A 126,257-nucleotide genomic window follows, 5' to 3' on the forward strand; every position below is an offset into this window, starting at 1 on the left:
GCCCAGGCTAGCCTCAAACTCATGGCAGTGTGTTGTGGGATATTTGCATACTGTGTGAAGATGTATTGCTGTGATTGATGTAATAAAAAGCTGAACGGCCAATAGCTAGGCAGGAGAGTATAGTCAGGACTTCCAGGCATAGAAAGAACTTGGGGAAGAAGAAAGGCAGAGTCACCAGCCAGACATGGAGGAAGAAGAATGAGCAGTACAGAGATGAGGTGACAAGCCTTGTGAGAGAACACAGATAAAAAATTATTGGTTAATGTAAGTTGTAAGAACTAGTGAGAATCAAGCATGAGCTAAGGCCAAGCTTTGATAATTAATAATAAGTCTCCATGTTGTTATTTGTGAGCTGGCGGTCCCGACAAGAATGTACTACTGCAGCAGTCCTCCTGCCTCAGCCCTCAGAGTACTGGAATTATAGGCCTGCACCACCACACCTGGCCTTGACCCTCTTCCTATTAAGGCAACTGCCATCCACACAGAACTCTCCTCAGCACCTGGAACCCTTCTCTCCATGTCTACCACTAACTAGTTACCACATCCCTTTCACTTCACCCGGGAGATCACTTGCAGTTTCACATCTCCCTTTGTCTTAGTTAGGTGTGTATTGGTGTGAAGAGACACCATGACCATGGCAACCCTTATAAAGAGAAACGTTTAATTGAGGTGGCCGCTTACAGTTTCAGAGGTTCAGTCCATTATCATCATGATGGGGAGCGTGGTGGCAGGCAGGCAGATGTGGTGCTGGAGGAGTAGCTGAGAGTCCTACATCTTACAGGCAACAAGAAGTTGACTGAGACACTGGGCAATCATTCTGAGCCTAGGAACATCAAAGCCCACCCCCACAGTGGCACACTTCCTCTAACAAAGCCACACCTGCTAATAGTGCCACATTCCCTATGAGATTATGGGGGCCAATTACATTCAAACTATCATGTTCTCTATGTCCACAGTCATGGTTTTAGTTCTCAGGCAGTTTCTCTTGCCTTAAAAAATAGCTTTCCTGTCTTCTGGACTCTGTTGTCACCTCCATCTGCCTCCTCTGTGTGTCATCACTAAGGGGGTCTTTCAAAAGAGCATGTTCTGCATCACTTCCCCACTCCAAGTCCCTCCAAGAGCTCTTGGGACCAAGTTTAAGTTTTCTAGATTGGCATTTCTTGTTCTTCATGATCACCCTCATCTCTCGCCACTGGAAGAGCTTGGGTTTCAAACCTGACTTGTGGGTCCAGGATGGTCAGTCATCTCAGACCTGCATGTGTTCCACATGTTTAGCTTTCTTCTTTCAACCTGAGACTACCCAGTCAGGGTTGAGGATCCCACTCAGGTGGCAGGATTTCTGTAATGTCTTCCCCAAGCCTCTCTACAGGTCAGGGCTACCTCCCACATCTGTGCAGGGGTCGTGACCATCTCTGTGCAGGGGTCGTGAACAGTTCCTCATCTAATTCCCTATACACAAGTGTCTTTGTGATCTTTACCTGTTTTTCTTTGCATCCTCAGCATCTCTGGAACTTGCTATGTAGACCAGGCTGGCCTCAAACTCTGCCTCTGCTTCCTGAATGCTGGGATTAAAGGCATGCACCATTATGCCTAGCTTCCCACTCCCCCTTTTTTAAAAAGCAGAGCAAACATAGATTTGTGAAGAAGTGAGAAAGAACTCCTGAGAGTGGAAAGGAAGAAATGCCCATTTAGTGTTTCCTAAGCCACGTGCCAAGGGAGGTGTATTTATTTTGAGATACCCTGTAGCTATCCTCCTGTAGGAAATCTTATCATGTATAACTTAAGTCAGGGTTTCTGCAGAGTCCTGCTTTTGGACAGCCTGGACTTGTTTCATCCCTTCAGTGTGAAGACTCCAGACTTAGCTGTCTTTGTAATAGTTACCTTCCCCAAGAACACTGGATTTTCCTAGCGGTTCCTTGGGTTATTAGGAAGGGTTCTTCTTATGCTTGGATCACTTCACAGCTCTCATGCTCACCTTACTGAAAGGAGACACCACTATGGCTTCAGCTTTCTTAACTGGTCACAAGTTATGTTTCATGTTTTTATATGATTTAAAAAATATTCTGATTTTTATCATCCTCCCCCCCCCTTTTTTTTCTTTAAAATGAATTAGTTGAATTGCTGAGCATGTTAATCTCAAATGACCCAGTGCTGTCTGGGTGGGTCTTCTCTTCCCTTTGCACCTTACCTGTCCAGAATCCTCCAAGCTCTTAAGCTTGTCATATACCCAGCCATGTTATGTGACCCCCCCTCCCCCAAAATAGTAGTTGTATGAACCTGTAGGAGAGGTTCTGGTGGACCACCTTGTCCAACTGTTCCAAGGCTCCAGCAGACACCACCTTTTCTGTTTCTGAGTTCAGAGAGGCCCTGCCTTATTTTAGAATTCTTCAGCAAAGACAGATGTGGTGACAGCTTGCCTCAGTCAGCGTGTCTTTCAGAGCAAGTTACGCACTCCACACATACTTACTCTTGCACCTAACTGACTGACTTTGTGAGAGGAAGTGGTTTCCACCAACAGAGTGTGGTGATCAACAGCTTTTGTTGGGGATTTGGCAAAGGGATGGAATGGGGTAAAGGCAAACCTGGAGGAAACCAAGCAGGATATAATGTCAACAGGTCACATGTTTGGTGTGCAAGTGCAGGGACCTGATTCACATTCCTAGCCCACATTTTAAAAAAGCCAGGCACAGTGCTGCATGCTTGTAGTCTCAGCACTGTGGAGATGGAGACAGGAGGATTCCTGGGGCTTGCTGGCCAACCAGCCTACCCTATTTGGTAAGTTCTAGACCAACAAGAGACACTGTGTCCTAAAACAACATGCATGACTCCTGGGGAGGGACACCCAAGCTTGTCCTCCACCTTAGATACTCAAGTGTGTGCGGGGGCACATGCACATGCACACACACATGCACACAATACAAATAAATTAACTTCAGGAATGAGTATTTAATCATGTATTACAGTCAGTTCACATGGAAATAGAACATTCTTTACAGTGTCCATCAAGATGACCTATTAAGGTCATGGACTTTGGATGATTTTCTAATCTTGGTCTGTAAGAAAGAAAGAATATAATGTAAAAATGGGGAGAGAAGATTAAAATAGTGAATATGGTAAAAAAAAAATACCATTATTTTGGCATATTTGCCTATCACTTTCAAGAAGTTGTCCTTTAGGACCAAATTATGAGACCCTAAAAAGACAAAACTTTCAACACATAATGTGTGGACCATCTTCAGTGTGGACCATCTTCAGTGTGGCCCATCCTCAGTGTGGCCCATCCTCAGTGTGGACCATCCTCAGTGTGGACTATCCTTGATGCATGTGACTAAAATACTGGGCCACAGTCTCATTATACTTAATAGGGTCCTAATTTACTTACGTCAAGATTTAGCTTTGAAATGAAAACCTAAAAAATCTCCTTGCAAGTGAAGAACTAGGAGCAAAAAATAGACATTGTGGGTGAGGGGTGGGGGCTGGGGATGGAGACAGCTCAGTGGCTGAGGGCACTTGCAGGGGACAGAGTTTGGTTCCCAGCATTCCTGTCAGGTGGCTCACAACAGCTCCTAACTCCAGCTCCAGGGGGTGCAAAGCCTCCGTGGTCACCTGCACTCATGTGTACATATCCACTCACGCACATAGACACACATAAAATAAAAATGTATTTTAAAAAGTTAGACATCTGGGACTGTTTTTTTAATCCCAAAGTTCCACTCTTTCCACTGCCAGAGACAACTGACCGAACTCAGCACCGTGATCTTGAGAAGATGCAGAGGAAGTCTCAAGCTGCACTGAAGGGTGCACTGAGGTCAGAGGTCAATCAAGACTTCAGAGTTCATCCTGGCTGAAGCCTGCAGGGCTCTGGAGTTTTCACACAGGACTTAGCAACTAGAGAGTGCCTTGTGACCTCTTTCCCTGATTTCAAAGTCAATAAATCCATATAAATATGCCTCACATTCAATGTGAAAATTAGCTATGTGTTAAGTAAACAAATGTCTCAATGGGTAAATGTATAAAATTATATGGAAAATATTTTTAAATAATTCTAGAAAAAATACCATAGTATGTTTCTACAATTCAGAGAAAACCCATGCTGTTTTGGAAATCAAAATTCCTGAGCAGAATTAAACTAGTGTTTGCAAAGTGATCATATAAAATAACTTTTTTTTTTCTAAATTTCCAGTTTTGGTATATGTACTGCTGAAGCTAGGATCCAACTGTGTACTTACAGTTGAACTAAAAGAGCATGTACATATTCTGCTGCACTGGGCTACATGACTGAGATGCTTCTAAAATTACAGATTAAGATTTCCTGTTAGTGAAGGGAGTCAGTTTATAAACACGTAGATGATAAACACCTCAGCTCATAACCCCAGCAGTCTCTTGCTTAGAGCTTCTGTGAGGGCAGGCAGCCTGGCCTTCTAATTCAGGCTCTACAAAAACTGTATTGTAACTTGGTAAGTGGAATATGCCTGAAATCTCAAAACTTGGGAGCACTTGGTGGAAGGATTTTGTATTGTAATCTGTGCTGCATAGCAAAAAATAGCCCAAAAAACAATCAACCCAGATATAAGACCATCTCAAAATAATATAAAAAACAAAACCCTTGTTTAACATAGTATCTTGCTAAACTTTGCAGGCTAGCTTCCAGATAGCTGGGGGTTTATATATGTGCCATTGGGCATGGCCTACAAGAAAAGTTTGATCAAGCAACTATTTTATACTAGAAAAATATGAAATACTTCATATTTATTTTTTAATCTTAAATAAAATATAATGGGAGAAATTTTTTTTCTCTCTTTTTTTTTTGAGCTGAGGATCAAACCCAGGGTCTTGTACTTGCTAGGTGAGTGCTCTACCACTGAGATAATCCCCAACCCGAGAAATTTTTTAAATGTATAATTTACTATATGTATTTTAAAGACATTTTTTTAAAAAGGAAGGGAAACTTACCTTGACCTTCTGGCTTTCTCTTTGGGCATTCTAATTAAATCTTCCAAATGTCTATTTCTCTCTTCCAAACTGAGGGAAGAAACAATTGTATTTTTACACAAAAATGGACTTTTCAAGGTGAATATTTTGTAAATTCTCTGGAGGCTTCTTAGTCCCTGCTCTAGTGCTGTGAAGAGACGCCATGACCATGGCAACTCTTAGAAAGTAAGCGTTTAACTGGGGCTGGCTTCAGTTCCAGAGGGTTGGCCCATTATCCTCATGGCAGGAAGCAGGCAGGCATGGCACTGGGGCAGTAGCTGAGAGCTCCACATCCTGATCCACTGGCAGCAGGCAGAGGGAGACAGACACTGGACCTGGTGTGGGCTTTTGAAACCTCCAAGCCCATCCCCAGTGACACACTTCCTCCAACAAGGCCACACCTCCCAGTCCTTCCTAAACAGTTCCACTAACTGAGGACCAAGCCTTCAAACATAGGAGAGTACAGAACTATTCTCACTTAAACCACCAGAGACTGTGAGTCGATACTGTAAGGATTATGAGTTAAGATTGTTATCTATAATAAAGCTACCCTATTAAACATTTTATGGTGGGGGCGAGAGGAGGGAGGAGAGAGGGATCTGTGGCAGGTATGTAAAATGAATAGAAATGTTCTTAATAATAACAATGTCTTAATAATAATAATAAATAAATATTTTATGATCAGATTTTCTCATAACTAACATTAAATCCAAAGCTCATCATACACCATCTGTCCATCTCGTAATACAGGAATCTGGGTCTTTTCTTGGCAATTCAGAACACTTGGTCAATTTTTCCCTTTATAGGTTCCAGGGCTAAAGATAAGAATAGATAACAACAAATCTATAGCATGCCATTTAGATTTGTTTGTTTGCACTGTGGGTCAGTGTAATGTAGCCCTGGAGTGTGTTAACAGAGGTCCTTATCTGGAGCTGCTTTACCACAGGAAAATGTGTGGTAGTGTCACTGCATAGTCACAGCATTCTGTTGGCCTGTTAGAGATTTTCCTGTTTTTATACATTTAGAGAGAGAGAGAGAGAAAGAGAGAGAGAGAAAGAGAGAGAGAGAGAGAGAGAGAGAGAGAGAGAGTGATCCAAGCAAAAGAGACATTTAGAATCTCATATTCTTTAGGACATACAGTCAAGACACTAAAAAAGTTCAAAACAAACAGTACTAAAAGCTGCAAGGGAAAAAAAAGCCATCTCATCCCCAAAGGCAAACTCAGCACATTAAACCTCTCAAACCAGGAAAGAATGGAATTAGACAAAGGCTCACACAGCACATCAAACCTCTCAAAGGAAACCCTAAAATCCAATAAAGAATGGAATGGTATATTTCAAAGTCCTAAAAGCAAATAACTTCCAAATAAGATTGTTGTATACCACAAAATTGTCTTTCAGAACGATAGTGAAATGTGAGCATTTCAAGACAAACAAACTAAAAACATCAGGGCTACCAAGCCAACACTGCAAAGGATACTTATGGGAACCCTGGATGTAGAGGAGGAAGAGTGTGGACCAAGGAGCACAGGGAAGAATGAACAAAGGAGAACTAAGGAAGAATACAAAGTGCACGACACAATAAACCCACAAACCCCTAATATGAATAGAAGAGAGAGAACAGAACAAGTAATAATTCAATTAACCAGAAAAACAACCAATCAAATTACAGGAATCAGCACAGCGCTCTCAATATTAACCCTAAGTGTAAGTGGTTTTAACTGTCCAATTAACCAATTAAAAACACACTGACTAACCTGGGCAGTGGTAGTGCACTTTAATCTTAGCACTCAGAAGGCAGAGGCAGGTGGATCTCTGTGAGTTCGAGGCCAGCCCGGACTACAGAGCGAGTTCCAGGACTGCAGAGAGAGACTCTGTCTTAAAAACAAAAACAAAAACTACATAAAGCAAAAAACTAAAACCAAACCAAAAACAACAACAACAACAAGACACTAACTAGCTGATTGGATTAAAAAGCAAGATCCACATTTCTCTTGTCTCTAGGAAAGGCATCTCAGTGGCAAACAGTCACAGACCGGAAGTGAAAGATGGAAGTCAGTGTGCCAAGTAAATGAAAGTTGCTGCAAGCTGCAGGAAAATGCAATGGAATTAATTCAGCTACTATCACAAAAGCTACTACTTCGAAAAGTCTCCAAAGGACATGCCATGACTTAAGAAGTCCTGGTGATAATTTAGCTTATCAAACCCCTAATATGAATAGAACCCACAAACTGGTTTAGCTGGTTCCTAAAATGATTTTCTTGTGTGCTTCCAAGAACTCCTAACAGTGGATTTATCTAAAATGTCTATCAAGCATCCAAGGCCATACAAAACAACACCTGTCTCCTAGGTCAGGGGATAGCTTTATTTCTTGTGCAATTTAGGGTGAGACCCTCCTTTTTTATACGACCTTACTAGTAGACCCCTAACTTCTTACCTAACCACTTCTCGGAAAGTAGTCGGAGCACATAGATTCCCTTTTTTGATATACTAACTGGTCATTAGCACTCAGTTTGACCTTCTCTTTTACCACTCCCATTTTGGATTATAAAAGAAAGCCTGGTGGTCACTGCCTGAGGAAAACTCTTACCTGCCTTTATGACCCCGTAGAATTCAAGCCCGGTGACCTTGCTCGACCAGGGGATTGCTATTGCTTGGGTTTATAATTGGATTGCTGGGAGACTTAGGAGGAATGTGGAGAACTTAGAGACACCGAACAGAGAAGGATAAGAATGATTTTGACCAGAAAGAACATGTGAACGAGATGGAAGATGAGGAAGAGTCAGATGGGGAAGTACTAGCTGGGTAAGATCGAGATGAAAAGGACCTGGATGAGGCAGAATTAAGACGAGGGAATTAAGATAGAACTTAGAGAGAGCAATAGATAAGTATAGAGAGAAATCAGGCAGGAAAGGAGGTGGGCACAAGAACAGAACTGAAGCTGTGTAAATAGGATGTTATCCCAGAGGAATTAAAGCAAGTGGACTACAGAGCTCGGTGTGCTGAGGTTCTATTTCCCGAAAATAGTTCTCTCTCCTGATGTATAATGAGATGTATAATGTTAAGGCTGGTCCTTCTAATATTATTCGAGAGAAAGTCAAAACTAAGCTGGCAGAGCTCAGGAAGCATCAAAGAAGAGATGGTGGGAAGAATGTCAGTAAGATGGCTCAGTGGACACAAGTTCTTACCACACAAGCCTCAACCTGAGCTTGATCCCCAGAACCCACCATGGAAGGAGATAATTGACTTCCACACACACAGGCACAGGCAAGCCTGTGCACACACATGAACACAAACTAAACAACCTCGAGAAAACGAAAACCCAAACAGATTTTAAGGACGTAAAGCAGATGTGTTTGCCTGGGTTAGGCCATCCTCATTTTGTACCCTTAGAACGATGACTGCCATTTAATAACATCACTTAGCTGTTAGAACATTTCCTTTTTCTTTTTCAATGATTTATTTATTTTTATTTTACGTACATTGTACACTGCTGTTCTGCCTGAATCTATGTCTGTGTGAGGGTGTCAAATCCCCTGGAACTGGAGTTACAAACAGTTGTGAGCTGCCATGTGGGTGCTGGAAATTGAACCCAGGTCCTTTGAAAGAGCAGCCAGTGTTCTTAGCCTTTGAGTCATCTCTCTGGCCCTAGAACATTTTCTGTACCGGAATTTCTTCCTCTCCTAACTTTAATAATCATTTTTGGAAAGTAATGAGAACACAGAATGAGCTCTGTATTTACACTGTATCATAGAAACAATTTAAGGGGTCCCTCTCCCTTACTCAGACCTGATATAAACCCCAACACCCCAAACTTCCAGCCACCCTGCCATTTTATAACTCCAGATGTTCAAGTTGGATTTGGAATGAGAGGATTGGCTCTAGGCCCCTATCTGTTGATCTTTGTCCTCTGGATTCTTGTCTTCAGCTTCTCCATTCACAATCAACCATGCAGGGCTCATGGGCTAGGCCCCTCCCTTCTTGGGAAGGGTGTGAAAGGCCTGACTGAGTACAGGGCACACTTTGGGTTGTTTCTGGGAAGTTTTGTTTAGGATTGCAAAAATAACTTGTTTGCTTCCTTGCTTTTGTTTTTGTTTGTTTGTTTTGTTTTGTTTTGATTTTTGAGACAGGGTTTCTCTGTGTAGCTTTGCGCCTTTCCCGGAACTCTCTTTGGAGACCAGCAGGCTGGCCTCGAACTCACAGAGATCTGCCTGGCTCTGCCTCCTAAGTGCTGGGATTAAAGGTGTGCGCCACCACCGCCCGGCCGCTTTTGCTTTTTTGGGACAGGATTTCTCGGTGTTACCCTGGATGTACTGGAACTCCATCTGCAGACCAGGTTGGCCTTGAACTCAAAGATCCACCTGCCTCCCAAGTGCTGGGATTAAAAGTGCACCACCGCTCTGGGCTGCAAATGATTCTTGAAGTGTAAGGTGAGGCAGCCCCACCTGGAGAAGGCTGGGTCACTCTTCTGCCACTGGAAGGTCCATGCCCCATGTATTGCAGTAGTGCCAAGGGCAGTTCGTTGGAGCTGGCATGTTTACCCACGGCTGTCCCCATCACAGCGGTAAGGTGTCTCACCTGTGTGGGTTTGCAAGCATGTCTTGAGATGCCTAGGGTGCATCTTTCCCTCTCCCCATCCTGGTTAGGGGGCCTCTGGCAGTGTCATGAGCAGGAGTTCATGGCTCTGGCAGGGGTAGCTGTAGGATGGCACCCTGGGGTAAGCCGCAGGGCAGGCGGCAGTCGCCGCAGGCATCAGCAGTTCCTCTCCACCCTGTGGAATTATTCCCGCTATGGAGCCATAACTGCAAGGGGAAGTCTTGCGCGCCGCTTCCTGCTTCCCGTTGCTGAGCTGTGGTCCAGCTTCAAATGCGGCCCATCGGGGCCTGCCAACCACGCAAGAGGACACTGTAATGCTTAATTCTGGGGCACAGAGTGGCCTTTGGCAAAGCTGATGACTCACTGACTGCCATGCTCGCTATCAGGGCTCTCAGCTACTCAGTACCAAGTTGCCCATCAACCGCCCAGGAGCTGCTGAGTGGCGGCTGTCTGGCCACCAGGAGGAGGGGCGGTGGGGGTGGTGCCGACAAGCCCCTGTCTGCAGGAGGAACAGCTTCCGGCCCTGCAGGCATGGGGCACTGGCAGGGTGGTACTCCACCTGGAAGAGGAGGATGGAGCTGAGGCTGGTGGGGAAACAGTGACCATTGATTGCGGACGGGATAGCCAGTTGTAAAGAATAAAGTCTTTGAACTCCTGGGTCCCCTTCAGGATGGGCGGCCTGGTCATCACTAGCTCTCTCTCCAGGGCTGGGACAACAGTGGCTTCTTGTGAGAGAGCTCTTCCTGTGACTGGCAGAGGTAAGGTGGGGTGGGGTAGGGTGTGTGTATGTAAGGGGGGTGTCAGTGAGAACACGGGGCGACAGCGCCTCACTCGTGGCCTAACAGCGAGGTTACTCATAGCCCAAGGTCAATGAAGATTTCAAAAAATAAGAAACAAAACCCAAGACCAGAAGTCCCAAGTTGCTCGAGATTCTTTTTCTTCGGATTAAATATAAACTGGTGGTGCCTTTTTAGGAAGTTCGTTTGTATATCAAAATTCTCAGAAAAGTTGTAACTCTTGAAAACAGCAGCAAGGCAAGCAAGCAGTAGGTCACATGCCAGGCTGCGCTCTTGGACCATCAGCGTCCCCCATGAGTAATAAATAAAGCAGCTTATTCCGAATCCGGCCGGGGACATGGTTTTAGCCCATCCTAAATACACACCCTTGTTTTTCTATTTCTAAGAGTCAGAGAAAAAGATCTTAAAAGCCAGAGAATGAAATAAAACATCAGTAAATATTCACAAAATTTTAAAAAATTAGTTTTATTAACTTACTGTGCAATCTGAGAATGGGATATCTCAAGTCTTTGATCAGCACATTTGATAATTTCTTCATATGACGTTACCTTGAGAAAATAAATATTTTTAAAATAAATGTAAGATTTGTATTTAATTTTGATTACTTCCTCCTTTTTAAAAATCTTTACAAGTTGAAGTTTAATTATTTGATTACAATAAATGAAAATCTTACAACAGACAAAAACATCCTTTTCTATTTTTTTTTTTTTTAAGCTGAGGATCGAACCCAGGGCTCTACCACTGGGCTAAATCCCCAACCCCCTTTTCTATTTTGATCTCAGGAATATGAGTAACAATAGAGTTAGGCCCACTCATCAGGCTGAAATGTGGGTCCCAGAAACTAGACAGCTCCAGTGAGGGCCCTGTCATCTACCAGTCTTGCACACAATGGTACCAACGATACAGGGGAGCCTATTTGATTAAAGATAATGCAGCCTTTTTTTTTTTTTTTTTTTTTTTGAGTAAACTAGAAACCAAGCATGGTTGGCCCATGCCTGCAATTTTAGCACTTGGGAGGTTAATGTGGTATTGTGTTCCCCAAAAATATTGTGTGTTCCCCAAAATAAACTTATCTGGGGTTTGAGAACAGACAGCCACTAGAACAGAGCCAAAAATGGTGGCTAGAAAATGGGTCAGAGCAAGCCATAACAGAAGCTGGGTGGTGGTGGCGCACGCCTTTAATCTCAGTACCAACCATAGAAGACCTGGAGGTCTGTACAGACAGGCAGTGACGAGGAGGTCATGTGGCTGGGTTTACAACCAATGAGAAAGCAGAACAGAAAGTCTATAAAAAGAAAAAACACACAGAAGTAGGTCTCTTGCGGAGTGGAAAGACAGAATAGCAGTGAAGGGTAAGGTTTTCAGCTCTCAGCTATTGCTCTGACCTCTTGGCTTTTAACTCTGCAATTGGCTCTGTGTTTCTTATTTAACAAGACAGTTACAGCTACAGGTTGAGGCAGTAGAATGTAAGATTCCAAGGCAAGCCTGAGCTACATATGGAGACAGTCTCAAAAGACAAAAATGAAAACAAAAGGAAACTTAAACACTAAGTTGGCAAGATACTTAATTACCTTTAAGGTAAAGAGGCAAAATTAAGACTTTAAAGTGCCTGGCACAAGGTTCTTGGCCACTTTCCAGCTATCCTGCTAATGGGGGCATTTAATGTGCATTACGAGAAAAAAAGGGACCAGTATAAAGTGACTTGGCAAACCTCAGATCCTAATTTTAGCTCTGGAGTTCTATTAGTTCTAATGTGACGTTTGTGTTGAGTTTTATCATTGTTTGGTTTGCTTTTTATACTGAGGACCAAACCCAGGGCACATGCTAGCCAGGCCCTCTGCCAACTGAGCCACATCCCCATCATTTTTTGATGCCTGGCATCATTTTTTGAAGGTTTTGTTTGTTTTCCTGTAAGAGAACTTGTACCTTATTTATTAAGCTGCCTACATGTCTCCGGTATTTGTTATTCTCCTCGATCAGTCTGCTGCAGTGGTCTTCTTTGCTCTCTAGAAGGCCCCCCAGCTTTGTGATCTATGGAAAAACATCCGTGAAAATGTAACCTGGCAACCACCATGAAACGGGCGTAAAAATGAAAACAATCAGCTACATTTTAGTCCAATATTCTCTGAAGTGAGTCGTGACATAGATGAGCTGGATCTGGGGGTAGACTGCACAGAGAACAACCAAGTAGGAATTATGATGGACTTTTATTGACTCTGCTATTTTCTGCTATGAAATGGCTTTGTAAATAATCGAGCATCTGTTAATACCTACGGACATCAATCACATCCAACTTTCATTACTGTCCTTATCATAGATAACACATGCAGAGACAAGCTTGAGTCTTAGTTAGAGCAGTGATGTGGGTGATGATGCACGGGTCTGGGACACACCCTCCCTTGCAAATGATGCTCATTTCTAAGTTTCAGCTTAATGTACTTCATGGTCCAGCCTATTGTCCAGTTTTTGCAAGAATATTATTGAAAATTAAAACTTATACAGGTTGGCAAGATGGCTTAGTGGGTAAAGGCACCTGCAGCCACAGCTGATGACCTGAGTACTATCCCTATATGGAAAGGGAGAAACAACTTCTGAAAATTGTCTCTGACCTCCATGTGTGCCATTGCACTTTCCATATCAATATGGTTTTACACACACACACACACACACACACACACACACCACTCACACAAACAAAAATCAATCAAATGTAATAAAAGTTTTAAATAAAAAATTACTTTTTTTCCTGAGAGTGGCATTTAGGCTCATCAGGAAAGCTTATTAATATTTTTCTCTGAAAGTTACTTTAATTTTCAAAGAAATTATAGAAGAAAAACTACAGAAAACTTTCCACTAGCTAACAGTGCTAAGAGTGATTTTCAGCCTTCTCACATTTTATTTATTTACTTTTTTTTTTTTTTTTGAGACAGGGTTTCTCTGTGTAGTTTTGGTGCCTGTTCCGGATCTCACTCTGTAGACCAGGCTGGCCTCGAACTCACAGAGATCTGCCTGGCTCTGCCTCCCAAGTGCTGGGATTAAAGGCATGTCCCCCTTATATTCCTTTCTCTGCCCAGCCATTATCACTTCCTGTCTCAACCTCCTTATTGCTGGGATTAAAGGTGTTTGCCACCACTGTCTGGCCCTGTTTCCTTCCAGACTGGATTAATCTCATGTAGCCCATTGTGGCCTTGAATTCACAGAAATCCAGATGGATCTCTGCCTCTGCCTCCTGAGTGCTAGCATTAAAGGTGTGTGCCATCACTGCCTGACTTCTATGGCTAACTCTGTGGCTGGCTCTGTCCTTTGATCTTCAGGCAAGCTTTATTAGAATACAACAAAATCTCACATTTACATTTCCCCCTTTTTGTCTAAAATAATAAAAGAAGGTTATAACAAATAAAAGAAAAACTATATACAATAAGTATAATAACTATATACAATATATACAGGGAATAAATACATTAACAATGTTCAGTCCATTAACATTTGACAGACTCAGAGAAAATACTCCATTATTTATCCTATTTTGGTGAGTTCAAAGTGTTGTATCTAATTCACTTTCTATCCTAACTTGTATCACCAACCCCAAACCATCTTTTGATGTCTTTCAAACTTACACACTTTACATCTCTTTGGTGAGTTTCTTTCCTAAATTTGTTAACAAGGAAAACTATAATCTTCAAACACTTCAAAAACCTACGGAATATGGCATTTATTTTTTTAATATTTATTTATTTATTATGTATATGGTGTTCTGCCTGCAGGCCAGAAGAGGGCACCAGATCTCATTACAGATGGTTGTAAACCACCACGTGGTTGCTGGGAATTGAACTCAGGACCTCTGGAAGAGTAGTTGGTGCTCTTAAACCTCTGAGCCATCTCTCCAGCCCAAGAACATGGCATTTAAAATGTTTTAAGAACTTGATTTTTCTGGAGAGTGAGATATGTCTGCTCCTGGCAGCACCAATTACTTCAAAGAGGATGATGGGCATCGAAGGAACTCATTATGGAGTTTGCTTACAATGTGGAAAAGGCTAGCCATTTGGGCAATAAACTGCTCTAGTCTGGATTGCTTGACAATATGTTGTATAAACTGGATATGCAGGACCCATAGGAAGGTGACCACTGAACTTTGCTTAAAAAAAAAAAAAAAGGCAGGATGGTCCTCTAAGTTTCTGCTTCACAGAAGAAACTGTCAGACATTCTGCAGGACACAGGAAAGCAACTGATGCCCCAATATTGTAGAGGAACTTTGGGTTATTGTCCAGGCAGCCAGATGTCTCTGTCATTTCTAGAATTTTAGAAGTTGCTTACAATAGACTTCCTGTTTACTTAGGTAATATTATATCCTTCTGGGGTCTTTGATGGAGTTGATGACTAAATAGTTATGATAAAAGGTAAATTAGATATAAAACTTTAGACTCACGAAATAGGAGTCTAAATTAGGATAGATAGAATATTTTCTTTAATTTTGCCAAATACAAATAGACTAGATATTGTAACTGTAATTCTTGCTTGATAACTGTTTTGTTTTATGTAATTTTACTATGTTAAATTAAAAACCTTTCTTTTTGGTTAGACAGAAAAGAGGAATTGTTGTGGGATGGTTTTTCTGTATATTGTGAGTATGTGTTGCTTCCAGTGGTTAATAAATAAAGGTGCTCTGGCCTTTGGTAAGTCAGGATAAGAACTAGGTGGGAAATCCAAGCAGAGCTACAGAGAGAAGAAGGGCAGAGTCAGGGCAGACGCCAACCTGCTGCCCAAGGAGCAACATGCCAATAGACTGGTAACGCCATGGTCATGTGGCAATATATATTAATAGAAATGGGTTAATTTAAGACATTAGAGCTAGCTAGCAATAAGCCTGAGCCATAGACCAATCATTTTGTAATTAATATTAAGCCTCTGAATGATTATTTTATAAAAAACAGCTGCTACCCAGGAGGGTCCAGGTAGGACCGAGAAACTTCAGTCTACAGTGGCACAATGTAATAATCTAACACACATAATCTATAGCGATAAAATTAAGATCGTTCAGATTTCTAACTTCATAGACCTTTTTAAAAAAAACCTTTGATTTTCAGGGCATGATGGTGCCTGCCTTTAATCCCTGCACTCAGGGAGGCTGAGGCAGGCATCTCTGAATTCCAGGCCAGCCTGATCTACAGATCGAGTTCCAAGACAACCAGGGCTACACAGAGAAACCCTGTCCTGAAAAACCAAAAAAAAAAAAAAAAAAAAACAAAACAAAAACAGAAAGAAACAAAAAAACAAAAACAAAAGAAACCCACAAAACTTTGATTATCATGTGGCAGTGATACATATTATGCAGCTGAATGAATGGAAAAGGAGGATATTATAGAAAATGAAATAAATCAGACCCAGGAAATTAAAAACACTGCATGTTCTGCTTGATAGATAAATGCTTTTAAACAGTTAAAGTGAGTGTGTAGTAGTGATATCTAGAGGATGGGAAGAACAGAGGAGAAGACAGGATGGCAGGGGCTTGGATAACAGATCCAGTGGTCACAGGAACATGCTCCATATTCTACAAATAATCAGGAGGGAAGTGGCCAAAACTCCAAACACAAAGTCATGGTAAGAAGAAAGAGACTTATTTGATTAATGCACATTGTATATGTATATTAAAATGTAGTACGGGAAAAAAAAGAAAACTATTATACTGTACCAACTCAGTTTTTTAATTGTTCTGTAACTGTCTAAACACCAACATCATGTTTTCATTTCCTCCTGTTTTCTTGCATTCTCCTTATGTGCCACCTGAGGTAAACTAATAAGAGTTATTTCCAACCATAGTCATTGGATGCAGCCATTATAGCAGAATACACAAAAGCAAAGTGTGCTTTACCACAGTGGAAAGTAGCACATATTTTGGAGAGCTGTGTGTGGTGTGTATCTGTAAGCTCAGAACGTCAGAAGCTGAGCTGGGATATCGTGAGAAGAAGGCTAGCTTGAATTAGACAGATCCCATCTCAAAAAATAAATGACGGGCTGGAGAGGTGGCTCAGCAGTTAAGAGTACTTTTGCTGCTCTTCCAGAGGACCCAGATTTGGTACCCTACACCCACATCAGGCAGCTCGTAACCAACTAGAACTCCATCTCTAGGTGACCTGACACCCTCTTCTCACCTCTGGATGTACATACACACAAATAACATTTTTAAATAAATAAATAAAAATAATAAAAGGAGGGTTAAAAAAAAGCTAGTGGTAGAATGCTTATCTAGCATGAGGTGAGCCTTGGGTTTGATGCCTAGAATTAGGGAAAACAAAAGCATGTTTATCTTTTGGCTTCTGCATTTTGAAAGAGATAGATCTTATTAGTCTAAATACAGATCAAGTTGAACAATATTTAAATTTTTATAATTATTTTTAAAATTCCTTTTTATTTTTATTTTATGTGTATGGGTGTTTTGTTTACATATGTCTGTATATTGCTTGCATGCCTGGTACCTGGAGAAGTAAGAAGAGGGTACTGGATCTCTTGGAACTGGATTTATAGACAGCTGTGAGCTACCTTGTGAGTGCTGGGAATTGAACCTGGGTCCTCTGGAATTACAGCTTAACCACTGAGCCACTTTTCCAGACTGATATGTACAATTTTAAAACATGAAAATACTTCCATACTTTTGTTGGTAATATTGCCATAATGCCAGTGTGACTATTTTAATGAGCAATACTTTGGAAGTTGATAACTTTTTTTTTTTTTGAGCTGAGGATCGAACCCAGGGCCTTGTGCTTGCCAGGCAAGCACTCTATCATTGAGCTAATCCACAACCCAATAACTTCTTAAAATGTAGTGGATAGCAATTGGCGTAAAAAGGACCATAAGGCATTGGTCTATCTTACCAAGAAATCAAGCTCCTCATTTAGATTGTGGTATTTATCCAGTTTGACTGCCAGTAACACAGGTGCATCTTGGGCATTCTTGGCTTCTTCCGAATCAAACTCTGTGACCTGAGATTAAATATGTTTGCACACATTATAGTAATTACACACTCCTATCATTTTACAGTATCATTTTAACCTGCAAATCAAAGAAAGGGGGTGGAGAAATAGCTTAGCAGGTAAGAGAATTTGCTGATCTTTCAGAGGTCCTAGGTTCAGTTCCCAACACCACCTCATGGCCTCACAAACATCTGTAATTCCAGTTACACAGGAGCTGATGCCCTCTTCTGGCTTCCTCAGACACTGCATACACTTGGTGGATATACATGCAGGCAAAACACTCACACATACTTTTCTTTTTTTAAGGCTCAAAGATTGAGGATTGAGTGACACGAGACTGGATTCATAAAAGTATGGAATTTGCTGGGTGGTGGTGGCACACACCTTTAATCCCAGCACTTGGGAAGCAGAGGCAGGCAGATCTCTGGGAGTCTGAGACCAATCTAGCCTGGACAGCCAAGGCTACTTAAGAGCTAGACGTCAGCAAATTTGCCAAGGTAACATAAATATCTGCAGTGTGTCAGCATGCTGAAGCCAAAGCACAGTGTATTAAACTCACCTCAGCAGTGTGATCTGGAAGTGCTTTTTCATGAGCAATTAACTCTTTAAGAGTTGCAATTCTGTTTTTATGTTTCAACAACTAGAAAAAAAGTATTTTATATTTTAGAGGAAAAGAAATCAAGTTACCTACTAGAACATTTATGATGAAGTCATGCAACCATACAAAGTCCAGTACTTAATGCCTAAATGATGGAGATGATTTTACCACTTCCCTGACCAAGAGTTCCTACAGCAGGCTCAAGAATGCTCTGCTTAGGAAGATCAGCTAGCAAGTCACCTACAGCCCTGAATTGTATGAGGTTTCTATGGTCCTTGCTACAGATGATTCACGGGGCCAAACTCTGTTGTTCACAGCATGTTGTTTAGATGGAACACTTGCTTGCTTTCTGGTGGATGGAACTTTGGTACATGATTTCCCCAATAAAAATTCTATGGGCAAGTGGTTTCACTGAACTCCCCTGGCACATGACCTTCATCCTGTGATCACTAGTTAGTGCTAGGGAAGTGCTGTGCATACTTTTGTGACTCCTGCAGGACATCTGGGAACCTGTTTCCTTCTGATTCAGCCCCACTGTGCTTTTCTCTGGCTGCTTCTACCTGGAAGCCTTTTGGTATAAGACATCATGGCTAGAAGTATAGCTGGATACTGAATCCTATGTGAGCCCTGGCGTTCACGGTGGAAGGCGAGAACCAACTCCTAAATATTGTCTTCTGACCACCACACATGCACCATGGCCCATGTGCACCCCCCCAACACACACACATTAGTAAGTACAATTACATTTAAATTTTTGGGAAAGACAATGGAGAAACTCTAGATACTTCTACTCTGACCCTTCTTCCCAATGAAGAAATAAAGGGTTTGTTTTAAATGTGTCTAAGTGACAAAGTTTGAAGCCACTATAAGGAATGTCAAAACAAACTCCTCTTTAGGAATCAGTAATGACATGGGAAAATGAAAAAAGTCTTTCTTTCATTTTTATTACACTTACTTATTGTGTGTGTGTGTGTGTGTGTGTGTGTGTGTGTGTGTGTGAAGCAGTCAGAGGAAAACTTCTAAGAGTTTGTTCTTTTCTTTTATCATGTGGGTTCCAGTGGTTGAATTCAAATCACTGGGCATGGTGGCACGTGTCCCTAGCAACTGAGCCATCCCATCAGCCCCTGTGAATAAAACTTCCCAATGCAGATTTAATTTGTAAATAAGTCAAATTTTGGCTAGTATATCTACTTGTAAGAGGGATAATAAGCTAGTCTGGTCCCCAAGTACTTCTTAAACAAATCTGAAACTTTAGGAGCAACTGTTCTGTGATGTCTTAGCTATCTTTTCCCACTAAACTGAATCAGGTTTTAGAATAAAGAATACAGTACCTCTTTCTCTAAATCTTTCTTTCTAAGGTGAAAGCTCTTCAGTTTTTGCAGCATTACGTCATTAGCTTTCTTGCTTTCTTGGCAATGTCCAGCATCAGGAATGACGGTATCCTAAGGATAATGGTTTGAGAAACTAGACTGAAATTTTTTCTCTGAAGCGAAAATAGAGAAGGAAAATCTCCTTTTGGATATAAGGGGCCAAAGGAGATAAATGATATCCATACTTCAAATGCTCTTCATTATTTCAGAGTTAATATGAAATCCTGCATGTGGATTCACACATGCACATATATTGTTATTAAGAGTGGGTAGTTGTGCCCAGTGGTGGTGGTGCTCACCTTTAATCCCAGCATGGGAGGCAGAGGCAGGAGGATCTCTGTGAGTTCAAGCCCAGCCTGGGTCTACAAAGCTAGTTCCAGAAAAGTCAGGGCTACAGAGAAACCCTGTCACAAACAAACAAACATACAAAAACAACAACAACAACAACAACAACAACAAGAAGTAGGTAGCATACTTGCTTATCCTTATCTATAATAAATACATACTTATACATTCATAGTATATTGCTCCTTAGCCTGGCCAGTGTACATACCCAAACTTAAATAAATTGCTACCTCTGACACTAGAGCAGCCAGACAGTCTCAACAATATTGCAAGTAGGTAGTTCAAGAGTAGCCAAGATATATAGGTAACTATACCAAGATAACCTAGAGGTCTAATGTGCAAGGCTTTGTGTTGAGTTCTGCTACTTACACATGAAACTTTGTAAAAGAGTTCAACTCTTCTAAAGCTTGCTTTTTTTTTTTTTTTCTGAGTTAAAAACAAAAGCCTATAGCTCAGTGGTAGAGCATTCCATCCTCAGCTCAAAATAAACAAACAAACAAAACAAACAAAAACCCCCAAAAGCCTGATAAGACAAAGAATGATGTAAAGTTGATTCAAACATGTCAGGAACAGTAAATGTTTGAATGTAAGTGCCTACAGGGATAGCCAGGAGGTCAGCAAATACTTGCTGCAAGCTCATTATGGGCTTGACTCTGCATTGGGTACAGAAAAAACAGAAGGTTTGTGTATCTAGTGGAGTGGGAGATACAAAACAGGCAAACAGGAAGTATTTATTTGTAGTGGGGTGGAATCCACTGAGAGGGCTGATGATACATTGCTATTAAGACACCCAGTACAGCAGCAGCCAACAAATGGACTGAAGAACAGCAGCCAGGAACCAGGGTGAATCTAAGCAACGATTGCACATAAGCAGCTGTCAGGAGGGTGGGATAGAAAAGCTAGTAACCAAGAAGAGTCTACACCACATTTAAGTCAAACCTTTAAAAACACAGTTATGTGTTTGTGGGCCACTGCTTTTAGATCTGTGATCTACACACAAAAGGTTTAGCGTGCTATCCGGCGTTCAACCAATCCTGATGTTCAACAACATTTAGCTAGATGATACAAAGGTTTTTATCATATTGAAAACACAGCAATGAGAGGAGGGCATGGTGGTGCACACCTTCCTAGTGATTCATTTCATTGACTTTTCAAGAATCAAGAAATGGTAGCACACGCCTTTAATCCCAGGACTTGGGAGGCAAAGGCAGGAAGATCTCTGAGTCTGAGGTCAGCCTGGTCTACAGAGTGAGCTCCAGGACAGCCAGGACTACACAGAGAAACCCTGTCTCAGAAAACTAATAAATAGATCAATAATAAATAAAAAACAAAAACAAAAACAATGGCAAGCTATGCACTTGTATTTCAGTTCAGATGGATGTCCTTACAATGGAAGAAATGTACAACAGAAGAAAAAGCTAATTTGAAAATCTAGCAAGTACATACCCTTTCATATCATTTTTGTTGAATGCAGTTGTTGCCCAGGACAGAGCAAGTATGGTTCCTTATTTAATGAAACAGGCTGAGAAATCTCATGTTACTTGGACAAGTCACATAACCAAGACTTGTGAGGCCAGGATTTGAACTCACTGATACTTCATTTAAAAATTATCTCTATCTATCTATCTATCTATCTATCTATCTATCTATCTATCTATCTATCTATCTACCTACCTATCTATCTATGGATATATGGGTATTTTTTGATATTTTATGGATATATGGGTGTTTATACAAACTGCACTTATGTCTGGTGCCCACAGAGGCCATAAGAGCAGCTAGAGCCCCTGGAACTGAAATTACAGGCAGTTCTGAGCCTTCATTTGGGTGCTGGGAATCGACCCTGGGTCCTGTGGGAGGACAGTTCTTAACCCCTGAGCCACTTCTCCAGTACTGTTACTTCATTTTTCATTCTACTCATGTACACAGGTCTCCCTGCCTCAAATTATTTTAATAAGGCAAACAAATCATTAATGTGAACAATCAGTAAGAGCAGACTGGCCCAAAATATAAGACAACTGCTCTGGAAGGAAGACGTTCCAGATATCTAATTAGTCTCTTTATTCTTTATCACTTTCTCATTACCTCTGACTGTATACAGCTGAGGGAACTAGATGTCAAAGAGACACAGTATGAGGCATCAGGAGAGGGCTGGTGGTTGGAGGTCTGCCTCTGTCTTGTCTTCTCCTGTAACTTAATTCTGGACCTTTCATAGCCCTTTTCAGCTCACCCCAACCCTGATGGAAGAGCTGGTTTATTTATTTTTTCAATATTGTTCATTTTTTACCTGACATGTGAGAAGTCCTATTATCAGGGCCAAAAGACTGTGGATTCTAGAGGCCAGTGGGAAAGTCCTCGTCATAGGTGGGAGTTCCAGGGTTTCTTTACAAGGCGAGCAATCCACGAACAAATTAGAATGGAGCCACTTTGTACCCTATATGTACACAATTCAGATGTGTCACAATAAAGTCACAGGACCCATATTAGCCTTTAGGTAAAATACTGATAAAGCTCTACCCTTAAAAGCTATGAGCAGCGGTTCTGAAGCATCTTTCCTTGGGATACCTTTATATTCTTACATTTTATTGAGAAAAATAAAGCACAATTTTAAAAACAAAAAAATTGAGGACCATATTTTTTACATTAGAAATTGTAACAGTGTTTTAGAGTATTTGTTTACCAATTCACTGGGCTAACAATCCATTATGTCTCAACATAAATAGGCCTTTTATTAAAATTATGTTCTCAAAAATAAAAACGCTAGTGGAGGAGCAGTTTTCTAGTTTTTGCAGTTTTGGGGGTACTGGGGATCAGAAGCTGGGACTCACCTGTCTAAACAGGTGCTCCTCCTGTGCCCAGCTACAGACGGTGCTCGTTTGCAATCAGTTTTAATTCTACAGTTGAAAAGGCAGCTGGATTCTCATCTTTGAGCCACACAGCCTGTGGTGGTTTGAATCTGAATGTTCCCCATAGGCTCATATATTTGAATGTCCCCAGGGAGTGGCTCTTTTTGAAAGGATTAGGAGGATTAGGAGGTGAGGCCTTGTTGGAGGAGGTGTGACTTTGTTGGAGGAGGTGTGTCGCTGGGGGTTGGGCTTTGAGGTTTCAAAAGCCCATGTCAAGTCCAGAGTCTTTCCCTCTGCCTACAGATCTGATGAAGCAAGCTCTCGGCTACCACTTCAGTGCCCGTCTGCATGGATTAAACTTCTGAAACTATAAGCAAGCCCCAATTCAATGTTTTCTTTTATAAAAGTTGCTTTGGTCATGGCGTCTCTTCACAGCAATAGAACAGGGACTGATACACATCCCATCAGCCAAGAGGACAACTACATTACCATATTACACAGCTTCTAGAATACCACGCACTTGAGAAATAACAATGGGAAAGGCAATAATGTCTTTTTTTTTTTTTTTGGAGCTGAGGATCAAACCCAGGGCCTTGTGCTTGCTAGGCAAGCGCTCTACCACTGAGCTAAATCCCCAACCCGCAATAATGTCTTTTGAGAGAGGTCATCAAAACTAGTATTCTCACATGCAGAGCCAAATTCTTTCCCTATCTTTAAATTTTTAAGACCGTGTTGCCAAGCCTGGCTTCGAATTTGGGATCCTTTTGCTTCAGACCCCAAACGTCTAGGATTATAATAATGTCTTTGTTCCATGCTACTAGCTTAGTTACAAATATATATAGTACGCTATATGAGTTCTGAGTCTGATCCACTTTTCTTTTCTCTTTTTTTGGAGCTGAGGATAGAACCCCGGCCCTACCACTGAGCTAAATCCCCAACCCTGATCCACTTTCCAAACTGATTTTTCCTTTTAAGAACATTCTTCATATCTGCTAAATGAATAAAAAATATTTTTATTGTTTGTTACATTTAATTTTGTGTGTGCAACACATGTGGAGGTCACAGAACATGTAGGGGAGTCAGATCTTTCCTTCCACCACGTGAATTTCAGTAACTGAATTCAGGTTCTCAAGCTTGATGGCAAGCGCTTTTACCCATGGAGCCATCTTGCTAGCCCCCAAACAACGTTATTTCTTAAGCGGTTTGTGTCTTACTATAAAGGTATGACTGGGCAAGGAATGGTGGCTCACATCATGAGGCACCCGTGATCCAAGGATCACCCGTGATCCAAGCAACCAGGAGACTAAAACAGGAAGATCACCATGAGTCTGAAGCCAACCTAGGTTACATAATAAAACTCTGTCTCCAAAAAAAGGGGGGAGAGGGAGAGAGGAGAGGGGAGGAAGGAGTGGGAGGGAGAGAGGAGGAAGGAGTGGGAGGGAGAGAGGAGAGGGGAGGAAGGAGTGGCAGATGCAGATCCAAAGACTAGGGCCATCACAACCAATAACTGCCGCTTGTTTTCCTCTGAGACTAGCAAATGCTTCCTGGGCCCTCCCTCATCAGCACGGCTCGGTGCTCCGCCCCGGAAAGCATTGAAAAGACACTGAGACGGAAGGCAGAAGAAACATCTGCCACATCATGCTACATCACACCAATCACGTCTTAATATTACTATAAAAGTGCTTTTGACTTTACAGATGCTCTCAGAGTGTATTTTGAGAAAATGGACCTAGAATAAAGAAAAAGCAAAAAGAGTGGGAATTCGGAGATGTTAAAGCAATTCTTAAGTCAAGATAAGACCGGGAAAGTGACTTCTTAACATAAAAACTAATGGGGAAAAAAAAAAAATCTATGTCGCGTTAAACCCCTGTAGTTAAACCGCCTGGAAAGGTACTGTGGTTTGGGAGGAGCTAAACTTGAGGTCTCTGCTGAAGTCAGCCGCTCGGAGGTGTGGCCCCCAGAACAGCATCATCAGTTCCCCCGGGATCTGCTAGAAGAGCATGTTCTATATAGTCTGTATGTCAACAAACATTCCTTGACATGCTGCGCATGTCCAAGATTGAGAATCACTGATCTAGGCAATTCTTAGAGAGCTCTTTAGTTGTTTTTGTTTGTTTGTTTTTGTTTTTTAAACAAAGACAACATGGGGTTGGGGATTTAGCTCAGTGGTAGAGTGCTTGCCTAGCTCAGCTCCAAAAAAACCAACCAACCAAACAACGACAAAGACAACAATATTTTCCAAAAAATAAAAAAATAGATTTACTCTCAAATAACACATAATTATTATGAGAATGACTCCATGATATGTTCAAAGCAACATACCAACTCCATTCAAGTTATAACAAGATGAAAATAAACATAGCTGGGAATGGCGGCACATGCCTGTAACTACTTGGAAGGCAGAGGCAGGAGAATCACAGGAGGCCAGCTTGGTCTACATAACAACCAATCAATCAACAACAATTAAATAACAATTCTTAAAACTAGACTTGTCCAATTTCCTAGCTCCAACTGGCTTGCTTTCTTCAGCAAGTTGACCCTTGGCATACACCACCACAGCTGCTAGATAAGCTTTCTTCCTAACCAGCCAGCTGACTAGGATTAACTTTACCTAGGCAGTGCAGTGGCTCATACAAGAAAATCTAACACTCAGAGTCTCAGGCATTAGCATCTTGAGGTCAAGGCCAGCCTCAACTGCATAGTTTTCAGGCCAGCCTGGGTTTCACACCAAGACCCTGTCACATACCAACCAAAATAGATTTGGGATTTTATTCTACTTTAAGATTCATAGGGCTGGAGAGATGGCCCAGTGGTTAAGAGCACTGGCTGTTCTTCCAGAGGTTCTGAGTTCAATTCCCAGCAACCACATGGTGGCTCACAACCACCTGTAATGAGATCTGGTGCCCTCTTCTGGCCTGCAAGGACACATGCAGACAGAACACTGTATGTATAATAAATAAATCTTTTAAAAAAATTCATATACTTTAAGGAAGAACTATAACAGGTGTGCCCTGACTTGTGAAAACTGTCCCTTCTTGGATGTGCTTTTAGGTATTTTGCTAAAACAAACAAACAAAACAAAGCTTTGGAATGACATTAAAAATTCAATTTCTGTAAATGTGTTGATAAAAGGTTTTAATGCTGTGTTTTCTATGTTTTACATAGAAATAATTTTGCAAGTATTATGTGCTATAGTTTTACTTTGTAAGAAAAAGGACAATTTTATTCAGTTTATTGCTAAATTAGATTTGAAACCATATGTCAAAAATCCTCTGGTAGTCCAAGTAAATCAGACATGTCCTACAATTCCCAATAACAACAACAACAACAACAACAACAACCCCTCTTTCAAAGAATCCCTGTAGAGATGATTCTCAGGAGTGGTCATGGGAACTCATAAAGCTCCCAGGTTAATTGTCACCTCTACCAAAACCAACACAAGAAACCAAGAATTATTGTTCTTTAAGGGGAGTGCCCAGAAACTAGTAGAAACTTCTCTACATTTGTGGTACATTTCCCTTTCTGTTTCTATTTTAAAAAGGAGTAATAATTCTTCCTACAAACAAGTACTACATCTGAGTATCAAGTCTAAACGTCCAACACTGACCACTTGAAACTTTGCATTAGACATTCAGCATCTGCATCAATACCTGGGTGCCGACTGCCTCCATCACTTCCTCCAGCTGCTCCCTGGACTGGATTATTTCAAACTTAGGGGTGCAAGCCTGTGCCTCCCCCTTTGCAGCCTGCTGCTGGAGCTCTTCGTTTTCCTGCTTCAGCTCGTCCACCTGCTGCTGGAGCTTCCAACTTTTAGCTCTCTCGCTCTCACAGGTGAAGAGCAAACTTTTCACTTCCGCAACCAGCTTCTCAACTCTCGATTTCAATTTCCGTTTTTCTTTCAGATTCTCCTTTTCCCGCCTCTGGAATTCCTCCTGAAAGGCCAAGAACTCTTGTTCCCGGATCTCCTTCTCCCTGTTCAACAAGCCCAGCGCGGAACTGGTGGCCATCTCCAGCTCGCCTCTCTGCTGTTGCAGTCTCTGTAGCTCTTCGTCTTTCTGGCTTAAGGTCCTCTCTATCTCCAGGCACTGGCTGACCGATCTGTTTCTCTGCTGTATCTCGGCCATGTACTTTTCCTGTAAACGGACGTAATGGACCTTGATCTTTTTAACCTGGAGCTGCAAGGTCTCCTTGTCTTTCTTGGACTCCTGAAGGTGCTTTTTGGTGGAAGCCGAAACCTCCTGCAGATCCTGAAATTTCTTGTTGATATCATTCTTCTCTAGGAGGACGTTGTATTTGTCATCGATTAAGGCCTCCATGTTCTCCTTTAGTTTGTTTATGATGTCAACCAACACCTGCTGTTTGGTGACCTTCATCTGTAGTTCTTTAAGCCTGTTTTCCAAGTGCAGGTTCCTACCGTGGAGGTCTTGGATCTGCTTCTCCTGTTTTTTGTTAGTCTGTTTCAATCTCTGCAAGGCTTCATTTAAAGCCATGTCCTCTTCCAGAGGCTCCAAGTTTTCAAAGCTTAGCTCCCTATCAGGTATCATGCACTTGTCCTGAGATCTGCTCTTGAAGATGCCGGCTGGAGACCAAGATGAGGTAATGGCTAGGCTGTCTACACAGTCTTCTGTGACTTCCTCCTGGTGACTAACTGACATCTCAGAAATTTCCCCAGAATTCTCCATTTCTTTTGAAGAAACTTCAGGCTGTAAATTATAGTAAATAAAATAAATGTGACAGAGTAGACTGCTGAGTATAACTCCCAACAGCATGGCAAAGCACAAGAATAGACATAAGCTAGACATGTGTCTCATATTTACTTAGATAAAAGAAAAATTATATATATATATATATATATATATATATATATATATATATATGTATTTTTTTTTAGCTGAGGATCGAACTTGCGCTTGCTAGGCAAGCGCTCTACCACTGAGCTAAATCCCCAGCCCTCCCATGATCTTTTATGATGTAAACCTTGGTCACATATAAGGTGCTTTCTTTGGTTTCAAAATCAATTAAGCAAATGTACTAATTACCCTATAGACTATAAAGATCTTTAATACTTCACCCATGCTGACTCATATGAACATTAGAATGGCAGACATACTTCATGATTGACTTTATGTCCACAATACAATTTCGCTCGGTGTGTGTATGTAACAAAAGACTGCACAGTTGTGGTATAGAACACTAAAATGAATATGAAATTAAAACTCCTGTATGAAGTGTCTGTAGTGGTAGTATTATGTCAACTTAGAGATGCTGAGCCCTTGAATGTTTAATGGCTTTTCATTGCCCTGGGATAAAGTCACTTATCTAACCAAGGTTCCCAAGACCTTGCTAATTGCTACTGATAGCATACCCTAGTACCCTGTCATCCTCCTCTTCCATACCCCTTGCTCCCTGCAGCCCCACGTTTCCTAGACTCTAGGCTTCCTTGAGATCCTAGTAGGTATCACAGTTGTTCAGTGGACCTTTATTTACCCATCAGAACTCAGCCCCAGGACTACTTCAAGGAAGCCTCCCCACCCTCTCTTGCCTGGTAAAATACCCTCAGCCGAGGCAACCATCACCCCAGACAGTTCTAAGAGTCAAGTGCACAGTGGTTTGTGTGCTTATTTGGTTAATAGCTGTCTCCTTTACTAGGATGGTATTTTCATGAAGACAAGAGCCATGTGTTTCTTATATGGTTGTTTTAACATTATATAACCATTACATAGCTGTCTGGTACACAATAGATTCTTGAGAGTACCTGTTAACTCCTGGCGGGTGGGAATTAGATGCAATGGGGAAAGGAATAAACAATTTTGAGAAACCTGAATTAAACAGATCTTGGAAATGCTGGTTTCTAGAAATCAGCATTCTAAGAAGTTCTCTTTCAAATACTGCTGTCTAATTTCCAAATCAATAAACAAAAAAACATGCTCATAGTCACAGACAGATGAGTAATACCTTTTCTTGTGAAACTCATACTGCAAAGTGATTATTTCCACTACTGTTGGATTAAACTCTTCTGCTGAGGTTGTTTATCGAACACACAGACTTTCTACTGTTGATGTCATCAATGCATTTAGGATATCACAGGTGACCACAACCAATGACACCTAAGACAAGTAAGTATTTGCTTGTCCAAAGAAGCCCAACAAAACAGACAAGTCTTTGGCTTCTTTTGTCACACAATTTAATAAATACCTCTGTACAACCTCCCTTTCTCAAGCTTTCCCACAAGACCAACTCTTGAGTCTCAGCAAGTTTGGTGTAATGGGTCACACTTAAGGCAACATATTGATACTATGCCGTGTAAATATTAAGAGTAGGACAGTGAGTCATAATCCTTAGAGAAATAGCCATTTGGTAGAGCTACTCTATAAGTATGGACTGGATTTATTAGGAAAAAATTGTATCTGATTGGTTAAGATCTCCACGGAAGCACAGTCCCTTGAATTGACCTGATGAATTAACAATATTTGGAAAGTCTCAGACTGTGTGTTTGTAAACAGTGAAAACACCCCTGCATCCATTAACACGCTACAGGCTTTAATGACACCAATGTTCGATCTTACCTCCTCTGTTTCATAGTTAGTTCTGAAGTCAAGCAGGTCTAAGCAATTCTCACTATCAAATGCATCTTCACCACTTCCGCAGACATTTTTCTTACACAGAAAGCTTTGAGGCTGACTGATGTTGAGGGCGACATCTACAACAGCGCTTCTAGCCAGTGGCTTTTCCACACATGGCTGCGTCTCTCCTCTGTAGTAATTCAGAGAAAGACTTCGAGGAGATTTCCTGACGTGCTCATCAACAAGTTGGTATTTATTTTCGGAAATGCTATCTTCCATTGGACTTTCTCCCTTATATGCATCTAGCTTCTCACTGGCACCTGCTGTATCATTATATTCCTGGCTTTGCAACTCTGGCTTCTCCGAGTAAGAAAAATCCTCCCCCAGGTCTTGAAATGTCATCTCATCATTAAATGCCTCTATCCAGTGAAATTTGCAAATGGGTTCAAATTGTCTCGAGGAAGAAACCCTAGTGTTAGCTGGTTGATTCTGTATGCTCTCTGAGTAATTCCCAAGGTTGACATCTTATTAGAAAAAGAAAGAAAATGATGAGTTACCGTAAACATATGTTGTAACTGTTATACTTAAAAATAAATATTGAAATCTTTTAAGAATTGTGTGTTATTTCAAACAAAACAACTTGTATTCTTTTTTGTTGTTTTGAGACAGGATTTCTCTGTGCAACAGTCCTGGCTGTCCTGGAACTTGCTTTGTAGACCAGGCTGGCCTCGAACTCACAGAGATCCACCTGCCTCTGCCTTCTGAGTGCTGGGATTAAAGGTGCGTGCCACCACTGCCCAGGCAAATTCTTCTAAACTTTCCTATTGGTTTTAGGAGTTTGTAGGTGCTTATTAATTTCTTACGTAGAAAAATCATGTTTACAAATGATCACTTAACTTTAACTTAAAAATTATTATTGTATATGTATATATGTGTGGGAAGACATGCCACAGCACATGTGTGGGTCAGTGGAAAACTCTATGGGATTCTCTCCTTTCTCTTTTATATGGACCCTAGGGATGGAACCCAGGTCACCAGGCCTGCACAGCAAGCACCTTTATCTACTGAACCATCTCATACGCCCTTGTCTGCCTTTTTATAATCCTCACACCACTTGCATTTCGTAGTCCTGTGTATAATGAATTCTCGAGTAAGGTTTGCCAAATCTTTTAAAATTACTATTCTTTATAATTATAAAACAAATTTCTATATATTATTTGGGCTTGCATTGATAAATATGGTTAGTGTGTTTTATGACTAACTCTTAACTAGCTTTTAACCCAGTATCAGTTTAAGACAAAATAAGACATTTTGGTTATATCAACACACATCTCCAAAATGCTTGTGTGGTATTCTAGTGTTTGAGGCGATTTGAATCACAGCCTGCTCATTAAAGATTCATGACTCTGAGCAAATCAGATTCTTAATGCAAAATGGAAATAAAAAGTACTCTTATTTCAGAAAAATGTGGTTTACTTTGATAACATATATGTATATATACATATATACATACATACATATACACACACATATATATATATTTCATCTCAGTACCTGGATATTATTATTATCACAGGACACACAGTTTTTCTGTTTTTTATATTGCAGCAAAGGATACTTACCACCTATTAAACTGTCTTGTGTGCTATAAATATCTTCAGAGAGTATGTGTGTAGACTCATTTCCCCTTTTTATATTCTTTGTTTCATCCTGTATAATAATTTAAAAAGCATTATTAGCACTTCAAGAAAATATCAGCTTCTTCTAAAGGAGTACATAATTTACTTTAGAGGTTTTTCTTATTTATCTATCTATCTATCTATCTATCTATCTATCTATCTACTTATTTATTTCTATTGTCAGCTTGATATAGTACAAATTCTTATCCTAATAGCAAAATGTTTCATTGAGGCTTCCCCAGTAATTGAGTAAAACCAAAACTTATTATAAGCCACAGTCATCCTAGGGTCCCCCCTGCTATATAGCCTCCATGGTTCTGTGGGTTGCAGTCTGATTGTTCTTTGCTTTATATCTAGTATCCACTTTTGAGTGAGTACATACCATGTTTGTCCTTCTGGGTTTGGGTTACCTCACTCAGGATGATATTTTCTAGTTCCATCCATTTGCCTGCAAATTTCCTGCTGTCATTGTTTTTCTCTGCTGAGTAGTACTCCATCGTGTATATGTACCACATTTTCTTAATCCATTCTTCAGTTGATGGGCATCTAGGTTGTTTCCAGGTTCTGGTTATTATGAATAGTGCTGCTATGAACATAGTTGAGCATGTATCTTTTTTTTTTTTTAAAAGATTTATTTATTTATTATTATGTATACAGTGTTCTGTCTACACATATCCCTGAAGAGGGCACCAGATCTCATTATAGATGGTTGTGAGCCACCATGCGGTTGCTGGGTATTGAACTCAGGACCGTTGGAAGAGCAAGCAGTGCTTTTAACCTCTGAGTCATCTCTCCAGCCCAAGCATGTATCTTTGTGGAATGATTGAGCATTCCTTGGGTATATGCCCAAGAGTGGTATGACTGGGTCTTGAGGTAGATCAATTTCCAATTTTCTGAGAAACTGCCATACTGATTTCCACAGTGGTTGTACAAGTTTGCATTTCTACTGTATAGTTTATTTTTATTTTTATTTGCTTCACAGACAGAATGTGAATTTTAGTACATTTCTATTGCATATTATTGCAGCACATTTGGGCTTTACCCAGAAGATCTGCATAGAGAGGATGATTGGACCATGGCCTGAGTGCAGGTGTCTGAGATGGTCTGTACTTGGCTGGGCTGGGGAGGTGCCTTTTGCTCCACCCCTTGGCATTCCTTTAAATACCCTGGGGCAGAGCCAGTTGGGGCCTGATGGATTAGAATTCAGGCTATCCTGTATCTTCTGTCTGTTTCTCTCCCCTCCATCCTTCTATCTAATATATCCTGTTGCTCCTACTCAAGAGGACTCTGGGGGAAATGTGAGTGTGAGGGATGGTCCCCCACAGATGGTACCACTGAACAAAGACTAAGAGAAAAGAAAAAAATAATATAGATATTAATATCCAGAGTGCTTGGTGAAAGTGGGAGTGTGGCTCTGCCAGTTAGAGAAGAGGGAACGATCTGGTTTTATAGTGAAAGATAAATAGGGCTTTATCCTTGAGAGAAAAGGAAAAAACAGACTGGAAGGATGTCTGAGGCTGCAGCACAGAATCTTCTCAATCAAGATTTTTCTCAGCCAGGCGGTGGTGGCGCACGCCTTTAATCCCAGCACTCAGGAGGCAGAGGCAGGCTGATCTTCGTGAGTTTGAGGCCAGCCTGGTCTATAGAGCAAGATCCAGGAAAGGCGCAAAGCTACACAAAGAAACCCTGTCTCAAAAAACAACAACAAAGAAAAATAGGGAAAGTCAGAAATATATAGTATAAAAAAGTAAAACTTAGAAGAGTAAGGTAGTGTAGGAAAGATTTAGAAAATAAGATAGGCAACTGGACAGAGAAACTAAGTCTTTATTTTTCTAACTTTGGGGCCAGGAACACAAACAGGGAAAATCTGTCCACTTTGAGTTTAACGGGAAGAAACAAAACAAAACAAAACTCTTCTTTGAGCTTAAGGGGCAGGAAAAAAGCTCTTCTTTGAGTTTATCGGGCAGAAAAAAGATTCCTACAGAAGCTTTTGGCCTGAGGATAGCTAAAATGCTAAGTCCAAGCAGGAGAGGAAGGAAATTTCATCTGTTCGCCAGCAATGCCTGAGGGCACTTTTACAACATCATACCAACAGAATAAGTTTCCTCTTGACCATGAAGTCAAAAGCTTAGAGAACAGAAATTCTGGAAAAACTTAATCTTTTTCTTTCAAACTAAAAGCTTTCTTAAAAACAATCTCTCTTTAAAAAACTAAAAAGCTGTTCAGAACTTTCTCAGATTTTCTTTCTGTAAGGACAAAAGAAAGAATCACTTGGAGATATTAGTGCAGGAATTCACCTGTGGTTTGCTCTAAGAAAAAAACAACAAAATTCTTGGAACACGGCAAAACCTCTTTAAGTTCTGTCTTTCTTTTGTGCCAGAAAAAACAGACCTTAGCCAGAATTCTTCTGCTGCTAGAAAGATGCTCAGGAAAGTGCAGGGCAGCTTGAAGAAGCTGCTGGCATGGTAAAAGCTGAGTTATGTCTGCAGCTGCAGCTGCAGCTGCAGCAGCAGCAGCAGCAACTCTGTCTTGGGGGAGGATCTGAGCCAGGACAGGATGGAGAACTATCCAGAAAAGCTGTTTTGTTTTGTTTTGTTTTCTATGAGAGAAAGGCCCTTACTGAGAAAAGCTCTGTTTCAAGCCCTTTTGGTTTCCCCCGCCACTGACACCTGGTGAGGCGAGGGAATGAAGCCCGGAAGGGTTGTTGCCTCTGGGAATTAAGCTACTGTCTGAGAGCACGTGGACAAACAGGCGCAACCCACTGGGGGACCGGGGCCAGGTGAAAGTTCTGTCCTAATGTGAGGCTTGGGACAACAAAAGCCTCCCTTAATAACAAGCAGATATCTATCAAGGAGAGTCTCTCTGAAGGAACTGCAGGAAAGCTTTGCTTTAAGCGCTTTTGTTCCTTTTCACTGTCTGACTGAAGCAAATGAATGAGCCCAGGGAAATTTTGGAATCAGGGATGCCTGCCTCAACATGTGCTAACCAGGCAGGCCTGGTTATTCTGATCTAGGGCCATTATTAGATGACAGAAAAATACCTATTAAGATCAGCCCAACTGGGTGGTGGTGGCGCACGCCTGTAATCCCAGCACTCGGGAGGCAGAGGCAGGTGGATCTCTGTGAGTTTGAGGCCAGCCTGGTCTACAGAGCTAGTCCAGGAAAGGCTCCAAAGCTACAAAGAAACCCTGTCTCGAAAAACCAAAAAAAAAAAAAAAAAAAAAAACCCAACCAACCAAACAAACAACCATACAAACAAACAAACAAAAAGATCAGCCCAGAGAGAACAGAAATCCTTTGACTCAAGAATCCTCATGTAGTGTATAAAAAAAAAAAAGCTTGTTTGAAAGCAAGCCGGTAGAAAGGGAACCGGAAGTCAACTTCCAGACCCAAAAAGAACTATGGGAAATAGAATCCAAAAGGTAGCTCGTAACAGCAGGCTGATACAAAGAGAAATCCATTCTGGGAAAGGTAGCTTTTCCACTGAAGATGGCGATATTGCCTGGAAAAACCGTTTTGTTTTTGTTTTTTTAAACTGGAAATGAAATTTCCTTCCTATGCATTTCTAGAAAGCTTAGATTTACTTCCCAAAAAGTTGAGAGCAAACAAACAGCTTGCCTCACAAGAGATAATTAAAAAAAAAAATCTTATGAGATTGAGTTGTGTTTAATATTCCATAGAAACATTGATAACATTAAAAGATGCTCTTAGTAAACTTAAAATGCAGCTTTTAAAAAATTAAGCAGAAGGAAAATTGTGAGTTTGTTGAGTATCAGCCCCAATGAAAAACTGTAAGGAAACAGCTTGCAGCTGTGCCGCTTTTTTTTTTTTTTTAAATCTTTTCTTTTATTCTATTTTATTTTAATTTTTTGTTTTTTTTTTCGAGACAGGGTTTCTCTGTGTAGTTTTGGTGCCTGTCCTGGATCTCGCTCTGTAGACCAGGTGGCTGGCCCTGAAGTCACAGAGATTCACCTGCCTCTGCCTCCTGAGTGCTGGGATTAAAGGCGTGTGCCACCGCTGCCTGGCTGAGTTGTGCCACTTTTAACCAGAGGCAGATAGATGCAGGATCCTTTGAGAAAATGTCTTATATTGCCTATTAGCTGCGCAGTGTTTTGTATGGTAGCTGGATGACAAAGAGTTACCTATAAGAGCAATGAAGTCACTTAGAAATATGTTAAGCTCTCAAGGCAAACAGTCTAGCAGGGGAACCTGCTGAAAGCTGCAGGTCTGGAACTTCACTCCAACTTAGACAATTATCTTCTCATGATTGGAAATCTGTTGAGTTGCCAGCTAAGCAATTCAGAAGCAGAGTATTTCCTTAGAAGGTTTTTCTTCTCATTCTCTTTTCGGGTTTGAAATGAACTCCAAAGAAAATTACTCTCTGTCTTCTTGGAAGAGAATGTAAATGTTAAGAAATCTTCTAGGTGTTTGCTAAGTTAGATATTTGCTAATGGTAGCCCTAAAGAGAGTTTGCTAAGAGATTCTTCCTAGTGTAAGTTAGTTAAGAGTAAGAAGTATATTTGCTAATGTGGCCCTATAGAGTTTCCTTAAGAATATAAGCTTGTAAGAAGTATAAATGTTCAATGTGAGTCTAAATACTTAAATGTTGAATATGAGACTAAATGTTTAATGTAAAAAAATGACCAGGACATGTAGTAAATGGCCATGCTAGTTGTAAATAAGAATTGTAAATGAAGTATAAATAGGCTTTAGGTCTAAGGAAGGTTTAATAAAGTCATTTAGAGTAGAGTATGAACCTGAGATGCAGAAAGTAACATCCCTAGCAGACTTAGCAGTTCCAAAAGCCACCAATAACAACAAAAATAGCTTCAGAAAGTAGCAGCCAGGTGTCCATGGCTGAGACCCATGGAGCATCATAGCTTCCTAAGCAGTGGATGCCAAGAGCCAGCCAAAGCAAGCCAGCATGAGGGGCTGAAGTCTTTCAGCTGTGACGAAGCCATAGTGAGAAGTGGACACCCTAAGCTATGAGAAAGGCTAATGGCAGGCAGCAGCTTGAAGAGCCCAGACAAGACGCTATACCACTATACCACAAGAAAGGTGAATGGTGCACAGTAGCTTTGAGAGCCTAGCAGCTTGTGTTGCTGTGGGAAGGGTGAACGGCGAGCAGTAGAGACTGCGGGAACCAGAATGCTTTGGAGGTTGAGAGCAGAACAGTGTCAGTGCCTGACAAACAGCTGAGACGTGGGAACTGCTGAGGCTGAAGAGCCAGACTGAAGATCTGCTGCTGGCACCCAGTTTGCTGAGCACTTAGACCATCAGTGAAGCCGGTAATGGCTTTCCTCCCAGAGCCAGGTTTGCTGTGGGAGGGCCACAATTCAGTTCATAGCAGCTGAAAGGAGCCTTGAGCCCATGTGGCTGTGAGCTGTTTGGAGGCTCTCTGGCCTCAGGACACAAAGGTCAGAGAACAGCCTGGTTATGGAAAGCTACAGATTGCAAAGCACAGCAGTAGCTGAAAACACGAAATGTTTCAGAGAGACTTGCTTGAGCTGAAAGTTTCAGTTATAGAACTCATATTTGGAGTTGTTTGCTATACACAGACTTAAGGGCAGCTGACCAGAACTCTTTTTGAACTTTTGAACTTAAGAAATGAGATGGACAGTAATGATTTCATTTTTCTAAATAGGTTCGAGATTTAGTTTAAAGAATTACAATGGTACAGTTTGAATTTACTTATGTATATAGACTCTATCAATGCTGATGATTTATGGAACTGCTTATGTGAAAATGAAACTGTTTAAATAGAGAAGATTGGTTTTTTTCCTAACTAGGTTCGAGATGTAGTTTAAAAAGTATAAAGAAGGTAGCGAGTAGGTTTGTAGGAATTATAATTGTGTATAGTAATGGGCATAACTTTTCCTACTACTTCCTGCTGATTGGGGGCACTGGTAACCTTATGGGGATCCTGAGAAAATTAAGAATTATATTTAAATCTTGGCTGTAGTAGTCTGTGAGGATGGATCGTCTCAGCCAGTTGCTTTGATTGCTGATTTTTGATGTTGGATCATCTGGCTGTCATCAGAGACCTTTCAGGGGTTCTTGGCTGATCAAACCATATTAACCTGGAAGCAATCCATAGGTTCTCATCTTCTGTGGAAACAAAAGCAGAACCTCTTTTCCAAAGCAGTGTATCCTTAGACATAAATTTTGAAGTCAAGATACCTTTAAAATATACATATTGGTTTAACTCAATAGCCTTTAAAATCAAATGTCTTTCTGCAGTAAAAATCCCAGACAATATAATCCAGTCTCTCTGTGTGATTTCCATCTTTACATGTCTTATTATATATTACTTTTATTGTCTTTAAAGAATTTATTAAAACTGTTTCTTTATATAACTGTCTATCCTCCTTTTCCTCTCTTGCAAGCCTATATATATTTTTATACACAATGTAAACCATTTAGAGGTTTATTCCACCTGATCTGTCTTCTGTTTATCTATAATCCTTTTCTGATCATTGTAAAGTGCAGTGTTGCTAAGATTAAAGTGGCCGTCCTGGCTGCTGATTCCATCCACTTTAGATTCCCAACATGGCAGAGGTACCCAGGAGAGTCACACTTACCCTACCAACTGTGGGGTCCATGCTGCCACCAGGTAGTGTGCATCCCAGGTCTTAAGGCTCCCCCAAGGGGGCACACTCCAGAGGCATGTACCTTAAGGCCACAGGCAGGTGTTAACAATAACTTGCTACCTCACTAGGGGCGATGCTTCAGGGCATTGCTCAAACAACCACCCACTAGTCTACAAAACTCAACATTCTTGAAGATCTTGAGACATCTTTTATTTCATGAGAAAGGACTCTAGGACCTCTCATGAAGACACAGGATGGATGCTGTCAATGTCTTGCACAACAGCCGCTTGTTTGCAGACAGACACAGTGAAGATGCACTAGAGCAGGAGACAGGCCCTTGTTTAGGCTCTCATCCTCTTTATGACTGAGCTGTAGCCATGTCCCCTAGCTGCAGGCCTGAAACTTCATGAGCAGAAAGGATTTGTCTTAGCATGTATAAAACTGTACCACCCTTGGCAAACCAAGACTAAGAAAAGCAGGCCTTGCATGCCCCTTCCTTCTGGGTCTACTGGAGATCTTTTACCATCCCTCATAATTTTGAAAAAAAAAAATGTTCACATGAGAGCAATCTGGGTTATCCCCTCAAACTTCTGACTGCAGAGTGCACACCTGAGGCATGTCTGAAGCAATGGAGCTGGCTTCTATACAGAAGAGTGAGCCTGAGTTAGAGATGTCTTGAGAAGGACCACTGATGTCTATTGTTTCCAACTCTGTCGTACTTTCTAATTTTTCATGGAAAATATCTACTTCACAACATACAGGATCTGAAGATGATAATAGCTTTTCCCTTTTTTTGTGCTGCCAGGGATGATGACCAAAACGTTTGAGAGTCCTTATTTCTAACTGCCGAATGATGGAAGGAAGGCCTCTTAGAAACAAGCAAACAAAAGAGAAAGACACACTTTTAACGTTAATTACTATGTACAACGACTTTCCTCTTCACAGTAAGAAAGCAGTAAGGGGGCTGGAGATGGCTCAGCAGTTAAGAGCACTGGCTTCTCTTTCAGAGGACCTGGGTTCAATTCCCAGCACCTACACTGCAGCTTACAACTGTTTGTAACTCTAGTTCTGCAGGATCCAACACCTCTTCTGGTCTCCTTGGTACATGTGGTACAAAGACATACATGCAGGCAAAACTCCCATACACTTACAATAAGAATTAAAAAAAAAATAGTAAAGTTCACTACTCCAGATTTTAAAACATCATTTTCTGATTTGGTCTGGCAGTAAATAGTGATTTGGCCAAAACAAGCCAATGTGTGTAGTAGCATCTATCCAATAATGTCCTACAAAGTGAAGGAGTCTGTTACTTCCAAAATACTATCAGAAACTTTTTAGTTTTCATAAAATCCTGCATTTCTGCTTGATGCCTTCTACATCACATCATTAAGTCAAATCCAACACTGTACAGTTTTTCCAAACCACACCTGTTCTCTCAATCGACGGGGGTTGAAACTGCTGTTTTGCTTTTTTTTTCAGAGGGTCTTGCTACTACAGAGCCTGGGCTGCCTTATGTCTATAGCAATCCTCCTGTCTCCGCCTTCTGACTGCTGAGATTATGCAGTGCCACCATGACATTCAGCCTTGGTTTCCACTTGTTTTGGCTTACTTTCAGCATGTTGGACAAGCGTCTGAAAACTGGAGGTGTCTTAGAAGTCCTGCATTGCCCACGGCAACTGTCACCAAAGTGTGCCCATTTTTCCTTTATAATATTTCTCCATAATCCACATTCTAGTCCAGCGTGTCTCCGCTGATCTAATAACATCTGTCAGGAGATAGGGTAAGTATGCCCAACGGAGTCCAAATTCTTCTACTTGTCCTTGGAGGCATTTCACATCCCACACCCACATAATTTACCTACTACTCTCCCTGTTCTTGCAGATCAGGCTCATCTCTCTACAAAGGTATGCTTTCTACCATCCCAGTCATCTCTCCGAGCCTGTGCTTCTCCTAGCCCCTTCCTTAGTTTGCTTTCTCTTACTGTACTCAACACCACAACCAAAAACAACTTGGAGGATTTATTTGGCTAATACATCTGGTTCACAGTCCATCACTTCAGAACTCTGAGCAGGAACTCGAGTAAGAGCAGAGGTAGGGAGAGGACGGAGCTTATTGGTTTGGTCAGCTACCTTTTTTTTTTTTTTTCCCCACTACTCCGGCCCACCAGCTCAGGGATGGCACAGACCACAGTAGGCTGGACCGTTCAGCATCAATAAGTAAGAAAATGCCCACCGATCAGTCTGATGGAGGTAAGTCCCCAATTTTGAGGTTCCCTTTTCCTATATGACTAGTTTGTATCAAGCTGACAAAAGCCAGCACACCATCCACCTGGTTTTAAATTTTCTGTTTTATTGGTCTTTGCATTGCTTTCTCATAATTCGTCATACTGGGCTACTGTTCAGTCTTCACTACTACTTAAAGGGTGTTACTATGTTGTAGAATATTATTTTAAGGTGCATTGCTTTCATTTATGTTGCACTTGTTTAACTCTGGGAAGCTGTGTTACTGAGCCTGTCTAAAACACCTGATGGTGTAATAAAGAACTGAATGGCCAATGGCAAGGCAGAAGAAAGGATAGGGTTGGCTGGCAGGCAGAGAGAATATATATAGAGAGAAATCTGGGAGGAAAGAAGTAGCCAGAGAAGGAGAACTCCAGGGTCCAGCCACCCAGCTACACAGCAAGCCATGGAGAACGAGTAAGATTTACAGAAGTATGAGAATGAGAAAAGCCCACAGGCAAAAGGTAGGTGGGATAAGTTAAAGTCAAGGAAAGCTGGCAAGAAACAAGCCAAGCTAAGGCTAGGCATTGATAATTAAGAATAAAACTCTGTGTGTGAGTTATTTGGGAGCTGGGTGGAGGGCCCCCAAAAGAGCAAAAACAAACAACATTACTCATTTTCCATTTATACATTATAATTGTCTGGCAAGTACTTTATTTACATCTTTTCAATACTTCCTACTGCAAACAGGCCAGTGTTGTCCTATGTCAGCCCTCCTCTTCTTTCCCTGGCCACACTAACTTTCCTTTTATTCTTAAAGATTGACTTTTAATTATGTGCATGTGTTTGATCTCTGTGTGGGTATGTGCTTGTGATTCAATGTGTCCTTGGAGGCCAGTGGTGTTGGATCCCCTAGAGCTAGAGTTACTGAAGTTGTGGGCCACCTGACTTGGGTGCTGAGATCCATACTCAGGTCCTTTGAAAGAGCAGTATGTACTGTGTATGTGTTACATATGTATTACATATGATAGTATGTAATAATGGCTGAGCCCATCTTTCTAGGCCCTAATTTTCATATTTATAGTCTCCTCTTTCTACATCAAGTGGTGTAGATGAAATCACAGCTTAAAAAAAAAAAAAAAGAAAGAAACTTTTTCCGCTAAGTCTTTTTTTCTGTGAAACTACATGTAATTAAAACACTGATAACAAATCAAAGGTATTTATTTTAAAACAATTTTTGATATACAAGTAATTTACCATTTGTTAAATAGGAAAGCAAATTTACGTATTAATCAGATGGTTATCTGACATAATACCATCCAAAGATATACTACTTTGATATTTGTATGCCAAAGAATGACAGTAGAAAAATATTAAGTCTGTTTTCTGTAATGAAACAATTATTTCTATAAGACCAGAAGACTGCAGGCACCGTAAAAACACTGCAATTCATAACATGGAAGTCTCAAATCCGAACAGAGGTATTTCAGGCAGTGTTTGTTGTTGTAGGGTGGTACAATGGCATGCACAATATGAGTTGTGTGATATTATCAGGGGTGAATACTGCCAGACAATCATCAAATTCATTACACATTTTTTCTGGGGGTGGTGGTGGTGGTTTTGAGACAGGGTTTCTCTGTGTAGCTTTGGAGCCTGTCCTGGAACTCATAAGTCGTTTTCCAAATGCAAAACGTTTTTTCCTTTCCATGGACCTGTGACTTGCAATTATACTTCTACCCGGAACTGGAGTTACAGTAGTTGTTAGGGGCCCAATTGGGTGCTGGGAACCAAACTCCCATGTTCTTAACCACTTAGCCATCTGCTCTAATTACATTTTTAAAAGTTTGTTTATGCCTCCAATGGCTCTGTACACTCTGCCAATTTACTTAAAAAAAAAAAAAAAGGTTTCGTTTCCATCTTTCACTTCAGCCCCTAGAAAATTTGTTAGATTTTAAAAATATTTATTCAAATGTTCGGTTACCCATTAGCTCTAAAGCTGTTTTTCTGGGTGTTGTTTGTTTTTCTTTTTCAGAGACAGGGTTTCTCTGTGTGGCCCTGGCTGTCCGGGAACTAGCTAGGCAGACCAGCCTGGCTTAGAACTCAAGAGATCCGCCTGCCTCTGCCTATAGAGTTCTGGGATTAAAGGCGTGCGCTCCCACCCACCCCACCCCATGACTTGGGATCGGTAGTAAGGCCGTTTAAGATAGGTAGTAAGGGTCTGTGAGAGGGATAAACAGGAAAAAGCGGTAATGACCTGAGTTTGGTTCCTGGAGTCCAAGGTGGAAGGCGCGGAGACTGTTGTTCTTTGAACCTCACGCGTGTGCTTGCGTACACACACGCGAGCGCGCGGGTGGGAGCGCGCGATCATACATAACATTTAAACATTAAGGGGAAAAAAAAAAGGCGGCCGGGCGGTGGTGGCGCACGCCTTTAATCCCAGCACTCGGGAGGCAGAGCCAGGCGGATCTCTGTGAGTTGGAGGCCAGCCTGGGCTACCAAGTGAGTTCCAGGAAATGCACAAAGCTACGCAGGGAAACCCTGTCTCGAAAAGCCAAGAAAAAAAAAAAAGGCACTGAGATATCACGAGAGTTCCTGCCAAACGCAAAACTTTGGATTTAGGATTTCAATGGACTAACATCAACTTAAGAAAACAAACAAACAAACTACACACTTGCTCATTTGCATCTCAAAACAACGCACCAACGTGTCTAGGGCGCAAAACTGTGCTCACTTCCATGATCCATAGAGCTTCTCTGACCCAGGCTAAGGAATCCGCGTTTCCTCCTGCACACCGGCTCCGCGGGAGCGAGAACACCTTCCAACTGTCCCCACCGAGGGCTGTCTCCAACTGGCTGTGTCGCAGGGAGCTCGAACGTCCCAGTGTGACGTCCTCTGGACCTCACTGTGGTCCGGAGGAAGGAAGTCAAAGGATGCAAGTCTTCAAGAGCAGCCGGGGAATAACAGGCCTGACTTTCTGAGGCGGGAAACACCATGTTGGAGCAAGAATTGAAAGGCTGGGGAAGAACCGACACGTCCTCTTCACATCCGGTCCTACAATCAACGCCACACCCCCACGTCCCACAGCATTGGCCTTTCCCGGCCACCGTAACGCCCATGCGCCTGGAGGGCACTACGGCATGGAGCGGAACTTCTAGTGCCGTACTTCCGGCAGTGAACTTCCGGTCTGTCTGTGTTGGTGTTTGCAGAAATCGTGTATGGTGATACTCCGTGGCGCCTGGTTGCGGCTTTGCGCCTGGGGATTGCCGAGCGATTCGTGTGTGGCGGGAATCGCGGAGACGCGGTTGGGTTCGCCAGGTGAAAACCCGTCTCTTCCGCCCCTCTTGTCATGGACTGCAGTCGGGATAGGATGGTCGCCGTGGTCCCCGGGCAGTTCGACGACGCGGATTCCTCCTCCGACAGGTAGGCTGCTGGAGACCACACACGGACTGCTCAGATTCCGCCAGCTCCGCATTCCTCTCGGGGAGCTGACGCCTGATTGGTTTTTGGGCTGTGGTTTCCCCAAGGTCTGTCCTTACAGCTGGGCAGGTCGTGAAAGCTACCTGTCAAGGGAGTCTGGGTTCCCAGAGTCATCAGCAGAGAAGCAGAGTTGGAGAGAGTTGAGAAACACAGGCCTTTTTTCTTCCCACATACAGGGTTCCACATAACACTCAGTAGGTGTTTGTCTTCCACTGGAGATACAGTGGTGAACAAGATAAGTCTCTACTGTCTATTTGGAAAGGAAGACAGAAGCAGATAGTGTAAATGGGATGCATTGAGCAGGAAAGAGCCAGATTTAGTAGCTTGCCTACCACAGACAGGGCTCTGATTCTATTTCCAATACTAAAACCACAAGAAGTCCAGATTAAATGGCTAGAAGAAGCAGAGGAGAAACAGCGTGTGTGACCGAGTTGATTCCTCTTGGCTGTAAAAACAAAAGCAAAAGGCCAGAGCCTAGAGTACAGTGGAGAGAACCGAGGCAGAAGGGAGACCAGCCAGGTAGACCTTACAAGTGGCTGAGAGGAGTTAAGATACCGTTTAGGTCTTATAAGGCCAGAGGAAGGCTTTTAGCAGGTACAGGGAGTCGCTTGATTTATGAATTAAAGGAACTGGTCAGTTACATAGATGTTCTTAGAGAGTACGAGTGGAGCAGAAAACCAATTAAAACAAAAGCCAGGCTCAAACATGATGGCTTCTAGAGCTGTGGTCATAGAATGGCACTGAGCTTGCAGTGCCAAGGTTTTGAGGTTAAATTGGATGTAAGGTCTGATGAAAGCAGTGATGGAAAAGTTCCCATTAAAAAGGCGGTGGTGGCGCACACATTTATTTATTTATTTATTTATTTATTTATTTATTTTACTTATTTATGTTTTTCGAGACAGGGTTTCACTGTGTAGCTTTGCCCCCTTTTCCTGGAACTCGAACTCACAGAGATCCGCCTGGCTCTGCCTCCCGGGTGCTGGGAATAAAGGTGTGCGCCACCACCACCTGGCTCATCTGATTTTTTAATGGTGTGACTGCCTGACTCCCCTATGTTGAGCCCCTCAGCCTCCGATCCCTGTGCTATCTACACATAACTCCCTTTTTATATATGCCTAGGATTTATGGTTGTGTTCTGTGAACTTCTTTGCCGGGCAGACCTATTGTTTATCACATCTGGAAGAAGCAGCAGTTCTTGCTTAAATACGACGCTGGAGATTATATAGTCTAGCTACTTCCTTGAGGCAAATCTTCAAAGTGTTGAAAGATAAAGAGCAAATCTTGACATGGTCAAGAGGAAAATGACAGCTACGTCTAGAGGAGCAACAACCCAATTACTGGCTGGCTGTTCATTGGAAGACACAGGCCAGGGAACAATAGGAAGTGTCTTCAGATGCCAAAATAAAACGTTATGAGAGAAACCGAATCTAGCATTCCATGGCCAGTAGATATTAAGACATATACCCCCAACCCCGACACACACACACACACACACACACACACACACACACACACACACACACACACACACACACAGGCATGGGCCACAATCTCAGTGCAGGCAATGTGGCAGTTTTTAGGTACTTGATGAGTCAAAATGGGGAGGTACAATCTAACCATTGAATCAACACCCATTAAGCAATAGCCAATTGTGACAGCCCCTGTCATGGTTGTACCCAGAAGTTCTCCTTGGTGTTAGCTGGCTGCCCACTCTAGTACTTCAGCAGGGCTTCTATGTCCCCTGAGTGAATGCCCAGCTTCTCTGGGAATTGGCTGTGGTCAGCTTCACTATGCTGCCAGTGGTTTTCAGACGTCATGAGGTTGCTAACACTCCTGTCATTAAATTTACAGTTATTTAAGCTTCCTCAGTCGTGTGAATCATCTTCACCAAACAATCCAGTAAACCATCCAGTGGTAATCCTTGCCTGAGGCTTAAACTTACATTTAGACATGTGAGGTTTCTAGAAGAGACCCATCAGAAATGGCTGGCATGTTCCTGGGGTACTTGGAGGGTGTGACAAAGATTCTTGACAAATGTGTGGGGTGAGCGCAGGCTACAGCAGAAGGGTGGAACAGTTCCCCAGAGGATGTAGGAGTGGATGCTGGGACCACCCTGGGTCACAAAGGGACAGGAAAGGGAACTGTAGGAGCTGGCATTTGCCAGCAGGAGGGTGGCGGCTAACTTCCTGACAGTACCTCCTTGAATGGAGAATGCTTCTGTCTTTGAGGGAAGCGGAGCCCCAGTCAGCAGCCCCAGGATCATGAGCTGTGCAGAACATCTGCTAGAATGTGTTTTGTTTGGGATGCACAAAGTTTATAAAAATGGAACCTGGCATCAGGTGTACATTCCTTGATTCCAGCACTCTGGAGGCAGAGACAGGAGGATCTCTGAGTTGGAGGTCAGCCTGGTCTACAAAATGAGTTCAGGACATCTGGGACTACACAGAGAAACCATGTATCAAACAACAACAACAACAACAACAACAACAACAACGTGAGGGGAAGATGGAGCAGATTGGGAAATGTCAGGGGATTGTTTGTATGTGTATGGTTTTTCCCCTTAGAGGGTGTATAAACATGCCAGAACACTCTTATGTCTAGTGAAAACATAGAAGTGAAGTCAATGCAAGCAAAGGACGACGTCCTACTTAAAAACCTTCCGAACGATGTGACAGAGGTGACGGGCGAAGGTGAGATTGATGAAGACGACGACTTTGATTACGACAGTGATTGGTACTGGGATGATGGGACTGGGAAACTCACCAAGGGCTGTACCCAGAATGGAGGCAGAAACCCTCAGGTACAGAGTTGTTCTGTAAATCTGCTGTGTGTGTGTGTGGGGGGGGGGGATTGGTGACTCCTCCACTGAGTCACTGGTGAGACCGGGTAATTCCAGCATGGATTGTATTCTGATGTATATAGACTTAATGTTAGTTGTTACTTTGGGTTGCTGATGATTACAGCAATTAAATTGTTAGCTTGTGGGTACAGTGCATTGTTGGAACACTTTGCCTGCCATGCATCCCAGCATGACAAAAATCAAATCAATTAGTCAAACATGTGTATGGTAGGAGACATGTTTGATTTGTATTTATTGTGGTGCTAGGAATCAAACCTAGGGCAAGTGCTGTGTTACTGATCTATATCCCAAGGCCAAGAGTTACTTGAAAGGTTAAAGGGGCTGAAGAGATGGCTTAGTGGTTTAGAGCACTTGTTGCTCTTGCAAAGGACCTGGGTTCAATTCCCAGCACCTATACAGCAGCTCACAACCATCTGTAACTCCAGTTCTAGGGGATCCAATGCCCTCTTCTGGCCTCTATGGGCAACAGACACCATGCAATGCATATACATACATGCAGAGGACCAATATAAGTGTTGAGCCTCAGACTCTTTCTCCTTTTCCTTTCTTGAGTGTCAGGCTTAAAATAAAATGGCTAGAATGAATTTAATGTTAGTTTTAGCTCTTCATTAAACACTTTGAAGGTAAATGAATATTCTCAAGTATCAAATCTAGAAACTAATTAAAAAACAAATATAACCTTATTATTCATAATAACAAAAAATACATTGAAGAGAATAACATGGGACCTCTGTTCTAGTCAGTAACCTTAACCTTCTCTTAGAAATGCCTCTTTAATTTTATTTTTTATGATATATGTCTGTACACCATGTGCATGCAGTTGATGAAATGCCCCAGGAGACCAGAAAAAGGTTTTGGATCCACTAGACTGAAGTTACGGGACAGTTGTGAGCTGCCACATGGGTACTGGGAATCAAACCCATTCTGGAAGACCAGCCAGTGTTCTTAACAGCTGAGTCATCTCTCCAGCTATAAACACCTTAAAAAAAGTCTTAGAAAGTGTGTTTCTTTTTTAATGTGCTCCCAAAAGTAATGGTGCTTTAATAACTAACTGAACTGGGGTGGGGGCGATGGGTCAGCAGGTAAGTGCACTTGGTGTCAAGCATGACAACCTGAGTTGTCCCTGGGACCCCCAGGGTGGAAGGAGAAACTCAGCAATTAAGATTTGTCCTCTCACCTCCATATGTGTGGTGCCCCTCCCCCCAAAATATAAAAAAAAAATAACTAAGGGAAGAAAGAACATAATATGAACCTTAGGCTTGAATTTACAACTAATCCTGTTTTAAACTAATTTCTTACAGGCAAATCGACAGACTTCTAACTACAATTCAGCCAAAATGTCTACTCCAATTGACAAGTCCTTGAGAAAATTTGAAAATAAAATCAATCTAAGTAAGTTTTTAAAAGATACATTGCCTAGCCTGGGTGGTGGTGGCTCACATCTTTAATCCCAGCACTTAGGAGGCAGAGGCAGGCGGATCTCTGAATTTGAGGCCAGCATGGTCTATAGAGCAAGTTCTAGGACAGCCAGGGCTACACAGAGAAACCCTGTCTTGAAAAAACAAGCAAACAAAAAACACTGCCTAACTGGACTGTGAAGAGATTCTTCCAAATGCTGAAATGTTAGGCATTTTTGTTGGCTCAAGATGTAAATGTATTCGACTCAATGATTGAGTTGAATGAAGAAAAATATTAGTGGCTTAAAGTTATTTTTCTTAGTTCTCTGTTTTCATCTGTTGTGGGAATATGAAGTTTCAGTACTCATTCCGATTCTTACCTGTTCTGCATTGGATTTTGAATTAAAACAGCCTAAAAATGCTGTTTTGTTTGATAGAGACTTTATGATGGTGTTAATGGTTTAGTTGAAAGCCAGTCCTAGTTTGAACTATACTGCTTTGAAAATGCAAGGCCATCATTTTTTCCTTGCACTGTCTTGACTCTTTAAACCTACCCAGTGTCTTTCATGTACACTGTCCATAAATATCAGATTAATGTATATAAGTGTTTCACAGCCATCATGACGTACATCTAACTTAAGAAACTGAAGTTTGCAGAGTTAAACTTTGAATTCAGGCACTTGTGTTATCTATATTGTACAAAATAGTAAGTATCTGAGATTTAATATGTAGATCCAATGTTTTTGAGGATTGTCTTTATCTAGAGTTTAGAATTCTGGCTCAAAAATCATACCTATAGTGCTATAAATGCATACTATGAAGACAATATCTTTATTTATTGCTTGCCTCATAAAGAAAATACATTTTAATTCTATTAAGAAAATATAGGCTGGGCAGTGGTGGCGTATGCCTTTAATCTCAGCACTTAAGGGGCAGAGCCAGGCGGATCTCTGTGAGTGTGAGGCCAGCCTGGTCTATAGAGTGCGATCCAGGAAAGGCACCAAAACTACACAGAGAAACCCTGTCTTGGAAAACAAACAAACAAACAAACAACAAAACAAAACAAAACAAAAGTAGAAGGGGAAAGAGAGATGGAAATACCCTGTTCAGAGACTATTAGTGTCTTTTTGCCTCTTACATTGTTTACATTGTGAGTTTTTATACTTTTAGATAAATTGAATGTTACTGATTCTGTCATAAACAAAGTCACCGTAAAAACTAGACAGAAAGAAGCAGACTCGTAAGTAATGTTTTCATTATAAGCATGGTTGGTGGAGACTAATTTCTTGGCTGAGTAGCATAATTGTTCTGCAAAGGATGTGGATGTGCTTTCATTTATTAGCGTAGAGTGTGCTTTTGTACACATTTGTAAATCTGAATATTAAATGAGTCTTAAGTAGTAAAAGTACAGTCTTGAGAAGTCCGTAAATGTGTTTTCATGAAGATAAATGTTTGCAGATTCCAGTTTAGATGAAGACCTGACTGACTTCTCTCGTGTGCTAATAACTGGGATGAGCATTACAGTATAGAAAATAATATGAATTCAATAGCAGTATTAAAACTGAACATGAAAATCAGTTTTCCTTTAGTTTATTGCTGTGTCCACAGAATAATTACTTTCTAAGTGACACCTTAGTAACTTGGTATTTCACTGACTTGTCTGTCTGACTCCTTGCATTTGAACCCTTGTTAGTTTAGAATAGTGTGTTGGATTGAGTTATCTGGTATATAAACTGAAGCAAACCAAGTGTCCGTCCACATTAAAGAGTTAAAGAACAGTGAGAACACACTTAGTATTTCCCTTGTCACTGTACTCTAGGAATGTAGAAAGACTTCCTCCTGCACACATCTTATTCCCTCTCTTCCTCTCTCTCTCTCTCTCTCTCTCTCTCTCTCTCTTCCCCCGTTTCCCTCCTTCCTCCCTCCACTCTCCCTTTTCTCTGTATGCATATGTGAAATGTATTATATATTACATACATAACATTATATATGCACACATGTATTTGTGTGTATGTGCGTGGGATACACGTGTGTGGCTGTGGGCTCATGTGACTGAGGATAATAATGAATGAGGTCCAACAGGAAATTATAAACTTACTTAAAACATGAGATCTGTTGTTGTTTGTTGTTTCTTGACTACACGGTGTAGTAAAAAGAGTGAGCTTTGTAGATGACATGTCCTGTAGAGATACCAAAAGGGGTCCTGGGAGATGGGGGGGGGAGAGACAGTAAGAGTGCTTGCCACACAAGCTTACAACCAGAGTCCGATCCCTGGGGGTGGAGGAGGGAGCCAACTCCCAGACTTGTCTTCTGACCACCAGATGCAGAGTGGCATGCTCTTATCTACATTTCATTCACACACAAGAATAATAAATGGAAAAAAATAAAAACTTTAAAATGAAATAACAAAAGATTGGACATGTCTGCTAAGGAGATTTGACTTGCATGCTCAGAGAAGTGGAGTTTTACTGAGTGAATATCAAATAAGGATGAAAAATTCTTAGAAAAAATTGCTTAAGAATTGTCACAGAATCGTTTACATTTAGAAGTCTCATTCTGGTTTCCCACTGAGGTTTGAATATCTTTGTTTTTGCTTAGGTATCGAGTTAAGGATAAAGCCGACAGAGCAACGGTAGAACAGGTATGCTTGACATGTGCTGCATGGTCTTGTTTGAAATTACATTCCTCTGTACTCTGCATTGTGCCTTGTTTTTAGCTTCCTTGCTTGGTGTTAATCTCACCTAAAATTACTCCTGAGTACAGTTCAGTGAGTGGCATTTAGCTGTATAACAGGACCTCTTTAGGTAAGGTAGAGCCATGGTCTGCCCATAGCCCTTGAAACTCCTGTGCAGTGCTTCCCCTTCTCAGGTTGGGAAGGCAGAGACTAGCAGACTGGGGTCTTTGAAGCAGCGTCTACAGGACTTTTAATCTCTTTCCCATTAAATAGGTTGAATATGCGCCGTGAGATAGGTTGAGTAGCTGCCATGTGTCTGGGGCATGTATAGTTGAGGGGAAAAGGAAAAAAGGCAATACCTTCAAATTATGGAGACCTCTTTCTTACATGTGCTTTATTCTTTGTGGGGAGTGGGGTGCTAGTCCCTAATTTCTTATGGGCAGCAGGATGTGATTGAAGTGTGTGTGTGTGTGTGTGTGTGTGTGTGTGTGTGTGTGTGTGTGAGAGAGAGAGAGAGAGAGAGAGAGAGAGAGAGAGAGAGGGGGGGGAGAGGGAGAGGGAGGGAGAGAGAGAGAAAGAAAGGAAGGAAGGAAAGAAAGAAAGAAAGAAAGAAAGAAAGAAAGAAAGAAAGAAAGAAAGAAAGAAAGAGATAGATTCTCTCTATAATCCTTGCTGGCTGAAACTTGCTGTTTAGACCAGGATGGCCTCAACCTCACAGAGATATGCCTGCCTCTTGCCTCCTGAATGCTGAGATTAAAGGTGTATGTCACCTGATCTAGATTTTTGATGTGAAGAAAATGATTTTTTTAAAAAAATGTTTGGATTATTATTATTGCTGCCTACTTGTGCTTTCCTCTACATTTTATATATGTGTGTGTGTGTGTGTGTGTGTGTGTGTGTGTGTGTATACAATTCCACATTTTGAAATAGCAGCTTCTTGACATACAGCTCCTTGACTTAAGATTTAAGCACCCCTCTGCCCTGTACCCCCAAGGAAGAAGAAGCTAACCTGCAGTCTAGTTTGTGAAACTGATGAATCACTGGACATAAAGATCTTATTTATAATGTTAACTTATTGTTGTGTGTTAGTTTGTTTGTTCGCTTGCTACAAACTAGAGTCACCGGGGAAAGGAGCCTCCAGTGAGGAATTGCTCCATCATGTTGGCTTTGTAGGCAAGTCTGTGTGCCAGCCCACTGCGGGTGATTGTTCCCCCACTACAAGTAATCCTGGGTTGTCTAAACAAGCAAGTTGGGCAGTCTTTGGAAAGCGATCCGGTCAGCAGCTTCCCCATGGTTTCTGCCTCAGTTGGAGCTCCTGCCCTGACTTCCCTCAGCGGTGAACTGTTTTCTGGAGTATAAGACGAGATAAACCCTTTCCTCCCCAAGTTGTTTTGGTCATGGTGTTTATCACTGCAACAGAAACCAAACTAAACTGTGTGTATGTGCATGATGGAGGAGGCAGCTCCTGTGCAGTGGTGCCTATGTGGAGGTCGTAGGTCAACTTCGTGGGCTTGGTTCCACCCATCACCTTTATGTGGGTGGGTTCTGTGTGGCAAGCACCTTCATTCACTGAGCCATCTTGGTCACCCTGGGTATGTACTTTATTGTTCTATAATTTATTTGTCTAATCATGATTGTACTTGAAAACAACAACCGAACCAAACATTTCCTTTCAGGTTTTGGATCCCAGGACAAGGATGATTTTATTCAAGATGTTGGATAAAGGAGACATAGCAGAGATCCATGGCTGCATCAGTACTGGAAAAGAAGTGAGCTTTTAGATCCGTGAACCTGTGAAAGACATAGCTCATTCACACAATCACAATTAGCAACTCATTCTGTGGGAATTAATTAGATGTAAGAAAATTACCATTAGAGATACATGTGTGAAACCAATTACACTTCAATTGGACTTTTCTATATACAGTATGCCTCATGTAACAATAGGCTACATTCAGAGGAATGAGTCATTAGGTAATTTTGTGTAGTAGAAAAGCTGTCTATGGCATCGCTATAGGTATTACAATTTTATGGAACCAACCGTTCTGATATATGGGGCCCGTCAATGACCAGAACACAACAGGGTGGCGTATGAATGCCACCTGGAGGTATATTAATTGTGATACAGTGTTTCATATTTTAATTCACACCTTCAAGAGATGGCAGTGATACTTTTGAGCTTAGAATCAGCTGGAAAACTGACATAAGTTACTTAACACATGCTTCATTTCCTTTGACTTTGGTTAAAATAGGCTAATGTATACTATGCTAGCACAGCCAGTGGAGAGAGCAGAGCAATCAAAATATACAAAACTTCTATTTTGGTGTTCAAAGATCGTGATAAGTACGTAACCGGGGAATTTAGGTGAGTCCGGATTCTTGAATTCCTTTTTCCTCGAGTGCTAAAATAGTATAGTGCAGAGACTCAGGTAACACGTGTTTTCTTACTCTAGATTTCGTCGTGGCTACTGTAAAGGGAACCCTAGAAAAATGGTGAAGACATGGGCAGAAAAGGAAATGAGGAATTTATCCAGGTGACTTGGGGGTGTGTCGGTGGGGGTGGTGCACACGCTTAACTGTGTCTGTGTGTCTGTGTCCTTTCCACAGAGGGGGAGGCCTTAGCCCATGGAGCTCTATTACATACGCTTGACTAACTGAAGAGTGGCGCCATGTGAAAACATGGAGAATTTGTTTGAGGAAGATAAGGCTTTTACAGGAGTTTAGACAGTGGAAAGTGACACGGCAATGATAATGCTGTCATGTAAGGAAATTACAGGGCTTTGAGATCAATTTTGTCAGGTCTGAAACTCTTTGGCTAATTACTTGCTTTTCTTACTCAGTCCAGTTGGGGGCACATTCATGGAGTCATTTTGCCATAACTACTGTAAAGAAAGGACATTTGCCTAGTCTTCTCAGTTTGTGGCATTTTCTTTCCCCATTTGGTTTGGAAGTCCTTTGAAATCTTCCTGTGGCCAACTAGCCACTGGGTGTGTGTACAGTGGTTTTATTTTTGAGATTAGTAAATTCAAAAGATAATTGTTGACTTAGCTGCTATGTCTCATCAATTCTAAGATGTACTTTTTTATTTTTCACAGTTTAACACCTCTAGAAGTGGATTGGGTGTCACAGGTTATGGGATTTAATAGTTTATCAGAGTTTTAATGTTCTTGGTGGCACATACTAGTGCCACTTAAAACCACTGGTTTAGGAAATAGAAATATAGTTGAGAGGACTTGATACTGTTTCCTAACAGCAGTATTCATAATTTTTGACTTCCAGTTGTTCTTTTATCTATATCACAGGCTAAGTACAGCAAACATACCATGTCCAAAACCAATCCGGCTAAAAAGTCATGTTCTTCTCATGGGCTTCATTGGCAAAGATGACATGTAAGTATATGGAAGGTCAAAAGATTTCATGGTGAAACTGTATCTTAACTCCAGTGAGCTATGTACTAGGTAAGTATTTCCCATAGTTCCTTTCTGAGTCTTTCCTACTGTGTTAGTGCATAACTGTTATGGTTCACCATTGTGAAGTTTCACGGTGCTTCAGGATAACAAAGTTAACCTTGTTTCTGAGGAACCTTTAATTTCCTAAAGCACTGGAAAGTACCTGTAATTGTCAGCATTTTGGAGTGGTATCCATTATCCCATAGTCAGTTCACATGACACATGACAGAAGAGAGGTACATGTAACTGTAGAATGAAGCAGGAAAACTCGATAATTTTATTGTTGTCCTTATTTATTCCAGGCCCGCACCACTTTTGAAAAATGTCCAGTTGTCAGAATCAAAGGCACGGGAGTTGTACCTGCAGGTCATTCAGTACATGAGGAAAATGTATCAGGACGCTCGACTTGTCCATGCGGATCTCAGTGAATTCAACATGCTGTGAGTGATTTGTTTCCTGGAAAAATCTCTTTTATTATTTTTATGTCCTTTAAAAAATCCAAATCTGGGCTGGAGAGATGGCTTAGTGGTTAAGAGCACTGACTGCTCTTCCAGAGGTCTTGAGTTCAATTCCCAGCAACCACATGGTGGCTCATAGCCATCTGTAATGAGATCTGGTGCCCTCTTCTGGCCTACAAGGACACATGTAGGCAGAATATTGTATACAAAATAAATAAATCTTAAAAAAAAAAAAAAAATCCAAATCTATAAAGTCATACTGTTTTCTGTTGGCTTCTCCATGGTAGGGAAGTAAGATGTGGTCAGTGACCTCAGTCACAGAATACACCACTGAAAAGGACCGAGGTTGTAGCTTGGTTGGTAGAACAAGTGCCTAGTATGTGTGTGTGAGCCTGTGGACTCCAGCCCCAGCCCCACATGGTGTCAGGGGACGGGTGTGTTTTTAGCTGACTTAATGAGCTTTGAAATTTTCTCAGTTTTCAGTTTTTATCTTTTTATTAGTCAAGGTAGCCCTTTCTTACCTGCTGTAGTCATTTATGAATTACTTAAGGTGATTTTTTTTTTAAGCCAGATAGAGGCATACCTGTAATCTCAGCACTTAGGAAGCTGAGGCAAGATTGAGGCTAGCCTGTGCTACATAGAGACACACTATTCTAAACAAAGAACAGAATAGATTTTTATTTTTTTGTTTGGCTTTTTTTGGACACAGGGTCTCTCTACATAGCTTTACTGTACTATAACTCACTTTGTAGATCAGGCTGGCCTCAGACTCAAAGAGATCCACTTGACTTGCCTCACGAGTACTGGGATTAAAGGTGTACACCACTACACCCAAGCTAAAAATGTGTAACCCAGGCTGGCCTTAAATTTTGGCCTGATCCTCTCCCACCTTTGCCTCCTTCAGCAAATCCTAGTGGTGTGTACCACCACAACCAGCTTCAGAATAGATGAAAAAACAAACAAGAATCTAGTAGTAATTTCTAACTTCTGTGTTTATTGTCCACAAGGTATCATGGTGGAGATGTGTACATCATTGATGTTTCTCAGTCTGTGGAGCATGATCACCCACATGCATTGGAGTTCTTGAGAAAAGACTGTGCTAATGTCAATGGTGAGTAGAAAGTGGCATTTCCTGACAGCGTCTGTGCATGCATGCATAGGATAAAGTCTTGTCACTGGGAGTGGGAATGTAGTCTGGCATTAGAACACTATGTTTGCCTCTCACCTGGAAGACCTTGCATTTGGTCGCCAGCACCGACAAGTCTTGTTTAGTTGTCCAGTGCAGTGCCACTTAAACCACTGGCTGGAGACGGTGCATTCCCTTCTTTTTCTGTTGCCAGTTGGAGTGGTAAGTTCCCCTTGTAGAGCTGTCTGTCATGGTTTTCCTTGGACAGATTTCTTTTTCAAACACGCTGTTGCTGTGATGACCGTTCGGGAGCTCTTCGAGTTTGTCACGGATCCTTCCATCACCCCTGAGAACATGGATGCTTATCTCGAAAAGGTAAGATGGGCTGAGGAGAGGAGTAGGTATAACTTGCCTTGTGTGCACATCTGGGGGACTTGGGCTGCCTAGTGTAATAATTCATTCCCATAGCCGCTTAGCACTTCTCATTTCACAGTGAAATTAGAAACAGCAAGGATGTCAGGAAAGCTCAACTAGCAAGATCAGAGTGTCAACTTCCATGAACGTTTAGTAAGGAAACTGCCAGGGCATGTGGCAAATATGCATGCCATTAAGTGCTAAGCATTAAATGCATTTCAGTTACTGTGAAAAACATTAATTTTCTGTCTATATAACTTTTCTTTTGTTTTTTTTTAAGTCATCAAAGACTGAAACTGTGCTTACTAAATTCCCCACTCTCTCCAGCTCCTGGAAACCACCGTTCTGGTGTCATTGAGCTACTCTTGGTGCTGCTAATAAGTAAAATCGCATAGTGGCATAGTGTTTGTCCTTTTTTTTTTTAGTTTAAAATTTTTCACTTTTTATTTACATGTATATATGTGTATTTCTGTGACTGTGTGCTGTGTGTGTAGATGCCCAAGGAGGCCAGAAGAAGGTATTAGATCCCCTGGAGCTGGACTTACCGGTGGTTATGAGCCACCTGAATTGAGTGTTGGGAACCAAACTGGGGTCCTTTGGAAGAGATGCAAGCACTCTTAACTATTGAGCCATCTCTCAGCTCCTTGTTTTGCTTTGTGACCTTTGTGGCTTATTTTGCTCTTTGTGTTCAGTGCTCATCTATGTTCTGGCATGTGACAGGATTTCCTTCCTTGTTTAAGGGTAATAGTCCATTTGTATGGACCATACTCTGTCTATGGTCTCATCTGTCAGTGGACATTCGGGCTCTCTCCACATGATTCGGTTATCATGAATAATACCGGTGAGAATATGAGCATATAAATATCTCTTCAAGTTTGGGGACCTGTTGACTGTACTATTTGAGTTCTGCTGACACTGAAGGACTTCCAGTTTCTCTGTATCCTGGCCTGCACTGATTACCCTCTCTTCGGGGAGCCGTCCTAATGGGTGTAAAGTGGCATCTTGGTATGAGTGTGCTGAGTGTTCCTCTGATAATGAGTGGTGCTAAACACCTCCTCATGTTTCTCTTGGAGAAACGCCTGCCTAGACTATTTGAAGCAGGCCATTTGTCCTGGTGTGACCCCGCTGTTCACTTTTCGTCCGTCTGTCCTGAGCTGTGCCGTTTCTTCTGCCTGAGCATCGCCTTTTCCCGTCTTGTTGAGTGCACCCTTTGGCCCCCAAACAGAAGGTTTACATTTTGATATAATCCATTTATCCCTTGTTACTCTTGTCACTTCTGAGTCAGGTAAGGGTTTTCATATTTCCCCTTTCCCCTGGAATGCCTTTCCATCTTAGCCTTTGTCCATCCTGCTCTGCCTGGTGAAATTTAAAACTCAGGTCAGAAACCTGTCTGAAGGGAAAATTCAGGAGAAACGCTGTTTTCAGGGGTATTGTTTTCTCTTAACATTTTTTTTTTTTTTTGAGTCAGTATTTCCTGTATCCCAGGCTGCTTCAACTGTATAGCCAAGGATGAATTTGAATGTGTGATTTTCCTGCCTCTGTCTGATGAGTTCTGAGATTTTAAGTGTGCACCTCTACACCAGTTTCTGCAGTGCTGGGATCAAACCAAGGGCTTGGTGCATGCTATTGTAGGGTATTATTTCAAGGTGTGTTGCTTTTGTTTATGCTCTGGAACCGTTTGTATTTAATGATGCACAGATATGCTTGATTAAATAAAATTCACCTGCGGTCAAGAGGCTGCGTCAGCAGCTAACTGACAGGAAGTGGTAGGGCGGAGCCAGGTGAGAAAGGGTTTGTAAAGAGGGTCGAGGAGAACCATAGGGGCTTTTTGGAGGACACAAGCAAGGAGAGGAGGTGAGCTACTTGCTCTTGAGCCTCTCTGAAGAGCAGAATTCCACTTTAACCTTTGAATCTTGAGTTCTTTAGAGGGACAGAAGTCTAGTTAAGTTCCCTTCATAGCTTTGCAAGAGTCGGAGCTGGAGAACTCCCTCTGGCTTGAGCCCTTGTGGCCTCACCACTGCTGGCAGCAGCAGAGTTGCAGTTGCTGATTCGGACAGCTGTGACTTAAAAGGCAGCAACCATTTAAAAAGACAGCGGGTTGGTTGGCTTGGCCTCTTAATGGGGTGTCTGTTTCTTTGGGCTAGGACTTACTCTGTAGCCCAGGCTGACCTGACCTTATGCTCTTCCTGCTGCCGCCTGCTGAGTGCTGGGCCACTAGCCGTGCACCACCATGTTTGGTAGATTATGAACCGCTAAGGGACAGACATTTTATTTGTATATTGTCAGTACCTGATTATGTACTAGGCAACTACCTGTTGTCTTAGTTAGGGTTTCTATTGCTGTGAAGAGACACCTTGAGTTGGGTCTGGATGTGAGTGTGATGCTGGTGTTGGGATGTGGAGCTTTGGATACCCCAGGCCAGTGTTCCACCACTGAGCTGCACCCCAGTGTTGATCTCGAAGGAGACTAAAGATACCTTGAGACTTAGAAGGATTTATTGTTTCTTTTTAAGTGACTGATAAGTCTTTGGTGAAGAGCCAACTTGCATTGTAGAAGCTCATTCTAGGTACTTTGAGAAGTGTGGTGAAGACATGATACCTATTAAGATAAAATTCATTACAAAATAGAAACTGTGTCTTTTCTAGGGTGAATGTAAAGGAAACTAATTTTTTGCTTTCTCTCAAAGGCCATGGAAATAGCATCCCAAAGGACCAAGGAAGAAAAGACTAGTCAGGATCATGTGGATGAAGAGGTGGGGGTTATTATGTATTTACAGCCGTGGGGAGTACTTGTGGGGTTTGCTGTTGGACTGTGGGGTGTTCTGTCATGTGTTTTGAGACAGGGTCTTTTCGTATAAATCAGGCTGTTTTAAAACCTGATTTGTAGTATAAATAACCCAGCCTCAAATTCACGCTCATCTGCTTCAGCTGCCTGATTGCTAGAATAGCAGGTGTGTGCCACCATTCCCAGCTAATTCTGGTGTTACAGGGTTTTTCATGGTTTTGTTTTTGTTGGTAAAGCATGAACTTGATTTTGTAGATACATGGCATATAATTTATATTCAATTATATTGTTACTCAGCAACCTCTTAGCCTATTGTTTAGGTAGTTTTGAAAGAGCTTGTGGGGTGTGTGAGTCAAGAAGGAAAAGACTTAATTTGCAAGTATGAATTTTTAAATGACCTGCGTATTGATTCTATAAATATAATATAATTTAAATATTGATACTTTGTTAAAAAATAAAATCAAACTAGTCCTAAGAAGTCAAGACATCTTTAATAATGTCCACAGTAAGCTTATTTTTACTATTCTATTTATTATTATTGTAGTTTATTCTGATCAGAAGTTTTGTAGCAGCTGGGTGGTAATGTCCTACATGGTAAGAATATATGTATATGTTCAGTTGTTTACAGGCAGGCAGTCCTTGCTATCTATAACGCCATCCTGTCCTCCTTGGAAGATGCTTTTTGAAATTAGAATGTAGGGGAGGAGCCTTATTCTAAGGATCATCTGGAATAGACTCTTTTCTTCCTTAAATCAGTTGTAAAATTTTATTTTTATCTTATTAAATTGTTTTTAGCTTACCACATAGCAGACACAATACCAGTGGGTACACAAGTTGACCGAAGGTCAGTGTTGGAAATGCTAGTACAGATTTCTGCATGATTAATAGAGCCAAGCTACTGAAGGGATGGAGGAGAAACAGTTTAATTTTGCTTTCTTCGGCTAGGTGTTCAAACAAGCATACATTCCCAGGACCTTGAATGAAGTGAAAAATTATGAGAGAGATGTGGATATAATGATGAGGTTGAAGGAAGAAGACATGGCTCTGAATACTCAACAAGATAATGTGAGTAGCTTGGTTGTCTACAGAGCCAGTCCTAACAAAAGAGACTGTCCTGAGCTTAATCCTGCCTTGGTGCTAGTGAGATGGTCAGCTCCCTGTGTATAAACATGCTGCCGTACATGGTGGCTGTAAAGGGAATACTCCTGGATTTAAGATGGGAGGTGATGCATTTGCATGCGGTTAGAAAACTATAATTCATAAAAAAGCAGATTCACAAAGAAGTCTAGGATAAAAATGGTTGTAGTAGATTGATAAGCTATGTTTCATTTCCATACACATTTGAAGAAATGTTTAAAATATTTATATCATTTTTAGTCACGTGTGTATGTGTGGGGGGTGCTTTGTGCACATGAGTGAATTTGGGTGTCCTTGGGAGCCGGAGGTGTTAGGTCCCCCTGGAGCTGGAGTTAAGAGGGGATTGTAAGCCTTCTGTACAGGTGCTGGGAACCAAACCCAAGTCCTCCACAGGAGCAGAACAAGTTCTTAGCCACTGTGCATCTCCAGTCCCCTTGGAATAGCTGTTTGTTAACAGACCAGAAAGTAAACAAAACCTTGAAGTTTTGCAACCATGTAGAAAAACTTAGGTGTTTATGTAAGTTTTTAGAAAGATAGAAGAAATGGTCTCTAGATTTTCATGCATGTAAAACAAAAGCATTTACAAAAATTCTTGCTATGTGTGTTAGATGTGTGTGTGTGAGAGCATGCATGCTGTGGTGCCTGTAGGAAGGCCAGAGGACAGCTCTGTCAAGTCCCTGTCTCCACCTTTGTTTGGCTTCGGAGGATTGTAGTCAGGTTGTCATGGTAAATGCCTTTATCTGCTGAGCTAGCTCTCTGGTCTAACACACTTTAACAACTAAAAAGATTTATTAATTATATGTGTCTGTGCGATTGCATATACACATTTGTGTATGTGCCCCCAGGCCAGAAAAGGTTGTTAGGCCCTTGGAGCTTTCTGAGTCATCAAATACCGGTGCTGGGATCCTAACTCTGGTCCTCGTGACTGTGTACTCTTAATCACTGAGCTGTCTTTCCAGCCCCTTGAAGCACTTTCAGTCATAACTACAACTTTTTCCATGTGGGTCTACTGATGAGAGCAGAATAGGATTGTTTGTGGACTGGGTAATATTGAAAAAAGTTACCTGGTGGGTTACAAGCTCATCTGAAAACTATCAGGCTTTGATTGTATTGGGCCTGGGCATGCATACCTGGCACATAAGAGTGCAAGCTACTTTCTGTGTTCCTATGTGATAGATTTTGTGTACATTCTCAGACTCACAGTGTTTAGTCCAGTGTTCAGTGGTGTAGTATGTACATATCATTGTTAATTTTTATATTTTTCTTTTTGTTACAAGATTCTGTACCAAACTGTCACGGGATTGAAAAAAGATTTGTCAGGCGTCCAGAAGGTATGGAGAACATGTGTTACTATTGCTTTATATATAACACCTTTATTATTTTTGTGTGTGTACTCATAAGTGTGCCATAGCACATGTATGGTGGGTTACCAGAAGACAACTTTGGGGAGTTGACTCTCTACACCTCCTAGGTCTTTGGGATCCAACTTAGATTGTCAGTCTGCCTGATGAGCCATCTTGCCAGCCTGTGGAAACTATTTTTAAAAAATGTAAAACTTAGTGTAAAGTAGTATTAGAATTAAATTTGGAAATGAACCTATTTTTTCTGTCCCTGGATTCTTCTGTTAAAAGTGAAATATTTATCTTTAATCCTGATCTGCATTGGTTTTGGGTATTACTGATAGCCATACCCTGTTTTTGGTAGTTTTATAGTCAGTTTTGAAAAATGTCAGGGCTGGAGAGATGGCTTAATGGTTAAGAGCTCTTGCTGCTCTTCCAGAGGACCTAGTTCAGCTACCATCACTCACCCACTTACCTGTAAAACAAGAAAATGGAAAGTTCATGGTCAGCCTGGACTATGTAATGAGATTGATTCTGTTTCAAAAAAGAAAGAAAATGTTAAGTAAATGTGATAAATTTCAGGGAAAATGAAACTTTCTCTTGGTTGACTGTTCATTTCATAGAAAAAGTTGTGGAGTCACCAAAGTACATCTTCATTATTGTTGTTGTTTTCATCATCACCATCACCATTATTATTATTATTATTATTATTATTATTATTATTATTATTATTATTTGCCTCCATCTTTCACATCCTTTCCAATCCCAACCCAACCATCTGACTTACTAAAAGTAGCTGCAGACTTACGTCGTTGTTTTAGGTCACCCATAAAACCCATATAACCCTTGGCAGTGGACCACATGTGTGCCACGCTGGCTGTGAATATAGCCCCACACATTTGTAAAAGACAGCATCATGTTGTAGTCTCAGAAGATTGAACACCTGTGCTAGTCCCTTTATTTGCGTATGTTCTTGAGTCCTACTTGTGTGAATGGATGCTGTCCATCTTTCTCTCCAACGTTGATTCTGCTATTTTGATGTTTCAGTACATGACTTGAACATGTATCTGGCATACCGATATAAAATGGTGGCATTGACATGTTGACTAACAAATAGGGAAGTACTTGGCTTCAAGTAACATGGTTTTGTACTAACTTAAAGGTCCCTGCACTCCTAGAAAGTGAAGTTAAGGAAAAGACTGGTTTGGATTCAGAAGATGCTGGAAGTTCCGAGTGCTCTGACACAGACTCTGAAGAGCAGGGAGAGAATGCCCACTGCAAAAGACACACTGCTGACCCTGACCTTGATAAAAAGGTTAGCCAAGATCTTTATTTCTTTTGAGTGTGGTAGCTCTGAAGCATCAATAATGCTTTTTTTGTTGTTGTTTGGATGTTTTTTTTTTTTTTTTGAAATAGGGTTTTTCTATGTGGCCCAGGGTGTCCTGGAACTTACTCTGTATCCCAGGCTGGCCTCGAACTCACAGAGATCCACCTGCCTCTGCCTCACAAATGTTGGGATTAAAGGCATGGGTTACCACTGCAGGGCATCAATAGTGCCTTTAATTGTAGTTTCCATAACTAAATGTGAACTTTACTTTTGGAGTAAATTAGAGTCTTGGCTGCTACTAGGAGCTTCTTCAATATTGCACAGAGAACAGGTCATGTCTGCCTACTATGAAGCAAGTATTTGTTACTTTCTAATCTTTATCTCTCTTAAAATAGGGAGTTTATAAACATCAAGTACCATACAGGGATATTGATTTGGACTGCTTGCAGTTTCAGCAAAGTTCAAGGGTCAGGATGTAGTTCAGTGGTAGATGGGCTGGGTTGGGGTGGGAGACCAAGAACAGTCTGGATAACCAAGTGAGACCCTCTTGAGGGAAGGAAGAAGGCGGGATATTGGGGTGGGGATGGGAAGAAGTGAGGTAGAGGGAGCCTCAAAGGAAAGTTGTACCCCGAGTTTTACTAACCTGTAATTGTTATGTTTTTATGCTACATTTACTTTTATCCTGTTAACATAAGAATTTTAATTTCATTCTAATAACAGTTTGAATACTCTGAATGAATGAAATTTGTTGGGGTTGTGTTGTTTGCTTTTTATAGGAAAGAAAAAAGATGGTCAAGGAAGCCCAGAGAGAGAAGAGGAAAAATAAAATTCCTAAACATGTGAAAAAAAGAAAGGAAAAAACAGCCAAGGCCAAAAAGGGCAAATAGAATGCAGAGCCATGTTGTGGACGGACGTCCTGAGCTCCTCTTTGAACCTCAAGTAGAAGTTGTCGCTATGAGGATGGCTGCTTGACTACATCTTAGTCTTCTCCATCTCACTGTTGGGGAAGACTGGGTGTGGTCATGGGACTGCCTTGGAAGCCTGTAATATCAGGATCCAGTCACTGCCCTGCTTTTAATGGATTTATTAAAGTACTATTTTAATGAAGAACTTCGTACACTTTATTTTTATATATTTTCTCCTACAAACTTTTTCAGAAGTATCATAAATATTTCAATGTGATGAACATCCACAACCTTTATAAAGTTGATCATAAAGGCACTCGGACAGACTTGGGAATTTGTTTTCTTTGTATATGCCAAAGACACGTTTGAAATCAGCTGATTACCAAGCTGTGGTTATAGCCTGGAGTTCCACTCGAAAGAGAAGTCATCTGGCTGTGGTGTTGCAGTTCACAGCAGCTCTGTTCCTGTGTGTTCTCACGCTTGTTTGTCCTGTGATCCCGCTTGTCTTCAGAATGCCTTTCCAGCTAGACCTCTCAGTTCAGAAGCCATTTCACATCCAGCCATTTGTCATGTTCAAACATTTAGGTATTTTAGGTACTGGGATATAGCAGTGAACAAAACAGAATTACTTCTTTTGAATAGTTTGCATTCTCATAGGGAAATGAAACATTAAACAAAATAAGTAGCATTCTTCCCATAGGTTACAAATTATATAGAGAAATAATGCTGAGTAAAGAGAATGCCTAGGGAGACACAGGCCACACAGTGAGATACCTGACAGAATTCTTGGAGCGGAGTCATAGTGAGTTTCCTGGCCCTGCCATGGCTAAATGGAAGGATTCTAAGTTCTGGCCAGCCTGGTCTACTTAAGTCGATGATGCAGACAACAAAGCCAAGTTAGTACATTGGAAGGAAGTGTATACTCCTAGCGAAGCAAACAGCCGAGCTAAGGGCCCTGCAGTGAAAGGATGTCTGCAGTGATCAGAAACGGCTGCAGCGTCAGAATCAAGGGGGGAGTCACGAGATCTGATGGTGTACTGCTCATGGAGTTTTTTAGCAGAGGAGTGACAAGATCATGCTTGTGTTTGGAAAGCATCGCTCTGGCAGCTGGAGAATTGAGGCAGAGATGGAAGGTGATTGGCTGTGCTTGTCAGCCCAGGTGAAATGCTGGGAACTTGGCCTGGGATGCTAGAAGTGGATGTGGAGTCAGATCCTAGATGTCCCCTAAAGGCTGTATGTTAAAAGCTTGGTCCCAAGTTGGTAAGGGTAGAACTAGGGAGGGGGCTTAGGTCACTGGGGGTGTTCTAGCTGGAGTATTGGGTCCTGGTGCTTTCCTCTGCTTACTCGACACAGTAGCGCAAGCAGCTTTCCTTCATCACTGCCACCACAGGCGTCACAAGTCAGAATGAATGTTTGTTCCTTTGCTCTTTTTCCTTCTTCGCCCACCTTTAGCTCAGGCACATTGCACCACAGGTGCTCACTGCTACTGTTAACACTGTTTCTATCTGGTATTTTGCACAGCCACAAGAAACTGAACACATGCCCTTTGTGTTTTGAAATCCAGACTCCACCTATGGACAGAGCTAGGGAACTTGTATGTTCAAAAATGCAGATTGCACTTTCAGTTTTACCCAGATCTTCATTTTTAAAACATAGCGTTGACCAGTCATGGTGACACACTATTTTAATCCCAACACTGGGGAGGCAGAGGCAGGTGTGTTCAAGGCCAGTTTGGTTTAACATAGCAAGTTCAGGCCAACCAGGGCTATATAGTCACAGGCTGAGGTTTGTCTTACCCACTTGGTTTGGTACTGTCTTCTATGTGCCTGAGCTCCTGCAAACTTGTCATTCTCCCTCCGTTATTTTTCTGTAACTACCAGTGACCAAGTACCTTGCATATTGAATTTACTTACACATATAACCTCAGACCAAAATGTAACCTCACAAGGGTAGGGATTTGTCTTTGTTGTTTTGTATCCCAGCACCTATCATGCTGAGACATAGTCAACTATGTAGATGTTTAATTGATGTTCTGTCAACTAAGAAAAGGCAAGGATATCACACATGCCTCTTATTCATAAAGATGGAAATTAGGAATTGATGTGGTCAGCATGTACCCCTCAAGCTTGCAATACGGCCATTTGGCTACCACGGAAAGTGCTCAACCTAAAAGGTTAGGTCACTTAATCCCTGTACATATGTAGACAGGAATGGGGCAGCACAGTCCATATTCTGATGCCTTGGCATGGAACAATGTCAAGGCTTTCTGAGGGGTGGGGTGCCAACTCTAGCCTTAATCTCCCTTACTTGTTCTGATAACCTGCTATGACCCTGGGAAGTCACTTCCCTTTGGAGAAGTCCTCATGTGTAAATTGTGGGATTTGAACCAAATGATTACAAAAACATCTAAAATTCATTCACTTGCAGTGTCTCGTAGCCCAGGCTGGCTTCAGACTGCCTGTGTAATCTGATCCTTATGCCTTTGTTTCCCAAGTGCTAGGAGTGTAAGTGTGACACCACACCCTGTTTGCCACTCTGAGGCTATGAGACCTGGGAGAATGGAGCCGATAAATAAGATGAACTAGCCTATAACTGGAGACCTTCTCTCCAGCCCCCGCCAGGCCCTGTTAGTCCGACAGCTGGCTTATAAAATAAACACACAGATGCTTATATTATTTAAACTGCTTGGCCATTAGCTCAGGCCTACCATTGTCTAGCTCTTACTCTTATATTTAGCCCATTTTTATTAATCTATACTTTGCCACATGGCTCATGGCTTACCTTACATCTTCCTTGTCCTGGCCGCCGCTGGCAGGTCTCTCCTTCTCCCTTCCTGTTTTCTCATTTCTCTTCTCTGTTAGTCCCGCCTATACTTCCTGCCTGGCTACTGGTCAATCAGTGTTTTATTTATACATAGTGATAGCCACAGCACTAGCCGGGCAGTGGTGGTGCACGCTTTTCATCCCAGCACTTGGGAGGTAGAGGCAGGTGGATCTTTGTGCGTTCGAGGCCAGCCTGGTCTACAGAGCAAGATCCAGGAAAGGCACAAAGCTGCATAGAGAAACCCTGTCTTGAAAAACAAATAAACGAGGTGGACTAAAGTCTCATGTGGTAGCCAGCTTTACACTCTGAGGGGTAAGAGGAGTCATGTGAGTAGTGTTCAGTCACAAACATGTTTCCACAGAGGCGTAGAAACAAATAACAATGGCCAGCTGTGGCAGTCTGAAGCACACTCTTCTGTACTGTTCATTACACCTGGGAGAGACACCCAGAAGCACAATACGAGAACAATTCCATGTTTCGAAGACACTGAGGTCACAAGACTCTTGTTTCTTGGAGTTTTCTCACAAGCCCTCAGAAATCTCAAATGACTCCATTCTTGGACCATGTTCTGACATCCTACTGTGTACAGTGCTGGGAATTAAACCCCAGGCTTCCTATGGGCTGTGCATACACTAGATGAAATGTAATACAGATTGATGTAATGAAATTGTTTTTGTTCCTGAAACAGTCCCACTGTGTTGTCCTGACTGGCTTTGAACTCACAAAGACCAGATCAGTGATTTTGAAAAGACTGTTTTAAACACCAAAGGGCCAGGCTGGAATCACTTCTTGTTTATTAGAACTAAAATAAATGGGTTTAAAGTGCAAGCCAGCACCTAAGGCAGGTTTGCTACTACATGAATCATTAGGCTGCCTTTAGCATGCTGTTTTGCCATAGAATAATGTTAATTGGCCTCCAAGTCATTTTCTTCCACTAGAGGGAGACATGTTCTTGAGTTCTGATGCTTAACCCGCATGATTGGCAGCAGATGCACTAAGTGGGAGAGCTGTACTACATACACAGAAGGTGCCCAAGTTCATAGCCAAGTTCATCTCTTTACTTTCCCTAAAGACTAACTGGCCTGATAATGGCACATTTGGTGCTTGGCTTCTAAATTAGTCCCTACTTAGAGCCCCTGACAAACTTGCTCCTCAGTATATTCTTCGCAGAAGTCGTAGCTAACTAAGAGTTAAGTCAAGTGTGGTAGAGCAAACCTCAATCTCAGCACTTAGGGGACAGAGGCAGGGCAGTCACATGTTGATGGTTACCCAAGATCAGACCTTGTCTCAAAACCACAACAACAGAAGTGGGTTTTTCCCTTGGAAATGATGTTTACAGAAACACACCCCTGAAGGGCCATAGACTGATTGTGTAGACTGAATAGAGAACGGCTTAGGGACTGCTCTGTTCGGGGCTGCACTATTTGGGGGCTGCAGAGCACTGGATGCATAGCTGGTGGAGAAGACACTTAGAAAACAATGAAGTAACAGTAACTTGTTTATGTTGAGTACGTGTCAAAATGATATTTCCCATGTGCTGGGCTGGTACGTCTCTATTGACATTGAAATTCCGTATGTGGGTGCTGGAGGGCTCGGTGGACAAAAAAGTCTGCTTGGCAAACCTGACAACCTAGTTTAATCCCTGGATCCTACTCTGGAAGGAAAGAACTGACTCCCAAAAGTTGCTCTCTGACCTCTACACATGTGCTATGGCACATGCCTGTTCTATACGATATATATATTACATACACACATATATATAGTAATAATTTTTAAGTAAATTCTGTATGTGGGGATTTTGTATGCACATGAATAGGAAGAAATGGGATTTTCCTCAATCTGTATAAACCAATTCTCTGTACTTTTCAATTTTCCTTTTTTTTTTTTTTGGTTTTTTGAGACAGGATTTCTCTGTGCAGCTTTGTGCCTTTTCTGGATCTCGCTCTGTAGACCAGGCTGGCCTTGAACTCACAAAGATCTGCCTGCCTCTGCCTCCCGAGTGCTGGGATTAAAGGCGTGCACCACCAACACCCGGCTTCAATTTTCCTTAATAACTAAAGAATAAAGTAGCAAAATGGTTCAATTGCCTTTAATGGCTCTTTAAATACAGGCAGGCTCTATGTACAATGTATAATAGAAAATGGCTTCTTAACAAACAGGACATGAAGTAGAGATTGAGTATCTGTTATCTAAAATACTTGGAACCAGAAATGTAGGGTTTTTTGATTTTGCAATTTTTACATAGGCTTTACTGGTTGAGCATTTGATTCAAAATTGGAAATTTTTGATCACCATGTCATTGTTCAAAAACTCGGATTTTGGAGCATTTTAAATTTGGGGGCATTCACATTGTTCTTTGTTTCTTCTAGAGTACTTTGTTAGCCTGTTGATTTGCTCAGATTTTTCTGTCAAAAGTTATTAGGGAAGACAGGCTGTAAAGATGGCTCAGTGATTATAGCACCGACTGCTCTTCCAGAGGACCAGGGTTCAATTCCCAGCACCCACATAGTGGCTCACAACCATCTGTAACTAGTTCCAGAGGATCCAGTGCTCTCTTCTGGCCTCCACGGGAACTGCATACACGTGCAGACATTCAGGCACTCACACACATAATATAAAATAAAATCTCAAAACGTCATTAGGAAAAAGAACGTGGCTCCATGCTTTCTTCCACTCTTCCTCCAAGGATGATGTGGCTTTTAAATCTCTTGTTTTACAAACAACAAAAAATCCACAAGAAAATTTTCATTCCACTCACTAAATAAATTGCTATTGAAATATTTTTGAGGTTTTCAATTATGAGAATGCTGCCTCAGGAAATCACTTTAACATGTGGTGGGCACATCAGGACTGTCAAAACTATTTGAAGTTTGTGAGGTTAGTATGTCTGGGGTTTTGCCAATTCGATATCTACATGACAGGATTAAGTGAGCTGTAATGAAGGTAATTAATTTAGCACCAGTGAATGTTTATTTTTAAGAGAAGTGAAGGCTGGGCAGTGGTGGCACACACCTTTAATCCCTGTATTTGGGAAGCAGAGCCAGGTGGACCTCTGTGAGTTCGAGGCTAGCCTGGGATACAGAGCGAGATCCAGGACAGGCTCCAAAACTACACGGAGAAACCTTGTCTCTAAAAGCAAACAAAACAAAACAAAACAGTGAAGAGGGCAGGGGAGATGGTTTAGTGGATAAATTGATGGCCACAAAAGTAGGAGGATAGGGGCTGTAGAGATGGCTCAGAGGTTAAGAGCACTGGCTATTCTTCCATATGTCCTGAGTTCAATTCCCAGCAACCACATGGTGGCTGACAACCATCTGTAATAAGATCTGGTGCCCTCTTCTGGCCTGCAAGCATGCATGTAGGCAGAACACTGGATACATAATAAATAACTCAAAAATAAAAGCATGAGGATAGGAACTTGAATTTTCCAGAACCTATATAACTGTCATGTGGCTTGGTGACCCACCTATGATTTCAGGAATGGAAGGAGGAAGCTGTGTTAGCTAGTTTTATGGCCTGTGGGCAAGCCTGTAAGGCATTTTCTTGATTGATGATTGATGTTAGGGGGTCCATCTCACAGTGGGTGGTGCCACACTTGGGCTGCTGATCCTGGCTGAGCAAGCCGTGAGGAACATGCCAGAATCATTCTTCTATGGCCTTTGCTCCAGTTCCTGCCTTGAGGCTTGCCTTGACTTTCCTGGATGATGGACTTACAAGCTATAGGAGGTTATTTAAGGTTCCTCTCCTCTCCCCTCCAACACGTGCAGTGGAAACTCCCAACATTTTGGAGTAATGTCAGATGATCACCATTAGCAGCAGGTGTGAAGTACCTGAGCTGACCTGAGCCTAGACAAGCTACGTGTGCTGTGGATGGCAGAGCTGGAGAAGCGGACCTGCCTAGGTCTCTTGGAGCCCAGAAGGTTGTGAGTGGGTCCCAGATGTTTGAACTGAGCTCATAAGAAGTAGGCATCATTTCTCACCTGGTCGTAGCTCTTCTCCATAATGGGATTGGCCAGGAGATTAAAGTCCATCAATTAGTGAGCGGGGGTGAGCTCAGCCCTTCATCCAAATGAGGAGAATGTGCAGGTCAAAGGTGATGCCTGGGAAAGTTCAAGACTTGACTTGTGGGAAACACTGCTGATGTTGATGTGTCTGAAGAAGTCTAGGAATCTATGCAATTTCTCCACACAGTGTCACTTCCAAAATGCAGTGTGAGCTAGGGATGTAGCTCAATTGGTGGAGATCTTGCCTAGTATGCAGGAAGCCCTGGGTTTGCTTTCTCACTGGATAAGCCAGGCATGGTGGTGTACACCTGTAATCTCAGCATTTAGGAGGTGAAGGCAGGTGGATAAGAAGTTGAAAGTCATCCTTGGTTCCATACAGAGTTCAAGGCCAGACTAGAATGAATGTCTCCCTGAAAAAAGGAAATGGATAAGTGTTCAAGAGCTTAATTTGGTACTTAAAAACAGCGCTCCTGGGCAGATCTTGGAGGAATTAAGGGGAAGGAGTGGGCAGTGAATATTATCAAAATACATTGTGTATGTACTGGACAGTTTTGTGTCAACTTGACATGAGATAAAGTCATCTGAGGGGAGGGAACCTCAATTGAGAAAATGTCTCCATAAGATTGGGCTATAGGCAAGGTGTAGGGCAATTTCTTAGTGATGATAGGGGAGGGCCCAGCCCATTGTGGGTGGTGCTGTCCCTGAGCTGGTGGTTCTGGGTTCTATAAGCAAGCAGGTTGAGCAAGCCAGCAAGCAACATCCCATGGCTTTTGCATCAGCTCCTGCCCCCAGGTTCCTGCCCTGTTTGAGTTCCTGTCCTGACTTCCTTCTATAATGAACAGTGCTGTGGAAGTATAAGCAGAATAAACCCTTTCTTCCCTAACTTACTTTTTTTTTTTCCCCCGAGACAGGGTTTCTCTGTAGCTTTGGAGCCTGTCCTGGAACTCGCTTTGTTGACCAGGCTGGCCTCAAACTCATAGAAATCCACCTGCCTCTGCCTCCCGAGTGCTGGGATTACAGGCGTGCGCCACCACCACCCGGCTCCTAACTTACTTTTTAGGCATGATGTTTCATCGCAACAATAGAAACCCTAAATAGGATAGTATACATGTATGAAATTCTCAGAGAATATGTATATGCAATTGGTCTTTCAGTACTTAATATAGCCATTGGAAAAGGAATAAAAATGATCACTTCCGCCGCTTTGCTCCTGGGAATGTTGTTCTTCAGAGCAGGAGGCTTTTCTGGTGCTGGGCGTTGAACCCAGGATGTCATGCATTCTAGGAAGTCCTCAACCACTCTCTGTCCCCACCATTGAGTTCTGAGGCAGTCTTGCTTTAGATAGGCCCAGGCCGGTCTTCTGATTCTCCTGCCTCAGCCTCCCTGATGCTAGGATTCCAGGTGTGCCTCACCACACCCAGCCAGGACTTCTAGTTCAGTTAAATGGAATGCTGGAAGGGTTGTGGCAGGAAGTGAAGAGATGCAGAAAGGCGAGGGTGGAGATGCCCCAAACCCAAAGCTACTGACTCCACAGCTTTCCTTGGGGCCAGGCCAGCACTAGCTTAACACCACAGTAAGAGCTGGGTCACTGCCATGCGCTTCTCACGGTGTTAGAAAGCTGCTCCCACTTTGGGGCTTGAGACTTACTCTTGCTGCTTGGGGGTGCTAATGGGGTTGTAACAGAGACCTGTGTTGCACACCTAGCAGCTCCAGGTAGCCTCCTCGTGACAAGCTCATACAGAGAGTGGGACGGTGGGGCAGAGTCAAGCACGTGACTGTGGGTTTAGAGTCCCCAGAGGTTCTCTAGCTTGAGCTGGCTGCTAATTAGGACGTTGGAGGAGAACAGGGACCTTGTTGTTGGGGTGCTTAGTTCTTTTGCCTCTGTCTGTCTGCTCTGGCTTCATGGCGGCCTGGGGAGATCTGCGCAGCTGGAATGAAGGAGAAAACCAGGAGCTTGTCTCTTTGTTGGAAAGCTCAGCTCTTCTCAGGGTCCCCTTCCTGTGGTTACAGTCCACCCCTCCCCTGTGGTTAGGGTCCCCCTTTTCCTGTGGTTAGGGTCCCCCTTCCCTGTGGGTTAGGGTCCTACCTTCCCTGTGGTTAGGGTCCCACCTTCCCTGTGGTTAGGGTCCCACCTTTCCCTGTGGTTAGGATCCCCCCTTCCCTGTGGTTAGGGTCCCACCTTTCCCTGTGTTTAGGGCCCCCTCCTCTGTGGTTAGGGTCCCCCTCCCCTGTGGTTACGGTCCCCCACCTTCCCTGTGGTTAGGGTCCCACCTGCCCTGTGGTTAGGATCCCCCCTCCCCTGTGGTTAAAACTTTTCTCTAAATTCTGGTTCAGTAAATTCTTCTGCCCGACACTTGAGTTGTTTCTCATGAGGCTTTTTATCACCCTTCCAGTGCCAGGGAGTACTGAGGCAGTGCTCTCCTGAGTTCTAGAAAGCCCCTTCCCCAGGCATTCAAGAGACTCTGCCTGGCTGGATTTCTTAGAATTGGAGTTACGGTTGTGAGCCAGGGTGTAAACCTGTGTCCTTTGCAAGAAGAGCAAGTACTCTTGACCACTGAGCCATCTCACCGGGACACCTTGCCCCCCAGCCCCTCCCACCCCCAGTTCCTTCCCACCCACCCCACCCCAAACTCCAGCCTACCCTACCCCCAGACTAAACTTTTATGCTATGCAGACTTATTTTATTAGGGGGATATACTAATATTATACATTAACCCCTGTGCAATGTGCTCTGGAGCATAAGACATGCATAGACACACATATGTATACACACACACACATGCTGTGGGATGTTCTGTATGTCAAATGTGTTGCTCTGATTGGTTAAAATAGATAAAGTGCTGATTGGCCAGTAGCCAGGCAGGAAGGATAGGGTAGGTGGGACAAGGAGGAGGAGAATGCTGGGAGGTGGAAGGCTGGAGGGACAGATACTGCCAGCCGCGGCCATGACAAGATGTAAGGCACCGGTAAGCCATGAGCCACGTGGCAAAGTATAGATTAATAGAAATGGGTTAATTTAAGATAGAAGAAGTAGATAACAAGAAGCCTGCCACAGCCATACAGTTTGTAAACAATGTAAGTAAGTTTCTGTGTGTTTACTTGGTTGGTTCTGAGCGTCTATGGGACTGGCAGGTGAGAGAGATTTGTCCTGACTGTGGGCCAGGCAGGAAAACTCTTAACTACACACACACACACACACACACACACACACACACACACACACACACACACACACTTGTGCTCATGCACAACAAAGCTTGGAAATAATACAAGGCTTGAAGTGTTAGGTTGTGTGGTGTTGTGTATGCCGTAGGTGTGTACAGAGGAGAGAACCGTGTGTCTTTTCACACACACGGTGCACCAACTCTTTCAGTTGTAAAGAAATGGAGTTCTTCAGTTTCTCTTGCCTGTCCGTCATGGGTATTTTAATTAAAAAGTTCTAATTAGACTTAGGAATTTCTACAGACAATTTCTTCATGTCCTTTGGCCGTTTGCACCCACATCTTCTGCGTTCTCTCCTCTCTCTCTCCTACAACCCCATCCCTTCCTCAATCTCCCTTTTTGCTCCTTAGCCTGAAGCCTACAGACTGGGAGATCCTCCTGCCTCAGCACACCACCAGACCCAGATTTCTTTTGCTTTTAAAGAATCTTTTACTGGGTGTATAGGCAAAATACATATTTTGTTTTCCTTTTTGTGGTTTAGTTTTTTGAGGCAGGGTCTCATGTACCATAACCTGACCTCAAACTCTGTATAGCAGAGGCTAGCCTTGAACGCCCGATTCTCTTGCCTCTACCTCCCAAGTGCTGGGATTACAAGTGTATTTGTGTCACCATGCCTTGCTACTGTCCTTCCTTTATAAACATGCTTTCTTCTTCTAATATAAACATAATATAGTTTAAAATGTGTTTATTTAATTTCTATTGTTTAAGAATTTTATAAATGCATATACTAAGTTTTGATAAATCTACTCCTGTTCCCTCTCCTCCAATTCTTCTATGACCACATCCACCACTTTTCTCTCCCAACTTCAAATGCTCTTTTTAAACAAAAACAAAAGCAAACAAAAAACAAAGCCAACTGAGTCCACTTAGTGCTGCCAGTATGTGGGACACCTGCTGGTGCATGGGCAGCCTCTCAGGGGCCAAATCCTTGAAGAGAACTGACTCTCCCTCCACCAGCATCCATCAATTGCTAATAGCTCCTCAGCAAGGAGTGGGACTCCATGAAGCCCTTCCCCGTCCACACAGGGATTTTGTCAGGTTGGATTTTTAATTTTTTATTTATTTTGATTATATTTGGTTTTCCAAGACATGGTTTCCCTGTAGCCCTGGCTGTCCTGGAATTCACGCTGTAGAACAGATTAGCCTCGAACTCAGAGATTCACCTGCTTCTGCTAGGATTAAGGATGTGGGTCACCACAATTGGTTCTGGTTGAGTGTTGTGTACACAGTCACAGCTGACGGGAGTTTGTGTGTGCAAGGGCCCTGTCATAGCCAGCAAATATGGTTTCGTTGTAGGCATTTGTGACCCCCAACCCTTAACAGTCTTCTCAGTCTTCCTCCAGGATCCCTCAGCTTTTGGGGGGGGGATGTGATGTCGAGATCCCATTTAGACTTGAACGCTCAGCACGGCTTTGTAGCTGCATAAGAAAAGTTTCTTTTCTCAGTAGATGGCCATCAGTACACATGCCCACGACTGGTCAGTGCGCAGAGAATGAGAATGATCTTGAGATAAACAGTTATGCTACTCTTTTTGGTCTTTTTGAGGCAGGGTTTCCCTGTGTGGTTTTGTGCCTTTCTTGGAACTCACTCTGTAGCCCAGGCTGGACTTGAACTCACAGAGATCCTCCTGCCTCTGCCTCCCCGAGTGCTGGGATTAAAGGTATGCACCACCACCGCCTGGCAATGCTACTCTTATCTAGGCTGAAAATATGTTTTTCCTGATTTAAACACTACCTGGCGCTTAAGGCACTGAAGCACATGGGGCATCTTATTAACATCTACAATTTTGTTTTTATGTATCAGTTAAAAATAGAATAATTATTAGTTCTTTTTTTCTTTTCTTTCTTTCTTTTTTTTTTTTTTTTGCTATGTAGCTAGCCTTGACTGGCCTGGAACTTGCTATGTAGACTAGGCTGGTCTCAAACTCAGAGATCTGCCTGCCTCTGCCTGCCTCTGCCTCCCAAGTGCTGGGATTAAAGATATATACCACCACCACTGAGCCATCTGTCTCTCTCTCTCTCTCTCTCTCTCTCTGACTCTCTGTCTCTCTCTCTCTCTCTCTCTCTCTGACTCTCTCTCTTGGTGGTGGTACTGTGAACTAAACTTAGGACCTCAAGTGTGCTAGATGTACTGAACCACCAAGCTCTATTTCCCATCCTAAACAAAAAAATCAAAATTTTCATTTATTTTTAAAATTTGTATAGATGAGTGTTTTGCCTACATGTATGTATGTATGTATGTATGTATGTATGTATGTATGTATGTATGCCGTGTGTGTGCTTGGTGTCTCAGAGGTCAGAAAGGGTTTCACATCCCTTGGAACTGGAATTACAGATGATAGTGAAATACCATGTGGGTACCAGGAATTGAACCCAGTTCCTCTGCAACAAGTGTTCTTTACTGCTGGGCTGCCTCTTCAGCCCCTAAAATAAAATTTTAATGAACTCTTAAAAACTGTGAAACCCGGGGCTTGGAGAGATGGCTCAGCAGTTAAGAGCACTGACTGCTCTTCCATAGGACCCAAGTTCAATTCCCAGCACCCACCATGGCAGCTCACAACTGTCTTTAACTCCAAGATCTGACACCCTGCCACAGACATATATGCAGGCAAAACACAGTGCACATAAAATAAACATAAATAAATAATTTAAAAAAATTGTAAAGCCTGTTCTCTTGACTCAGTTGTTTGAGGCCCTGGTAGTCCGCTCCTCTTTCTTATGCTCCCATAGATTTTAGAAGTTATTTTCTCCCTGGAGGGTCTGATCTGCTCCAAGTTGCATCCTTCATTTCAGTAACTGACATCAGAAACCTTGTCAAAGGTGTGCTAAACAGTTTTGACCCACTCCAAATTCAGAATTGGGGTGAAGCCCCAGCTGGGACCTCTGAGAACACTGTCAGGTATGGGGGCTGAGGACCCCACTGCAGGATGACGGGAATGTCCCCCCTAGAATTCATTTTCCAAGTCCCTAAGTCTAAGAATCAATTTTTCCTAGCCAGATGTGTGTGTGTGTGTGTGTGTGTGTGTGTGTGTGTGTGTGTGTGTGTGTATGTGTGTGTGTGTGTATGTATGTGTGTGTGTGTATGTGTGTGTGTGTATGTATGTGTGTGTGTGTGTGTGTGTGTGTGAATATCTCCCATCCCCAGCAGAGAATCCTTAACAGTCTTGCTTGACAAGAGGGGAGGGTGGGACTTTACCATCTCACTCTGTAGAATGTGAGCATTCTGGCCAGCCACCAGCAGCACAGGAGGAAGAGGAGGGGGTGAGGGGGAGGAGGAGGAGGAGGAGGAGAAGGAAGAGTAAAAGGTGGTTTAGCCAAGGTTCCAAGCTATAGAGGAGTTCCAAAGAGGACAGAATTATCTTCCCCTAAGGCACCAAACAAGTCAGCAGCAAGATGGGGCATCCAGACTTAGATTAGTGTCTGCAGAGAAGGGAATGAAGCCATCCTGTCTGCCTAAAAAGGAGGGTGTGTGCTAGGGCCTAGGTCTTACAAAGAAATTTGAAGATGAGTCTTCAGGCAAGTGATTTTGAAGACAGTGGGGCTGACTGCTTGAGACCCCTTAGAGATCCTGACTTAGCCCTTGGGATTTCCAACTGTCTGCTTTTAAAAGTCCCCAAGTGTGTCGACTGGGTTTTAAAATGACCGGTTCAGGAAGCGGTTCTGTTAGAGGGATCTCAGGAGTGAAATGGTACAATCAGACTAGTGAAGAAACAGCCCTGTAGCCAGATTGTGGAAGCTGGGTGGGGAGACAGTGGAAGCAAAGAGATCGTGTTGAGAGGCTCATGGCACGGAGACCGGAGACCGTGGACAGGAACCAAGGCAGGGACTGTCAGAAAAGATGAGTCTGTGTTCTAACTGTGACTTCCACCTCTCAAATAAAGAAGGAAGTGGGATGGCTGGAGGAGGCTGGGTACCTAGCTCAGACGCAGAGTAAACAGTGGCTCAATCCACATCCGAGAAGCAGAGCTTTAGGTTTAGAGAAAGTGTGTGTGTGGCACATTGGGCACCACGAACAGGCAACCCTGTGAATGGGTAAAAAGATTTGAAGATTTAGGAGCTCCCTGATGGAGGGGAAGGTATTTGACACCAGAGAAATAAGTGACTGACCCAGAGAGAAGGTGAGGCTTGAGACTGTCACTCTTAAAGTGGGGAGGAGACCAATCCTGGCGGTAGACAGACAGACAGGGTGATGGCGTCCGAAGGCTGTGGGAGCTAGAGACAGAGATGAGCAATGAAGTGCTTGCCTAGTGCACTTGAAACTCTGGGTTCCGTTCCCAACACCACAAAACCAAACAAAGCAAATGAAGAGGAGGAGGAAGAAATACAGACAGACAGATGGACAGGCAGGGAGAAAAGAAAGAGAAAGAAAAATGCCAAAACAACATTTCCCAAGCATGACCGCACACACCTGTAATTCCAGTACTGAGAAGTGGGAGGCTGGAGATTTTAAGGCCAGCCTGGGCTACATGAGATCCTGTCTCAAACAAAATAAAACTGGCAAGAAGGAAAAGGGAACGTGTGGGGGGAGTTGGGGAGTGGGGTGGGGAAGAGCCTAGTGTCCCTGGGACAGGGAGGATGCCTTAAACAAGCAGGATGTGGTCAAGCAGGCCCAACAGCCTTCTCCCTGAAGTCTGCCTCCCATCCTACCCTGCGTGTTGGGAGCAGGCAGCTTCAGGCCCCAGAAAAAAGGGGAGGAGAGTCAAACTGTGGATCTCGCTTAATTATTTGTAATCTCCTTGAGGATTTCATTGGTGCTCAGCAGCATTTTCCCCCCAGAGACAAAGGCAGGAGGGTGCTCCAGGCTTGGGTGTGACGCCATCAGATGTAATTGCTGAGTGAGAAGCTTTAGTGTCCCTGAGAGCCAGTTGGAGAAGCTGGGCTGCCTCACCCTCAGGCAGACGCCAGCTTGGTTCTGCCTTACACATTTCTTCGGATATTTTTGCAGCACACGCCCAGTACTCAGAGATCGGTCTAGATGCTGGGGGGTGGGGAGGAGAATGAAGACATTTAATAAAGAGAAAAAATATGAAGGGATTTTGCTCTCTACTGCTTGTATTTTCGTTTTCATTGGGAGGAGACATCACACATATTTTAAAGGTAGTCAGAGACCCCTATTACCAGGTAAGATATACTCCATATGCACCTCCCTCCCCAGGCAGCAAGATTCACTCATTTTCATCTGAATTGCTCAGGTCTCCTAATGAACACAATGAAGTATGCTGCCCAGCATTCCTGGGAAGTGGGACTGAGTCCTTTGTTGGAGGGCTCCCTTGTGAACTGGTCACAAGGCTCCATGACTACCTTCATTCACACTTCTTCACTCAGCAGATATTTTTATTGACTGCCTACTCTGTACAAACCAGTGCTTATGAAACTGCCCTGCCCACAGGAATAGTGTATCCAGCTCTGGGGCAAGCTGCAGCATGCATGCTCCACTTAAAACACGCTTACGAGAACAAGGCCGGCACCCTCGCTTGCCAAATGAAACGCAGAAGAGCTCATGTTCCCCAAGCCTGCTCACCTGGGTCTCTCTGTGTGACCTGCAAAGGCTCAGAGCGGAAGTGGCATATGCTGGGTCTCAGTCTCGCTCCCTAGGACGCTGGGAGCTCTCCCAGTACTGGCCCACCCTGCCGCCTGCCGCCCACTTCACGTCGAGCTCCATTTCCCGTGAGCCACCATCACCAGCTGTATCAATGTGAAGTTCCAGCTCTTGGCTCCTGGTGGAGGAACACTCTGGACCAAGAGTAGGGAGTATGAACCCAGAAAGCACTTGGGGTGCACAGAGAAGAATAAATGGCCTGCTAGGCTGGAATTGGGTATGTGGGAGGGTCCTGGGAAGACAAACAGGACCCAATCATGGCACATCCTATGACCTTAAAAGTGGACTTCGTCCTGCTGGCACCAGGAGACATGGGATGCGGAAGGGCACTGTCAAGGCAGGAAAGCAGGAGGATGAAGGAAGGGTACAGGGTGGATGAGATAAAGCAAGGCGAGAAGAGGGGACAGCTCAAACTAGAGCCAGCATCACCTCACCCAGAGTGGAAATGCAAAAGATGAATCTAAAGAAGGTAGTGTATTTGTCTACCAAGGGACATTCTGATAGGATGAGAACATGTATGTTTTAAAACTCCCAGGAAGGTGGGTGGTGTGGTTCTCACCCACAGTCCCAGCACGTGATAAGCTGAGGCAGAAGGATTGCATCATGTTTGAGACCAGCCAGGGCTACCGTGGGAGAGTTTGTCTCAAAAAACAAAAACAGCCGGGGTGGTGGTGGTGCACACTTTTAATCCCAGCACTCAGGAGGCAGAGGCAGGTGGATCTCTGTGAGTTCGAGGCCAGCCTGGGCTACAAAGAGAGTTCCAGGAAAGGCGCAAAGCTACACAGAGAAACCCTGTCTTGGGGGGAAAAAACCAAAACCAAACAAACAAAAAAAAAACCAAAATAACAAACAACAAACAACAACAACAAAACCCCAAAACAAAACAAAACAAAAATTCAATCAAGAAATTTAAATAAGATGGACATGGTGGCGCACACCTTTAATACCAGCACTTGGGAAGCAGAGCCAGGTGGATCTCTGTGAGTTTGAGGCCAACCCTATCTATATAATGGACTCCAGGTCAGCCAGGGCTACATTGTGAGACCTTCTAAAGAATAAAAGAGAAACGTAAACAAGTTTCATTCCAGCTGTAGCTGAATAGCCTCCCCATGTGAGCAAGAATTGCTCTGTGCCTCTGACTTCTCAGTCTCAGGATGCCACTCTGTGGACAAGCCTGCTCTGCAGTGTGGGTGGAATTCTCTCTGGAGATGGAGGAGACAGGAAGAGAAGAGCTGAAGTTCTCACAGGGGCGCTGAGGATTTGCTGTAGTTTTTTTCTTTTTTAAAAAATATATATTTATTTTTTTTCCATTTTACATACCAACCCCAGTTCCCCCTCCCTCCCCTTCTCCTGCCTCCTCACCTCCCTCCCACTCCTTCTGCCAGGGACCCCACAAACAGATCAAGCCACACAACTGTCACCCACATTCAGCGGGCCTAGTTTGGTCCCATGCAGGTTCCCAAGCTGTCAGTCCAGAGTCAGTGAGCTTCACTTGTGCACGTGTATGCACATGTGTACTTGTGTGCACATAGTATACCCACATGTAAGTGCATGTGTTTGCATTCATGGGTAGATATGTGTGTGCGCAAGTGCATTTGTGCATGCATTTGCAGCTTTATGTACATACATATGCTTATATGTTCATATATGTACATGTGTGCTTGTGTGTTTATGTATGCATTTTTGTGCATGTGTGTGCCAGTGACTTCTCTGGAACTCTTGCTTCTCCAAATCTTATCTGGAGCCAAACACTATCCAGCTTCCTGCTGATCCTAATCTCTCCTAAGACTATCTCTTTGAGCTCTGTAAGCCTGGTTTTGAAAACTACCCCAGCTTTACATTTACCCCAGACAGGGTGGTGGAGGAGGCACAGACCAGTTTCAACAAACCTCTTGCCTTGTGGGCAAGAGCAAATGGCAAAAATGACTATCCAGGTAAAGCCTGGGTGTGCCAGCTTTTTAATTTTTTCCTTAGTGAATTAATTCCGGAGTGATGATTACGTATCTTGGCTAATGGGAGAAATGAAAAAAAAATTGAAGTGATCAAGCAAGGAAAGGTGTACTGGCGGGGGAGGAGGAGAGGCCTGCGGTGATCTGGGAAACCCTTGAGTGTAATCAGAGACATGGAGGCAAGGGAGCCTGGTTCGTTCTGCAACAGTGCATATGCTTAGTGTTCGTGAGGCCCTGGGTTCCCCCCACTGCAAGTGAGTAAACAGAAAAGCAAGCCAAGGGGAGGAGAAGAAGGGAAAAGCTCGGGAGGCTCCAGGGACGATGTGTAAGAAGTGCACAGAAAGGACATAATTAAATGAAACTTTGATTTTTTTTTAGTTAAATAATAATGGATTTTAACTGGGTCTGTACATATGTACAGAAGTCTGTCATGTGGCAGACAACAAATGATACTCAACCCTTGCTTTGAGTATCAAGACATTCTGAAATGCTCATGACTTAAAGCCACCCCCCCTTCCCCTCCCTGTCTCTTACTAATATTTTGAGGCAGGTTAATACTGTGAAGTTCAGGCTTGTCTGGGCACAGGGACTGAGACAACACGCTCCTTCCTGCCTCTCAGGTGCAGGGATTACAGGCTTGTGCCACACACTCAGCCTGGAAATTCTGTTTCTGAAAAAAGATTTCTAATAGTCAAAACATAGAAACGACCCAAACATCCATCCTGGTTTATGGATGAATAACATTTACTGCATAGTTCCATTTTTAGGAAGTATTCACAATGGGCAAATCGATGGACTCAGACAGCAGATTAGAATGGCCAGGAACGAGAAGGACAGGGAGATGGGGGCTTTCCCTTTGGGATGGTGAGCTGAAGCAAGACAGTTTTGTCTGGATAGTGATATATAAATGTTAAAAGCCAGTGAATTGTAACTTTAGGGCGAATTTTAGGTGTAATCATGTATTCACAAATAGAAAATGCATTTCTGTGACTTTAATGCCCAACTGGAGATTACTAATTTTGTTTTTATTTATTTTACCTTCTTAGAAATACTATTACAATCACATGATCAATTCAAAATCCTCTCACCTCTGTTCCCTAGCTACTCCATGCCTATCTCCAAAACGAAAGGAATATTACCAGTTTTCCATGTATAGTCACAATATTCACAGACTTTTGCATACACAAGCACATGAATGCTCACATGCAAATATTCTGCTCCCTTTTTAAATGAACAGTGGCTTTCACTTGGTTCTGTACTTTGCCCGTCTCCTTATATGATGTCCACTCACACCCCACAATACCGTGTCAGCCAACAATGGACTGGATAGACAGAGATGGTCTCATCACATTATATCACTGTCAAAGGCATGCCCCTAGTCACCCGCTTCCTCCAAACACACACACACACACACACACACACACACACACACACACACACACGCAGTGCAAAGATTCACCACTGCTGGTTTTCTGGAAGTAAACAAAGAACTAAGTGGGAGGTCAGGGCCTGACACCAAGTGTTGCCTGGAACAAACAGCAAATTCTTTCACAGCCTTGGGTCTTTCCAGTCTGAAGGGGCTGGTTTTTCCCAGGGACTGGAGCTAGGTCTAGGAACTCCACTGAGACAGAAGCTGGTTGCTAAGCTGCTCTGCTTATGTCTTTGGACCTCATACACGAAGATCCCCATGTATATGTAATATAAATAAAATCTGTGTAGTTTTATTAATCACTAATCCCTAGATCTACCTAAATGCCCCCATGAGGAGGACAGAAGGAACCTTTCCTTCTTTTCAAAGTGGAACCAGCCCGTGAGCTGTGAAGCAGGCAGCCTTCCTTGGTCTGGGGCCTCAGCTGCAGATAAGCAGGATATGACTTGAGGGCCACAGGAATCAAAAGCTAGAAGCCAGGCAGCCACATTTGCAAGCCTGGTAGTTTCAAAACTGATATTTTATAACAGGACACAAAAAACAGATGGGCTGGGAATGTAGCTGAGTTGGTAAGTGTTTACCCAGCAAATAGGAAGCCCTGGATTCGGCACCTCAGAAAACCAGAAGTGGTGGTACACACCTGGAATCCCAACCCTTGGGGTTAAAGACGGAAGAATTAGAAGTTCAAGGACATCCTTGGCTGTATAATGGGGTGTTTGAGGGGAGCCTGTGCTACATGAGTCCCTGTCACCAGCAACATAAAGAAGACCACAAAAGAAAGGGTGAAGAAGTAAACGTGTTGAAACTGAGAAGAACATTTCTGTCTTTTGGACAGTGTAGAGCAGGGACTTGGTAGAGTACTCACCTAGCATGTGTGAGGCCCTGGATCCATCCCAGTATAGAAAAATTCATATGTACATGTATGTGGGCACTCAAACAGGTCTGTGCTTCATACATAGAATCACAACAGTTAAAAGGCAGAGGCAGCCTGTGTCTGCCAGTGAATGATTGGGTAAACACAATGTGCTGTGCATGTACATGGGCAAAATAGTATTCAAAATTAAGGGGTGAGCTAAGGAGAAGGGAGAATGGAGAGTTATTGTTCCATGTCTCAGTGTCATAAAATGAAAAACAGTTGAATGAATGGAGAGGGTGACTGCACTTGCTGCCACCAAATTATGGATTTAAAAGTGGTTAAAACGGTCTCTTTTATGCTATGTTTATTTTACACATTAAACATAATTTTAGATTTATTCATTTTGTTGTATGTATATAAGCATTTTGCCTGCCTATATATATCTGTGCATCCCTTGTGCCTGTGGAGGCCAGAAAAGGGAGTTGGGTTCCTTGGAAGTGGAGTTGCATGTGGATGCTGAGGAACTGAACCCAGGTCTTCTACAAAAGCAATAAGTGCCCTTAACCTCTGAGGCATCTCTCCAGCCCTTCTCTCTCTCTCTCTCTCTCTCTCTCTCTCTCTCTCTCTCTCTCTCTCACACACACACACACACACACAGACACACACACTTTAAACAGGAAGAAAATCTGGATACATGGAGACCTTTGGTGACATCCTGCTAAGTGAAATGCCAGCCACAAAAGGCCAACATTGGATGACTGAGATTGTTCCCTTGAGAAGACAGACCCAGGGACAGAAAACAGAATGTCCCAGAGGCTGGGACAGAGAGAAGGAAAGTGTTTAGTGACTATGAAGTTTCAGTTTTTCTGGGCTATCAAAATGCCTCAGCAGGTGAAGGTGCCAAATTGCTACTCAATGATAGAAGATGATCACCTGAGTTCTGTCCCAATCCTTAAAACCTAAATAAAGGCAGAAAGGAGGAACTGACTGAATAAAGTTGTCCACTGACTTCTACATGCATGCTGTGAAACACACACATACACATCATCATCATCATCATCATCATCATCATCATCATAAAAATATTAATAAATAAAACATTAAGAAAAAGGATCACAGTCTCTTAAAAATAGTTTTTGTTTTTCAAGATGAAAAAGTTCTTTCGATAGAGGAGAGTGCAGCTCTACCTAATGCTTTTGAACTACACATAAAAGTGACTAGAATGGTAAAATCTATGTATGCAGCACACTAAAGAACTTACTGCCGGACATGTCACACATACAGAAGGCTGAGGCAGGAGAATGGCAGCCAGGGTTGCATGGCAAGACCTTGTCTCAAAGAAGAAAAGAAAAAGAAAAGCTACAAAGTCATCGAGAGGATACTGTTCAGTTTCTACATCTCTACCCATGCATCTTGCATGGAAACAGCAGGCTGATGATCAGAGAACAGACCAACAATTTGCTCACATAGAAGTTTTTTTGTCCATTCCCCCTGTTCTCCCCACAGATCCATCCACTCCGGAAGAGAGAGGAAGATCAATGGGTTTATTATCTTTTGGAATGTAGGCAAGTGGCTCTGGATTTATCAGCCACAGGGGATAAAGTGAGCACAGCGCTGGGGGAAACGGAGGCATTATCTTTACAGCACGTCCACGTCTGTCTTTTAGAAAGTCCAGAAAGCAGTAAAGCAAGCACTGCAGGCTACAGAAAGGATGGTTTTCCAACAGTCTGCAGAAAGACAAAATAGTAACATGTGACCATTTAACTCAAACAGCTTGAAAAATGGATAAAATGATATAAATCAGTAATTTATGAAAGATGACTTTCAAGCATTTTAAGACATTGCTAGACTTTGGAATAATTAGAGAAAATCAAATGAGGACAGTATTAAACACACATGAAATGTTTCCCAATATTAAAAAAACAAAACAAAACCCAAACTTAGTGAAGCAGTGCCTTGCCAAGTTTTAGGATGACAATATGACTTTACTTCAGGAACTATCAAAAGTACACAAATCTAAGCCAGCTGTGGTGATATACACATATCTAATTCCAGCACTCTGGAGGCTGAGGAAGGACACTGGGGAGTTCCTGGCCAATCTGGGATACACAGTGAGACCCAGCCTTGGGAATAAAAAGCAAATATATACAGACAGAAAATAAATCAGTTTTTGCCTGGGGTCAGGGCGAGCCTAGGGAAGTGGGCAGGAAGGGTCAGGTGACAGCTAAAAGGAACAGAAACTTCCTAGGATTCTGACTAGCTCCTATAATAACCCATGTGGATGGATTTTCAACTCTGCAAATATGCTTTGTGACTTCCTAAGGTGGGTAAGACAGAACCTTTAAGCACAGTGGTTAATAAGATATATTTATTGTATACTCAAAATTTGCTGAGAGTAGATATGAAGGTTTATATTTGACAGTGTAAATCTGGAAAAGTATTTAACATAAAGGAAAAAAGGAAGGGATGGGGAAAGAAGAAAGAGAAGAAGATGGAGGGAAGGAAGGAGGAGGAAGGCAGGGAGGAAGGGAGAGAGGGAAGGAGGAAGGAGGGTATCTTAATTGAGGACTCCTATTGCTGTGAGAAACACCATCACCAAGAGCAACTCAGGGAGAACAGGGTTTATTTCAGCATATACTTCCATATCACATTCTATCACCGAGGGAAGTCAGGCCGGGAACTCACACAGGGCAGGAACCTGGAGGCAGGAGCTGATGGAGAGGCCATGGGGAGAGTGCTGCTTACTGGCTGGCTTGCCCTGCTTCCTTGTAGCACCCAGGACCACCTGCCCAGGGATGACAGTTTCTAAACTACAGTGAGCAAGGCTCCCTCACATCAATCATCAACGGAGAGAAGGCACTACAGGCTTGTCCACAGGCCAATCTAGTAGGGGCATTTTCTCAACAGAGATTCCCTCTTCCAAAATGACTCTGGCTTGGGTCAAGCTGACGTAAAACTGAGACACATAGAGGGATACTATTTCCTCCCTTCCCACCAGATAATCAGAAAGGCAAGGTCTCACTAATGTAAGATTTAGTGACAGTTTGGACAGATGGGGACCCTCCCTGCTACTAGTGAGCGTGTAAGTTGGTTCATGCTGGAAGAGACAGTGGTACATGTGATAAAGATAAGCCTCCTTCATGTCCCAACAACCCCACTCTTAGGTTTAAAAAATCTTCAGGAGCCTGCAGTGGTGGCGCACGTCTTTAATCCCAGCATTCGGGAGGCAGAGGAAGGTGGGTCTCTGAGTTTGAGGCCAGTCTGGTCTTCAGGAGTTGTATACACACACACACACACACACACACACACACACACACACACACACACCACTGTGTTTGTGGAGACATCATTTGTGATAGTTAACAATTTAAACTTTATTTTTTTAGAGTTATTTTATTATTTGTTTATGTGTATGTATGTGTATGTGCAAGAGCCAGCATAGGCCAGAAAAGGATATTGAATTCCCTGGAACTGGAGTTGTAGTTGGTTGTGAGCTGACATGGAGGTTCTGTGAATCAAACTCACTTGGGTCCTCAGCAAGAGCAGCCAGTGCTCTTAACTGCTGAACCATCTCTCCAGACCCAAATTTAATTTAATTTTAGATACCCATGTACAGGACCATGGGTAAGTAAATAAACTACTTTTGTTCATACAATGGAATAAATGAGAAAGCACATAGTATTTCAACAGGGATGCATATCTCTCTCTCTCTCTCTCTCTCTCTCTCTCTCTCTCACACACACACACACACACACACACACACACAACATACACACGATGTTAAGTGACAAAAATCAAATTTGCGAGTGGCTTCATACTTAATGCTGCTTGTATAAAGACATGCAAATCAGCAACAGCTCTACAGCTATGTCACACATGAATTATGAACGGAGGAGAAATGGTAAGCTCCAGATAGTAGCTCTGGAAAGAGGAAGAGGAGAAAGAAAGGAGGGGTGCAGAGCACAGCAACTGTTCCACTGTTCTGGGTTGTTTCTTTTAAACACTGTGGGAATTTGCACCGAGGATGGAATCTTCACAGCAGAAGCCAAGGTCCAAAGTTACTGTTTGCTTACCTTCCAGTTAGCCTCTCCCTATCTCTGCTTGTCCCAAGATGCAACGGGGTAGATACACTGACAGTGTTGTCTCTGGTATCTCACTGCACAGACTAAGATATTGGTGAACAGGAAGATACAACAGTTATGAACTTTGTCCTCATCCTGGAGAGTGCAAAATTGGCATTCTGGCCGGAAGAGCACATGCAGAACTCTGTGTGTGATCCCAGATGAAGGTGTATGTGTGTGTGTGTGTGGGCGCACGCGCATGCGTGCGCAATCTTGCCTGAAACTCACCATGTAGTCCAGGGTGGTCTTGAACTCATGATCTTCCTGCCTCAGTCTTCCAAGTGCTAGGATTTCAACGATGCACCACAATACCCAGCTGTGTAGAATTCTGCAGCTTGGGAAATACCTAGACCTCAAAATGCCCTTTTATCATTCAGAAATTGTGCCCCAAGAGTTACCAGCTCTTAGTTTCTAGACGACCTGATAGTCCAGAGGAAAGCCCCAGTTATCAGTGCTGCCATGACAACCATCAGGCACAGGATTAACCCAGTGGGGTTGAAAGGTCATGCCAGACGTTGATAACTGAATGCTGCAAAACATCACTTGGGTGCCTGGGATACACACTTCAAACACATTGAATGACTAAGAAAAAAATGCTCTTGTTTTTACCTGCAAATGATCTCTTATTAATTTTATTCTTTTTTTAGTCTTTGCATTGGAATGTTGCTTAGCAAACAATTATCCCCAAACTACCCTTTAAAGGGAAGAGACACATCTGTTAACTGTGTTCAGTACAATCAGAGGTAATACTGGTTCCCTGAACTTGCACAGACATTAAAACAACCATGACTTTCTTATCTCTCTACAGCACTGTGATGTCCTAACATCAGTGTGCTTTGTAGACCAGACTCCACAGAGTCAGAATAATTAGAGGCTCCGAATAATTAAGCACTCAGAATGCCGGAGGTAAGAGAATGATGGGTCAGTTCCCAGAAAAAGAATGATATTGTCTGCAAGGGCTTGCCCAGGAGAGGTCCTTGCTGCTAATGTGTTCCATTGACTGGCAGCAGCCCCCTGAGTGTTTATTAGAGGTTGAAAACCTTACACCACACTCAGATGGACCAGAGTCTCCTGCTAACTATGATCCTCCAGTGATTTTCATGCATGTGATTCACCTATGTATTTATGTATTTATTTGAGGCAGGATCTCACTGTGTAGCCTAGGCTGACTTCAAACTCATTATAAAGCCCAGACTGGACTTGAACTCAAGCTGCTTTTGCTTCTGGCTGCCAAGTATTAGTGTTACAGGTGTGTGCTTCTAGGCCAGCTTCATGCACACTTTGTTTGAGAATCAGAGTCGTATAACCCAAGGTAGCATTGTCCTCCAAAAAGATTCTGGCATAGTAAGGAATAAAGGAAGATCACTCTCCAGAAAGCTTAGAAAGGGAAGTCTTTCAGGAAGCCAGGAAAAGGCGATACCAGAGGAGGTTGCAATTTGCAGATTATATTGGGGATGAAATTGCTATTCTGTCTTCCCTCATTCATTGAAAACATGAAGTGGATCCTGGAAAACAGCAGGAAGAAGAATAGGAACGAAAGGTTTAATAAACAACATTGGAACTGAGGTTGAAGCTCAGTGGTAGAGCAAGTTCTTAGCATGCACAAGATCCTGGGTTGTATGCCATCCTCAAATTCACACACACACACACACACACACATGCACACACACACACATACAGATGCATGCATGTGTATGCACACACACACATACACGCATGCACGCATACACACACACACACACACACACACACACACACACACAGAGTCCTAGAAGTCCTAAGTTCTCACTAAAGCATCCCTTCATATGATATGACCACGACCCCATCATATTTCAGTTTCCTCAGCATGGAAATTGCCCATGCCATTTCCAGAGAGTGCATGAAGACTGTACCAAGGGTGTGACTCTATAGGGCTCTGGGGTCCTCAGATGGAAGATAATAGTCCACGTTTGTGTGTCAGTACAGCTATGCTGTGAAGGCCAGGCGATCTCTTGTTTTACAGCTTCCTTGCACTTTGGGCACAATGTGGTCACTTTCCCCAGAGCTCTTGGATTCTAGGGAGGAGAGGAGAGGATAGCTCAGGGGCAGGGGCAGCAAACCTGAGACTTGGTGACTCAGGGAGCGTCATGGCGGCTGGCAGATCCTTTACTTGCTATGGCCTGTCTGCCCACTGATGGCTGAAGAGAGCTTGAGTGTCTCATACTGCTGCTGTGATGTGAGAGGGGGTACGTATCCAACTTCCCTAGCCTTCTTGTGGGAAGAGCAACTACGGAATGATGTCATTAAGTAACTGAGTGACATTTGTGACATGTGACAGTACACGGCAATGGAGATGAGCTCACAGCTGACTCGCCAAGTGATTTCTAGACACAAGCATGAAATAAACATCTCTCAGACTGTGGGTGACTCTCGCAGACTCCCACAGAGGCAGTAGCTGTATGTGGCAGCTCCAGAGTGCAGCAGGTCACAGTGCACCTGGTTGCTTAGTATCACATATTCTCTCTCTCTCTCTCTCTCTCTCTCTCTCTCTCTCTCTCTCTCTCTCTTTTCAAGACAGGGTTTCTCTGTGTAGCTTTGTGCCTTTCCTGGAACTCACTTGGTAGCTCAGGCTGGCCTCGAACTCACAGAGATCCACCTGGCTCTGCCTCCAGAGTGCTAGGATTAAAGGCATGTGCCACCATCACCCGGCTTCTCTCTTTTAAAAGATTTATTTATTTATTATGTATACAGAGGGCATCAGATCTCATTACAGATGGTCGTGAGCCACCATGTGGTTGCTGAGAATTGAGCCCAGGACCTTTGGAAGAACAAGCAGTGCTCTTAACCTCTGACCCATCTCTCCAACCCCACATATTCTCTTTCTTCGGCAGAATCTAGATTTAAGTATCCATACAACACCAAAATAGAAGTGAACCACATGGGGGAGGAAGCTGTCTAAGGTGGAGGAGGCTGGGAGCAGTGTGGTTAGAAAGACAAACGTGTTAAGTATTTTCCACGTGGGATTTAAATTTAAGTGTTTATATATACATGGAAGCAGAGAATGGGCCGTTTAGAAGGAGGACGGGAGTCAGAGGGAGGGGAAAGGAGGGATGGGGGGGGAACCGATGCATATATTAAAAAATGTCATAATGGAATCCATTACTTCGTATGCCAACTAAAAATTATTTTAAAGATTAGGGGACTGGATGGCTCAGTTGGTGAAGGGCTTGTTGCACAAGCATGAGGCCCCAAATTCGGGTCTCCAGCACCCACATAAGAGCCCCAGGCATGACGGTATATGCCTCTAACCTTAGTGATGGGTGTGTGTGTGTGTGTGTGTGTGTGTGTGTGTGTGTGGTGCACCGACAGGTAATTCTGGGGCTTCTGGCCAACGTGTCTAGCTGAATCTAGCTGAAACATGAGCTCCAGGTTCAGTGAGAGACACTATCTCACAAACCTGACTTCTTCGTGTCAGAAGGGCACCCGAGGAAGATACATCCAACTCTGGCCTACACAGTGCACACATGCATCGGTACACCCACGTGCATATACATCCTCTATACACATGTGCACACATAAGTATACACAAAGGCACACGCTACTTTTTTACTACTAGCTTATGTCCTCAAAGTTCACTTGGACCTAAACTTAAGCCAGAATTTTCTAGGTAAGGTCACGTAGCTTTCTATCCCATTGTGCTAACAAGCGGTATCTCATTTGTACGCACATCTGTCAGCGGATAACTGGCAGTTTTCACAGTTTGGCTACTATGGTTGTGTGTTACCAAGGACACGGGAATACAGATAAGTTTCTGCTTTCAACATTTAAGGTTTAGGCAGATGAGAGGAGATGTGTTGAGAGGGTTAAAGACTAGTGAGTGATTCTGGGCAGGGATGTAGCTCAGTGACATGACAGTGTGATCTTCTGTAGTGTGTGTGAGGCCTTGGGTTCAAGCCCTGGTACCAAATAAAGAAAAGAAAGAGAGGGTCGGGGGAGACAAGGACCAGATTCTGACCAGCAGAGGTCCCTGAACCACTGATCACATTCTTGGGTTCTCTTCTTAATCCTGAACTCTGAGCCCATCCCCAGAGTGAAAGCAAGAGTGTGTTTACTATAGGCCTTCTCCTGAACCTTAAATATGAAGAGATGCCTGCTGTTGGGCAACTCCCACCTTTTGAAATTCCCAAGTTTTAAAAAGGCAGAATAAAGCTAGATTAAAACCCAAAGCATGAAGTGCAGTAAGGAAAGGTGCATTTTAATAGCTCTTACTTGTTTTTCTTGTATGCCATGCAGTGAAAAACCAGGCACATGGAGTTTTCCCTTTGTAATTCATGTTCCCAAGAATCAAAGGGTTTCTCACAGTCTGCTGCTGCTACAACAGAATGCTGCAGACCGGGCAGGTTATAACACTAGAAGTTTGTTTGGCTCTAAGCTTTAGAGGTCTAGAAGACTAGGAAGTTCAAGATGGGAGTCATCTTAGATGGCATCAAGGATAGAGAACTGAGAGAAGAGACAGAGGTGAGTTTGAGTCAAGACTCCTTCGTGTCAAGGACCCATTTCCAAACCAAATGTGTGAATCCATCCAAGGGTCAGAGCTCTTGTGACCTGATTACCTCTTCAGGATCCCACCTCCTGTCATCATAGCAATTGTTTGTTTTGTTTGGGTTTGGTTTGGTTTGGTATTTTGAGACAGGATTTCCCTGTGTAGCCTTGGATATCTTGGAACTCGTTCTGTAGACTAAGCTAGCCTTGAACTCAGAGATTCACCTGCCTCTGCCTCCCGAGTGCTGGAATTAAAGGCTGGGCCACCACTGCCTGGCAGCAATTAAGTTTTGATATGCACTTTGCAGGGTACATGTACACCATGAAAAGTCAAACAGAAGTGAAGGCAGGGACTGGGAAGACGGCTCAGTGGTTATAGGGCTCTCTGGGCAAGGATGGAGACTTGACTTCAGATCTGCAGAAGCACTCAAAGTTCCATGTTGTAGTGTGTGCATCCTTACCCCAGCGCTCCGGAAGCTTGAGGATCAGCTATTTCAGGGTAAGAGAAGCCTTGTTTCAAACAAGGTGGGAGGCAAGGACAGGCAACCATGTTTGTTCCCTGACCTCTGCAGATGTGCCATAGCATGGGGCTATGTACACACACACACACACACACACACACACACACACACACTCACCCTCTCACACACACACGGTGAAGAAAAATAGATTCTGTATGTCAGGGGAGGAAAGACAGAGCATAAAACATGGTTGGAACACAAGGGTGATGGGGCTATTGGAAGAAATTTACTCAATATAAAACTGTCAATGCCTCATCCAGATACATGTGGATTAAGAATGGAAAAACAAAGCAAAACACCTTGCAGGATGCAGTGTATTGCCTGAGGTAGAGGACATGCTTTACCTGTTCAAAACCTTGGGCTTTATACTGAGCACCAAAAAAGCTAACCAAACTGCTTTTGATTTATTTTCTGTATAGCTTTGAGGTGGGGAAGTAATGAATTATACCTTAAGACTAGAGGAGACAGGCCACAGATGTTAGCAACAATTATCTTTGGGGGAAGAATTAGGGTTTTCCTTCTTTGTAATCATTCTTTTTTTTTCATATTTAAAAAGATTATTTTGTTTTTAATTGTGCTCGTGTGTGTGTGTGTGTGTGTGTGTGTGTGTGTGTGTGTGTGTGTATGTGTGTGTGTGTGCTGGAGGGTATGTACACTTGAATGCAAAGTGGCCGAGGTGGCCAAAAGAGCATGTCAGAGCCCCAGGAGCTCAAGTTGTAAGCAGTTGTGAGTCAGATGTGGCTGTTGGGAACTGAAATCAGATCCTCTGACACAGTGATACATGATCTTAACCACTGAACCGACTTTGCAGCCCCGATTTCTTATTGTATTTTACTTTATTTAAATATATTGAAAACATCAAAGAAGGAACATGGTGCTGATGTTTTCTTCATTCCTTCTCTTTCCCTCCCAAAGGGCAGGTGAAGAGGGGGAAAAGCTGGTGAGAAATACCCACAAACATGACTACAGACCCAGACACGGCTCATAGAACTCAACCTTGTTACCAACTGGGCTTCTTTGTTCTAACTTCTTCTCCCTGTCATGGAACAGAGTCTTTTTGCTTGCTTTTTTTTTTTTTTGAGACAGGGCTTCTCTGTGTAGCCATGGCTATCCTGGAGCTTGTTCTGTAGAGCAGGCTGGCTTCAAACTCAGAGATCTGCCTACCTCTGCCTCCAGTGTGCTGGAATTAAAGGCTGTGCCACCACTGTCCAGCGGAACTGGATCTTAATAGCTCTGAGAGGGATGGTGTAATTTGTGTAAAGTGACTTGCTCATGTTGGAACAGTTTTTTTTTTTTTTTTTAAATTTTGTTTATGCATTTTTTGGAACAGGGACTCATGGTATAGTCCTGTCTGACCTGGAACTCACTCTGTAGACCAGGCTGGGCTTGAATTCACAAAGATCTGCCTGCCTCTACCTTCCAAGCATCAAGCTTAAAGGTGTGTACTACCACACCCTGCTATGCTTTGTCTTCACAAACTTGAAATTCTCAAGCAGAACAGAGTGTGGGAGCTAATGAATATTGAGCTGTAACCTCTTAATTGTGGTCTCTTTGTTGGTGTGAAGAATGTGATTTAGTGCCTCTGCTAAGGGCACTGGCATGTTCTAAAATAAACCACCTAAAAATAAAATCAGTCTTGGAGCTGGAGAGATGGCTCAGTGGTTAAAAGCACTGGTTTCTCTCCCAGAGGTCTTAAGTTCAATTCCCGGGCAGCCCCATGGTGGCTCAGAGCCTTTCCAATGCCCTCTTCTGGTGTGCAGCTGTGCATGCAGACAAAAAACCCATATACATGAACAAATCTTTAAACAATAAAAATAAAATAAATCTAAAAAATTATAAGTCTTTAAAAAAATTTAAGATTTCTTTTTGGGCCTATGACTTTCTTATTTCATTCAGCTGGGTTTTTGTGTGTTAATGTGGGATTTATTCAGGAGTTTATCTTCTTCGTTTCTCTTTCTTTGAATATTAGTTATTTTTCTGTTGCTGTGATAAAATGCTATGAACAAAAGCAACTTGAGAAGAAGGGATTTATTTTATTTTATTTTTTTTGGCTGAGCGCTGGCTGGTCACATTTTCACCCACACAGGCAGTAGAGAGAGAACGAGAAAGAAGTGGAGGGAAGGTATAAACCCTCAAAGTTCACGCCATGACATGCTTCCTCCAGCAAGTCTAGAACTTTTAAAGGTTCCAGAACTTCCCTGAGCAGCACCACCTCCTGGGGACCAAGTGTTTAAAAACATGGGCTTATGGGGGACATCTCTCATGCAAACCACCACACATACTTCTAAATCACATTTTGAATTCTCTGTTACAGGATTCACTCTGGCTGGAATCCATTAAGCTGGAAGTGAGTTTCTGGCACACCTGTTCAGCAGCATAGTTCTAATTTCCCTCTTTGGTGTTCATCTTACTCGCTCTCAGCTTAGCTTGGTGCAGGGGTGGGGGTGGGGTGCTGCTGAGGAGCCAGCAGCCTCAGCGTTCTGTAGTTCATGACCAAAGCAACTTGGGGAGAAAGGGGTTTATTCTGCTTACACTTCCGTATCACTGCTCAGGCCAGGAACTCACACAGGACAGGAACCTGGAGGCAGGAGCTGATGCAGAGACCATGGAGGATGCTGCGTATTGCCTTGCTCTCCATGGCTTGCTCAGCCTGCTTTCTCTTAGAAGCCAGGAACTCCAGCACAGGGATGCCCCCCCCCCCCCCCCCACCATGGGCTGGGCCCTCTCCCACCACTTATTAATTAAGAAAATGCCCTACAGGCTTGCCTACAGCTTGATCTTATGGAGACAGTCTCTTAATTGAGGTTTCCATTCTCTCAGATGACAGTAACGTGTCAAGTTGACATAAAACTAGCTGCTACAGCTGCTTACTGGATTGCTCCCCATGGCTTGCCCAACTTGCAACTTTTTATCCAATCCAGGATCACCTGTCCAGGGCTGGTACCGCCCACAGTGGGCTAGCTCCTCCTACATCAATCATTAATCAAGAAAATGCCTCTCCCATCCTGGCCTACGGGCCAATCTGAACGAGGCATTTTTTTCTCAGTTGAGGTTGCCTCTTCTTAGGTGACTAACCAGCACACCGTTTAACCCAGAAGTCTGTCTGTGGGGTGGGTGTGTGTGTGTGTGTGTGTGTGTGTGTGTGTGTGTGTGTTATATGCACATGAATGTACAGGCTCATGTGCCCATGCACATGTGGACAGAGGCCAGAGTAGGATATTAGGCGTCCTCCTCTACTACTTCCACCTTTTTAAATCTTGAGACAGGGTTCCTCACTAAACTGGACAGAAGTTCACTGTCCTGCCCTGCAGGCTCCGAGGATCTGCTCGTCTTTGTCTCCAGCAAGAGTGTCACAGCACACACAGCAATGCCCAGCTTTTTACATGGGAGCTGGGTGTGTGAGCACAGGTCCTTCTGCTTGCAGAGCAAGCATTCCTACCCACTGAGTCATCTCCTCGGCCTTCAGAAATCTTAACAGACTTTTAAAGATGCAGAATTTGTTAAGCTGACCTTAAAAAGTATAGGGGAGGGGGGTGGGAAACAAAGACAAGCCAAACAGTTTTGACAAAGGGTGACGTCGGCTCTATTGCCTGATTATAAAACATACTATAAAGCTGAAGTAATCAGATAATCTTGTATTGCCACAGGCACAGTCATATAGAACGGTGGGATAGAAAAGGCCAGCCAGAAGTAAGCCCTTGCATGGATGGCCAGCAAAGATGCCCAGACCTTCTCCCAAGAAATCCTGTCTAAATAGCTCTTTGCTTAGACGTTCGGGTGTCTGAGGCTAAATTTGGGCCACACACCTTGCATAGACTTGTCTGCTATTTTGGACACCTTAGCCCAAATTTTTCTCTGTGTTACCAGGTTTGTCAGGCTCTGCATTCCTCAGAAGAAAGCCATGCCCTCACGAGGAGAAGTACCCTCTTCAGAGAGAAAAGCGGTGAAGGAGGTTGACCCCAGAGGGACTGAGCCACCCAGATGGGTTCTGGGTTTCGGTGGTTTTTTCATTTGTTCCCTTTTTCTTTTAATTTTTATTATTTGAGACAGGATATCAGCATTGCTCTGGGTATCTTCAAACTTGGAGCAATCCTCCTGCTGCAGCCTCTGCCATGCTGAGACTACAGGCATTGAAGTATCATTCCCTTCTCTAGGTGGGTTCTGGACTCAGCTTTTGTTCTATACACTAGAATCTAGAGAATTTGAGTGCTGTGCCCCAGAACTCTCTGGTGCAGCTGTGATCAGCCATTTGTTTCTTTTGAAATAAAGATGTAACAAGGAAAAACAAGCCCTTCCCAGAACTTTTCACCACCCGGTCTCTGTGACTGAGGGCTGAGAGCATGTCTAAAATCCTAGCTCAGCAGTGTGTGGAGTGCTCCACACACCTAGTGCCTAAGAACATGTCTGTCCCAGCAGCCTCCATGTCACCTATTAGGACCAAGCCTGCCTGAGCAGGACGCCTCCTGGTCTGCCAACTACAATGAATCTTTCCAGGATGTTGGCATACCTCAGGAAATGGACACACGAGGAGTAATAGGGTCTGTGCCTGTCTTCTGGGCTGCTTCCAGCTGTTGGGATGGTTTTCTTTCTTGTAATTCAGGAATAGGTGTGGTGAGCAGCAGGCATCTCTTCCTCACCAGTGGAGGCTAGTTCAGGAGGTGACTGCACCAGTTCCTGTGGGGACTCATGGTCCTGATTCTGTTTAGGGATTTACTGCAAAGAAACATAAATCCTTCCCAGGAGAACACTGAAAGGAAACTATATTCTAAAACAAAGATATACAACCAAACGTGTATTTAAAGTCATCCTCTTACAAACACTTATAACATTAAATTTTAACAATTGTCAGGCAACATAGACCTATAATCCAAGCACTTGAGATGCTGAGACAGGAGGATTGCCATGAGTTTGAGGGTTGCTGGACTACATATTAAGTACCGGTCTACCTAGAGCTATATTATAAGATCACTTGTGTGTGTGTGTGTGTGTGTGTGTGTGTGTGTGTGTGTGTGTGTCTGTGTGTATGTATGTGTGTAAGGGTGTACACATGTGTGCAGGTACCTTTGGAGGCCATAAGAGGGCGTGTCAGATCCCTGGAAACTAGACTTATAGCAGATTGTAAACTGCCTGACATGGATGCTGGGCCCTGAACTTGGGTCCTCTGTAAGAGCAGCAAATGCTCTTAACTTTGGAGCCATATCTCCAATGGCCAGGGAACAGTTTTTGTTTATGTTTTTTAATCACCACAGTGAAAGACCCTCCCTCCTTTCCTCACGGGCTGAGTGAGTACAGAAATGCACATTCCACCTAGCTCTTACCTTTGCCGCTGTCTGCTTGCATTTGTGTTTTCTCAATGACTAGTGTACATCGCTCTGTTTCTACGTTTACATCCTGTTTACTCTAAAGCTTATCAGACACAGGACCTTGTCACCTCTCCAGGCCATTAGGTAAGCTTGACTGTCAGTAATTTGACTCTAGACTTTCTGCCAGACAAGCACTCCACCACCTGAGCTGTATCCTCAGTACCCTGGAATTGATCTTTCTCCCCCCCCCCCCTCCTTCAGTGCTGGAGATTGGACCTAGGACCTTAAAAATGCTAAGCATGTGCTCTATCTTCTCCATCCCCACACTCCCACCCCTATTCAAACATTTACACACCCACCTCCTCTCCTCTCCCTCCTCTTCTCTCTTCTCCCTTCCTTTCCTTCCTCTCCTCTCATCCCATTCCCTCCCCTTCCTTCCCTCTCTCCTCCCTTCCCCCTTCCCTTCTTTCCCTCTCTCCTCCCTTCCCCCCTTCCCTTCTTTCTCTCTCTCCTCCCTCTCTCCTCTCTTCCCCCTTCCTCTCTTTCCCTCCCTCTTCCTTTCTCTCTCCCTTATTGTGGCTCAAACCCAAGGCTTTACCTATGCTGAACACATCCTAGAAGGAAATGAAAGGACCAGAGTTTCTCTGATACACATACCTGCTATGATGCTGCCTTTTCACAGGCCCAAAGGAAAGGAAACTATATTCTAAAACAAGGATATACAGTCAAACGTGTATTTCAAGTCATCCTCTTAGAAACACTCGTAACATTAAATTTTAGTAATTGTCAGGCAACATAGACCCATAATCCCAGCACTTGAGGTGCTGAGGCTGAACCAGTCATAGGCTGAAACTTCCAAAATGGTGTGCCAATTATCCCTTTTCCTTTTTGTAAATTGAATGGCTTAGATGTTTGCTATGGTAACAGAAAGCTGTCTGAGACATGGGTCAGCAATGTTGATCTGGCAGGAATGCTGGGAGGAGTCAATGAGAACATACTAGAAGAAGGCATTGCTATCAAACTTGGGGGACACAACCTGTACCCCAAGTCAGGTCTGGCTACCTGCTTTCAGTAAGCTAACACAAAGAAGAAGAAAGAAGAGGTTTATTCAATGTGGCCACCTTTGGTAGGATAAAGAGATCCAGTAAGTTGCCTCAAATGCCTCTTCAGGATCCTGGAGTAGCTTCAAGCTGAAATAGAAGGCCAAGGATATACACATCTAAGCAGACCTGGTGAAGATGTGGTCCAGCCCACCACTGGCCCATCATTGTTAGGGTTGACAACAAGTTGTTATAACTCTGTGAAATTGCTTTCTGAGAGACAAGCTCCCCTCTGGCTGGGGACTTACTCTTCACCGAGCATGAGATTTTTGAGAGGAATCCCCATTTCTTTGGTCCAATATTTTAATAGTAGGATAGCTTCACTTCTCCAAGGCCCCTTAGAGCACCACAGAGCTAGCACTAGGTTCCTGTCCTTCCCAGTCACATGGTGATAATTTACTACAATGATATTTACTTTGCAAAAAGAATGGAATTTATTGAATACCCAATTTCTCTCTCTCTCTCTCTCTCTCTCTCTCTCTCTCTCTCTGTCTGTCTTTCTGTCTGTCTCTTTCTTTTCAGAGTCTCACTATATAGCCCCAGATGTCCTAGAACTCACTGTATAGATCAGGTTGACCTCAAACTCCCAGAAATCCTCCTGCCCCTGCCTCCTGAATACTGGGATCAAAGGCATGCACATCATTCCAGGGTCTTACTGTCTAACTCAGGGCAGTTAGGTTGGTCTTGGACTCCTCGTTACCCCCACCCCACACACATATCAACCTCCCAAGGCTAGAATTACAGGTATGTACCACCATGCTCTGCTGTCTATGTCTTAAAGCAAAGGAATATCTGGAGCTGGAGAGATGGCTCAGAGGTTAAGAGCACCGACTGCTCTTCCAGAGGTCTTGAGTTCAATTCCCAGCAACCACATGGTGGCTCACAACCGTTTGTAATGAGATCTGATGCCTTCTTCTGGCTTGTAGGCTTATATGCAGGCAGAACACTGTAACATAATAAATAAATAAATCTTTTTAAAAAAGGGATGTCTAATCTTTTGAGAGTCAGTGGGGAGAAGAAATGGGGCATAAGAGGCAGAGTCCCCACGTGGTCCATGATTAACCCCATACAGTTTTATATGGAATCATCATTCAAGGCTTGAATAGCAGAAACATGAAAGACTGTTGAAGAGACATTAGATCAAGGGCCATGGAGGCAGCCAGATATGGAAGGGGTGGAAGAATTGCCAGCAGTGGATGGAAGGGGCATTGCCGGCAGTGGGTGGAAGAATTGCCAGCAGTGGATGGAAGGGGCATTGCCGGCAGTGGATGGAAGAATTGCCAGCAGTGGATGGAAGGGGCATTGCCAGCAGTGGATGGAAGGGGCATTGCCGGCAGTGGATGGAAGAATTGCCAGCAGTGGATGGAAGGGGCATTGCTGGCAGTGGATGGAAGAATTGCCAGCAGTGGATGGAAGGGGCATTGCCGGCAGTGGGTGGAAGAATTGCCGGCAGTGGCCCTTCCTAGAAAAGGAAGAAACTGTCCTCTGCTGGGGCTAGACTCTGTGACCTCAGTAACTCTATCAGGGGCTTCCAGTGTGGCTCAGTGATAGAGCTTTGCCTGCTATTTATTCCCAGTGCTATGTGTTCTATCCATAACACATGTGCGCACACCCACACACACACCCACACACCCACCCACCCACCCACACACACACACACACACATGGGAGGCAGGGGAGAGAGAGAGTTAATTTGCTAGTGCTGTGAAGAGACACCCTGACCAAGACTTATAAAAGAAAACTATTGGGGCTCATGGTTCCAGAGGGTAAGAATTTATGACCCTCATGGCAGGGCGGTTGGCAGCAGGCAGGCAGGGATGGCGCTGGAGCAGGAGCTGAGATCTAACACCTGGTCCATAAGCAAGAGGTAAAGAGGGAGCTAACTGGAATGCCATGGAATTTTGAAATCTCCAAGCACCCCTAGTGACACATTTCCTCCAACAAGGATACACCTCCTATTCCTTACTGAAAATTTCCACCAATTGGAGATCAGGTGGGGGCCATCCTCACTCAAATCACTATACTCCTCTGCCCGTGTTCCAGCCTGCTTCTTCCTCCTTCTCCATATCCTATCTGCTGCACCCCTTACTCAGCCCCCATAGTTTCTCAGCCATGCTTCTGACTTTGTCCCCATCCCTCTTCAGTCTGGAGTCTGGATGCCTGAAGACCCATGACAGAACCTTGGTGTCACTCATTACCCACCAGGGAACAACTACCATAGTATCCACTGCTAATTGCCACACACTAAATGCCCTATTTGACTGTAATCAATGGGTCCTTTTTAAAACTGGGAGTGAGAGGTGTTGAGGGTGAGCATTTTCATGCCAGTGGCTTTCTGGTTGAGCTTTAAGATTCTTGGTTCTGTGGCCTCTGACATTGTTCACTTTCTCTTCATCAGATTTACCATCCAATAACGCTATTGAGGGAGCAGTGGCCTCCACTGTCCCTTGTGGACGAGGACAAAAGTCAGAAGTCCCACAATACACCTTATCTTCAGGTCCTACGCTTCCGGTCTCACTTCTCACTGATTCCCCTCTCCTCTCACAGAAATATTGATCTAGAAGTGGTCACTCCAAGCTCCCCAAACAACCAAATCTCTTCTTGTAGCTTAGCACATTCCTGGAGTGTTTGCCCTGATTTTTGTAGCCAAAAGCCACTCACTCTTTATTGTCAGAATAGGAATCATTGATGCGTCACCTGAAGACAGTCCTGGTCACTCTTCTATGTCCACCCAGTACCTTTCTCTCCTCCTGGGGAACCTCCCTGTCCTCACCCATCTCCTACCCCTCCTCACTTCTGTCTGTGCTATTATTAGTCTGTCTGTATCCCTTGCTTACCAGTGAGTCTCCCATGCTATCCTGTGAGTGCTGGAGCCTGACACTAGAATGTTTTCTTTTTATTTATTTAATACTTTTTTATCTGTTGTACGCATGATTGTGAGTGTGCAGGTGCTGAGGCACGCATGTGGAAGCCAGAGGCCCATTTTCCAGAGTCTCCTTCCACTCCGGTGAGGCAGGGGTCTCTTGTTTCTGCCGATAGCTGACCGGTAAGCTTCTGGGATTCTCTCTCCCGTTTCTACCTCCTGCCTCATGGTAAGAGTGCTTTTCAAAACAATTTAAAGTAACAAACAAACAAACAAACAAACCAAAAACCTTTTTACATGCATCCTGGGAATTGAAGTCAGGTTGTCAGGCTTGCAAAAGCTTTTACCTGCCAAGCTACCTCACTGCCTCTTAGTGTCTTGAGACAGGGTCTCTCGCTGAACCTGAGTTGGCCATTTTGATTGGTTTAGCTGACCAGCAGGTACTTAGGATCTGCCTGTTTCCACCTGGGTTACAGGCATGTGCTTTTACATGCCTGGCTTTTATGTAGCTGTCAGGGATCTTAACTCAGGCCTTCAAGTTGTGCAAGCTCTTTACCTGCTGAACACCCCCCAGTCCTCCCTCCCTCTAGTGGCTTCATATGTATTTCAGACACCACGATTATCTGTTGTGCCTGTTGGTATAATGACATTTCTTAAAATTTGACATAAGAAGGAAAATATTAACAAGGGGAATTTCTGAGCTTGTTACATGCCAGCGGGCTAGCAATCTAGTTATAGGATTGCCCTCATCTTAGTAATTGGTTAGGCTGAAAATTACACTCCCAGAAAAATGGGACACTCCCATTTTGGGGGACACTCCCAGAAAAGCTAGTAAATTTTCTCAAAGTCTTTGTTTATCTATATGATGGCACGGTGCCACAAAATAAATAATTATACATGTGAAATATATAATTTGCTAGGTAATTAAAGATGGGATGCTAATTGAATCTACTTCCCCTCAGGCACTGTCTCCTAGCAATGAGCGTTTGGGACCAGCTGTGTGGGGTAGCTGCAGAATACAGCTTAGAACAAAGGAACCAGAAGAGAACAGTCCTAAATGATGGCACTGTCTTGTCCAATCCACCCAAAGTTGTTATACAGAAGTGCCATTCAAAGGCTCTCTCTTAACTCTTAGAAAAAAGGAAGCATTAGTCATGTCACACCCTTTTAATTTTTGCTTTTGGAGAAGCTTCTTTCGTTTAGGAGGTTTAAATATTTGAGGATGCAGCCAGTTGGCAGGCATTTTACTCATCAGTTTAATAGTGGATATCCATGAAAGTCCTTTCCTGACCTGGTGGAAGGTTTAAAATCATCCAAGCAAAGCTGCAGAGATGTCTGAAGAGAATAGCAGTTACTAAGAAACTCATGCTTTCTAGAACTTGAACTCAGCTCCTCCCACCCCCGCCTCTACCTCCTATGTGCTCAGATTACAGGTGTGCACCACCACACCCTGCATGGCTTAGTCTACAAATTGTGTTATGTATCTCCTTGTTGAGCAATTGCAGTTCTTTATATATCGTGGATATTAAATCTTTGTCAGGTGTGTGGTCTCAAATCACCCCCATTGTGTAGATTTCTCTTTCACTGTCATGGTTATGTCCTTTGAAATACACAAGTTTTAAGTTCTGAGGTCCATTTTATTTTTGCCTTAGATGGTCATGCTTTGGCATTATGTGTAGGGCTCCCCTGCCACAACCAAGGTCAAGGCTGATTCTTGTGTTTTCTTCTGGGTTTTTACTGTTTTAATGCTTTTATTTAGGTCATTGATCTATCAGAGTTAAGTCTTGCATGTGGTGAAAGAGAGGGTTCTCTGCACCTGGGAACCCTGCTTTCCTACAACAATGTTGAAGAGACCGCCCTTTCCCCCATTGGATGGACTTGGCCCCCTTGTTGAAAGCATTTGACGGGAGCATGGGCTTTTTTCTAAATTTGTGTAGTCCATCGGTCTATGAGTCTGTACTAATGCTAGATCGACACAGTTTGGGATTTTAAAAATTATTTTTATCCTTTTTTTATTTATTATATTTGTGTTTTAATTTTACACATCAGCCATGGGTTCCCCTGTCCTTCCCCTCCATCCCCTGCCCCCACCTTCCCCTCAGCCCCTCCCCTCCATTCCCATCTCCTCCAGGGCCAAGACTCCCCTGGGGATTCATTTAAACCTGGTGGATTCAGTATAGGCAGGTCAAAGTGACAGCGTACAGAATGGGAAAAGGTCTTCACCAACATCTGACAGAGGGCTGATATCCAGAATATATAAAGAACTCAAGAAATTAGACATCAATATGCCCAACAGTCCAATTAAGAAATGGGCTATAATTGGACTCCTGGAGCTCCACCTGGGGCCTGGCTGAGGAGCTCTGCATCCACTTCCATCAGTTATTGGATGAGAGTTCCAGCACGACCATTAGGGTGTTTGGCCATCTGATCACCAGACTAGGTCAGATTAGGCTTTCTCTCGTCCATTGCCAGCAGTCTACAGAGGATGTATCATTGTGGATTTCAGGGGACCTCTCCAGCACTCTGCCCATTCCTGTTCTCATGTGGTCTTCATTTATCATGGTCTGTTATTCCTTGTTCTCCCTTTCTGTTCTTGATACAGCTGGGATCTCCTGCTCCTCTAAGCTTTCTTTCCCTCAAACCTTGCCCTTCATTACTCCCACTGTCATCAGGGTTGTTCATGTAGATCTCATCCATTGCTCCAGGAGTCCAATTGTCGAGAAAGAGGAGGGACTGTAAGAGCGTGAATTGTTGAGACCAAGATTGGAGAGGCACAGGGACAAATAGCCAAACGAATGGAAGCACATGAATTATGAACCAAAGGCTGTGGAGCCCCCAGCTGGATCAGGCCCTCTGGATAAGTGAGACAATTGAATAGCTTGAACTGTTTGGGAGGCACCCAGGCAGTGGGACTGGGACCTGTCCTTAGTGCATGAGCTGGCTGTTTGGAACCTTGGGCTTACACAGGGACACTTTGCTCAGCCTGGAAGGAGGGGACTGGACCTGCCTGTACTGAATCCACCAGGTTGAATTGAATCCCCAGGGGAGTCTTGGCCCTGGAGGAGATGGGAATGGAGGGGAGGGACTGGGGGGAAGGTGGAGGAGGGGGCAGAAGGGGGAGGACAGGAGAACCCATGGCTGATGTGTAAAATTAAAACACAAATATAATAAAAAAAAAAAAAGTTTAAAAAAAAAAAAAGAATAAGATTCCACTGGGACACACATCCCCCCCCACCAAAAAAGAAATGGGCTATAGAACTAAACAGAGAATTCTCAACAGAGCAAGTTCAAATGGCTGAAAGACATTTAAGGAATTGCTCAACATCCCTAATTATCTGGGATTTTTTTTTTTTAAAAAAACAATGTATCTTTATTTTATGTGCATTGGTGTATGTAAGTATGTCTGTATGAGGGTGTCAGATCTTGGAGTTCCAGACAGTTGTGAGCTGCCATGTGGGTGCTGGGAATTGAACCTGGGGCCATCTGGTAGAGCAGCTGGTGCTCTTAACCACTGAGCCATCTCTCTAGCCCCCAGTTTGGGATTTTTTTGAGGTTAATTGTGTGTACATGCATGTATCTGTGTAGGGGTATATGCATATGAGTAAACTGTCTGTGGAGTCCCGAAGACTGTGTCAGATCACCTGGAGTTGGAGTTACTGGCAGTGGTGAGCACCCCATGTGGGTGCTGGGAATCAAACTCAGGTCCTCTGGAAGAGCAGCAAGTGCACTTAACCCCTGAACCATCCCTCTAGCACAGTTTAGACTAGCAAGTTTGTTTCATAGTAGGTTTCAAAGTTGGAAGGTGTGAGTCCTTCAGTTTTCTTGTTTTTTTTTTTTTTTTTAAATGCTTTAAAAAAACAAACAAAGAAATACCAAAACAACCACAGCTTCCTCTTTCTTCCCCAGGGATTACCGTTTTCATCATCATGCATGTGAGGACACCTCCATCTGCAGCCTCTGCCCATGAAACTCCTTTTGGAAGCCTAAGACACTTTGTGCTTGGGGCTAAATCTTTTTTGAGCCATGTTAAGAGAGCAAGTGAGATTGGGATTTGAGGGTCATTTCTTTCTTTAAATTTGTGTGTGTGTGTGTGTGTGTGTGTGTGTGTGTGTGTGTGTGTGTGTGTGAGAGAGAGAGAGAGAGAGAGAGAGAGAGAGAGAGAGGGAGAGAGAGAGAGAGAGAGGGAGAGAGAGATTGATTGATTGATTGATTCATGGGGGAGTTTGTATGGTAGATATCTGCACCAGAGGGGTGCTGTATCACTAAATACAAGGGTGCTTTTTTTGTGTGTGGTTCAGACAGTATCTGAGGTCCAGGAGCAGCGGGGTGGCACCGCCATGTGGGAACAGCGTCATAGCGTCATTTGCATGGAGAAGCAGTACGTAATGGAGGAAGGCAACAAGAGAAGACATTCTAGTGGTTCAGAGGATGTGATAAAGAGAGATGACAGCAGCCTGGCAGTGCTGGCGCATACCTTTCACCCCGGCCCTTGGGAGGCAGAGGCAGGCAGATTTCTGTGAGTTTGAGGCCAGCCTGGTCCATAAAGCGAGTTCCAGGACAGCCAGGGCTGTTAATACAAAGAAACCTGTCTTGACACCCCCCCCCCCAACACCCCCCGCAAAAAAAAAGAAGGATGATGGTAACAAAACCCAAGACTTGGTGGGAGTGAGTGGAATACCTCTGGGAAGTTTCTAGAATCTCAGTCCTGCTGGGGAAGAGAGGCCCCGCTGCAGAGCTGGGGTGGAGCCTGGTGTGGAGACCCGTGAATCAGAAGGAGTTGTCTGAGTAGTTGGTGCTGTAGGATTTATAGGCTCATCTCACAGAGCTCTGTTAGCCTCAGCCTTTCCAGTTTCCAGAGGACCCATTGTTCCCAAGGGGAAGGCGGAATGTGGCCCTCACCACACATCAACAGGTGCAGGAACTGCGAACAAGCGTCAGGCACACCCGAGTCTCCAGCTCAGGTTCCGTAGCCACCACCCTAGCCGAGGCCCTCGTCACTCCACACTGCGGTGATTGAAATAGCCTCTTGCCTGCCCTCCCTGCCCTCGGGCTTACCTCTGCCCTAAACCACAAGGCAATCCTCGGCATCCTAAAGTACCCACAACAGTGTCAATACCGTGTTGTCCATTACTCAAGAATGCTGTCGAGCTTGGACCCAGGACTTCTCTCTCTAGAGCAATCTCAAGGGTTTCCATGGTTCTACCTAAGCCTCACACTCTTCTCTTTGCTGGGGCTTGAATCCGGAGCCCTGTGTTCAAGATTTCCAGGAAAATATTCTGCCACTGAGCTAGTCTCCAGCTCTGAGTTTGCCGGTTCGAAGCATTCCACAACTGCACCCGCAAACAAAGCAATTTCATTTTTTGTTCATTCAGCATTTCAATGATTTCCTGACCATCTAATGTTTTTTGGACAGTAGACACTATTATTAGGCTGAATCGTGTCCCACCCCAAGATCCCTGTTAGAGTCCTGCCTCCAGTGCATAAGAAAGTGACTGGATTTGGAAGGGGTAATTAAGCTAAAATGAGTCTATCTTCATGGACTCTTTCTGGTATGTCTGGCCTTAAAAAAAAAAAAAAAAAAAAAGATTAGGTCACAGGCACACACAGAAGGTGACCATGTAGGACCTAGGGAAGGGACACTTATATTTGAGACAAGATGAGAGGCCTCAGGAGAAATCAGTCCTTCTAGCATCCAGAACTGAGGGAATATAAGCATCTGTGGTTTGAGCCCCCAGTGTAGTACTTTATTATGGTAACCCTGGAAGGCTACCACAGGCCTTTGCCAAACCTTCCTTATAGTGGCATTTATAAAAATAAGGTATATTTTGCAATGAAACTTCTAATTTTAAATTGCATTTTTATTTTTGGGTCTAAGGGACTTGAACTCAGGGCCTCACATATGCTGGGTATACCCACTCTACTGTTGAGCCATGCCCCAGCTTCAACAACTGAAGTTTTAAGTTTAGCAATATGCATACACATCTTTCATGTTGGGATATATGCTATCTACTGAATTCCTTTTAACATGTGCATAGCATTTCATGTTCTTCCATCTATCTTTCAATGTGTATGTATGTCTGTGGTGTGTGTGTGTTGTAGATGTGTTTGCATGTGCATGGGTGCACAGGAAGGTCAGAATTTGATGACAAGTATCTTCCTTGATTCCTTTCCACCTTGTATGTTGCGGTACATTCGACCTTGTTTCCATTTTCCAATTGCTGGGATTATAGGCAGGTTGCTGCAATGTCTGCACATGCCTACTCTACATTTATATGGGTGCTAGGGATCTGAACTCTGATTTTCATATTTGTGAGGCAGGCACTTTACCCACTGATGTATCTTCCCCATCCTGTAGTGAGCTTTTTTGGTTGGACTGCCCCCAAACAACAACATAGAGACTTAATATTAAGTATGAAAGCTTGGCTGTTAGCTTAGGCTTTTTCCCAACTAGCTCTTCTAACTTAATTAACTCTTTTTTTTGTTTGTTTTGTTTTGTTTTTTTTTTGTTTTTTGAGACAGGGTTTCTTTGTGTAGCTTTGCACCTTTCCTGGAACTTGCTTTGGAGACCAGGCTGGCCTCGAACTCACAGAAATCCACCTGGCTCTGCCTCCCGAGTGCTGGGATTAAAGGCGTGTGCCACCACCACCACCGACTGGCTAACCCATGTTTTTAATTTACATTCTGCCCATGTGGCTCGGGTACCTCTCCTCAGTATGGCACATCCGTCTGTTGTTGAAATCTGAGCACCTAGATTCCTCTTCCTCTTCCTCTCTCTCCCTGGAAATCCCGCCTGTCCTCTCCTGCCTACCCATTGGCCATTCAGTTTTTTATTACACCAATCACAGTGGCACATCTTCACAGTGTACAAAAAGATTATCCCACAACACCTTCCTCTAGCTTTTAAACAGAAAAATGCCAAAGATGTCAATTTTGTTAATTTGTAGCGACTATAAAATGAGTACACACTGTATTTAAGGATCCACATCACTTTCAGAATACAAAGATTGCTTAGACCATAGTTTTCTATGGAAAGGACTACACATGCCACCTGAGACAAAAAACGAAGGCTGAAGAATTTCTTGACTTTCTCAAGGCTGTTCCAGGGGTAAATGCTCAGCTCAGGAGGGTCCATGCCCCAGGTTTGTTCCCATTGTGTCGCAGTGCAACTGGCCAGGGGAGACCATGCGTGTCTTCCCATTCCTCTCCCGTACCCCACGCAACAGTCACTGTCAAGCAACAAGGAGTCAAAGAATGTGGACACAGCCACGATGTTGGAGACATCTGGTCTACCTCATCTTTTTGTTTTTTCTTTTCTTCTGAGACAGAGTCTTATTATGTAGCCCTGGCTGGCCTTGTGTCCCCAGTCCTTCTGCCTCAGTCTCCTGCATGCCAAGATTGGAGGCTTATAGCACCATGTCTAGCTTGCTTTCTCCTTATAGGTGAAGCTAAGGATCAGAGTTTTGCCTCCTAAGAATGAAATCATATAATCCATGACCCTCTGTGCCTGTCGCCACCCCCATCAACCCTTATCTGTCCTTGTAGAACTCACGCCTGTCTTTTAAAAGCAGGCATCTAATTGAATCCATCTCCTACACCAGAGCTTCCTGTTTGTTTTATTTGCCTTCAAGCCCCCGCATCTCACCAAAGCCTCGAGGCTCCAAAGCTAGCCTAGGCCTGGTGCTTCAATACCTTCCTGGAGTCACAGTGGTCTTGCTATTCTGTCCTCTTTTCTGCTTTTTGTTTGCTATTTTAGACAGGGTCTCATGTACCCCAGGCTAGCCTCAAGCTTGCTATCTAGCAGAGGATGGCTTTGAACTTCTGATCCTCCAGCCACTGCCTCCTGAGTGCTGGCATTATAGGCATGTGCCACTATGCCCACTCTTGTGTGGTTCTGGAGATCAAGCCTAAGGACCCATGTACACAAAGCGAACATTCTACCAACTGAGCTTTGTCCCCAGCTCCTCTTCTCTGTTTGTTAATAGCCAAGTGTTTATCAGGAAATGATTTAGTGTAAAACATGCTGGGATGTGCTCGAGGAAACAGAATCAGGTGGAGCCTTAGTAAGCTCCATAAAGCCAGCCTTCCATAGCCAAGGGCTACACATCTGTGGGCTCCATCCATGGAATCTACCAACAGAGAGCCTACCTCGGTTGAGGTTTACAATTGGGCCAATACTAACATGTGCCTACTTTTCTTGTCAGCATTAATGGAACAAAAAAGTATAACCAGGGTTTGCACAGCATTTGTATTATGTTAGATTTCTAAGTAATGGGAGTCTGAAGATTGCTTAAGCCCAGAAGTTTGAGTCCAACCTAGTGAGACTTTCTTTCTTTCTTTCTTTCTTTCTTTCTTTCTTTCTTTCTTTCTTTCTTTCTTCTCTCTCTCTTTCTTTCTCTCTCCTTCCTTCCTTCCTTCCTTCCTTCCTTCCTTCCTTCCTTCCTTCCTTCCTTCCTTTCTTTTCTGTCTGTCTCTTTCTCCCCCCCCCCCTTTTTTTTTTGGAAGAAAAGAAGCATCAGCAGGGATATGTGTAGGTTCTGTGCAAATACTAGACCTTTTATATAAGAGGCTGGAGCATGTGTGGATTTGGGTATCAGGGGTAAGGGGAGGGGAGGGGGCGCAAGTCTTGGAGCTCAGAAAATTGTGAGTCTCAGATGTCAGAGATTGTACTGCATGCTGGACTTCGGTTTGGCTCCTGTGTGATTGCCTTTAAGAAAGTATTTTACTTGTTTTTATTTTACAGGAGCTCACAGTTAAGAGACCTAGATATTTTAAAGAGATATTGAACTTTTAGGCCATTGGCATTTTTAAAGATAGTGGGACTTTTAAAGTTGTATTTTATAATGTGCTGGCTGTTCTTGGGTGTCGACCTGACACACCTGGGAAGAGGAACCTCAGTTGAGGGATTGCCTCCAGAAGATTGGCCTGTGGGCAGGTCTGTGGGGGCGTTTTCTTGGTTGCTAGTTGATGGAAAATGGTCTACTCCTATTTGGGCAGTGCTTTCCCTGGGCAGGTGGTCCTGGATTGTATAAGGAAGTAGCTGAAGAGAAGCAGGAAGCAAGCCAGGAAGCAGCGTTCCTCTGTGGTTTCTATTTCAAGCTCCTATCCTGGTTCCCTTGATGGACTGTGACCTGTGAGATGCAATAAGTCCGTTCCTCCCTAAGCTGCTTTTGGTCAGTGTTTCGTCACAGCAACAGAATTCAAGATAGGACAGAAGAACTGGACTTCTTTTCTGTGTCAACGTAGCTAACAGCCAGAGGCAATTAGGAAGTTTTTAAATCAAGTCAAGCAATACATAAACAGATGTAACTTATTATATTTCCATTTCTGTCTCTCTGTGTTACACCACACACACAAACACATATAAGCACACATTCAGTCACATAGATTGAAAACTTCTAACCAATAAAACTCTGAATCTGAAACTTTTTGAGTGGTGATATGATACCATAAACAGAAAATTCCACACCCAGCCTCATGTGATGGGTACAGTCACAAGGAAGGGATATAAAATTACCTTCAGGCTATGCAGACAAGGTATATGCAGAATACGAATTAATTTAATGTTGAGATTTGGGACTTACCTCCAAGATTCTTTATTATACATGTTCTGACATCCCCAAATCGGAAAGAAATCCAAAATCAGAACCATTTATCTTTCCTGGCATAAGGGATGAGGATTACTCAACCTGTACACGATGTTGAGAGTGTTGTGGGTTTTATTTTCCAAGCCCTTTAGCGAGGTAACCATGGCTCTGAAACACTGCAAAGCTTCCTGAGGCATGCGGATAGCAAGCAGTGTGCGGATGTGAAGCTGAGGATTTCAGCCCGTGTGTGAAGTCCTGTCCCCTGTCCCTGGATAAGGGTGACCTGAGCTACAGCCAGGCAAAGGAGGGTGAATAAAAGGGGTAGAGAGGAGAGAGACCATCACAGGCATACCTGAGAGCACACGCATGCCCTGTGAGGGGATGAAAGGGACCTAGAACAATTCTGAAATTCCTGACATGGTCACCTGAAAGATGGTGCCATCCCCGAGGTAAAAGAAAGGGGAAGCCACAGAAGCAGGGAAGGCATTGCTGTGATGCAAGGCAGAAGGGGGCAAGTGACCGAGACAGAGAAGTGGGGTGCCTGGATAAGAGTATCAGGGAGCCTCTGAGGGCGTCCAGAACTTCAGTGGGCTTTGAATGAGGATGAAGCAGCTCTCATCAGGCAAGGCTATGATGGGGAAGATCTGAAAAGAATAAATAGGGGGGATGTCAACTTTCCAGCACCAGAACAAATGCCTGAGAGAAGCAACTTATAAAAGAGAAGATTTGTCTTGGCTCACAGTTTTGGAGGTTTTAGTCCTTGACAAAATGGCTGTGTTGGCTTAAGCCTCTCTAGTGATGCAGCCCATCATGGCAGGGATTTGTGGCCCACTTACATCATGGGCCAGGGAACACAAAAGGGGAAGAAGAAAGGTCTGAGGGTTCCCCCAGGCCATTTCAAGAACATGATTCCAATAAGTCCTCCAGGTTCGCCCCATTTTTTTTCTATTTAAAGTTGGCAACCAAGCCCTTAACACGTGGGCCTATGAGGAACATTCTAGATAAAACTATAGTAGGAAGCTTGCAGTTGTAAGCAGGGAACAGTGGCAGGAGGTTTAGTTAGGGCACCCCTCCTGTAGACTTGAATGGCAGGAAGAAGAGGATGTTTTAGGCAGAAGGGAAAGCCCTTGCTAGTGGAAATCCACAAGGGCTAACCTTGGGTAAGTCAGAATAGATAGTGGGAAGAACTTTGAGTAGAGTTTTGCATTAACACTGGGACAAAGTAATAGAACCTTGGATAAGGACCCCAGGGTTGGAGAGAAGAGGATGGTGTAGTGACCAGGAGTGTGGCCTACATGTGAAGACACAGTGTAGGGAGGTAGGTTCAAGACCATCTTGAAAGTTTTGAACTTGGGGGTCAAAGCAATGAATTCAATTTGGAGGAGATGGCTTGAGATGACCAGCTTGGGTCTAGTTGGTAAGAATGGCCCAGAAGGATAAGAATTTGGTAAAAGCCAAGATTAGAGTTGGCTTCATCCTGTGAGGTTACAACTGAAATCCTGGCAGTGGGAAGGAATGAGTTCAGAAGTCAGGAGGTGGAACTTCAAAGGAGGTGGAGTGAACTAGAAGTCACTCCGAACACTGGCCATTTAGTACATTGCCGTTTCTTTAGTATTTTGGCCACAGGGTAGATTTCAACTTTTGCCTTTTTTCTCTACTTCCTGTCACTGCAGTTTACATGTGATTTTTTTTTAAAGGGGCTTTTCCACATACAGAGGTTCCCTGACTTATGATGGTGCCATGATTCAATTTAGGACATTTTGATTTTATGATGATGTGAAAGGGATGTGTGTTCAGTGGAAGCCAGACTTGGGATTTTGAGTATGAATCTTTTTCATGGCTATGGCTTTGTGCTCTTACCTTGGGCTGCAGGGACCATAGCTCCCTATGAACTTGACTCTACATGGCATACTGCCTGCTGAGCCTAGATCTGGGGTAAGGCAGGTGCTGTAAGTGTACTTTTGTTTTAGTGATAATTTTAATGATAATATTGTGATGCAGTCCCATCTTAAGTCAAGGGGCATCTGAATCCATGGAAAGCAATGGCAACTAAAGCATAATAGACATGAGATTCTCCCCCTTCCTCTTCTCCACCCCCCACTGCCCCTTTTTCTCATATCACTGTGCAGTTCAGACTGGCTGTGAATTCATCATATAGTCTAGGCTGGCCTTGAACTCATGGTCTTCCTGCTTCCATTTCCCAAGTACTGGTGTGTACCATGGTGCCTGGCTCAGAGCATACAGTTAATACCAATACAGCCAGGATGCTCTGAGGGGCTCGTAGATTTCACTCCGGTTCTCTACACCCTTTGCCCCTCTGGGTCCCTGTCTGGGCTTTGACCTGGCTGGCTTCCTTGTTGGCCTCACCCGAGGGTGCCTGCTTTTACAGCTGGCTTTGGGGTCAGAACAAGGCCCTGCCTTGTTTTTTGTTTTCTTTGACTAACATGGCTGCTTATTCTGATCAGGGCCATTGGGAATCAGGACACTCCTCGGTTCAGACCAAGAACACAAGGACAGATAAAGGAGACACCATCAGAACTAGGGATGTGGCTAGGTGGTGCACTGTGCCATCCAGGGCAGAGTTGTGGAGCATGAGCTGAGGCTGCCGGGAGAAGGGAAGAAGTGTTCTCTCTCAACAGTCACATATGACCCAGTGTGGAGATGGGGAAATCTGGACCGAAGTGTGGTCCCTGGCAAAGAGGAAAGGGTGCTGGTGGCCGTTGATATATTTTACTCATTGTCCTCAGGCAGGTCTGGCCAGAGTGACTGCAAGGGTCACAGAGGATGGAACAAAGGGAATCCCAGCCTCCTCCCTGAGGTGCTTGACCTCCCCTTTCCTTTCCCTTGCTTGATGGCTGCTCCTTTCTCCTACTCTGTTCTCGGGTCCAGGTGACGAGATCACACAGAAGCAGAGGTCTTGATGTGTCCCCAGGCTTGCTACCCTCTGTGAGATGGAGACTGGCCCTGCCATTCTGAGAGTCCTGTCTTGTGGTTCATTTAGAATGAGTCCTCTGGTCAGGGCTTCCATTCTCCTCATGCCTCCTTTTCTTGCTGGCTCTCTTGTCTTATAACTGGCCATGCTTTCTCTTCCCTTTTCCTCCAATAAAAGTTCCAAACTGCTCTGGAGAGATGGCTCACAGGTTAAGAGCATTTGCTGCTCTTCCAGAGGACCAACGTTTGACTCCCAGTAACCTTGTCCAGTGAGTGGCTCACAACTGCCTGTAACTCCACCTTCAGGAGATCCGATGCTCTCTTCTGACCTCTGCAAGCACCACACATGGATAGCACCCACCTACACATATGTAGCACCCACCTACACATATAGCACCCATCTACACATTAGTACACACACACATACACACACACACACACACACACACACACACACACACACACACACACACAAAGAAAAATAATTCTTTTTGAAAAAAAGTGTATTTATTTATTTTGTGCATATGTGTTCTATTGACTTTACACCAGAAGAGGGCGCCAGATCCCACTAGAGATGGTTGTGAGCCATCATATGGGTGCTGGGAATTGAACTCAGGACCTCTGGAAGAGCAGCCAGTGTTATTAACCACTGAGCCATCTCTCCAACTTCAGAAAAACAAATCTTAGAGTGTTGACTTCAGCCATTCAAGTACAAGGAGGGGAAAAAAAATCACCATGGAAAAGAACAAACATTAAAGTTGATTGATTTTGTTTAAATTCATGTCCACAAGAGAGCAGTTCTAATAACTTAGCTTTCATGATGGCTTTTCAGTCACTGTGTTTCCTTCAAATTGTTGGCTCAATTCTACCAGACACCCACTATTTCCTTGAAGGCAACCAAATCTATTGTTGATGATGTTGCAAATACACAGTTGTGTCCAAGTAAGCATTGCCCAATCTTCAGACTAAACTATTGTGAGACTGACAATAGGCAACCTCTTTCTCCTGGAACCTGTCTCTACTGTAACAATTTGTCTCTTACGTCATCAGGGTGTTGCAACATTGCCCTCCTGCTTCCCTTTTTTACCTAATTTTTGGTTGTATGTATTCACTTATGATGTGTGTGTGGTGGGTGTAGGTGTGAAGCATGGCATGCATGTAGAGGCCAGACGATTGCTTCGTGGAGTCCTTTGTACTTTTGTGTGGGTTCTGAGTACTGGACTGAGTCCTGGTCAAGTACACTTACCCATCCAGGCACTTCACTGGCCCTCGTGGCTCTGTTTTTTTCTTTTTAAAAACACAGTCTTGGTGAGCAGGCAACACTTTAGGTGTCCACCCCTAACGTCAGATGCACAAAATTTGCATTCTAAATCCTGCTGCTAATGAATCCCAGCACTTGGGAGGCAGAGGCAGGTGATCTCTATGAGTTCGAGGCCAGCCTGGTCTACAAAGTGAGTTCCAGGGCAGCCAGAGCTGTTTCACAGAGAAACCCTGTCTTGAAATGAAAAATGAGAGAGAGAGAGAGAGAGAGAGAGAGAGAGAGAGAGAGAGAGAGAGAGGAAGAAGAGGAAGAAGAAGAGGAAGAAGAAGAGGAAGAAGAAGAGGAAGAAAAGAAAAAACAACTTTTGTCTTCATGGCCCAATATTCTAATCTCTGAATGAAGGGAATGAGGAGTTTGCCCATTAATAATGTGCTAATAAACTTTGTCGCCATCAGTTCTAGTAGAAGGGAGATACAAACTCTGCTGGCATTTGTCAATGTCTGAGAGGTAAATCATTAAATCATTTCACATCACCAACTTCAGCACCGGTGTCCAGCAACATTCCGCATTTCCTGAAATTTTAACAATAGGCTTTGTACGGGCAGCACTGGCTAGAAATAACAATACATATTATGTCAAGGCTGCAAATGTTATTATCTTCAGCCTAGGCTGGCCTCAAGCTCACTATAGCCAAAGCTAACCTTCTGCCTCTATCTCCTGGGTATTGGGATTATACCACCATACTTGGTCTTGGCTGTGCTGGGGTTTGAACCCGGGGCTTTATTCTGATAGGCAAGTACTCTACCAGCTGAGCCACCTCTCTATGTTGAATCTTGAAATTCTGCTGTATTTTAAATCTTAAATCCCATTCAACCCTAAAAGACTGAAATCCTGTGATTCTGATACTGGGTCAGTATACACCTGAAACTTTGTTCACAACACTTGGGGATCAGCATCCTGATTCCAGCTGGCTATGGTCCAGATTTCGATAACCTCCCATCTTGTGTGGTGACACTGGTCTGATGGTCTGAAGGACAGTGACTTTGAGTTGAGACATTCGGCTTTGCACTGCTCCTGAGGGAGAGCTGCTCAGCCTTCCCTGTGGGTCAGACAGGCCATGAGTCATCCTGTGTCATTCCAGCCACTGTTTCCCAGGGTGCTGGGGAGCAAGGAGGCCAGAGAGCAAGAAACCAGCAGAGGAAAAACAGGGAGGAGGAGAAAGGGCCCCTCCTTGGGCAGGGCCTCCTAGGCAGGTGTGAGTCACTGCTCCCTGCCCTCCCTGCCACACCTCTGAATGTCAGTCAGGTGGAGAATTCGCCTAGACCAAGCACCCTTGATCAAGTCAGAACAGGTTTCCTAAAGATTGGGCCCATTAAGACTAATGACCTCAGAATAGGCCAATCTTTTCTGAAATGTGCTTTTTGTTCTGTTTGTAGTGAGAGCTGAAAGTATTGGAAAGAGAGGGAGAGAGAGGGAGGGAGGGAGAGAGAGAGAGAGAGAGAGAGAGAGAGAGAGAGAGAGAGAGAGAGAGAGAAGGGAAGGGAAGAGAAGGGGAGAGGGAGAGGGAGAGAGAGAGAGAGAGAGAGAGAGAGAGAGAGAGAGAGAGAGAGAGACAGAGAGAGAGAGACAGAGAGAGAGAGAGAGAGCTAGCAACAAGCATATTTTGCCTGTATCTAAGAGGCTGGGGAAATGGCAGAGAAAAGGGCTGGACTTACAGTGTCTTCCTGACCTTCCTGACCAGATTGCTGAAGAACTAGTGAGCTGAGAGCAGTGAGGAATGTCTGACATGGTTACTTACAACTTAACTTACTGCAGTCAATATCTGTCCATCATGAGTGCACGTGTGCACAACACTGTTACTGAATTACAGGAAGAGCTAGCATGGGTTTATAGGTGAACTTGAAATCCTGAGGGACGCAGCTCACTCACATCAGGATGGATATTATCCAAAACAAAAAATAAAATAAAATAAAATAAACAGAAAAGAACAGGTGTTGGTAAAAATTCAGAGAAATTGGAAGCCCTTAGCACCGTTCTTGGGAATATAAAATGGTTTAGCCATTTCAGGAGACAAAATGTCAGTCTTTCAAAAAAAGTAAACATAGAATTATATGACCCAGCAATCCCACTGAGTATACACTGAAAGAATTTGAAACACGGTGTGTGTGTGTGTGTGTGTGTGTGTGTGTGTGTGTGTGTGTGTGCATATATGTAGGCATGTGCATGGTGAATGTGTTGAAGTCAGAGAAAAACAAGAATTAGGCTTCAACAGGGTCTGGTCTTCCTGTTCACTGCTGTCTATACCCGGCTACCTGGCCCTCAGCTTTTGGTTGATTCTCCTTTATCTGCCTCCCATTGCCCTAAAGGCACTCTGGGGTTACAGATAAGTGTGCTACTGCATCCAGCTTTCACATAGGCCCTGGGGATCGAAACTCTGCTCATCAGGTTTGTACAGCAAGTGCCTTACCCATTAAGTCATCACCACAGCCTAGAAGTAGGGTCTCAGAGAAATAAATATTTGCACACCCATGTTCATTCCAGCCCAAATGTGAAAGCACCCCAAATGCCCACTGATGGTGATTAAGTAAGCTGCGCTATACTGTACAATGGAATAATATTTGGCTTTGGAAAAGAAGGGGATTCTGACACAGGTTGAAAGATGGGTGAGCCTTGAGGACATTATACAAATTGAAAGAGGCCAATCACAATACACAATTACTGCGTGATTCCACTTACTTGAGTTTCCTAGAATAGTCCAAGTTCATAAGGACAAAAATGGGAACGGTGGTCCCCAGAGACAAAAGAAGGTAACTGTCTTCCTTTTCTTTTCTTTTCTTTTTTTTTGTGGAGCTGAGGATTGAACCCAGGGCCTTGTGCTTGCTAGGCAAGCACTCTACCACTGAGCTAAATCCCCAACCCCTCCTTTTCTTAATGACTACAGTGTTTCAGTTTTGCAAGATGAAGAGAAATCTGCGGATGGATGGTGGCGTTGGTGGGGGCAGCACAACAAATGTATTTAATATTGCTGAACTAGATACTTAAAGTGATTTAGATGGCAAATGTGATGCTATGTATATCTTCCTGTAATTTGAAAAACAATTCTATATGCACAGCAATGACCAAAAACCTTGGGGACAAACGGCCTGGATTTTAAGGTTTTACAATAAATATGACTTTGACCAAGAAATGTGACTAGTGTGAGTCTGTTTTGTCCTATCAGAGACAGTGATGACAAGCAGTCCCCAAGGCTAGCCTAAGGTTTAAGCAAGATAGTACAGGTAAAGCTGTTGATATGCTTTTGGCATACAGCAAGTGCTCAATAAGTGTTAGCTATTGCTATTATTGAAACATGCCATTACTGGACCTCTACTGACAAAGATCAGAAGAAGCTGGCCTTGGGCAGTCTTTTCTAAGTTGTATTTTTTGACTTGGTTCAAAAGGGAGGGGATGAATTTTTTATCATTCATATTCACATCCAGAAATGAATGTACCATTAAGACTGTATACATATATGTGGGGTAAAGACTAGCTAAAAGCTCTAGTTAGCATTTTTAAGTTTCTTTTCCCCATGCTGCAAACAGAAGCCTATGTCTTGCATGTGGTAGGTCAGGGCTCTAACCACTGAACCCTACCTCCAGCCCTAGTCAGCATTCTTAATTTGCCTTTTCTGCTCATAGAGAAGAGTCCCTCTTTGCCTCCAGGCTGGCTGCATTTAGAAGTGGTTTAGGTTTATCAGCACCATCAGATTACACTTTCGTTTTCTCTGAGGAACCACTAGACTGGTGTCTGAAGTGTGTGGTCCGCATAAGCGTTAGGGGAGAGCCCACAAGGCCCCAAGCCAAGCCTGTTAGTCAGGCAGCAGTGGTGGCAGGGCAGATCTCAACCCCACCCAGAATCGTTATCTGCACACCTGGCCCCTCAGGTTCCCCTGTGCTCAGCTGCCAACACACAGCACTTTTATAGCTTCCTGGGCAAGCTCATCCTCTCTCAAAAGACAAGGACAGGGAGAAAGCCCTAGACTTTATACAAGATCCCAATTTTTAGGGATAAAATAGGAAGAAAGTGAAGATGTTCTGCAAAAAAAGATTGGCAGACCAGGGGTTCTCAGATGGGGATGGCTTGTCCCCACGGCGGCTGGGAGTCACATGCAGGGCATTCTGGGTTGTCACGGCTTTGTGTCCAGTGGTTGGAGGTCAGGGATCCTGCAGAGATTCTAAATCGTTAGGACATGTCATTCACAGTGAGAACTGTCCATCCCACAAGGCCAGCTGCTCTGAGGTTAAGAACTCTTGTCCCAGAACAACTAGGAAGAATGGAAATCAATCTTTTTCTCCCTGAAAAAAAGGATGAGAGAAAAGAGCTGTTATAAATGGCATGGTTAGAGGGGAGGCCCAAAGGAAAAATTGAGAATAAAAAAAATCATCTCTAACCTTTATTTATATTCATGAATGTGTGTGTAGTCACATGCCTATACATGCACACATGACCAAGCCTTCATTAACTTATTAGTTTATTATTATTGTTGTTTTCATTTGTTTGCTTTTTTGTTTTGAGGTAGAGCTTTGCTCTGTAGCCCAAGCTAGCCTCAAACTCACCATGAGCCTCCTGTCTTAGCTCCCTGAGTGCTGAGGCTACAGGCATGGTCCACCACACCTAGTGTCACATACGTGACTGCTATTTGTTTGGAAGCACGTTTCTTTTGGAAACATGTAACACTAGATTTGGTAAATCTAGGAGCTTACACTAGGTGTTCTGGCTCATGCCCCAATCCCAGCACCTGGGAAGCTGAGGCAAAATTACCATGACCTGGCTACACAGTAAATTCCTGGCCAGTCTGGAAACCTTGTCTAAAACCAAACCAAACTAAACCAAACCAAACCAAACCTTTTTTTTAGAGAGAGGATTTCCTCCCTAAAACATCTAGGCTGCTTTAGTGATACCTTTGCCAGCACCGGTCTGAACTTGTTTCCTATCTTGTTCCACTTTCAGGAGGAATTTGTCCAAACATGAAATCCTTTTAAGCTTCACAGTGGGTTACCCCTGGGAAACAGCTTTATGAGGCACAGATTAAAGTGAGAAAGGGTTTGGGCAAGCTGCACTAACTGATCTGTGGAGGACTCTGAGAGCATAAGAGCCTCCCTGTGTCCTGGGACCCTAAACCTCTGCTGTGTGTTCATGGCGAGTAACCTCAGCTGAAGATGTGCCCAGAGAGCCACAGACGTGTTCTTCTCATCCAGGGAATAAGGGTAACAAGAGAACGTCCTTTACCTGGTTGTTGGGTAGCTCACATGAGAAAGCAAGTCCTCGGGAGATGTTAGCTGTTCCAGTTGGGATGTAAAAGCCAAACAGCAGCCTCGTCGTTGACTACCGACTTAGCGGGGAGCTTCCACCAGGCTCTCACTTAAGCCCAGCACATGGAGAATCTCCAACAGTTTAGCCATTCGCCATTTGCACCTGACTCTTAAAGCCGTCTACTGCCAGCACCCAAAGGGTGTATCAGGAATCTTTTGGATTATTGTCTCTTCACACCTTCTCTATGGACCTCATGTTATCAACTGATGATGGCAATCCAATGCAAAGAATGTTCAAATTCAGTACTACCTTTGTTAGAGTCGGCCACAGGTGGACTGACAGGGATTGCCAGGAATCTTATCTTTGTCGGGTTACCTGTCTGATACCAACTTTGCTGAGCCTGGCAAGCTCAGCCAGGCTTGTGACACCTCTCTCTCTGCTTGTGAAATATGCCACAAATATGCCACCGAGCTTTCAGGCTGCTGTACAAACCTGCTCTCCTGCCCTGCAAGCCAGTAGGTGTAGCGATGCCTTTGACAGACAATCCACATGGTTTGGGTTACAAGTACCTCTTTAAAAAGGGCAGTGTGAGGAACAGGTTCCCAAAAGGCAGTCAAAGAACAGGGGCAGTCCCTGCTCCCATTACATGGAGTCCCACAAATAGAACAAGCTACACAACTGTCTCATATGTGCAGAGGGCCTAGGTCTGTCTCATGCAGCCTCTCTGGTTGTTGGTTCAGACTGTGTGAGTACCCATGAGCCAGGCTAGCCATTTCTGTGGGTTTTCCTGTGATGTCCCTGATGCCCTGGCCCCTACAATCTCTCCTCTCTCTTCTCAGCAGGGTTCCCTGAGGTCAGCCCAATGTTTGGCCATGGGTCCCTGAATCTGCCTCCGTCAGTCACTGGATGAAGACTCTCTGATGACAACCGGGGTAGTCATCAATCTGATCACAGGGGATGGCCAGTCCAGGCCATGTCTGGACTGTCACTGCTGTCAGGAGTCTTAGCTAGGGCCATCCTTATAGACTCGTGGGAGTTTCCCTTACATCCAGCTTCTACCCAGTCCAGTAAAGACCCCCTTTCCAGTCCTCCCTCTCAGCACTGTCCTCCTCCACTCACCATCCAACCCGATACCTCAAGTTCCCATGCCCACCCACCCCCTGTCCACCCAGGAGATCTCTATTTCCCCTTCTCAGGGAGATCCATGTGTCCCTGCCCCCATTGGTCCCTCCTTGTTCCTTAGCCTCTCTGGGTCTATGGGTTGTAGCATGATTATCCTTTACTTTACAGTTAATATCCACTTATGAGTGAATACATACCATGTTTGTCTTTCTGGATCTGGGTTACCTCACTCAAGATGATATTTTCTAGTTCCATACATTTGCCTTCAAATTTCCTAATTTCATTGTTTTTGACAGTCGAGTAATACTCCATTGTATAAACGTACCACATTTTCTTTATCCATTCTTCAGTCGAGGGCGTCTAGATTGTTTCCAGGTTCTGGCTATTATGAACAACGCTGCTATGAACATAGTTGAGCAAGTGTCCTTGTGGTATGATTGAGCATCCTTTGGATATATGCCCTTGCCCAGACCGATACAGGGGGAGCTGCTTGGTTTTATGGCAGCTTAATAGTCCATGCTTTGCACAGGAGAGGCCTGTCCTTTTCTGAATGAATATGGATTGGGGGTGCATTAGAAGGGGGCAGAAGGGAGGAGGGAAAGAGAGAAGGAGGAGAGGAGGGAGGAGAGGTTGAGGTTGGGATGTAAAACAAACAAACAAACAAATAAATAAATAAAAATTTAAAAGGACAGTGTGGACTTTTTTTGGACTTTTTCTTATTAAAAGTGATAGTTGAGGCCAGGCAGTGGTGGCCCACGCCTTTAATCCCAGCACTCGGGAGGCAGAGGCAGGCAGATCTCTGTGAGTTAGAGGCCAGCCTGGTCTATAGAGCGAGATCCAGGACAGGCACCAACACTACACAGAGAAACCCTGTCTCAAACCCCCGCCCCCCAAAAAAGTGATAGTTGGTGAGTGTGGTGGCACACGCCTGTATTCCCAGCTACCAGGAGGCTGAGATAGAAGGATTGCAAGTTTAAATTAAATTGCAGTTGGAGCCTGTCTCAAAATGAAATGGAGTAAAATAAATATGAGTGGCAGGAGCCTATCTCAGTGGTAGGATTCTTAGGGAGAGACCCTGTGTTCAGACAAATTAGCCTGATCAATTACTTCCCGTTCTTTGAAATGAAATTATCTGCTGGACACATGGGTCTAATTGTTCACTGTAACTACACACTAAGGGGTGGGGGATACCCACATAGGCCCTTGTTCCTTCATGTTTTTGTTTGTTTACAGTTTGTGGGGTGATGTAGTACACACGACTTATTTCTAAGGGAGGAAGGGTTTACTTAGCCTCACATTTTGAGGAGTACTATCTGTTGTGGCCTAAAGGAGTGGCAGTAGATGACAGCTGGTGGCTGGGGCCGTAGAGCATGCAGCAGCTGGTTATGTCACATCTGCAGTCAAGAAGACCATGTTCTTGTTAAATGACATTAAGTGCAAATCCATTTTCTTTGTGGTTTGCTCATATTCACTAGGGAAAATGGATGCATCTATGTGGATTCCCACCGACAGTCACATCCTTCGTTATAATCTGCACACAGCTTTTGGTCTGTGCTCCAGAGGTCTTCGCTAAGTTTATCGGTCTTTTAAAAATACAGTTCTGTGGTAGAAATTGGTTCAGATAGGTAGAGTCCCTTCCAATGGAGTTATCAATTCTTGCTTTTTGTGACAGGGTCTTGCTATGTAGTCTAGGCTGGCCTTGAACTTGCAACCCTTCTGTCTTAGTCTGCAGCATGCTGAGATTACTCCAGAGTTTGAGCCAGCACATCATTACTATCACAATACCCTTGAGGATGGGGCATCTGGGGTTAGGAGGACAGCTGAACAGCTCCAGAGAACCACTTGCATCCCATAAGCTGATCGGCTTTGCCGACTGTCCCTTGTAGGACAGTTTTATATCTAATGCTCATTATTTCTGCAGCCTGCCCTTCCCCTTTCATTCATCTTACAGGGATCATCACCAGGCAGTTCTTCACTGAAAGCTTTGGGCATTTCAGAGTGGAGATGAGGGCCCGTAAGAAAGCTCAGCCCGTAAAGGCACTTGCCAACAAGCTTGATGACCCGAGTCCAGTCCCTGGGACTCACATGATAAAAGGAGAGATGCAATTATACAAGCTGTCCTCTGACCTCCACATGTATGATATGGAGGGGCATGCTCCTCCCATCATCAATACTAAATAAGAAAATGCCGATGACTTCCCACAGGAGATGCTTCTGGACTGGGAATGTGTGGTAGGAAGCTCATGAGTAATGGTTTTCATGCACGAGCATCGCCTAGGGAGATTTGATAAGATCCTGGGTCCAGGCTGCACTCTGGACCAGGTGATTCAGCATCTCTGAGGGGATGACGCAGCTGTGTGCTTTTTAAAGATGCCTGAGCAATGCCGGTGTAAGGCTGGGGTCAGCTAGGCCTCTGAGCAATGTCTGCCATCAAATAGGCTGCACAGTAGAACCTTCTGGGAGATTTTGTAAATGACTTAAACTGCGTAAGCCTCACTCCAGAACAGATGAGTGAGAATCTTTGGGACAGGGGTCTGGGCCACCAGAGTTTTCCAGAGCTCCTCCAGATGACCTGAAAGCACCAAGGGTTGGAAATCATGACTATTTGCACCCTTAGATTGAAGCCGTGTCCATCTCTTTGACCCTGACTCACACATGGCTGTGTAAGATGGGTTACTTCCACCAGGACATATGGACAAATGGAGGCAGTACGGCCGAGAAGCTGGAGAAGCTGTAGGTACGGGCCACACTCTGGCTTTGTCACCTGGTGTTTTCCGTCACGTCCGACAAGACACATCCCTCTTTCGATGAGAATTCTGCTCACCAAACTGCGATACTGCCCTCCTCCCACCGCACAGTGTTCCTTAGCACTTTTTCCTTTAATTAATATTTTTTCTGGCTTCTGTTTGTTGATCTAAAAATGGGTCTAATGATTCAGGTGTTTCTTATAAGTGTCTCCGTCAACACAGGTGTGGGTAGTTTTTCAAACAAGTATTGAAAATGTAAAAAGCTAAGCAACTGTTAATTGCTTCATCATGTCCTATTGACTTTTCAGCTCACAACTGAGAACAGCGTGCTCTTTAAAAGAGACTTTTTGCGCTGGGAGATGGCTCTGTTGGTATGGCACTTACATTGCAAGCACCAAGTTTGATCTCTGCAACTCAAGTCAAAGTGTTGGGGTTACAAAAATGGGACACCATGACCATTAGTGAGGTAGTAGAGACAGGCACATTCCTGGACTTGCTGGCTAGCCAGCCTTGCCTACTTGGCGAGTTCCAGGCCAGTGAGAGACCCTGTCAAATACAGGAAAAAAAAAAAACTGGAAAAGGTAGGTGACAGCTGAGGAATGACAGCCGAGGTTGTTTTCTGGCTTCCACAGACTTGGACATGAATGCATGTGGGCACACACAAAGAAACTTTTAAATGCCATCATCTTAAAATAATGATAATTTTTTTATGTTTCTTTTTTTTTTGCTGAGGGTTGGTGAGATGGCTCATACTGTAAGAACCCTAGTTCTGCAAGCGTGAGGACCTGCGTTCAAACCCCCTAGCACCCATGTATAAAGCTGGGTGTGGCTACGCATGACTGTGAACCCAGGACTGGGGTGCAGAGACAGGAGAACCCCAATAGCTTGCTGGCGAGTCAGCATAGCCAATTGGCTTCAGTGAGACTGTGTCAAGGCAATAATGATTCGTAGAGGATTCGTGCAGGAAAGCACTCTGTCCTTCTCTGACTATCGTATGGGCACACACAGGCACACATGTCCACACACTCACTCATGTGCACATGCCCCCCACACACTTATAATTCTTGATTTCGTATCACATGCACCTGCTCAGCGTGTCCAGTCTTTCATAACACATCACTAAAGGCACGAGGAAAGCTGGACCACCACAAACAATGATGCTATTGGGAACACGCCAGAGAACTCAGATCAGGAAGCAGTTTTAGAAATTATTCTACCAGAAGACAACAGAACAAGACTAAGCATGTGAAATGTTCACAGCAAGGCAGATACGGGACTGTGGCTTCAAATGGACACTGGATGATGTTTCTTGCTATATGATAGTCTTTTGAAGGTTTCTGTCTGTATCAAATGTATATGCATCTGACTCCAAGGGCTGGTGGCTCAGTGCGTTGTCCTCAGGATGCCCTGGTTCCACCCTCAGCATCAAACCCACCCTCTGCATATATGAAATAGTTAACAAACAATTCAACTGGCTCTACAAGATGATACTGAGATAACTCTGAGACTCAGTCCTGGCTGCTAATCAGATTTGGCTTCGTGCTCTCCTGCCCTACCACAGGCTGGTCTCTCCTTGTCTGAGCAGCTCACTCTTCCATGGGTGAATCTTTAATTTCTGGATCAAGCAGGTGGACTCTTTTCCTCCTGCTTCCTTCTGCAATTTTATGCTGCTTTTTATTTGTTTGTTTTTGTCTGCTGGCTGGCTGATTGGTTGGCTTCTAGATGACTTTTGCTATTTCAGGAACAGGCTTTGGTGAGAGATCACCAACCTTCCTTTGGGCTCTCCCATGAGAGAGAGGAGATACCCCATTTCCTAGGCATTTTGTCAGGATACGGAAGGCAAAAGTGTTTGTAGGGATGGCTCAGTGCATGTCTGGGCTGACTGTTGCTGCGGCACTTACCATGGCTAAGCTGATAACAAAAACTATTTTCAAACTTCTTAAGTGTACCAGATCCTGTGTGTGTGTGTGTGTGTGTGTGTGTGTGTGTGTGTGTGTGTGTGTGTAAGCCTCAGATCAACCTTGGATGTCATTCCTAAGGAGCCATTCTCCTTGTGTATTAACACAGGGTCTCTAATTAGCCTGTACCTTGCTGAGTAGGCTAGCCTGTTCCAGCAAGTTCC

At 43.5% G+C, this 126,257-nt stretch overlaps 2 protein-coding genes across 6 annotated transcripts; one reads left to right on the forward strand and one right to left on the reverse strand.

Moving 5' to 3' along the window:
- Positions 1 to 2,926: 2,926 nt before the first annotated feature.
- Cage1 (cancer antigen 1) lies at positions 2,927 to 42,583 on the reverse strand. 4 transcript variants are annotated; one of them, XM_036188828.1, is made up of 12 exons: positions 42,272 to 42,583; positions 30,676 to 30,763; positions 29,057 to 29,577; positions 26,141 to 27,193; positions 21,932 to 22,078; positions 19,261 to 19,371; positions 17,891 to 17,971; positions 17,233 to 17,340; positions 12,290 to 12,394; positions 10,841 to 10,911; positions 4,954 to 5,022; positions 2,927 to 3,053 (listed from the first exon to the last, which is right to left on the reverse strand). In XM_036188828.1, exons 1-12 carry the CDS (start codon positions 42,275 to 42,277, stop codon positions 2,969 to 2,971), a joined length of 2,445 nt encoding a protein of 814 aa, XP_036044721.1. In that variant the 5' UTR covers positions 42,278 to 42,583; the 3' UTR covers positions 2,927 to 2,968. The 4 variants fall into 4 exon arrangements, with proteins under 4 accessions (XP_036044721.1, XP_036044722.1, XP_036044723.1 ...); XM_036188829.1 differs by lacking the exon at positions 21,932 to 22,078; XM_036188830.1 differs by lacking the exons at positions 17,891 to 17,971; positions 19,261 to 19,371; positions 21,932 to 22,078.
- Positions 42,584 to 42,711: 128 nt separating this feature from the next.
- Riok1 (RIO kinase 1) lies at positions 42,712 to 63,090 on the forward strand. 2 transcript variants are annotated; one of them, XM_036187745.1, is made up of 17 exons: positions 42,712 to 42,960; positions 45,619 to 45,817; positions 47,179 to 47,269; positions 48,445 to 48,514; positions 49,873 to 49,915; positions 51,625 to 51,717; positions 52,201 to 52,313; positions 52,402 to 52,482; positions 53,251 to 53,337; positions 53,700 to 53,837; positions 54,863 to 54,966; positions 55,250 to 55,356; positions 58,082 to 58,147; positions 59,125 to 59,244; positions 60,594 to 60,647; positions 61,819 to 61,971; positions 62,760 to 63,090. In XM_036187745.1, exons 1-17 carry the CDS (start codon positions 42,887 to 42,889, stop codon positions 62,868 to 62,870), a joined length of 1,704 nt encoding a protein of 567 aa, XP_036043638.1. In that variant the 5' UTR covers positions 42,712 to 42,886; the 3' UTR covers positions 62,871 to 63,090. The 2 variants fall into 2 exon arrangements, with proteins under 2 accessions (XP_036043638.1, XP_036043639.1); XM_036187746.1 differs by having other exon boundaries at positions 42,899 to 42,960; positions 45,582 to 45,817.
- Positions 63,091 to 126,257: the final 63,167 nt, after the last annotated feature.

Source organism: Onychomys torridus, chromosome 5, assembly GCF_903995425.1.
Source record: "Onychomys torridus chromosome 5, mOncTor1.1, whole genome shotgun sequence".
Lineage (NCBI taxonomy): Eukaryota > Metazoa > Chordata > Mammalia > Rodentia > Cricetidae > Onychomys > Onychomys torridus.

Excerpts from the sequence above, each read along its gene's own strand:
- Cage1 (XM_036188828.1), bottom strand. Across the intron at positions 29,578-30,675 it reads ACAAGACAGTTTAATAGGTG|ATGTCAACCTTGGGAATTAC; the intron begins GTAAGTATCCTT and ends TTTTCTAATAAG. Across the intron at positions 3,054-4,953 it reads GAGAAAGCCAGAAGGTCAAG|ACCAAGATTAGAAAATCATC; the intron begins GTAAGTTTCCCT and ends TCTTTCTTACAG.
- Riok1 (XM_036187745.1), top strand. The coding sequence starts at position 42,887 with ATGGACTGCAGTCGGGATAGGATGGTCGCCGTGGTCCCCGGGCAGTTC. Across the intron at positions 48,515-49,872 it reads AGACAGAAAGAAGCAGACTC|GTATCGAGTTAAGGATAAAG; the intron begins GTAAGTAATGTT and ends GTTTTTGCTTAG. Across the intron at positions 59,245-60,593 it reads TGAATACTCAACAAGATAAT|ATTCTGTACCAAACTGTCAC; the intron begins GTGAGTAGCTTG and ends TTTTGTTACAAG.